The sequence below is a fragment of the Poecilia formosa genome, unplaced genomic scaffold (assembly GCF_000485575.1).
Source record: "Poecilia formosa unplaced genomic scaffold, Poecilia_formosa-5.1.2 Scaffold68, whole genome shotgun sequence".
NCBI lineage: Eukaryota > Metazoa > Chordata > Actinopteri > Cyprinodontiformes > Poeciliidae > Poecilia > Poecilia formosa.
This window is the reverse complement of record NW_006800007.1, coordinates 649,667-778,228: the sequence shown is the minus strand read 5'-3', so window position 1 is coordinate 778,228 and position 128,562 is coordinate 649,667. Positions and strand designations below refer to the sequence as shown.

General features: G+C 37.8%; 2 protein-coding genes across 8 annotated transcripts in view; one reads left to right on the top strand and one right to left on the bottom strand.

Annotated features, from left to right (window-relative positions):
* Positions 1-6,918: 6,918 nt before the first annotated feature.
* On the top strand, positions 6,919-117,786 carry glra1 (glycine receptor, alpha 1). 6 transcript variants are annotated; one of them, XM_007555050.2, is made up of 11 exons: positions 6,919-8,181; positions 34,412-34,536; positions 34,802-34,813; positions 46,788-46,826; positions 71,979-72,046; positions 79,169-79,392; positions 84,358-84,440; positions 85,426-85,563; positions 92,254-92,468; positions 94,699-94,845; positions 113,193-117,786. In XM_007555050.2, exons 1-11 carry the CDS (start codon positions 8,111-8,113, stop codon positions 113,475-113,477), a joined length of 1,407 nt encoding a protein of 468 aa, XP_007555112.1. In that variant the 5' UTR covers positions 6,919-8,110; the 3' UTR covers positions 113,478-117,786. The 6 variants fall into 6 exon arrangements, with proteins under 6 accessions (XP_007555112.1, XP_016528466.1, XP_016528468.1 ...); XM_016672980.1 differs by having other exon boundaries at positions 113,169-117,786; XM_016672982.1 differs by lacking the exon at positions 34,802-34,813.
* A 2,337-nt stretch (positions 117,787-120,123) lies between these two features.
* Positions 120,124-128,562, bottom strand: part of g3bp1 (GTPase activating protein (SH3 domain) binding protein 1) — a 9,049-nt gene continuing 610 nt past the window's right edge. Inside the window, exons 2-12 of one of the 2 annotated variants that reach the window (XM_007555044.2) lie at positions 125,799-125,915; positions 125,628-125,709; positions 124,861-125,034; positions 124,665-124,755; positions 123,928-124,018; positions 123,540-123,783; positions 123,360-123,458; positions 122,413-122,527; positions 122,184-122,309; positions 121,644-121,753; positions 120,124-121,562 (exon numbers count right to left, since the gene is read on the bottom strand). In XM_007555044.2, coding sequence (XP_007555106.1) covers positions 121,314-121,562; positions 121,644-121,753; positions 122,184-122,309; positions 122,413-122,527; positions 123,360-123,458; positions 123,540-123,783; positions 123,928-124,018; positions 124,665-124,755; positions 124,861-125,034; positions 125,628-125,709; positions 125,799-125,893 — 1,476 coding nt within the window. In that variant the 5' untranslated portion in view covers positions 125,894-125,915 and the 3' untranslated portion in view covers positions 120,124-121,313. The remainder of the gene's footprint in view (positions 121,563-121,643; positions 121,754-122,183; positions 122,310-122,412; positions 122,528-123,359; positions 123,459-123,539; positions 123,784-123,927; positions 124,019-124,664; positions 124,756-124,860; positions 125,035-125,627; positions 125,710-125,798; positions 125,916-128,562) is intronic. The other variant, XM_007555046.2, reaches the window with a different exon arrangement.

Genomic DNA, 128,562 nt, shown 5'->3' with positions numbered 1-128,562 from the left:
TGTAATATTTCAACCTAAAAAAATTAGAAAGTGAGAAAATAATAAGACAGCCGATTATCTGAAAAATAATGGAAAGGTTTTATTTATTTGTGTCATACTTTTAAGATTGTGTAAGATTGGTGTCCTGGTTTTTCCCTTAAAGTGTCTCAATAAAAAATATTTTGAAATAGACGAAATGTTTCTTTAAATATGTACAGATTCCATCTTCCAAACGTTGCTCTTATAACTCATCTGTCTGTCCATTTCCCCTTTTCCTCTTTCTGCCCTAAGTGTAAAGCTGTTGTGTGAAGTGCAATGTCAGGCCCTACTGCCGCTCGTCGATCATGATTTTCCTGGTAGAGCTCTCAATAACTCAGCAGGCCCTCATGCGCCATGAGAGTGCAATTAGGTCGACTGACAACTGCATTTTTCTCCTCAGGAATAAAGTGTCGCGTCCCGTTGGTATTAATCTCAAAGGACGTTTTCACTGATGTAACGAAAGGATGCCCCCCTGCTGAGCTTGATGCTGCCGGTTGCTTTCATGTAACAGAGAGGCAGGAAGAGGATCAGAGGAGATGATGTTACTAGTTTTTTTTTTTCTTTTTTATCAAAGAAAATTTTTGAAACCGAGCCAGTTGCACTTAACAGTTGGCACAAACTATACTAAAGGTCAAACTGTCTTTTTTTATAAATCCTCAAGACATCAGAAGATAAAGTAAAAAGATACTCAGAATGTAAAGCTCTTCAAAAAGGCCAATGTATTTCTCAACTCCAAGCAAAGTGATTCATGTCTGCACCAAAATGTTATTAGTTTTCTGTTCCTCTGCTCCACATCTGCACATAGCTTCAGAAAATTCAGAAACCTAGTCTTTAAAAGTCCCACTGAAAGAAAAACACATAAAACAGATCTTCACCTTGATTCCAGCTTCGATGTAGGACAATAAACTCGATTGCAATAAAAACTGCTGCCTTAGAGACACAAATCTCTGATGAGCAAACTTTGCAGAAAGAAGCTCCATTTACATTTTAATAGAGCTTCTTCCTGTACAGTTTGGAAAGTATAACATGCACATTTATTTTCACCTGCATATATGAAGCACATTGATAACAAAATAACGACATTTTTTTATGTGTTTGATTATAGAGAATCTATCGAGTTATTCGAGGCAAAGTTTTACATCACACACATCAAGTACTTGAAATTTGAGGATTTTGGTTGCATGTTTGTGGTGCAAATATATGTTCAGTGGCTTACATTGTTCTGTCAACCATTGTCTGTTATTGTTTTTTCTTCTCCAGTGGACGTGTTTTGTTCAAAGCCAACTACAGCTAGCAGCTGTAGTTGGTGTCATTAGTGCATCTGAAGTAGCTCATTTTCAGAATCAGCTAAATGACCTGGGAGGCAAACGAGAAATTCCACTCTCTTGGATAGATCTAGGTTTAGAAATTGTACTCTTGTATTTTTCAAACAGCAATATTATGCTTTATGTATTCAGTGGTACATATAACCCACAGAGAAAGAAAAGACGTGGTATTTTAGTGAAACGCCATGACAACCAACATAATCATTTAACCCTACATACTGTTGTTTTTAAAGTTGTCTAGCAGTTTCTATGACCTAAATTAGTTTTTAATCTTATGTGAAAATGTGGTTTGTTTTTATCACTTGTCTCTCTCTCTCTCTCTCTCTCTCTCTCTCTCTCTCTCTCTCTATATATATATATATATATATTTTGTAGTTCATATCTATGCACATGTTTTGATTCAAGCTGACGCTTCTAAATGTTTTTTTTTTGTTTCAAGGTTCATTTCTGGTAAATTATATTTAATTTCTTTTTACTCACCATGTTTGTCCCTTTTAGATGCTGCAGCCTGAGCAGGTGTATGGGAGGGGCTGGCCCAGCATTTCCTGCTTAAGATGCTGTCTGATGTCGATGAGTGCATCACTGGGTTCTGCCAAATGGAGGGTTTTTTTGTATTGTATTGTTTGTTTTTCTTCAACGTAACCTTTTGAGCTTCCCTATATTACATGTATTATTTTTTCAGACAATTTAGTTATGTAGACAAGTTTGTAAATTATATTAATAACCTTATTCCTGCTCTTTCTTTAGATTTTGTTGTTTGGTTTGACCTGTTCTAATATGGTCTAATGAAGTGCAGGTGTGTTGCCAATTTGGTATAGAATCAATAAGATTCAGATGCTCCAGATGGCTGTCAGAGACTAAAAATGATAAACAATAAAATTCAGCAGAAGAACCTGGAACTGGTGGCTGTTGTTTTCTGATCACCTGTGTTGACCCTTTGACTACATTTCCTCTTTTTTTATTATTATTATTTTTTTATGTTTTTTTTTTGTGAAAAATATATATATTTTTTGTCGTGGTTGTTCACATTGTTAGAATGGTTCTACAATGTTAGTTCATTCCTTTGTGTTTAACTTCTTAGATTAGTCTTGAGTTCTGTTTCTTGTAGATTTAAATTTGTTTTTCTTTGCAACTTTCCCCAGCCAGTTTGAATAGTCAGAGCAGCCCTCCTCCTCCTCCTCATCATCATCATCAAGGGCTGTCCTTGATGATGTATGTAAGAAAACAAAAATGTTTTCTCTTTTCTGTAAAGACTGCTGTAAACATGCACATCACATAATTCAGATGGGTGATGAGATTTGAATATTTCAAGAGATTTCAGGGGTTATTGTAAGAGAAGCTTAAAATGCTCTGAAATATCTTTGTACAACCAACATCAGGAGATGATATGGCTCTCAAAGTCATCATTGTCTGTGTGGACTTCATTCTGGTCTTCTTGAATATATTGCCTTTCCATTCTTCAACCCATCTTCCATGTTTAATTACCGAAATAAGAAATTTACTTTTCATCTAAAAGCAGGATTTTGGACATCTGGACATCGATCATCCATGACTGAAATTAGAAGCATACTACCTTATTTTAGATAATATGTTTCTGATGTTTTCTCTCGTTCAGGATTTCCTTAACACCAGCAAAGCGACAGCTGTCGTCCCTGTTCTTGGTATCGTGGGTCTCCAAGCTCTGAACCAGTCCAATGTGGTTGTGGGTATTTCTATGTGACATTAGGAAACAAAAGCATTTTTCTAAGACTAAATAGGACAGGAACAGTTCCTCTACGGATGTAGTCGAGAGTACTAAGCTACTATCAAGGGAATGGATGAATGGCGCAGACACTAAATTCATTCTATGCAACATAATCTGCCTAGTTTTGCTTAGCAAGTCAGGAAAATGCCATTTATTTAATAATTTGCAATTCTCCCTTATAAATGATAACTTTAATGTTTTGCTGAAATGATTTACAATTCATATAGGAGTCATTTCTTCTCACTGTGCCAAGTCTTTTTCTGATATCTAGCACTCTTCCCATGACACTCAGTGCTTCATTGTTTCCCTCTACAGTAGCTGGTGATTATCTCTGCTGATATGAAAAAAAAATCCTCAAGTCTCTTTCAGTCTTTCAGCAACAGATAAATTTTGCCGAGACAATGCTTTCTGTATGAAACTGGAGCCTTTTATGTGTGCTGCAGGCTTGCTGTTGACCATTGTAATGTATTCTTTACAAAGCAAACAATCTGATAAACAGTCTCTAAAGAGTTGATAGCTCGAGTTCATGACGTCCAGTTGTTTTCTGCTGCATTCTGACTTCTAAAATTCAGTTCAGTGCAGTATTACAGCGCTTGTAGATGAAATAAATAACTCAGCAGGGAGCCTTAAATCATACATATAGTACCTCTTTTCCTTTAGGCTCCAGCTTTACAAGCATCATAAATAAGATGTGACTCTGGACTGAATGAATGGCAAGGTTTAAAGTCTGTATTGTACATTATAGAAAAAAAGTTGCAGTGTTTGTTTAAATTTTTTATCAGTTCTCCTCAATATTTTTATACCCAAGTTCAAAATATGCATGAACATCGTTGACAGGAACATGGCTATTGCTTTAGACGTGTCTCAAAGTTTTAGAGCAGCAGAGGTCTTAAAGAGCATTCGAAATGAGAGCCGACGCTGAAGGTGAGAAGACTGAGGGCAAACAGTTAATCAATTCAGGAATTATGTTTCTGGGTATTTCCATGATGTATGATTTATAAAATCATGAAAGATTCATGTGATTTCCTGGGAAAGGCGACTAAAATCTAACAGTGGAACATCTTCTGCACCATATTGAAACAGACTTGATTCAGTATTCATGAACACTTCTAACAACCAGAGTCACTGATCACTGCTGCAAATAAACTAGTATAAAAAAAATAAGTTTTATTACATGTTTGGGATGGACTCAGTGGAAATGTACCATTTAGAATTAAAGTTTAATAAAAAATATATATGTATAAGGAAAGTGATCCATGATGATATGAGGAGTGGATCTAAGGAATCCAACCAGGAACTGATGATTGAAGAATTTGTTTCTCCTGACTTGTTTTTATCATTATTTGTTGGTTTTTGTTCTTTCAGATAAATCTAAATGTTAACCTGGAACTGGGCTGATCAGTGACAGAATGGGACACACACTATTCTATGTTTATAAGTAAAACTTATAAGAAACATCTAGTTTAATACCAGCTGTTCTGGTATTTAATTCCCCCCCACATCTATATTTGGGATTGAAATCTTGCACCAAATTTGAATCTCAAATTGCTTATTTTGAGTGGTTCCTTTTTATTTACAGTGCAAGATGCTGAAAAACAGCCTGAACTAAATGTCCTTGCTGATTGCATTAGTGATTATTTGAATGCTCTTATTTTTATTCCGACATCTGGGGCTAAATTAGAGGCTGCAGCTTTACTAGTAAAGAAATCATATCCATATTCAACAGCTCTTCTGCTCTCTTGCACCATGTGTGTATGTTTCCACTTTTGTGCGTGCACGTTAGCGTGTGCCTTGATGCCAGTATCACTCAGCCTTGAGAAGCCTTCAGTGCCTGGAGACATTAGAATCAGGGTCACGTTCCAGCGGACAATTCGGACAAAATGGTCTTTAGGAGGAGAAGTCTGTGTGTGTCTCAGTGGGTTTTGTGTGCTGTGTTGGAAAGCAGTATAATCATATCATGTAAGACTTCATTAAAATATTAAAATAAACATAGAGTATCACATGATGCTACTTTAGGCTTGAGCAGGACTTTCCCTCCCTGCTGTCTTTCCTTTCTTTACTTTTCCTTTACACGTGTTTGGCATCTCTTACTCTATCTATGTGTTCCTCAAGTACAGCCTTGTCAGCTCTACTTTTATTGTCTCTAAAACCCAATTGTGAGAAATCAGGACCCTGTTGAGGAAACTTCCTGTAGCTGGTCCTACCCAAGGCTCCAGGAGTCAAAGTTTGAACACCAGGAAGCCAAGCCCAGGAGCTGAATTGGGGGTTTTGTTTGCTGCTGCTCTTTTTATGGTCTGTTGTGGTGACCAAAGAGTTGAACTAAAAGGGAAAGCTCTTCATTTACTTATCCTCGGTAATTACCTCCAGCTGTCCCTCGTCTCCTGATAACTTCACCTCCCTACCTCTCAGTCCCAGTGTTCTGTGCTTGATTCTCCCCCCATGTCCTGCTCTGGTTTCTTCATGTTTTTACCTATAAGTCAGCAACTTTACAATTAAAGTCCTTGTTCGCTTTAGGAAGATCTGTCTGCCACCTCCCAAACCATGACACCGTCCTTTCCCCCTTTAAATATCTCATAGATCATCTGAGGTGATAACCTGTCAAGGACATTGATACTCTGGCAATTAAACCAACTATTGATACTTTGGCTCGTGTCATTTAGCGTCAAGTCTTGCTGAGCAATGAGATCAGCATCACCACAATGCTTATCAGTAGAAGGAAGCATGAAGTTTCCTGGTCGGCTACGTGGACTTAAAAAAACATAGGTAAAACATTACAGAAGACATGGCTCCTCAAGTTATTGCTGATTGTGGAAACCTTGCACTAGTGCCAATAGCTGCATTTCCATTGACCACATAATTCCACAAATTGGAATAAATTTGCTTAATAGAAACCCGCCAGTTTAGGAAAAAACAAAGTTTTTCTATAAAAGTCTTTAATACTGTGGCGAAATCAGTGCATTTCACAAAACTGCAATGGAAACACTTTTTTCGCATGGCATAAGTCATGTGATTAACGACCGGATGTTACTACTGGCGGAAAAGACGAAGAAGACGACAGGAAGTGAGGATGATGGCACAGCATGTTTTTTAATGTCTTGTCATGTGAAAAAACGTATTTGTGATTTTTATTACATTTCTTATTTAATGGAAACACCACAATTACAAAATTGTGTTTTTCGATATTAGTGGAATATCTACAGTTTTGTGCATATTTGTAATTTAAGTAGCTATTGCCATCATTACAGATGTCGTGCCGGTGGTCTTTTTTGTCATTATCTGGGCCAATGTGAAACATTTTTCTATTTTAAACACTTTTTCTGTTTAAAAAACAGAAAATATTTCTGGTTGTAATATTCAAAACTAAATTTTGTGTTTTCCTTTTAATCAAAATTAAAATAAATTAGGCTTTTAAAATCATCTCTGTGTGTAAAGATTTGAATGTTTGAATTGAGATTAACCTGTATTTAATTTACCTTTTGACTCAAGTTTTATTTATCTGTTTATGTTACTACAATAACTTCAGCATGGGACGGAACACAACCACCAACCATCTGCTCATTAAACAAAGTATTTAGGTTTTTTATTACGGGATTCAAAATAAATATCTGAGAGTTTTAAATATAAAAATTACAGTAACTGTAATTTCAGTGATTTTTACTTTTCCCTCATCTTTGTCCCCCCCTCTCAGGGGATCTCTGTTGGAGGCAGAACTGGCGTTCAGCTGCATTTTTGACACCTCCCCGGACCAATCATCTGCAGGCTTCAGCAGCGTGAGGACCAATGGCAGCATCCTGTGGGCGTCTCTGGCCACACTGAGGTGCGTATTTTGGAGTTTGGTAAATGACTGCAGCAGGAAAATACAGTGTCGAAGCGCACGGAGCTGGCACTGCTGTGTGTATGTGTGTGAGTGCGTGCCGGTGCGCGCCAGGCAGTGGTCACCTCTCCTGCCATGGAAGAGGGTCCACATCGGTCGGACACACAGGGCTACATCTTGTTATAAAACTCTGCTCAACAGCGGGACTCTGTGCTTTTGTTGGGATTTAACGCGCCCTGTGCGCCGGTGGGAGCGGATGCGGAGCACAGCAGCGGTCGCCGGCGCGTCTCCAACTTGACCACCACCAGACAATGGGAACAGCTGAGCCGAGCTGCTGCAGCGCCAAGTACTACTACAACTGCTCGCCCCTGGGAGATAAGTACGAGGAGAAGAGGGAGAACCAGCAGCGAGAGGAGGGGGTAAAGAAGGAGAGGGAGAAGAGGAGGCAGACGTGTTGTACCTGCAGCAGCAGCGCCGGGACTCCCACAGCAGCCGATACGCACAGATCCAGAACGACGCTCCGGCTGCCCCAGGGATCCATGTGAGACAGAGCCTGCAGATGTGAGAGAAAGCTCTCCTCTGTGTGCGGATTTTGGGAATATAATACATTCATATTTGTTTCAGCGCTCCAGGGACAAGCGGATGCCGGTTTCTGCAGTCAAACAGCAACTGAAGGAATATGTCTCATTTCTCTGTTAACTGCGGAGGAGCGCACAGACCGGACCTTAGAGTCATTGCGTGTATTTGTGTCAAATATTAGCAGCCTGCAAGCGGCTGCTGTCCTCTGAAACCAGTGACCCCCCCCGCCCCCCTACCTTCCCTTCTTTCCCATCTTTGTCCCCGGTTGTTCCCACTTGAACCAAAACCTGGACGAGCTTCCTCCTTACGGTCCCTCCGGCTGCCTCTGTCCGAGGTCCTGAACACATTTTCGGGCTGGATTCAGTGGATATTCTGTTGCGGCGGCGCTGGGGGAGTGAGAGCGGACACAGGCATGATTTTATGGAGAGTGAAGTGATGGCCATCCCGCGGCTCGGCACTGGAGAACACGGGATCTGAAACGGACACGCATCCACAGAGAAGCAGGACATTCCGGACTCACCTTGGAGGTCATAAACCATCACCCAAGCCCCCCCTGTCCCCGTCACCAGACCTCCTTCTCAGCCTTTTCTGAAGAGTGTCCAACACCTTCACAACCCCCCTCCAAATAAAATGAAACTGGCAAAAATGTGCCGAGTGAACGCGCTGGGGATCTATTTGTGGGAAACGGTTTTATTTTTCAGGTAAGCACAGGCATGGAACTGACTTGATGGGCGGGGAAGGAAAAGAAATAACCAAGAGTGCGTAATTTGTTTGGGGATTTAATGAAAAGCAAGTGAAATTAGCATTTTTATTGCCTCGATGCGGTCTGGGACATGCATGGAAATTAAAGCTGCGTTCAAAAGTCTTAAAAGGAGAAGAGGGAATTCGGGGGAGAAAAGTTGTCAAAGTTGCCTGTGGGTTGTGTGAGTTATGGCTGATAAGTATGCGGGTCCGTGGGAAGCACTCCCTGTGATGAAGTTGCATTGACATCAGACAGGGTTTGTTTTTGCGCGGGAAGTGCGACCGCTAGTGGTTGGATATCGTCTGGGGCATTAGTTCCACATGTTAATCTTCTATAATTATGCAGGATAAATTTAATCAAAACACAAACACACACAGCAATGAAGTTAATCACTGAATCGTTTGCTGCTCTCAGGTGATTCCTCACCCCTCAGCCTCTTTCCTTTTTATTTTCCTGACATCCCATGACCAAGACTAACACAGCACAAAACTAAATGTGTGAGTTGGCATTTGTCATCGGTTGATATCACAAACAAGCAGTTTGATCCAATTACTTTAATTTGCACAACTTGCTCTTCTGTGGGAATATGTCAGCACAGTAAAATATTATCACTAATTCAGTTTTAAAAGTTATTTTCATTTTACACAGATTCATTACTCATGTTTTAAATACATAGTTTGTGTATTTTCTTGTTTATGGTTAGCAGCTAATGAAAACTCAATTTGGTTTTGCTGAAAATAACAATGACTTCATATCATATCGTACAATTACACGGGGCTGTATTTGAGCCTATGAGTGGAAGGTTGTGTGGAAGGAAGAAGTGTTTTAGAAAAACTTAGCATGGAACATGCATATTGGCTTCATGTTATACAAACAACTTCTGTAAAACCAAAGTTTGGTTTTCCATGACAAGTTAGACATGATCATTAAAATTTACCAAAATAAACATTTGAACTACATCACTCTGATGTTATGAATTTTACATATGGAAAAAGTATGGAGAAAAAGATGCAGTGATACAGAGAAAGCATCAGAAAGAGCAGACTGTTTATGTCTTATGCTTTAAAAAAAAATTACAACAAATGTGGTATGAATTCCCTAAAGACCCAAACAAGAACTGGAGGGGAAACAAGTAGAGGTCACATTATTGTGTTGTTTCAAATGCTGTGAAGGTTTGCAGTTTGCTCCCTTAGTTTAGTAGAAACTTACTGGTGAAATTTGTAACAAACATAATCTTTTATAAAACATGCAATAAATCATTGAGTCAGCTCAATAAAACCAAACAGTTTGGCAAATTTAATGAATTTCCAATTCAACAGATGGAACAACTAAATTATTGAAAGAAAAGTCAATGAATTCTCTAAACCTTCAAAGTTCAGACTTAAAACTCGGGTTAGTTTAAATTGAGAAAAAAAGTCATTAAATATTATATCCACATATTTCTATGCATCTCTAAACTTTTTCACTTCTGGTGACATAAATATTTGCATTTTCCAACCTAAATTTTACTACCAATGTTACTGGATCCCTACATTATGAACAGTTTGGCAAAATTTGAGGAACATATTTTTTTACAGACTCGCAAGACTAAGAAAAATCCTTGATGCTGTAGATGATCAAGGATTCAGACAGGGTTTGAATCAGGGTTTGAATCAGGGTTTGAATCAGACAAACCTTACCTGAACACATCTACTACTTTGTATAGCAAAGAATAGAGTACATGTGTTACACAGCTCTGTGCTAGTATTTGTTTTCCCTTTCTAGATGTATAAAAGCTGAAGAATTAATTATTCAATCAATGCAATGAAAAGCACCAGTACCACTTGCAGCAGAATAGCCCCACAGCTGCTACCATCACCTGCTTAACCGTGTTCTTGGGTTTAAAATCCCTACAATGACTCTTCAAAATATTATCTTTGTGCCAAATAATAGTGTTGTCTGATCATAAAACCTCACTCTAGAAAGGATTTGGCTTTTTTCAGCTGTAACTTATAGTCAAGCTTGTCTGTCGTCTTGATTTCTGAGTGCACAGTGAATTAAACTGGTTTTGTTGTAGAGAATGATGCTGGTGATGCAGTTTACAATTTATGGCAGACTTCTTGAGCTTTGTTTGTTGCTGGATTGTTTTTGAAGATTTTAACTTTTTTCTGTTCATCTAAGAAGGTAATTGGGTCTTTTTACAGACACTTTGCAAAATGGTGACATTAATTATTTGATGTGAGAATCTTGGAGTCTGTAGTTGATTAGAAGAAGGCTCTATAAAACCTTATTGACTTGCATAGGCCTAGAGTTTTCCTCGTTAGATTTTGAGTTTCATCAAATTTCCCTTTTTCTATGATTGGTCAATCCAGTTGTTGGTTTATATTTTTATGCTACCGAAGAAGGAACCAGCTGGGATTGCTCATGATCACTAACCAGAAGACAAAATATATTGTAGGACTTTCTGCACAACTTTTTGGCGTGTGTGCATCATTTTGACCTTGCATGTATGAAGTAAAGAAAATGGTTCAACTATATCAATAAAAACACTCATTTTCTAGAGCATTAATGACCATGTGTAGATATGAACTTATTTATGGAATTAACTTGGTTTAAAGCTAAATTTGGCTGCATTTGATAGAGTTGACTTGGTTCTTTAGAGTTTCCTCTGAACAGGTTCTTAGTAAACTCTTATAATATGTTTGTTAAAGGTGTATGTGGCTTACAATGGAAGACTTTCGCTACTATAGACAGCATGGCATTGTAAGACACAATTCATGACACATTATTCTCCGTTATCAGTCCTGTGGGAGATCAACCAGTTCTGTTTTGGGTACATACTTCAGTTTTTCCTCTCCAATTACTAAATACTGTCACATCTCAGCACTGAGGCTGACTACACTTCACTTTCCCTTTAATCCTGCCCACAGCTGCTGATTGGCAAATCGTCAGTCTTCATGCTCCGCTCAGTGAAACAATGTCTTTCCAACCGAGAAATGAATGTTTCATGTCATGATGCGAGACAAATCATTCATCTCAGTGTAGCAGAAAGACCCAAAGGTCTGCATCACTCCAACCTTTGTCTCCAAGATGACACAGACGATGGGATCCGTTTTTTTGGTGGATTCCCTTATATTTGGTGTCCAATTATAAATAGTAGTGTATTAGAAGATAAGAATTTAAACTTTTGTTTTCTTTATTTATTTCCAGTTTTATGGTCAATTGGAAACTTATTTTTAAAGATCTTATAATAAATTGTGCACATGAAGCTAATTTTCAGCTAAAGAATTGCTGCTGAGATAATATCTCCTAAAGTTTTATAATTTTTAACACATAATCAAATTTGTCCAAATTGGGAGTGGTTGAGTTTGATGGCAGGAGAAAAATTAATGTCAATTTAATGAAAACTGAAGGAAAAATGGAACTTGTTGTTCTAGAAAGTCTTTAAAAGCCATGTGATACAACTTTTAATCAGAGACAAGGAAACAGAGAGTCTTATATTAAACATAACTAAACTCTGATAATTTTAATACACTCAAGTAAAAAACTAAAAATGCTTTACTTCTTTTCTGCTTTTTAATTTTTGTTCTCACTGTGGGATTTTCTTGGCGACTGAATAGCTTGATTCATTTTGTTCCTTTAGAGACGTTTTTAAAGGATTGCCAATAAATTTGGTTAACTCTGATTGCAGGAAATTTCCATCATGAAATTCATTTAAAAAAAAAAAAACCTTTTGACAAATCATAATAAAATTGAACTTGATATGTAGCAAACTAATTTACAGTAGTTAAAAGTAATTAGATATTATGAAGAAGTCAATCTAAAGGAAGTATAAAACATTTAAAAGTACTTTTAATATTTATGCATTGTGCAGCTCCTACATTTAAGACTAAGAATCCCAGTATAACCCTGCTTACCTTCATAATATCATTTGGTGGTGATTTAGAGCTGCTTTGAATTTAACCTGCAGGTATAACGCACATTTTTCAGCTCATTGCATCACATGGATTTATACTCGCTGCACAGCCTCTGAGGTATCTAATTATAAAAACTATTAGAAACATTTTTCCACAAGCTGCAGACTTCCTCATTTTATAGAATTAGGCAGCCATTTACAGCTGGAACAGGGGGTATTTTAGTGGTCTGCAGGAGTTCTGCATTCAGCGTATACACTGATTAGTAATGAACCACCGTCAGGTATATTGCTGTCTCAGCTTCTCGGCTCTGGACTCTGCAGTTTTCTGCCTAATTGATATCTCTTTCCCCTCCATCCCAACCCAGACCCCTTACACCTCATTCCCCATTCTGCCTTATTACTAAACATCGATTAGCCCGTCAATGACTGAGGCCAGACCTGATGAATACACATTAAATGCTTAAACATCGCTCTCTTTTTCCTCCCTCTCTATGTCTGTGCTTTTTCTTTTTACTCATTAAAACAGCTGAGAGTTTAGAATTTAGATGCAAATGTTCACCTCAAATAAAAATTTAATGACATACCAGATTTTAGTACAGAATTTTTTTCAAAAAGGCATTAAGGAGATGAGATAAAGCAGTGACTCACTAGAAAGAGCTTTACAGTGAATGTTGTCTTCTTCCATGTTCAGTGAATCATTTGTAGAAAAGACAGTCTGCATGTTTTCAGACTCATTCTGAAAAAAGAAAATTTACAGCTTCATTTTTTTCATTTCATTGCCTGAATTTTAGTGAATACGATTCATTGTTGTATTTTAGTCCACAGCCCCACAGCATTGCAGTTCCTCCACCGTACCTAACAGTGAACATTTGGTGCACTTAGACTTACAGGTTTTCTTCCTTTGTTTTACACCAAATCCAACTGGAGTGTTTGTTGCTCAAAACCACCATCTTAGCTGAATCAGAGTAAAGAACACAGTTCCAGTTAAAATCGCAACAGGAATTAGCCAGCTTTAAGCATATGCAGTGTGTTTGCGTTGTTAGGGGACAAATTGCTTTTTCTTCTCATTTCCTGGCAGACAAATAGCCTGTAATAGTTGTTATGAAGATTTGGTGATCTCAGGATGCTGTGTTTTGCTGTAGCTCTCAAAAATAGTGCTGTCAATATTTTTGTTTTGTCACAATTTCATTTATTTTAATATGTTTACGGTTGCTTGATAGCATGTCCTGGTGCATTTTGTCCTTTCATTACTCTCAAGTGCTTGCCAACCAATTTCCCAACCAATTTCCAGTCCATTCACTCAGAGAGAATATTTATGGTATCCATAACAAAAAGTATGGACCAAAAATAGATTTTTATGGCTCCAGGTATCTCAATCAAAATCAAATCAAAGTGTATTTGTATTGCACATTTCAGCAACAAGGCAGTTCAAAGTGCTCTACACAAGAAAAATATAAGGACATCATAAAAACAAAAATATTAAGAGTCACCAGTTGTGAAATGAGTAGCAAACATTGCATTTTGCCAAACTCTGTTGTCAAAATCATCAATGCACCAAATATGTTGATCAATGTTCTGGTTATCATGAGTCAAAAGCAATTCTAAGCAGGTGGGTTTTTACCCTTGGTTTACAGGGACTCAGTGTTTCAGCTGTTTTGCAGTTTTGTCGAAGTGTATTCCAGATTTGTGATGCATAGAAGCTGAATGTTGCTTCTCCATGTTTGGTTCTGGTTCTGGGGATGCAGAGCAGACCAGAACCAGAAGACCCGAGAGGTCTGGCAGGTTGGTAAACATCAGCAGATCTTTAATGTATTGTGGTACTAAGCCGTTCAGTGATTTATAAACTAACAGTATTTTAAAGTCTATTCTCTGAGCTGCAGGTAGCCAGAGACTGGCTACCTCAAACTGGGGTGATTTGTTCTATTTTCCTGGTTTTAGTGAGACCTGTGAATGCACTGTTTCAGTAATTACTGCATCGTGATTAAAAATAAGCATATGTGACCATCTACCACAATGGTCACAGGAAGATTTGATGTAAATACTTCAACATTTATCTGGGTAATTTCATTAGAGTGTTTTGCTGTTTTGTTTGATTGGGGCACCAAATAATTATTGTCCCCTTGTTGCTGCATCACATGAAGGTTTTGAACTTAGTTTTTATATTTGTCTTGTTGTGTTTTACTGTTACTGGCTGTACTAGGTAACAATCTGATCATGTGGCTGAATTTCAAATTCAAAATTTTCAGAGCAGAAACCACTATTGACACTTTGCTTAACCCTGAGTTGCGTCGTCTACTTTTATTGACTTTTTACCCATGAATGATGAATCAAATGTCTCTGGAATGCCAACGTACCCATTGTGACCTCCTGGGACTGCCAATAAATCAGGACTGACAAAATGATTGTCAGGCCTGCGAACAGCCAGTGGCATTGCTGCGGCAAGAGGTCATTGTTGTTGAAAGGGCAATTTTTTTTATACTTGCTGAAATCCAAAATTTAGTTACGAGTAAAAAAGGAGCTCCTACAAATGCCGCATAACTACGTTTTATTATTCTGCAGAGAAACTGCATCGTATGGCTTCATCATCTTTGTGCAGATATGAAAAGCGATAAATGGAGATCTTTACATTTTCTCAGTCATTAAGAAATTTAACTGATTTGTTGCACCACAGAGCATCACCAGGTTTCGAGAACTTGGCTTCTCCTTTAAAGGAAAATCCAATGATCGTTTCTCCATTTGATCAGGCGCTCTGCTCATTCCTCATCCTCCTCCCCGTGATAAAGCAGATTGATCACCTCTCTCCTTTCTGGGTGCTTGCACAGATCGTTACTGTACTCTAAAGCAGGCAACGGCTCTCAGTATGCAAACTATTCATCTTTATGCTAAACAAAATGTGCAGAGAGTGACCTTTTCCTCTATTGATATCTATATTCAATAAGACTCTTTACTTTGTCAAGTGGAAACAGATAAATGTGCGATTTAAACAGCTTGCATCACAGACTGAAATATTCATGAGTTTTGCCTTCACCATTCTTTATGTTTAATGCTATCAAATAATTGTTGAAGTGTGAAATCTATGTATTTCTTCTGGGACATTCCATAAATTTCTTGAAGCAGAGTGAATATTCGTCTAAGCCTCAGGTCTTCAAACTCTCCTTGATTTGGCCTTGCAGAAGCAGCTGCAAGTGAAAACGTCCTCTCTTCATAATGTGGGCTCCTATCATGTTAAAGCACAAATTAAATTCTACTCCATTCAAAATTGTGGTTTTAAGTAAGGTCATTTATAGATTATTTTTCACTGAGAATTCCTTTGTGTTTAACATTGTAAGGCGTTAATATTAAATGAAGTCCTTATCCTGGTTTGGCTCAAGAAATATATAAAAAAAAATTGACGGATTTTTTTCCTTTGGTTTAATGGAAAGGTTAGGCTTCACAGTGATGTAAAAGCAGAGCTGTGACAGAACAGCTTACTGGAATGTCACATTACCTGGAGTTAGACTTTACTTTTAGCTGTGGCATTCATTAGGGTTGTGACTCAGTGTTGGCTGCCATCTGTATTTACAGGCATGTTGCATGTCTGCCTTTGTTTCAATGAAGAGACAGAACAACTGTGTGTTTTTTTATGCTCATGAACAGGTAGATAAACATTTCCCATTGGAACAAAAAGCACAAAAATGTGGCTGCTTTTTTCCACTAATATATCATAATTTTTCAAGACATTTATTCTCACAACTGTGTTCGTGTTTGAAGATTGCAAAAATTATACTTGTCCATGTCTGAAATTGAAAAAAATGTGCTAAAAATGAGGGAGGGAAAAAAAAAGCTAGCATCAAGCAGCCAAGAACATGGCTGAAGGTTCCTAGTGAGTGATGATGTTACATTTGTAACACTGAAACTGGGCATGAATGCATGATGCAATGGCCAACCAAAAGGAATGTGGGGATGGCAAAGTCTCAGGCAGGAAATTTAATTAAGATGGTGATTTATGTGGTGATTCATCTAACAGACCAGCACCCTACCTTGGGAGTTAAAAGAACCCAGTCTTCACTTTTCCTGTGCTGTCCAGACTCCTACCTGACTATTTTCAGATACTTCTGACTGTGTTTTGAAAAAAAAAAAAAACAACAAAAAAAAATCCAATAACTCTCTAAATTGGACCTGTAGGCGCTTTCTTAACAGGAACCTGTCACAATGACACATTTTGTTTCCCTTCCTATGTTTGAATCTATGAAATGTAATAAAGATGAGACAGTTTGATACACAGAAAATATGACTTTAGCTGTCAGGTGAAAACTTTAGTCAGGGGAAGGATGAGCCTCTTTCTGATTGTGTGTCTGGGTTTTAAAAAACTTTTTTTCTCAAAGCTTAAAACTTAATACAGGCACAGTAGGTTTAGTGTTATGCTTTCTCTAATCAGACAGCTTTTCACTTGTGCAAAAGTACAATTTAATTAGTTCAAGTTTTTATAGCATTTTTAATCTTGTTTAGACGTTGCCTTTTATACAAATAAATGACAAAGTAATAAAATAACAGCTAAATTTTACTGAATCATTGAAGACATTTTCCTTGAATATTTATTATGTGCTGGACATTTTTTGGCAGATTTGAAAAGCTTTAAGGGGAGTCAGGGAGAAACAGATTTGCCAGAGTTGTATTCAATAAAATTTTATATATAGTCAGCTGAAAGTAGTTTTAATAATGACCTTCTGCTTTAATGTCAGGAACGAAAGAACAAATTTGCACTTTCAAATTGTTGAAGACAAGGCTTGTCTTCTCGCTTCACCTGAAAGGTTTCGGTTCTGTGCCACTCTGATTATTGTCTGCCAGACTGAAAGGATTTCTTATTGAAAGTTAAAATTAAGCATTGTTTAGATCAGGAATCTCTAATATTTGTCTTTGCTTTGGTTCAGCAAGATTAGAAAGTAAAATTTTACATCAAAAAGAGATAATATCCTCTTAAAGTAAAATGAGGAGGGGAAACAGATGTGACATGCTGCTATTCTGAGGAGGGAGTAAGTCAACAGTCATAGTAAAACAAAAGTACACCCTCATATGTTTAAAGGTTTTATACGCTATGACATAATAGAAATGTGTTGTGTGATTTACATCTGATGTAAAAGCTGAGAAATGTAAAAGATTCCACGCTGTCATTATTTAATAAACAAAGATTTCTGTCCTATTAGAGAAGCCTACGTAATGAGAAATATTTTTCACCACAGACAATTTTCGGAGAAATGTCAAAAACATGACAGCTCCATCTTCGACTAGGTTTCAGTTAGCAATTTAAATGTAAAGTTCATGACAGGATAATTGGAAAAAAGATTTGTTTTGAAGCAGAAAATATCTCTCTATTAAAAAGGCAGGTGTGGACAAATGAAACATAAGTAGAGATGTTTGATTAAAATGTAGATCACAATGTTTGGAGAAAACCGAGTTGCACCTTATACCCAGGGTCAAGCCTGGGTGTGGAGAGCTGATGATTTGGACTCACTTTGCCTTTTATCGACCATTAAGAACTACTTTGTTGGACAAATGGGCTCAAATTTGACTCTCAAATACTTTGGTACACATTTAGTTTTATGGTGAAATTTTTTTTCAACATTATTCATGTGACAGATAGTTACTCTGGCCAAAGACGCTGAGAATTTGTCTTTTTGATTTCACATTTCTTGCTTTACATCTTTAGGAGAACACAGATCATTAAGCTTAAATCATACATTAGGATGATTTAAAATAGAATTGGATCATCAGTTTTCATCATAATTGCAAAACAATGTCAGTGTTCTGCAATTGTGGTGTTTCCAGAAGAAAAGCAATTAAAATCAAATGCGAATAGGTTTGTTCATGCAATAAGTAATTAAAAATGATTTTTAAAAAGTCATGCTGCGCCATCATCCTCCAACCCTTCTGTTGTCTTCTTCTTTTTTGTGGTTTGCATCAGGAACAACATTCAGTTGTTGCTCATGTGACTTGTGTGATGTGAAAAAAAAAATGTTTCCATTGCAGTTTTGTGAAATAAACCAATTTCAATACGGACATAAAAAAAACAACCTCATCCTTTTGCAAAAATCTAGCAAAAAAATAGTTTTTTCAAAATTGGTGTGTTTCCATTACACAAATTTATCTTCAAAATGTCAAATTGTGCATTTATATGGTCAATGAAAATGCAGCTTTTGATAGAGTATGTAGTGTTGCAGCTATAAGACCCGTGTCTGGCAGTCATTGCTTGGACTCCTCTGTCTGTCAGTATTGTAGTGGAGGGCTTGACTAAAAGAGCATAATTTAAGGAATGAATTAAGTTTGGAAAAAACAGTGGGGGGGAAATTACATGAATTTTGATGTTTATAAAGTCAGATAATTATTGTTTTAAAGTTAAGCTTAATAAATTCAGCTTTTCCATTTACTACATTTGTGTTCAATAAATATTGTAATGACTGTTTTATGAACTTGTTAGATAAAACATAAAAAAAAAACATGTTAATCTTTTTTTCTTTTACTGTGCAATGATTTATCAAGTTCTCTGTGTAAAAACCATCAGAAATATTTATGATTGATTATTAATATTAATATGACAGCCTTTTGTTTGCAGGGAAAAACTCAAAATGATGGTTTAATCTGCACTATGACATTTATCCACCTTTTTTAAATCCCAGAAAAGGTGTCAATTTGATTGTGAACTTAAGGGTCCGCAGTTCACCCAAAGGGGTCAGACACAGAACCCAATCATCTGTAATGTGCTCTGGGTTTTATTTGTGCCGCTGAAGGACGGGCCCGGCTGGCCGACTGCCCTTCTCAGAAATCTTCCCATGTCAGTTCGCATCCGAGTTGCGTTCAGTCAAATTAAACCAACCGTGTTATTTATGAATCTGCCCTCGGGCTGTTTCATTTGTTCGGCAGCAGCAGGGCCAAACATTTATCACCCGCATCCTCCATCATAACAAATCATAACATACGCTGCATATACATTCTTTTTCTGTGATCAATTTCACCCCCCCAAGTTCTGTAATGAAAAACAATCGACTGCTCTGAGAAGTTCGCTGCCACCTCAACAATAATTAACTTCTAGGCAGGTTCATTTCCAAAACCTGATATATGATGAAACATTATTGATTAGGAGACTGTGACACATTTGCACCTTAAATAGCAAAGTATATTATCAATGACCTCTCTGAGCTGTGACCAAGCTGAAATGTTAGAAGCAGCACAGGAATCAGAGAGGAGAGGAAGATTCCTCTAAACTATTGCTCAAGGTTTTATTGATCTAAACATGTAGTAATATATGGGATTATGCACAGTATGTTGATTCTGTGTGACATAATTAGCAAATAATCATAAAAAATATTTAAAATGTGGTCAGATGCAAAGGGAGCAGCACAGTTATGTAAAATGTTATTCATACACCTTTCAGATTTAGATTTAAAATTATTTTTATTAAATTAAGAAGTTTATTTTCTGACAGGAAATGAGTCAGGTATGTTTCAACAATAATAAAGCAATGTTAAATCTATCAATTTTCAATCGGTTTTTATTTGTGCATTGTTTTAGAACATAGTATGTCAAAAATGATTTATGCCACCTCAATATTCAAAATGTTTTTTATAAGTGATATTTAGATTCATGGTGGTTTTCACAGTTTATCTTTAGTGATGAACTCAAAGTTTCTGGGAAAGCCTCTTTGCCATCACCCTAACCTTTGGCTCCCACCTCAGATTGTCTATCTATCAGAATCAATCTTGGACTCTCCAAAAGTTTTATATCATTTCCAGTAAGAAAAAACATGTTGGTAAAAGTAAATTTCAAGGATTGTAGTAATTTTACACTGTTACGCATAGCTGTGTGAAATGCCTTCTGGGGCTTAGACCACAACTTCGTTAAGGTTTTTTAATGAAGTTGAGCTGCAGCTTCATAACTTTCATACATAAATTACAGTCTTTGTAATAAGTTCTCTTAAAGTTTGCTGTCTTCCTGTCTGTGAGAAGCACAATTAAAACCTTTTCTAAGCACTTGGGTTAGAGAGATTGCAAACATTGTTGCTTGTGAATATGTTGATGCTCTAACAAACTCTAAGACCCATTTCTGATGTAAAACTCAGCCAGAACATTGATCATCTGCACACTTTTGGTGAAGCTTTGAGGTGAATGTTTGGAATAGTGGGCTCCCCATCAGGAGAGATGCAGTTCCTCCAAGACATTTTAGCTTGCGCAGAACTTCTGTAGCAATCTTGTTCGGGTTTATTTTAGTTCATGTAGGTTCTGAGTGCAGCACGGTGTCAGCACTTGCAGCACATCCATGACATGAAACCCCACAAAGCAGAAATTGGTGCACTCGTCTCAAATCAGAGCTATTTCCAATCTGGAAGATAGCTCTGTGCTTGCATTGGGAGATTTTTTTTAGTGTGTTGCTGCTTTCTCACAGGGTCCAGGAGAGATGTGGCACGATTTAAAATGCTACATTTGATGTGGGACTATAGTGCTAACCTACCAGTACATATAAATCAAGGCACTGTCTCAAGGACACTGAAAATGGAGTAGCTGTTACCAGCATCATGTTTGCATTTACACTAATCACGTTTTCAAAATTTCCTACTGTCCAGACACATTTTACATTCCAAGTTCATCATTGGCTATGCAGTTACATTACAGTACACAATTTAAACTGTGATTCAATAGAAACTCCTTTGATTTGGTCAGGTGAAAGAATATCAGTGTAATGGACTTTGATTGATCTATTTATGTGGTTAGAATTAATTAACAGTAAGATGGGTCTATCTGTTCTAAAAAGAAATATTTGTTGTGAATCAGGGCCACATAATTAAGTTGAGTTGAATCAAATGTATTAATTATTTTATCTTTGCATGTGTTTAACTTAAGTGTCAAAGGATGTCAGTTCCTATTAACAAGTGTTGTCAGATTTGGAAGCAAGCAAAAGCAATGTTGAATTGCAAGAAGCAAATGGAAAAGGAAAAGAACAAAGTTCAAAGAACAAAGACGATGACTGGGTTACAAAAAAATGTGAAAAAGTCAGACGATGCCCGAAAGGACCCATTAATTCATTATTAGAAAGAGGACAGAACAGGCCATCTTGACAAAACTGTTACGAAAGGGCAGATTACTTAAATTAACCAAAGAACGAGTACATTAATCAGGGGTAATAAAGAGGCCAAAATTACCCTGCAGGATCTGAAAGGTAACACTGCAGAGATCTGAGTGTCACACACGCACGCACGCACGCACGCACGCACGCACGCACCCACACACACACACACACACACACACACACATCAAACACTATTTTAAGCATCAGATTCTACATTGCCATATTATGAGGGGAGAAAAAAAAAAAAATCAAGTGGATTGATAGATTATCCAAGCGTGTTGAAAGTCATTTATAATATTAGGAAAACATGACCTTATTAAATTTCAGGACTGTGTATATTTTGTAGAAACTAGTTTAGAGGTTACATTAAAATGTTCTTAAACATTTCCTTCCTATGCAAGCAATGAGGTGGTTGAATCTGTGCTTCATTTGTTACACATAGTAGAATTTGAATCACATTTATTACCAGATTTTTACTTTAAAACTGACAGAAGGTGTATCTTATTTTACCTACATCTGTATTTTCATATGAGACAAAACTGTAACTCTTTTCTGCATTGAAAAAAATGTGCACAAATGTGAACTTTACTTCTGAATATTTTTCATAAATCAACAGAACACATCTTTGTAAAAAAAAGGTTTTGTTTTCTCTTCCAATATTTCTTGTGTTCCTAATTTTCTGGTGAAAGGTTCTTTTAAGGCTTGAAATCATTTTATAATTTGTCTCATATTAATATCAACTAGAACTGTTTGGATAGTGTGGACGGCCGCAGTAGAAACCTGTGTTTCATATCTAAAAGTGCAGATTTGAGTCCATTTCACACCAGTATGTGTCAATCTGTAGGTGATATGTTGCAGTTTAAGTTGGTTTCCCCATTACAGCCTGGATGACAAACCTGAAAACTGCTCTGTTTGCAATATGTTGGAGTGTTGACTCATCACAACGAGAGCAGAAAACACGGACTAAAATAAACCGTTGTAGCACAAAACAAAAATGTGAATGGAGCTCATTATTTAAACTGGAGATATTCAATGAATGGGTTAAATATGCCTTTTAAAAGTCCAAACAATGGATGTAGCAGTAGTAAATATGATGCAAGTTGAAGGCTTTTGGTGTTAGTGGTGTTTTGTAAGAGGCAGCCGAAGTATCTGTTAGTGCCAGGAATGTGTTACAAAATGCCAGGATGGGATCAATTAGGATTTCAAGTCTTCGAGGCTTTAGGAGCATAATGAGGAGCACTTAGGACTAATAATTGGAGTGTTGCATTTGCCCACATCTCTCTGTAGCTCTTGCTCTCTGAGACTCTGGCACTAGACGACTCAGCTGTTTTTCCTGCTCCTGTGCTTTCTCAGCACTGGCCACAGGTCTCCGCAGTAGCCTCGGCCAACATTGATCTGAAATAATTAAAGCAAATCCGAGGTTTGATCATTGAAAGCCCAAAGAAGAAGCTGCTGGGGGGGAGGATTATCAACTTAAGCTGCTGAAGACACTTTGGAAATCCAGCAGCTAAAATTCACCAACACTTGTTTCAGCCTCTGGAAACCATTCAAGCTAAACTGTGTTTTGTGTATGCTACAAAAATCGATGACAAGCATCTTTAAATCTTTAATAACGGCACAGGAAACTGCTGGACTGCTGTTATGAGAAACATTTTCACTTCTTTCATTTGCAGGCCAGACATAAGAATAAAATGCAGATCAATCAAATCTATTTATAGAGAAGTTTTCATTCAGCCAAGTGAAACTCAAAGTGCTTTACTGGGACAAACATTTAACCAAAAGAGACTCAGACAATATAATGGTCAAAATGAAAATGAAGTGGTCAAAATTGTCATTTTATTGTGTGAATAAAATGTGCAATAAATGAGGTAAACACGAATAAAAATGATAATTTTACAGATAACAAAATAATGAAGAATTTAAATTGAAGTAAATCAGTGTATTATGGAATTAAGGAAGTGCAATAATCTAGATTAGCAAAGAAATGCTGCTGATATATGTATATTTTAGAAAACATTAGAATTAAATCCAACAATAATAAATATACAAGAACAATATAATCTAGTGAAGAATAATATTGTTAAAACATGTAACAGTACTTGCTATGACATTAACTTAAACAACAATTAATTACATATGCATTAATTATTTAAAAGTATCTAAATGCAAAATTAATATCTGTGGACAAAATACTTGTTGGGTTTGATGGATGGATGGAAGACAAAGGAACAGTTGGGTTGATGGTCAAATATACCCCATATGATCAATAAATGAATGATCAGATTATTGCAAAGACGGATAATTAGATGATGAAAGAAAAGGAGGAATGAATGGACGATGGATTAAACAGCTAGATAAAATAAAGTCTGGGAATGCAAGAAATATACTCTCCACTGTTCTAATTTCTTCTTCCAAACTTATCTGGATATGTTAATTGTTTAAATCAAAGTCCAATTGCTTTCCTCACTGTTTCTGAATGGGTAGAAACACAAATGGAATATTTTGTATTTTTTGTCTGTTGCCTTTTGTAAATCATCAAATTACAAAAAAAGTTACACTCGACAAACTTTTATTGACTTAAAACCTCTTTCTCGTTAGAAAGTTCAGAGTGTCAGCTGGAGCTGCTGTGGCTCAGTGGGGGGATTAGTCATCCAGTTGTTGGAAAGTCTGGGGTTGGATTGCAGCTTTCCTCCTTCTTACATGTCAATGTACCTTTTTGCCAGGCATTAAACCAGATTTACATCCTGAGCTGCTGGCCAGGAACCTGAGCTTGTTGACAATGTGATTCTGCTGTAAAGCATAATATAGACACAGCCTATCTGAATTAAATTAAATTACATTTTGATCAGTAAATATGTTTTTTGTTGTCATTCACAGAAGGTGGATATAAAATTGATTATTATTGGAATGATCATGGAATAAGAAGTTTTGTTTTTTTTATAGAAAACTTTTATAAGCTCCTTCCATTTCAATGTTTGTAATAATTTCCTGTTATAACTTTCACTGTAAAGATCTGTTTTTCTGGGAAAAAGCTAAAAAAAATCCCACTTACAATGTATAAAAATGTATTTATACAATGTCCTGCAGACAGTTGGTGGAATATTAAGGTATTATAAAGACCTCAATAGTTTCACTGTTCTCTTAAAGGTTAAAAGAACATGTGATTGTATTTGTTGACAGATGGTATCTGCAGCACAGACTCAGCTGTTTTGAATATATTATAGAATATTTTTTTCATAAGGTGAAGAAGGTTGTGTGTTGAGGTGAGAAATTAAAGTTAAACACACCACAGCATCCCAGGTTCATCAATGACCCTCAGGTTCCTGCAGTTTTGTGCACCTGGTGAGTTAAACATCCACAGTTAGGAGCTTTCATTTCGTTTCCTCTCATTTACCTGCAGTGCAGTCGGTCTGAGAGGTGGGAGGAATATTCAGCAAACTGATGTTTGCATGGTGCTTACAGCAAAAGCAAAGCAGGCAGGCTTTTAAAAGGCACCAGTTGGATCAGTTAAGCCAAGTAATTATGCAAATGGAAGACACCTGGCAGATGTTTGGCTCTGTGACCCAGTGAACATCAAGTCTGTTGAGTAGCAGAGAAAGGAGAAATTAATATGGTGGGAGTGAAACAGCACAACAAGCATTTCATAATCAAGATTTTCCTCTCCAAATACTCAGCTTGTTCCAGTAAAACCTTTCTTGTTAGGAGCAGGATGTATCCATAATCGAGTTATTCATATTTATCACCACAGAGATGTTCTGCTGCATTTAATAAGGCTTGAAAGAAAACTAGAAATATAAGTTTAAAATGTAGCAGTTTTGCCACTCGTTTAGATTAAAACTGGACATTTAACTGTCCTGTTATCCTGTTATTTTCAGATTCACATATTATCAAGCATTTTAACTAAAAACCATATTTCATTATTTATGTTAACATTTCAAGAAGAACAACGTTACGCTCATGTTTTCTTCAGACGTTTTTGTATCGTTTCCTTCAGTAGTTCTTGGTACAGCGCCACCACAGGCGACAGAGTGAACAGTTTGTTCAGTTAGTTTGGATCGTTTGATACAGTGCAGTGTGAAAGCAAATAGCACCAGCTAAAAAAAATAACAAATGTTTAAATTTTGGTCGCCAATTGAACCGAGTCTTCTGGACTATCAGGTGCGAAAACAGCCCAAATCTCCTCTATTGCATGATGGAGTTCCAGTCGTTGGAAATTGCTTTTTAAATGACTTCCACATATTAATGGGAAGCAATGTCTGCTTCTCTGAGGCCATTGATGCTGTCGATCAGCAACGCCCACCGCCTGCCTTCTCTTTTAAATCCTGAAAGCAGCAAGGTTGTTTTTAAATTGTCAACACAGGTTTTTCAATTGAGAGCCATTTTGGGTTCATCTCTGTTGAAGAAAGTGCGGAATATGTGGTGCGCTTTTGTTGATATGAGGTTAATTTAAATAATTTCAGACTCTGACCAGTCCATTTTGTCATGCTTTCAGTACTTTTTACTCTTTGTTGCTGCCACAGTCCGAGTTGAATTCTTGCATCATTTTCTATAGCTACAACAAAAACCTAACATCAAACCTTTTGTAAAGAATCCTAAAGTGAAAAGAAGCCAGCTTGCTGGGATGGAGCTCCCAAACATATCTCACAATTTATTTTGGATCACAGTAATCTCATAGCACTGGAGGCATTTTGTTGGAAAAAGAAGCGAAACATGGCAAAACAAAACTAAGACTCCAAACTGATTCATCTCAGTTCTGTTGTTGTAAAGCTGAAAGTCCTTTACCTTCCCCGTCTTCTGTTGTTTATGATCCTGTAGGAACTTTTCCCCTCAGCACTCAATGCTTTGCAACTAAAACCTGAATGAACTTGAAACCAGTCATGTTCTGGTAAAAGAAAGGCTGAACCCCCCACTCCGTCACGCTGTCACAGTGTCAGCACTATTCAGCCTGAAGTGTTGTCCCACACTTCACGTCCTGCGGACATTCCCTTTGTGTCGAGGACATGCAGCTGTAATCCCGATCTGTGACTAATCAGATTGGGCTGTCATCGCACCAACAGTGTGTTTGTTTGATGCTAATTTGAGAGCCATTTCACACGGAGCTTATGCTTCATTGTGTCGTCTGTGCCTCGCCGAGCTCAGCGCTGAACAACAGAAATTAGTTTTCTGGAAGAGCTCGATTCTATCACTTCTGTGATCATCCTAAAGAGGATTAAACTTGGATTTGTCACGCTGGCACAAGATAATCTCTGATCCACCTAATTTGTTATTGTGTTAAAATAGAATCTGATACATTATGAGTCTGATGTCGTCTATATGATCGACATTGACTTGCTCAGTTTTATCCGATCATTAATGATCATTAACCATTTTTTCGGGCCGTCTACACCGGGACTCTTATCAAATATTTTTATCTGCAAATAATTACTGCCCCTCTCCACTAACCCTCATTAATCAACAGTTTGACCTCGGTGATTCCAACAAGATAACCGGATAATCGCTCAGAGAAGTGTGCTTGATTTAATCTCAGCTGAATCTAATTGTTTGATTATTATAATTATGCTACAATTCATTTTAATAGATGTAATTCGGTTAACGAAGTGGATTAGCACTGCTTCATGTTTCACACACATTTAGCATTACAAACATCTGGATGTCTGCACATTTTGTTTTTACAAAGCTGAAAATTGAACTCTTTTTTGCTTAAAATTGTAGAGGTTTTAAACCATAAATATGAATATTATTAAATGTTTTCCTTGACATCTGCCTTGAACAGATAAACTTTACCTCTCTCATTGTCTTATCTTATCTTATTGGTATTCTTTATTTTATAAGAATACAAAAAAATGTTTAAAGAGGCTAACTCAGGTATATTCCCTGGACATCCATTGAAGCTGAGTCATGAATGCATTTTAACCACCTTCTTTTCTGCTTTTAAGACTTTAATGCATCTTGTTCCAGAAACTTTATGTGAGCCTTATAGCTTTATCCCAAAACCAGTTTAAAATGGGTGTTTATGATCATTCTCCTGCTGGAATAGGAATTAGAGTCCAAGTCTCAACCATTTAGCTGTTGCTCATTTTGACTGATACATCGACCTGATAACATTTGTAGAACTTTTGCACTGGAAAGTAATCTCATTAACTGTTAACTTCAATTAGAAAATCTCATCAGTTTAATTTCATGCAAAATATAAATCGATAAGAGACATTTTTGGTGATATTTAGAGGGTGTTTACATAACACACAGTGCAGTGTTTGCCTGCAGACTCATGACCTTCTGTAAGGACAACTAGGACAGCCAGAAGGGACATCAGCAGATGACACACTGGACTAACACCCCCAACCCAAATACAACATCCAAAAAAACCCCTATGACTACGCTTAACAATACTAACTCCTTTTAACATATCTGTTCTCCTACTCTTCTGTTTAACATCTGGGTTCTTAGTAAAAACACTTGATAGTTTACTTTTCTTTCACACTGAATCCAACTGAATCATGTTCACTTTAATATGTTGTCATTCTGTTTTATTTTGTTTTTCTTGTCCCTCAATTTATTTGTTTGTAATCACATTATTTATGCACATTTTTCTCTCTCAGTCTTTAAAAGACCAGAATTGCATATATTGTTTTTGTCAGATGACATTTCTAAATAAAGTGAGATGTTTTCATCTACTTCAGTAAAAATATGCTGAAGTAGTGCTGCTCTTACTTGCATATAGTTTTTGGTTACTCTACCCAGCCCTGTTGATTTCCTTCATCTGAACATCTAATGCATCTTCTCGCTGCCGTGACTGATGTGCCTTCAGCATAACCAGCCTGCGATCTTGCACAATCTTCATCCTGATTTTTGTCATATTTCCTGAAATGTTACCCCTCAGATATCGCCTTGTTTGCCTTTCATGAAACTGTGATGAGAGACACATGTTGGAGCTGCACGCTGGCATTTAAAAAGCTGCTGGCTTGTCAAGATGGAGGTATGCAGCTAAAGGTCAAAACTGAAGACGTTTACAGACCAAAAATGTTCAACACTCTCTGGTTCTCATAACGTGTGTCTCCATCAATATTTAGCATAGTTAGGACAAATCGCTCAAACACTGAGGCTCAGTGTTAGCTCTGCTAAATCCATCGGGGCTGATGTTAGCTAAAACCTTCATGATAGTCATTAATAACACTAAATTAAAGAACGAATTAATGTAGAGAGACAAAAAACAAGCATTGTTGATATGGCTAAAAACATACAGCCTCACTGCAGCATCCATCATAAAGTCAGGAGTGCATTTGTGAAGTGAAGTTCACTTAAACTTTTCAGTTTTATCATCAACATCATCAGTCAGCAAGCATCTAATGTAATTATCTGCATTGTGATTTATGGTTATGACAGCATCATCAGCATCACTGCTATTGTTGAACAGCAGAGGCTCACAGAAAGAGCTCAGCATCATCCTTCAGCTGTGGACACATAGTGAGACATTGTTTGATTCTGACTGAATTTCAGCTGGATGAGACATAATCTGCATCAGTGATACATTTTTACTGCCAGTTATTATATTTATTTTTGTTTTTGTAAGAAAAAAAAAACTATTTCACATTTTGACGACATTCAACTTTTTACTGCATTTTAACCCTTTAGCCTTAAAAATGAACTAGACTGACCAGAGATTACACTTTCCATATATGCTTATTCAATTTTGACAGATATTGCAAATCAGCTAATCGCATCACAGCAGATCAGTATGTTTAGATATCAAGCTGCGATAGGCCAATTTCAGAAAGCTGATGTAGTACCTGTTGCTCATGTTCAACCACAGATGAGTGAGACTGTTCCAAAACTGAGACAGCAACTGTGTGGATGAAAATTCCCTCTTCATGTCAGAGTTCAGGGCAGAATGGACAGACTGGTTCAAGGTGGCAGTAACCCAAAATGTCATTTGTTACAACCAAAGTATCCAGATTTTAATCTGTAACTGTGCAGCTTTGAAACACGTTAGCTACAGCAGCAGGAGACCGTGCTTGGAGTCAGTCCAGTCAGCAAAAAAAATAAAAACTAAATAAATAAAGGATGCTACCGTCCAGTCAGGGTCATTAAAATTTGTTATTAGAAATAATGTTTTCCATTTGCAAAATTCAGATAATGGACTGAATCTTAGTCATGCAATCTTTGAGAATGAATTAAACATTTAAAGTACTTGTTTTATGGGTTATATACAAATATTGCACAAGTCAGTCTAATATTGATCATTTCTAATTTTGGAAGTTCACCAATATTGTTTTCTTCTCACACTTCCAAAAAACATCAAGGCAAGAGCAAATCAAAGGCAGATTTTTACTTCTAATTGGCTTTAATCCTCTAGGCAGAAATGTGTGTCTAAGTACTTGTTAGTTTTCTCTTAAAGCATTTGGCAGTTTCATTCCTAGACTTTTATGAAGATGATATGGAGCTCCATGCAGCAAAACCTCTGGATACAGCAAGTTGAAACAACATGGTAACACCTGGGTGTGATGAAAAGGAGCAAAGGGAGTTTTTGACCTTTAGGTGTTTCTTTTGTAGACCTTTTTTTCTTTTTTTACATTGTCACCTTGTAATGTTATTGCTCTGATAACAAAACCAATGTTATTCCATGTGCAAAGCTTCAGGTGTGAGGCTTGTGTTTGGCATCTTTCCTCAGCTCGAAGATATGAGGGTATAGTTTTGTTCTATGAATGGTAAGGTTGGGAATGTGTGTGCAGACAGAATACCACGTTTATAAAGACAGAAGATTTGTGTGTCTGTCACTTTTTCTTATTGATACTTGCAGCCTGGGCTGAGTTCACTACACTGGCCAATTGAATCAGGAGACTTGTGACTTCTTTTTTAATGCAACGAAGGTCAAGTGCAAACAAAACTAATCAGAGATTAAAAAGGCCTGTTTATTAACCACAATGGACTGGTGCAACACCTTCATTTTTGAAACCACAGCTCTGACTGATCTATCCATCACTTCATTATTCGTGAACAAAACACAGACACACTTGGACTCCTCAACTTGACCAGACTCAGAAAGGGGATTCCACTTTTTGCCATTTGACTTCAGCCTCAGAGGATCCTTAAGCTGGCAACCCTTCCTGTTGACCTGAAACTACTTGAACAGCAGAACTGAATTTACTTGCTCCTCTTCTTCACACACACACTTTCTCCTCTATCTCCTCATTAATCTCCAATATTTGTTTCCCAATGTTTCCACTGATAAGGGCAAGCTGGCTGCAGTGTGTTTGTGCATATATATATTTGCATACAAATCTATAAAACCTATGTATGCACATCATAAAGGTTTTTGTGTACTTGTAATGGTGTGGTTATTTGCTTTGTTTGTACACACAGATGCCCTTTAGTGCTAAGACTAATGAGGGATTTGTCCATTTTATTTTGTTTTCCCATCATGCCCCCTCCATATTCCCCATTTTCTCCCGACAGACTACGATACTGATCAGCACCTTCCCGATAAAGCGACAGCACTGACTGCGTTGCATGTTTATGAATTGCTAATGGAGCCATTTATCATGCCGTACGACACGATTTACCATATTGAAAGTCACGCTTTGCAGTTTTACATTTGGAAGGTGAAAATTTAAGCGCAATCGACTGTATCAAGTGTCATTTTAATTTATGGGAGATTAATGCGGCGGCTGTGCTCTCCTCCCTCGCACTCATCAGGAGTTACAACTAATGCCTGCATAATCACCATTTTTACATTTAACTTCAGCTGCACTCTGTGTTGCTGAAGGCAGTACATTTTCTTCTGCTGTTCGTAGAACATTAGAGGAATAACTGTTGTTCGATGTTGGCTTAATGATGATTTAGTTCACTTTGGGAACTTTTCAAGAACCAGTAAATCAAAAAAAATTCAAACAAAGAGAAGTGAGAGATTAAGCTCATGATTTTCCACTTCATCGCATGGTTAAGATAAAGTCTGGAGAGCTGATCTCATGCTCAGAGAGTTAAGGTCAGAGAGATTCAAAAGAGGACAAGATCCCATTGTACCTTACATTTATCTTTTGCACTGTGAAATGTTTTACAATGGCTTCAGTATTTAAAGGCTTAAGGTCAGCTGAATTGTTTTTTTTTTCCAACCATGTGAAAACACCATGTCACACAGACAGATTACACATTAATAAATGCCAAGAATAAACAATAAACTCATATGTGGGTTTTAGTACCAGATGCATAAGAAGATGTGCCTTATAGCATGTCTGACCCTTTTCCTATTGAGATTTGGTAAAATCAAAGCCAATAATGATACAAAATCTTATAAGACAAATAACAGCTTCTAATCCCTAAAAGAAAACTATCCATGAGATGGAAACAGATCATTGAGGTCAGTTTATGTATGGCACCATGGCAATAAACATTAAACTAAATATGCAGCATTTTAAGAAAAATAAACTCAATGTATTGAAAGACCAATTAATCTAAGAGCTGTGTGTTTGGACTGAGGGAGGAAACTGGAGAACTCGCAGAAATCCCAACATGCAAGGTTAGAAACTCAATGCAGAAACACAGGATGGGATTCCAGAACCTTCTTGCTGCAACTGGGCAACGTTGCTGTCAACTGTGACATCATGGAGCCTGAAAGGCAAATAACTTTCAACAAATTTCGTTAAGTCACTTAGAACAGGATATGGCTAATTCTTTCTTCACAAATGCTTGATACGTAACCTTTATCATTTTAGGAAAACATGAAACAATCCATCTGTGCTGGTGGGCCAAGACTGTATCATTCTTGGATTTTCTGCAGTCACAGGCTGCAGAAAATCCTTCAGCGGGTCACAAATGGTCCGCGGGCTGCACTTCGGACACCTCTGTGTTAGGCTGTCATCACAGGAAATGGGTCAGTACAGGAAGTTATTAATAGTCCACATCGTAGTAGTGCGTGCTAATTCTCTCAGTGCAGCAAGAAGAAACTCAAACTGCACTTCAGCTGACTGTTAGTGTAATTTTGTTGAAATGTTTGTTTTTATTTTATTTTGTTGTCGGGTTTTGAACATCTGTCCAGCAGTGTTTCTGTGGATGTTCTGTGTCATTCACAGAAAGTTGTCCCCTTCATGTGGGCAGAACCAAACATGGATGTTTGAGTTTACTATTAGAGAGCACCTCATGGATTTTGGTTTGAAATCTTATTAGCATTTACTCACTGAAAGGAAGAAGTTATTTTAGTTTCTTTTAATTCAATCAATTAGAACTAAACACTTAGCTATGTGACAAGTAAAGAAAATCTAATAAACACTATTATGAGTAATGGAAATCAAAGTTATTCAGGTTGTGAATGAGTTTAATTCTAAAATTCAAATCGTTCTCTGGTTCCTCTTTGTGCACTTAATGGAAAATTCTGCAGCTCAGCTGTTAGTGTCACGGGTGCATTGTAATGTCTTAGATGCATTTAATTCATTTAGTTAAAAATAAACTTATAAGAAAGCCTGCTTCTGGCTTTTTACCTGCAAAGCTTTCTTTGCATAAAGGAGAAAAACAACATTAAAGCACTGTGGCCAACATTCTCAACGATTCTTCTTGTTTCATATTCAGTATTAAAGTCACAGATTGTTTTGGTTCTGAAGTTTGTCCTCCGGCTTTGTCCTTGGTTTGCTAAAGTTTTATTATAGCAAGTTAAGGTATAGCTTATATCTTAATGCTTTTTATGTATCAGAAATAAATGTACATTTCAGAAGTGTATTAAATGGATTACTGTCACATATTTTGTTAATCTTAAAAAAGTCGGAAATCCAAAATATGTCCTCGATTTGATCAAGAAATGTGTCCAAGATCTCATTCACAATTGAGCAAGTAAATTGTAATGGCCATATGTGGAAGAATTAACAATTATAATTTCATCCACCTGTCAAAAAATAAATCAAAGGTCTTAATTTTAGAAAAGTAATGTTTTAAAGTGTCTGACTTTAGAGCAAAACACAATGCCACTATGTTTTGATTTGAGTTAACACAAGTACAATTCTTCAAAGTATGCATGACAAATGCAACATTAACTATTATTCCCCGTGTTAGGATACTTTATTATATCCATTCTTTTAACTAAATAAAAGTTTGCAACTGTCACTTTAACTTACCTGACAGTCAGTTATTAAAAAAAAGGTTTTAAAAGTTTAAACATGTTTTGTCAGCCGCTGTCCTGATACCAACAAAAACAACCATAAACCTCAGCCACAATGAAACCGCTCCAGTCTCACAGATCTCCAAACTGTGAATAATCTAGTCACTGGAAGGCCGAAGGAGGTTGAGAGGTTTTCAGGTGAAATCCGATATATTTTCATGCTCTTGTCAAAGAGAAACCATGGCAAAAAAAAATTATATTTTAGAGCTTAAGTTTGAATTCACAGTAATAAAAAAAAAAAAGTTTGGATTGTCTATGCATGGTTTCCTTTTTCAGATCAATGACAAAAGTAATTTGCCAGGTTACAATTACTGCACCGGTTGTGGGGCTCAGCAGGGTGCTATTCTTAAACAGAAAATCTCCTCACTGTATTATCTTATGTGGCTGAAAAGGAAATGAATATAAAGGTTTTTGCTAAAACTGACGGTGGATTACCAGAAACCTCCCAAACCGAGGTCATAGAGGTCCTGGAGACAGTAGCAAATCAAAATTAGGCGTGAAGGCGGGCCTTGGACTAGGTCACATCATGAAGGTTCAGGTGCCACATCGGGCGAGATTCTGGAGTTTGCATGGTTTTCACATACACAAAATTGATTTGTTCAGGTACTAGAATTAAGCATGTAAGGTTGTGAATGAATGGATATATTTTAATGAATTCAATTTTAGGCTTATTTTGTCTGCAATCAGAAGAGCAAATGGGAATACAGCAACACAAAATAGGGTTTAGATGACTTTTTCTTTTTTTCCAATATTGTTCTTCAATGTGCTATTTAAAGTTAACTGTTAAAAAGTTGAAGTTTCCTAATTGCAGCACCAGTGAAGCAGGTACAGCCAGTTTCTAAAATGTCAGGTGCAGACTGTATGACAACTCAATCTAAATTGTTAATTTAGGACAATTTATATGAAAACTTAGCTCCTAGCCTGCGTACTTTGGTTGTTCATAACCCCACGCTCAATTAAATACAAATTAAATACATTTTTCTTAATATATTTTTCTCCTGACATCTCCCACTGTGTTGCATTCTGTCTCTAATCAAATTAATCTCTGTTTTCCAGCTTAGCAGCATCAAAAGAAGCTGCGGCGAGGAAAGCTGCCTCCCCGATGCCGCCGTCAGAGTTTCTGGACAAACTCATGGGGAAAGTCTCGGGGTACGACGCCAGAATTCGACCAAATTTTAAAGGTAGGATTTTGCCACCAAGACTCAGTCGGATAAGGCAGGAATGTAGCCAAAAATTCCTCTAAAAATTTCTTCTTGCTTCTGCATCTATTAACATCTCCAAATGCATTTTTAGCAAAGATTATCTCCGGTGGAAGGTTTGTATTTTAATTTTTTTTTCTTTACCAAAAAGTGGGACAAACAGTTTTTACATCACTATTAAAATTCTGTTCTCTGTTTAATGTTTTTGGTTTTAAATCTCTTGATCTCTTTTGTTTGCCCTTTGCAGTGTGGAACAAAGGTAATTCTGCACATTGCCCAAATTTCTATAGAAATAAACAAGTCAGACCTTAAACTAATTTTCCTTGCACATTCTTGAGCATAAATCCCTGTAAATGCACTTTGAGCCCCACGATAGTGGCAAAACAGCATTTCCATCAACATATTTTAGATCTAAGCTGTCATGATGCTAGTTGGCTACATTCCTTGGTATCCACACAGTATCCTGAGTGCTTGTTTTGGTGGTCAAGGTAATGTACCTCCTTCCTGCCAGCGTGCTGCTGAATATGATCTCATGTTGAGGATGCTGCTGATGATAATATAAAATTTAGTGACCTCTCCCTGAATGTTAGTCCCCATAAAGACACATGTCAGAGGTTTCTTTGATCAACGCTTTCACATCAGAAACTGTCTGAACATTGCACAGGGAGGGAGACCTCCCTGTTCAATAAAGCATTTATTTAGTGTGATTAATGTGTGCAAAACGATTCCAGAGCATCGTGCAGACATCGATTCAAACGTCATTTTAGAGCAACATAGTTGACGTTCATGAGGTGAATGTGAATGTTTTCTCTTTTTTTGTCAGATAATTTGAATGTTTGTATTAGCCATATATTATTTATTTCAATACATATCATTGTGGCATTTTTTTCTTCTCATGATTATACGCTGGAGGTACTTGTACTTTGGCCTTCAACAGCCTAATAATCCTAATTATGTTTTGATCTGAAGGAATCTTGGTTCGCCCATCAGAATCAAGTGTCTATGTTAAAAGCTAAACCCTTTTGGTACTGAATGACCTTCTCTGCAGGAATGGTCCGAGTTGAATGTAATTTGGGAACATCCAAACAAGCGACAGGTTATCTCTCTGGTTACAGTTCAAGAAGCTAGAACATCCCAGGACTTCAGTGGTTGCATAACAAGTGATGATGTTATCTGTAATTACAGATTTGTCCAGCAGTCAAAACAGTAAGTGAAGGTCAGAAGGGTTTTGGGGCTGACCTGAGGTATTTACATTTTCCTGGCAAACCTTCTACAACATACTGTAGTTGTTACATGTGCATCAATGTCTGTCCAAAATGGAGAAAACCAGTTAAAGTTGGTACTTTGCTGGTATTTCCTCTGTATGTTAGACATTTCTTCTTCTATTTTCAATTCTTGTTTAGAAGAACTAACATTACTCAAGAAAAAAATTGCACTAGTACGGAACTAAAACTGGAGCACACATATAGTGACTTAAGGGCTATGTGTGTGCTCCATTCTTATTCTTTAGTGCTCAGAATGAGGAGGAAAGAGTGAAATCAGGTTTCCTCATCAAGCCCTAAAGCTCCACAGTTTGAATGTATGATTATTCCTTCATTGCTTCTGAATTTCCCTTCTTTTCTAACGCAGTGAAATAAATTTTTTCTAATATTTAGTACAGTGGGGAAGGTAACACACAGGATTCTGCAGTCGGGAACCTCAGCTTACGTTAAGAAATGCTGCTGCAGAGCTTTATTTTCCCTCTCCGTTGAGCCCATTATGTTATAACCCATTATATGGTGATCTTTCTAAGAGAGATATCTCAGCTAATGCGAGACAGAATCGAGAGGGGCGGAGGAGTTTTGGCGTGACTAAGTGTCTGTTATTAAACCTGCTGTGGCTGCACAACAGCCGAACCGACTCCCAACATGCAGAAAATTCATGCAGGTGTGTGTCAGGGAGTAGGTCTATAAAACCATCTTTAATTCTTTCACTTCTTACTGTCAATAATTTGCCCAAGTCACTGCTGCAACAACGTATTGTACAACAGGGCAGAAAGCAAGCCTAAATTCAGATTTATAGCTTTAATGATTTTTATTTTTCTCATATTATCTAATATAAAGTTTATAACAAATGGACATGATCGTGTGAAATGTTGTGTGTGCTCAGAATAACAAATATTTTCCATGAAATGATGAAAATGACTTTTATATGCAGCTTTTCAGAAAATTGAGTCTGGAGCTGCTAATAGACAGAGTCTGATGGGAAAATCTGTCATGGATGTCAGAGAGGAAGATGAGCGTAAACTCTGTGACTCATTAATTTGTGTCAGTTTTCTGTTGTGTTTGTGTGCCACTCCCTGCACAGCACACGACTCTGTGAATGGAATAGTGCGATTGCTGTCCTAAATATTTCCCAGGCGCTGACTGCAGTAATAATAATCTTCCATATTTTTATATATTTTTTATGGCGAAATGAAAATGTTATCCCCCAAAACATGGGAATGCTTAAACAAATAAACAACATGTGTGCATCGAACATATTAGGAAATTCATAGGAGATTTTCAATGTTCAGTTGTTTTTAAGGATTTGCTCTCTCAGTGCTCATTTCAGTCTATTCAATTTCTCTCTTAGTAGGTATGCGGGTTTGTAATTTCATTCATCTACCTTTTTTATTCCTGTTAACACATCCAGATAGTTAGTTTGTGTAAACCTAACAACACTCTAAAACAGAGTCATCCCAGTGATAAAACACACTGTGGTTTGAACAGGAATATTCAGACCTCTAATGTGGAGAAACCAAACATTAGCTACACAAACAGATGCACCAGCACAGCAACACAATCTACTTAGGGGTGCATTTACATCTCAAGGACACTGGGCACTTTTTTAAAAGACAGCAACGTGTCTGTTTTGAACAATGAAAGACAATTGGTTTGAGGGAGGAATGAGGCAATCTATCTTAAACATTAAAATAAAAAAACACTCCTCAGATGTCATCTTTCTAAGACTTTCTCTGCAGTCCTTTTAGTGTTATTGTCCTGACCGCAGCTTATAGGCCTGTTGCTTCCAACTATGATTAGAAATGAAGATTCATTCTGGATGAGAGGGGAAAAGTCTTCATGAAACCTGAGGAATCCTGGTTCAAGCACCGAGGAACGTATCCAGGGCATATTGTTGTATTTTCAATCCATCAAACTCTTGACTACTTTTGTGAAATCATATTGTGTGTGTGAGAGAAGAGTTCTACGATTTTATGACAAAAGAAAAATGTCATTGTGCTAACTGTAAAACCCTTTTCTCTGTAGGATTTCCTCAGAGAAGGTAGATTTCCAAAAGGCTGAAAACATTTACAAATCCATCAGCTTTTAAGGAAAAACAGTAGCTAAAAGCTCAAAACACCAAATGGAGAAACTGTGCTGCAAAATATCAAACCTTCCTGTTACCTGTTTTAAGTCTTGCTCTTTTTCAATCTCTTGCAGCCTGAAACAACAACTGACGTGGTAGAAAATGCAGTTTCAGTTTTAAATACGTCTTACATCTACAGTATGTTCTTCTGCTGGCTTCATTTTTAAAACCTTACAGTGAAAGTAGTTGACACTGTGTCTTTATTAATCAAAAAAATGTCCAACACGAGTTTGAAATTCTAGTCCTCATGAGCTTTTAGATGCACTTTAAGTTCAGTTGATGTATTTTTCTGTGTAAAGAAAAGCACTTTACTGCTGAAAGTATTAACGCCTTAATCAAGTTTAAGAATCTCAAATAATTTGAGTTCTCATTTTGCCTTAATATCATTTATCATTTATCATATCATTTATTTTCCTTGTAAGCTGTAAGGAAATTTGATAGAAGGTATTTGCTCATTAATTTTTCCAAACTTTTTATTCAATTTATTCAAAACCAGATTTAATTTGACTTTGAACTTTGAGTTTATGATTTCTTGTCTAGAGCACAAATGTCAAACCGCAGTCCTCAAAATGTGGAGACTTTTAGATATGTATCTGCTTCAACACACCTGAATCAAATATTTTTGTCTTTAGCTGGATTCTGGAGAACTTGCTGCCTACTGAGGAGGAATTTCAGTATTTGATTCAGGTGTATTGGACCAGGGACACATCAAAGAGTTGCAGGACATCCCTGATCTGGAGCATTAAAAGTAACACTCATCTATTCACTGATCTCATTAGTGGGTTGCCTGTAGATCCAAGCTCAATATCTACTTAAGTGAATCCCAACCGAAGGGAGAGCTGGAGACCTCATGGGGGAATAAATCAGACTTGTGTGCACTGTCTAGTGCTATTGGTGGCTCCTTTTTGATTTAGGGGCTTTAAACAGGTGTTTAGTTCACTTTTAACTTGGGTAAGCTCTGACATTTGCACAAATCTAAATCAAAAGCCTATCTCTCCCATTTTTACCTGAAACTGGTGAATTTTATTTAACTTTGAGAAAAGGTCTAAGGTGGAGACTTTACTTTTTAATCTCTCCTGGAAGCTGACTTTTATCTGAAAGAAAGCAAATCCTTAAGTTTCCTAAGTTTCTTGCAGAACAATGTGGCTGCCTCCTATTGGTTCACATAACACTTGCATTTTTTTTTTATTTTATTTTATTTTATTTTGTGTCTCGCAAGGAATCACCAGGCTTAGTCATTAAGGTATTATAGCACGAGTCAGAGAAAGTCTAATTTAATTTGATAGTTAGTCCTCAGCAGGGGATGTTGTTTTCTTGTTAAAATATACATGTATGTTATGTTTATTATCAATTCTGCAATTTTAAATCTACATGCGGAAATCACACATTTATTTTCCTAAGTGCTTCTTCCAGCCTACACGGTTTCCCTTCTGGTGAAATTAGCACCAGCCGATTTATTTTTTCTACACAGCAACAGCAGAATTAAGGCAGTGAAGGAACTGAGAGGAAAGAAAGGAGATTTGCCCAAAGCTACTAATATAGTACCAGCATGAGAGGAAATTACAGTGATCATGACTCGGGGCGTCCACTGTGCGAGCAGAAAGCTTCCGATTGATTTAGCAGGTTCTTCTGTTGGAGTACGGAGAGGAAACACTGCTGACACATTCAGGACAAGCCATTTATAATCCATGAATTCATCCATCCTTTCATTCTCTCTCTGCCCCTCCTTTGTCATTCTTATAATAGTATGCTCCCCTCCTCGTTTTCTACTCCCATCCTTCATTCATGTTTGGAAATTCTTCGTTTTCCATAAACCACAGGCACTTTTTTGTTCTTTTCTCCTGTTTCTTGTATTTGTCTCTTTTTGCACTTATTTGTGCCCTCATTCTTTTTGCCATAATAACATTAAGTTATTCTAACATCACCCTCATCTCTGTCCTTCAGACAGAAAAACAATGTCATCGACACATAGATGTCCAAAAGCATCTCCTCTTTCCATCCTCCAGTTAACCTCCTTCCCAAAAGTTATGGACTTATGGCTCTTTGAAGGGAACCAAATCTTCAGGACCCATTCACTTCAAAGAACTGTTCAAATGATAATTTTCTCTAAGCCATTTTATCTTAATTTAGTTTCATTTTATTTGTGGGTGAAGTTCACAAAAAAGTTAAATAATCTGTATTAAGAAAGTAACCATAGTATGTTATTGAAGAAAAAAAAATTATATTTTCCCATAAAGTATAAAATTTCAAAATATAAATGTTTTTTTTTTTTCAGTTGTTATGTGTATCAACATCTTAGTGCTAAATGCAACAAAATAAGGGAAACATGTAGCAAACAGCAGAGGAAAAAGTGGACTTGAGTTGTTTTGGCAGAAACAAAATTCCTCTTCAGCATCATTACATATAACAATTAGGGCAATGCACTAATGGTAAACAACACTTAATGAAGATTAACCAAAGAGCAATAAGCAAGAAGAAATCAAGAAGAAGGGAGCCACCATGTCCGTCCTCATCCTCTCTGCCCCACATGAAGCCGGCGTCGGTGTATCTGCCAGGTCACGCAGAGCGCCGCCATGACGAAAACAAACAGTGAGCCCTTTTTTCTGGTTCTTTTATTTGGCGATTAAATCAATATGTTTTGTAATTAAGTGGAGTAATAAGGGCTACTGCAGTGTACGCAGAGAGCATAGTAAGCAAGAAACAACTTTCACTGACTGAGACTCGAGTCCTATCACTCGTGACAAAAGAGCCGTTCAAAAGAATTGGGTCGTTCATGAATGTCACGTAGCTACTCCCCACCGTTTCTTCGCCTTGTTTGACCATCATTGAGTCCTTAAACAACCTGGAGGACGAGCAAAACTTCAGCTCTCTGTGCAAAATGATGCTGCTCAGCTCCCGAAAAGGATCACTAATCTGCTCTTCTCTGTGATGATAGCTCACAAGACGCTGTAAAGATAAATGAGTTTGTATGGGAGTGAAAGATAGGGGATCAGGGTGTTTATTGGTGGCCGTGTTCATGTGCTCCCCCTCCCTTTGTGTTGGATGTGTCTTGATGAATGGCACAGACTCATGCTCCAACTCCCCTCTTCCTCTCTGCCATAACCTCGTCCTTCCTCATCACTCAATCTGAGCAGCAGCAAGGGCGACGGCAGCGACCATGCCCCCAGTTTTAGGCTCGATCAGAAATAGATGAGCTGGCTAACGCTGCCACTACGTAACTCCTCTTTCTCCTTCAAAATCCCCTGCAAGGCAGGGGCCAGTGCCTCAAAATACGCTGAACATGTTGGCTGCTCTAAACTTACTGCTGCTTGTGTTACAGTTTGAACTTATTGAACGAAGAAAACTTTCATATTTGTCTTCAACAGCTTATAAAGTACATATAGAACATCAACGCAGTGTTACATGAGATTAATCACAAATAATTCAGTTTATAAAGCTAAAAAATATCCATTAAATAACAACAACAAAAAAGCAACTTAAAGAAAATAAATCCTGACTTGAAGGAATACCTGATTTTTTTTTAGAAGGGGGAACAATTGAAAGGTAATAAGTAGTCAACATCTTACCTACACTACAGTCCTCATAGTCTATTTAATTCATATAAATAAAGATGAGTTTTACCTGAGGATGATGCTAACCACTTGTCCAAACTGAGGAGAAGATGGTGTTGTAGCTTTTCATTGATTTTTAAGCTACCATTTTGTAAAAATGTTTTTGCATTCGATTACATTTTTGGGTACCAGAGTAACAAGGACTAAACACAGATGTATGGCAATGCAATGTGAAAAGTTGTCAAACTTTGGATCTTTTTCATTTGACTTCATAATTCTGTGCTACTTAAACTTAACATCCACATAAAATACAATGAAGTTTGTAGTTAAAACATTAGAAATTCAAGACGGAGGGATAGTTTCACAAAGGACCATTTATACATTACCAGACACATTTATTGCTGCAAAGCATTAAACATCTATTTTTAACTGCAGCAGTGTGACACTAAAATCATAACAATAATAATAAAAATCAATGTTCCGTTGGATTCAAATGAAAGAAAACAGTCCAGTTGGGTTACAAAACGTTTTTACACAAAAACACCTCCCATTAACAATCCTTTAAAATAAATCTAACTGAAGCGGGGACTTTTGTTTAATTCACTTTTTAAAGCTGATCAATGTTTTTTTTTAAGTTCTTATTGGTAATCCAAGACTTTCCGGTTATCTTGAGTATAAATATGATAGATGTGATGCAAAAAAAAGAGTCTTTTGGCCACTAACAGGATATGGACAGAATTGTAAAAATGAAATCTCCACGGCCACTAAAATCTCACTTTGCTTCATTTTTGTTTAGATTTCTTGAAGAAGGAAGTTCTTTTTCTTCTTCAGAGATTTTTGTGTTGTTTCCTTTAGTTGTTCTTGTTGCAGCGCCACCAGAGGTGAGGAGGGTGAACAGGCTTTTCAATTAGTTTGGATCGTTTGACATAGTGCAGTGTGAAAGCGAACTGCACTGGACATGTAACAAATGTTGAAACCTTGGTCCCCAAGCAAACCAAGTCTACCAGAACAATGAGTGGAAAAACACCCTGCAGCTCAATGTATATAAAATAAAATAAAATAAAATAAAATCTCAAAAGCAAAGAAACAAAGAAACAGAACAGGGAGAAGTCTGATGTGTGAGGATTTGATTTGTGACACCACTGAGCAGCCACAGTGGTTTCCCCCTTTCAGCTGTTATCCTGTCTTTCACTCCGCTCCCTCAGCTGATTTGCCAATGCTCCCTCCTCCCGTTTGCTCCGAAATCCTCACGATGAGCGTGAAAAGAAAAAAAATCCCTCTGAAAATCCACCACTGTGTCACTTTACCACTGAACAAGTGGATATGAGTCCAGTATTAACAGAGAGGGAGTGTGCTGCTCTTCTTTTACCCTTTCTTTTTCACAGCTGGAGCACTTCTTGTTTCACATAGTGTCTCCTTTTCTCCTTGCCAGAGTTGAACATGTCGACGTGGGACGGTAGTTATTAGCTGTCAGAGCTTGACGTTCATTTGGTCTTATCAGCACTTGTTTAATGGCTACTTAATGGGATTAATGGACATAAGGTAATGAGTGTGGGATGGGGGACTGGCTGCAGGGGGGAAATGAATGGTTGAGGGAGCAAGAAAAGAGGAGGAAAGGCAACAATGCTAATGGCTTACAGACTTGGATGGAGTTGCTTTGGAAAGCAGTTTGGTAAATATGGCAGATGGGAACTGTGCAGCTCTGGGCTTCATATGCAAACACAGAATTTATTGCCCTTATATTCATACCAGTGGATATTGCATTACTCGGTTCCATTCTTCAGCAGCTTTGAAATGGACACAGGAATTTCCACACGTTTCTCCTTCTTTTATGTTGTGAATCACTACAAGGATACAAGCTGAAAGCCACAGGAGAAAGCAGACATCCATGCCCAGGGGAAAGCTTTCAATATTCCACAAATCAGACCTCTCTTCTCTGAGCCACTAAATTCAATCTGGGAAAACATTGAACCAAACAGGGAATGTTAATGTCGTCAGAGCTGTGACACTCCCCGGAGTTATCACAAAGATATTGATCATGCTTCATCATCCAGCAGGAGGAGACAGACTGGCAGAGGAAGTGAGGTGAAGAATATAAAATAGGTTAATGGTAAAAGGAAGCCAAGAGTCTGGTGCCTCTCAAAACTTACTTAAATATAAGAGGAAAGGACAACAATCAGAAAGGGAATTTCCACAGATACAATTAAAGTAGCAGCTTCAAATTTTTTCAGTTCCATGTTTGGTATCAAGATTTGGTACAAATACCGCCTATCATTATTGTATTTTTGTGATCTAAAGATAGTTGAAACATGGGGCCACTTTAGCTTGAGGCGGTGCAAAGCTAAACTGGGTGTGTAAGAGGACTTGACAGCTACATTACCCTGCCTTCCTCCCTCAACAGTCCACCCATCCACAGCTAATAAGTTTAAGAGAAGGGGAATACAGCTTTATTAAAGGCCATTCAGTCCTCCGGTGAATCTGATCAAGTCCTTAATTACCAGCTTGACGGAGAAAGTGGCCGCAAGCTCCATGCATTGTTTTGGAAAGACTCGCAAAGAGATTCTTATTGTTTACTGTGATGACACAAACAAAAAGCTGTTTCCATGTTGTTTAGGTGATAGGAGACAGTAGAAATACTACTACTACTACTACTACTACTACTACTACTAATAATAATAATAATAATAATATAGAAACGGACCAATAACAACAACAACAACAATCCCGGGTAAATTAAATTATTTCCTTTTGAGGTCAGTCTCTTCCTCAAGCTGAGGGGTTCAAGGAGTTTTGTGTTTTGTTTACAAGTAATCACATAGTGGAGCAGGAGTCGGATTGATGGACTTAGGCATCGCCTACTGTAACGTGCAGCACTTCAACTGCTTGTTGTGTCGAAAAACAACAAAAGAGTTTAGATATAAAGATCAGATCTGAGCTTACCGGTTTGTCTATGCTCCACTCCTCACCTGTGGTCATGAGATTTGAACCCTGAGAACGAAGCAAGCGTCCTCCATAGGATGACTGGGCATCTAACCAGGATGTCCTCCGGATGCCTCCTTTCCTGATTTACCCCTTTGTGGGACAATAATGGCTGTTTCTATTCAACTCTATTTTATAAAAGTATCAGGCCAATGTCGTGACCATCTATTTTAATCATTTGATGTCTGCTAAGGTCCAGGAAGCAGTAAAAGAATGTTTTTTGTGTCTCGTGGTGCAGAAACACAGTTTAAAATGGACAGTTTTCTGCAGGGCTTGGTGTGTGACATAAACATCTTATTTGTTGTCAGATTCCAAGTCATTTTTACATGGACTTTTTAGTAAAACATTCTGAAAGTGGTCAACTTCCTGTAGGATTTGAATCATGACTAACAGAGATTTTTATGTAGGTGTTTATACTGCAAGTATCTATGCTGAATTTTATTAAAAGTAGTAAAAGAATAAGCAGGGGATAATGTCTTCTTAGGAGGAAGCATTCATGGCCTGTGGCTGTCAAACAACTATGTTTAGCAGCTCTTTAAGGTCTGGAAGCACTACCTATAATGAAAACTCATCTAAGAAATGCAATCTACCAAGTGCAGCTCCTTTGTTACCTTCCACAGAGTCAATCTTTTTAGTTACATCTACATCATCTCTGTACAGCCAGCAGTTAGATTGTTATCACTGTAAATTGCCTCAAGTAATGAGAATTATACAGCATGAAAAAGACCAAAAGACAAAGTAGCTTTGATTTTTAACCCTCAGGAAACCAAGGCTTGGGATGTTCGACAGGCTGCCTGACCACAAGGTTAAGCCTGGGTTTAGAGACAGAGAGATTTAGGAATGGTTTCGATTAGATTTCGGTAGAGTTTAAGTCACCTGCCTACAAACAGTTTATGTTGGTAGTGAATGCTTTTAACATATCCTAAAACCCGTTTCCTATTTTAGGGGTTTGACAGTGACTGATTGCAGTATTACTCCCAGACTTCTGCTCGGTGCTGTTGCCATCATTCACTATAGCAGTTGTCAAGTAGAGTGAGCCAGATTTGGTCTGGTTCAGTCACTTCAGCTTGGAGGTAAAATAGGATATCAATCAACAAATCTAAGCTCCAAGAGTTAAAATACCTCTGAATGTTTGCTAAGTACATCTTATGACAACATCCAAATGCTGAGAGATTTGTTCTGCTTGACAAACCTTTGGTAGATGAGTATTCACTATATCTTACTCCAAGTTTATAGACGACAAGCAGGTTTGATTGTGTTGTGGGTTTGATAGAACAAGTGCTGATCAAAGCAGCAACACAACTTTTTGTCTTTGCGCCTTACACTTTCTGGAACTTTACAGACAAATCCAATAAATCCAATAAGCCACCAATCTTCCATGACACATCAGGCAGAGTCCGCATTCGAGCACTAACTTTCCCGGAGTGAACAGGGGGAAAATGCCTGGTCGCTGCACAGCAATGAATCGTTCGGCCTCTACTTCCAGTTACTTGACATTAGCAGGCTGGCATTTCTCCATTATAAATCAGCCTCGCTGCAGCCCGAAAGTTCCGAAACTGAGATGATGTGGCCCATTTGTGAAAGGTTACAGATTTACATCATGGGCTCCATTTCAGCCTAATGACTTCAATTTAATGATGCCCATTAAGAGCAAAAATAGGGTTTTACTCCACATTTGGAGATCATTTATGAATTCTGTGCTTTTACTTTATCTGGATTGAAAGTATTGGAAAGGACGAAGAATTGATTTGAGAATTTTAGTTAAAGTTGTGGTTGAAAATGTAACTTACCATTACAATGTTGCTGTAAAGAATACAGAAATAAAAGTTTTCTTCAAGGCAATAAAAAGCCAAAAATGAAGCCAGTTTGACATGTAGTCTTTGCATCCCTACCCTTCCTCCTCGCCCTCCTTTCTCTCTCTGGCCTCCTGCATCTCCTTTAGTGCATTTTGCTAGTCTTATTTAAGCTCCTCTTGACAGAGCCGCATTGCAACCCTCCTCCTCCTCATCTCAGTGCATTGCCTCTCCTCTCCTGCCCGCTGCAGTATGGCAGTAGACTGTTTCCTTACAGACTCGTTGCATCCCTCCTCCCTGCTATTGCCTTCCCTACTGTCCCTCTCAAGTCTCCCCCTCTGCCACACACTCACCTTCGCTGAGTGTTGGCAGCAGAGCGACACCTTAGATAGTCGAGCCTTGCTGTCTTGTTCGCTCCGTGATAGAAGAAGCTGTTGTTTTCCTTAATGAGGACAAACAACGTATAGTTGGTAAAGTGGTGTTAGTATTTGCTGTGTTTAATTCTGATCTGTTTTTTTATTAGACCCCAAAGGCTCGAAAAATGAAGCTACTCACAAGAAAGGTACTTTCCTTTTCTTTTTCAGTTTTTCTTTGTTTTATTGTTTATTGTTTTGTTTTTGCTCTTCTTTTCTTCCCTGGCCATCATTTTTATGTTTAACAGTCACTCACGCATTAATGGGGCAGTTTCCAGATGTTGAGAAGAACAACGAACATTGGGAAACGCCTTCCTGATGTAGATGTAGAGATTGCCTTGTGTGGTTGCACTTTGTATGAATTAAAGTGGTTAAGAATCTTTGTGACTGGAAATGTCAGCGGTTTTTAAAGCTTCTGTCTACTTAATTCGTTGTGCTGATGCATACACTTTTCTCCACAAATGCCTGACATCATTTTTCCTGTGGTTTGAGTCAGTTATTTCCTAAAAAGAAAACCTGACTATTCCTGGACATTTAATTATTATTATTTTTTTATCTCAGTTAATACAGACCACTTTTTGCGACTGTTTTAGCTGCAATGGAAAAAATGTGAAGTTGTTATGACAATATTGTTTTTTCTGATTATAAATGTTGGACATATTTTTTTTTTGGCTTTGAAAGTAAAGCATTCCCTTAATGTCTCTGTCCATCTTCCCATCTCAGACAGTCTTATTTTGATGGGAACTTCAAGATACCAGTCATTGTTAGTTTTTAAAGATGCTGAGTCAATAAAGTGAAATGAAGATTGTCTGCTCTTTTCCAGATTCTACAGTAAATTAGTTTGAACTACCAAGTATACAAAATAAAATGATTCCACACTTATTGTCTAAAAACAAAAACAAAGTCCAAATGGAGAAGCTGTTTGTGAAAAACAAGTTCACCATATGAAGAATTTACATGGAAAAAAAAACTGTTGCTACATAAGAATCTTAGAAGGTTAATGAGGCCATTTCCAAACTTACAAACAAATCATTATTGATAATGGAAAGCAGTTTAAGACATTGATTCATCCTCCCAGATCTAAGAATACAATGCCAAAAAAAGTGACTACATAGTAAGAGCTGAATCTCACACAGCAGTCAAAAGCAACCCAAATCCAATTATTTGCCCATTTGTAACCCATATCCAACTTTTCACAGCAGTCTGAACAGCCCAATTATGATCTTTTCACCCTCCAGAAAATCAAATTTGTGCCACTTTCAAATATGGGACTGAATCTGTTACATATCCTATAGTTTCCCCAGCGTCTGCATTCTGAAGAGTCATGATACATTTATTCCGACTTTTACATCACTGGCATAATTCTGCACTAGAAGACAGACGTGGTAAATCCGGACATATAGTGGTGACAAAAAGGGTTTTTCCTTATTCTGATTCTCTATTTTATTGCATCTTTGTCACATTTCAGTGTGTCAGAGGATCAAATCAACTTAAATAGGGGTCAAAGACAATACAAGTAAATACAAAATGCAGTTGTTAAACAAAAGTTTGATTATAAAGGGAGAAAAAAATCCAAACCTACATGAGCCAGTGTGAAAAAGGTATTTCCCCCATCCTGATAAAATAGAACTATGGTTTTTCATGCCTGAATTATCTGTTTTTATCCACACACAGGCCCCTGCTTTCAATCAAGGCATACATTTATTAGGACCTGCCTGACAAAGTGAAGTTCACTGAAAGATCTTCAAAGCTAGACATCGTGCTGATATCCTAAGAAATACAGGGATAAATGGGAAAGAAAGTATTTGAGGTATATCAGTCTGGAAATTGTTAGAAAGCCATTTCTAAACTCAAGTAAACCACAGTGAGAGCCATTATCCATCCATGATGAAAACGTGAAACGGTGGCAAAAACAACATTCAATCATCACTTTCCTCAGGTGAGGTCAGAGGTTATGTTTTCTTCCACCATAAGAAAGAGGCAAAAATGGCCACCATGGCAGAAAACCCCTATTGAACAAAAAGAACATTAAGGCTCTCCATTAACTCATCTTGATGATCTCCAAGACTTTTGGGAAAGAAATTCTGTAGACTGAAGAGACAAAAGTTGAAGGAAAGTGTGTGTCCTGTTACATTAGGCATAAAACTAATGTCACATTTCAGCAATAGAACAGTGTACCAACAATAAAACATGGTGGTAGTGTGATGGTCTGGAGCTTTTCTGCTGCTTCAGGACCTGGAAGATTTGCTGTGATAAATGAAACCGTGAATTCTGCTGTGAATAAAAAACACCAAGAGCCATCTAGTCATGACCTAAAGCTGAAACAAAGTTGGGTTCTTCAGCAGGAAACACACTAACAAGTCCACCACTGAACAGATGAAGAAAAACAAAAAGTCATTTTTTGTGGCCTAGTCAAAATCTTGTCCTCAATCCTATTGAGAAGCTGTGACTTGATCTGCAAAGGCTGTTCAAGCTGGAAACCATCTATGTTGACTGAATTACAACAATTCTACAAAAATGAGTCAGTCTGTTAGGTTTAGTAATCACTTTTTCACACAGAGCCATATAGGTTTGGATTTTTTTCTCCTTTAAAAACAAAATCCTTCATTGAAAACTGCATTTTGTGTTTACTTTTATTGTCTGACTAACACTGAAGTTGGTTTGATGTTTTGGAAAACTGAAGAGTTACAAACATGCAAAAAATAAGGACTTAAAAATTACGACACTGTAAACAATGCAGCAAGCAACGCTGAAACATAACTATTATTTATTTTTTTTGCTTTGTGGTTGCATTTAATTAGTAGCAAAAAAACAAACCTGATTTCAGAAAACAATTGTAAATTGAGCCAGCTGTGTGCACTGCACCCTTACATGCTGGAATCCTATCACACCATGTTAAATGTGGATGATGAGGCAAATAAGGGTTGACTGGAAAGATATCCGCTCTAAAAAGATAGAATTTAAACAATTAAATCCAAAGTGCAGATATTTGGCCATAATGCATAATACCATGTTTAGAGGAAGCATATAACCACAAATACCTCAGTTCAAATGTCGACCACAGTAGTGGAAGGCTGATGATTTGGGTCTATTTTGCAGTCAATAGGATTTGTGCACCTTGGAGTCAGTGTGTGGGAGTATAACTTTGCTGCCACTCCTCTTTTTTCTGTGCAGAAAAGAAAAGAAAAGAAAAGAAAAGAAAAGAAAAGAAAAGAAAAGATTGGATATAAAAATGTTAAGAAAATCCACGTTTATGATATAAAACAGTTAAATAAAGACAAATTAGGGGCTGCATTAATGTGGTTTACATTTAAATTCCAAACTCTGCAGGTCTAATATGTTTTTCAAAGCTGCGACATCCTGTGACACCAATCTGGACCCTGGTCATTGATCCTGACTCAGCACAACCTCTGTTAAGCTAAAATGCTTTATCCAAAGCAGCATTTGGATCAATGTGGCCTTCTGCAGGGAGAAACAAAACAAGCCAAAGAAAAAGAGAAAGTTTCAGAGAGAACATCTTCTGGCGACCTTCCAAACTCTGTAAGCATCTTCAGGACTGATCAAACATAATGACTTTGGTTTCCATTTTCAGAAACTGTGACTCATTTTATGTTAAAACATGGCACATAAAAGGATAATACTCTAAAGGGTAATAAATTAGAGGTTCTAAAATAATTCACTCTCAGTGAAAAGGAAACGTGATCACATCGTTGTGTCGTCATTGGACCTCATTCAGTCCTGAATGTCTTAGGCTAAATTTAGACCACTTTAAGCCATTAGTTTGATTTTTGTTACTTTGCTAATTTGCTGCAAGGATTTGATACATTCAATCACATTTCAGATGGACAATTCAGTAGGTCACTGTAAATTACTGGCAGTATCATCTGATCCAGTTTGTCTCATTGCTCAGACGATTCAAAGAAAGGAATCAATCATGCTCAGTTTGATGAACAGAGACAAGGTCATAACAATATAAAGGGCATAATAAAATCCTGAACCACTGAACTATCAAAACTATTTTTGACCTTTATGTAAGTGCAATTAAAGCCAAATATGGAGCAAATTGCAAAGGTGACACATTGCGATGCCTGTTTTATGGCAATGCTCTATAAAAGACCGTCTGCACCGTCTAACACACTAAGGGTGTATTGGAAACCAAACACACCTGGTCCACTTGAATGGACCAGAGTTTGTTTCCCCCATTGGTCTGGACTTTTTGTACAAGTTTGAATACACTCAAGACAATTCTTGAGTATATTGGGTCTTAGATCAAACGTACTAAGACCAACTTTTTGAGGTGATTTCCGACGGCTTCCAAACAAACTCTGGTGTGTTTATCTTCTCGTATGACTAGACGACCCTCGACCCGAACCAACTACAGGAAATATATGTTTCTTTTGGACTTCACAAGCCACTGTTGCTGGACATTCTCTGCTTTCTTTGTATCGATGCAGGTTGTTGGTCAGAGGGTCCAGAGCATCTCGTCTCATCCTGCTTGCAGCTAAATTTGCTAACTTCATGCCGAAATTATAAATATTCTGAAAAACCAGCATTGTATGAACTGCTCTTGACAAAATGGTATTGCAGTTACAACAGTGGACCAAACAAACGCATCCAAGGACTTTCCTTTTGTGAATGTACCCTAAAAAATGTCTAAAAAATCATGCACAAGAACAGGCAGTGTGAAGGAAAATATCATTTGGGCCATGGGATTAAATCAAAGATCAACTTTATCATGATCTGCTGCAGATATTATCCTTTTGTGTCTAATTATCCTGAATGAATAATGTCTTCCAGGGAGAGTATTGGTTTGCAGACTAAAGACCCCAATTACCTCCTGAGCTTATTCTGTCGGCCACTGCTGTCAGCTTCACAGGAGAACACGCTTTATATTAGCAGGCAGCAGCCTGTCTGCCTCCAGGCAGTCGATATGCATAACTTACCCACTGGCCTGGCAAAGGAAGAAAAAGTAACGGAAGCTACAGAACTAATAAGTTAATTTCTCATTTTAATGTTCAAGCAGCAGAAGCACAATTATATCTTAAGAAGTCTGGAGATGTGAGAGGATGGGTGTGGATATCAGTCACAGAATAAAGGCTGATGAAGGCGGTTCACAGAGCTGCAACGGGTAACATTGTTTCACCGGGTTAAGGAAGAATGTTTCTGGGTTTCTATTTTATCTTAAAAGGGCAGCATTATGTGTTCTTCAGGCTAAAATGGTTATTTTATAGAATAATTAAGTAACTATGCTTTATAACCAGTTATAAAAATACTATGTATGTTAAATATGACTTAAAAGAAATGTTACTGCCTAATTTAACAACTTAAAATTGAGGCTGTGTCATTTTAAAAACTCCTGCTCTGTCTGAAACTTTCAGGAAGTCATCATAACATCGTTCCTCTGTTAATCCTTTAGCAATGCTTTTACCAGCTTTGCACTGAGAAGGAGCCTGTATAATTAGCTTAGCAGATGTTCAGTTCCACCAGGTGTTTGCTAAATCCTGCTGGCTAGTCTGAAGGAGTTGAGTTGGGGAGTCACGGAGGAGGGCTGTTCTGTGAGGCAGAAGCTTGGAAACTGTAGTTCCGAGGAGGAGCTGTGTCTTGAAGGCGGAGCTAGGTCCACCAAGGTGTTTTGCAGAGCTAAATGGTTGCCATGGAGATTAAATAATTTCTCAAACTTGCATGAAAGAACCAAGGAAACACTCCAAGTATGTTATAACATGATGCAAAACTCAAACACGTTGATTTTGCATAATACTGCCCCTTTAAATCAACATTGATTGTTATATACTTTCCTATTTAATTTATTAAAAAAATTAACTCTGATTTTATAATAATTAATTTTAAGAGAAATATTGTTTATGTGTAGATGATAGCTGGGTTTAGAGTTGAAACAAAGTTACAGTCAAAGGTTGAAATGCTGGAATCAAATGTGGACATCAGTTACTTCAATACAAGTTTGATTGTTTTCCAAACAGCAGTATATTGTTCATGAAATATCCATACACTTTTATCCTAGCTGAAAAATCAAGAATCCATTTTGGCAGTACTTTGGAAAGTACCAAATTGGAGTTAGTTTGCAAGCAAAAAGCAAATGCAAACAGGAAGAGATTTCTATAAGTGGGAGAAGGTGTGTTGAGGGGATTTCTCCCCCAGCATGTTCAGCAGAATCCAGGGAGCAGGTCAGGCCCTCGAGTCGCGCCACAACCACTGCAGGCAGCAGCCGTTCCTCCTGATTAGAGACTGCGCTCTGCTCCTTCGGTTGTCCAATATTCAGCACATTTTACACGCATCTCACCTTCTCTCAGACTTTTATGTCTGCAATGTTAGGCCAAAGGATATCTGATGACACAGTCTGGGCTCTCCTTCCCCCTTTAGTGCGCCGCACACAGCCTGCAGATTCAATCCGGTTCTGCAGATTTATGCTCGTGTGTGAGTCCTTCTCCATTGAGGACAACCCTGTAATACGGTTGCAATGAGCTCTAGAGAAGTGACTGCAGCAGGTTGGAGCATATTGTCGTTATTCAACTTTTCATTGAGAGAGGAAAAAAATTGCCGCTATGTAGATTTATACTCATCCAAGTGGCCTGCCTTATGGTGCAAGTCTTTATAATGTGATTGCATGGTGCTGCAGAAAGCTAACACTGCAAAATGGTTACTCAAGACTGAAGCACATTGCATTGTTTAAGTGAAGGCAGAGCTGAATATACACTCACACAGATTTATGCTAGCTGACGTTGCCTCTTTCAAAGAGTATATTATTGCCACATAGTGATGCAGAAAGGAGTCGCAGCTGTAAATGTAAGGCTTAAGATACGTTCAACAATTACAGAATCTATTTGAAGAGACATTTTGACATCATGAGTAAAGAGTAAAGACTTTTAAGACTTAAGCACCTAAAATGTTTCACTGATATAAATTTATAATGCAACATGTTTGCATTGTTTTTAAAAGCAGCAGCCAGAAAGTAGCAGTAATCTAGCAAACAAATAAATCGGGTTTTCTTAATTGTATGTATCTGTAAGTAAGAATTGCTTCTCATGGCATCAGACAGTGTGTGTAGCTAGCAGAGCGTGCATTTTAAATATGAACTTGATATTAGCTAGCAAAGAAAACTACTCAAATTAAATCAAATGCCATGACATTTCATGAGGTTTTTTTTATTCTAATTTCTCTTCAGTTCACCATACAGGTTTTCTACAGGTGTTAGGTTCGGAGTGGTGAACCATTTTTGGAAATCTGTTTTGAGTCATTATCTTGCAGATACCATCAGGTGTTTATCTAAAATACTCTTAAAAAAAAAACTCCCAGAAAGTATAGAAGGGCACCAGGCCCACACAATCACAGATCTTACACCCTAAATAACAGTGAATGTATTGATCCTGGAGTGTTTGTTGCTAAAAATTTCAATCTTTATCTTGTCTGAATAAAAAGTTTATTTTTGGAGTTAAAGACTCGCTAGCATTTAGGAAACTTTACACCAGGGATGCAGATTGTTTTGAATGATTTTTATGAGTAATTGGTGACCCTGCCATGACACACTTTGTTGCTCTTCTCTAGCAGTGAGATTTGGAAATTTATTTACCACCATCACTGTGACTAGTGGCGAGATTCTTGGTTCTTCCTCCAGCTTTGTTTGTCACACTTCCAGTTGTTTTAAACTTTATTATTGCTCTGTAGATTTCCAGCACTCATCTGTTATAGACAGTCAGTAAGTTTCTCAATTCAGCAGCTTAATATGCTCCAATATGTGAAAACTGCTTCCGTATGCTGAATGAAGTTTTTTTTTTTCCGTGCATATTTAGACCTAAACATGATCACTAAGAATTTTATTCACCCCAACATATGCACTTTGGTTACCATAAGTTAATATGAGAATGGATTTAGAGAAATGGTTTCAAATCATAAATTATTTCTGATTCCTGAGAAAATTAAAACATAAAATTAACTGCTTAAAAATAGATGAAAATTATGGGTAATTTATATATATCCTTAGAAGTCAAAAATGGCTTTAATAGAACTGCTTGGAGGAAATTGTGATTTAAATATCCATCTTAAATTTCTAGGGGCAGTTACACATTTATGAAACAATAATGTCTTAACAGATTTCTGCTTTCATTGTTTCACAGACCAGACAGAACGCATCTTCCCAACACAATAAATTGCAGATTTTTGCAGATAGGAAGGAAAAAGTTCTACCAAAGTCAACAGTTTGTCCTGTGATATAAACAAAACATGACTTTGAATTTTATGTTAGAAATAACTGAAATAACTTCGCCTACGTCTGTGAAGGTGCAAAGACTTTAGATTGGGAAGAAGAGGTAAATGAACTTGGGAGGCTCAAAGTCTTCATGTGCATTATTATTTACTCCTTCAAGATCAATACTTTAAATCTCCCCTTTTCAGGGGCTCAGTGCTGAGATTCTCCTGACATGTACGGCAAATGCACCCTCTTGGTTTTTAATCTTTGCCTCAAGGCAGAAAGGCTCCAGTTTTTTCAGGCTGGATGGGCTGCATGTGTGTGTATAACCAAATAAGGAGAAGTGAAATTGCTTTACATCATGATAAACTTTCAGTTTAAGGAAAAATAATCTAATTTACAAACTTTGAAACTGATTAAACTCATAAAGTATTAATGTGAATCTATTTCTTTCATGAGTTATTCGTTTTTATATTCAAAGAAAAAAATCCTCCCAGTTTGATTAAAAGCTGTGTTTAACTTTCAGTAACAGAAAGTGACTAATTCAAAATGAGCTACGAGTTGTAAATCCTGGTGCTACCCACGCTTTGTCATCTAAAGTTCAGAAAAATATTGCAAAAGAAACTCATTAGGAAATCTCAATAGAAAATTAAAATCACTTGATTAAAATCTGTGAAGTCCACAGACTCTTGAGGAAAACTCAATTTCTTTCTAGCAGTAGTGGACTGGCAATCCATCAAGGTTGTCTCCCTGCCTGTGACAGCTGCAATGGGATCCAGTCCCCCTACGACCCTGAGCAGGACAAACCTGGAATGGAAAATGCAATGAATAAATGAATTATTTCCCCCTAAACAGAAAAGAAAAATGATGTAAAAACACATCCCTGTTTTGCCAAAAGAATAGTAGGAAGTTGGTCATTTAGAGAATGTTGTATGTACAAAAATGTGTTTGTTTCTCCCATAATCTCCAACTGGTGTCTCTTCCTCTTTGGATGATTAAAGGCATCTGACTAACAGGAGCATTCACACCACAGCACTAAATCACTTGCTAATTTATTGAGCAGCTGACCATAACACAAACAAACACACTCCCTCAAATGGACCATCTGTACAAGCATACAGTGTGGAATACAAACAGTTTCATACCAGAGACACGAGCTGAAGTCAAACAGAGGAAGAAACCCGAGCAGCTTGAACACACACTGCTTGTACCTCGACTTTTAAATCTCTGGCATGAACATTCCTGCACACTCTTGACACATCACTGCCTCTCAGTAATCCACTGGTATAATGCTGTGGTCAGCTCGTGTCCGTCATTGAGTTGCCACAACAGACCTGTTATTGATTTTTGTCTCTGTGCTGTCTGGCAACTGCCAGCCTGTCATGTCCACCCGTCAGTCAAATCCCGGCCAGGACACCGATAACGGGTTCTTAATAATTAACTTCAAATATTCTTACTAGTCTCCTTATCATTATGAAAGGCGAAGCGAAGGAGACACAGTAGTTTCTAGTGTTTTGGCTGCTGAAGCTCTTGTACCCACTGTTACCTGGTGAGGCGAAGCTTGACTCTGCTTGACTCTCATCTCCTCACAAACAGAATAAACCATTCAACCGCAGAGAAAAAACTCTCTGAAACGCTGATGTCTTCCCAATAAATAAATAAATAACTGAAAGCTTAGTTCAAGCTTCAGGGCCAACAGGTTTTATGAAATGGGAGAAATCTTTTCTGTAACTTGGTTGATTGGAGGCACAAGGATATGATGATGACTCATAAACTAGAGAGGAAACTAGCTAGCTAGTCGCAGCCAGCCGTTTCTGTTAACACTTAAACATTTAAATAAATCAGTACCTTCATATTATGAAGGTGTTTATTGCTCTGTGTCCTAAATTAGATTTTCCTACAGGAATCAGATTTTCCAAAATCTGCTCCTAATCAGAATCAGATGAAACAAAAAATGAAAAAAGATTGTTTCATTTTTTCTGGAAAAAAATGAAACAATCTTCATTCATCTCTAGTAAAGCAGTGGAATGTGGAATTTGGGAAAAAATAAAGCAGATTTCATAAAACATTTTCAAATGTGGAATTGTTGGTGGGTTTGATTTGCAGAAAATCTAAGTGCACTTGGACTGAAGGTCACAAATTTATGACCAAACATTTTCCTTGAAGAGAGCAGATTTGGTCACCAACAAATAAATATATTACACCATAGCAAGTCGTCCAGCTCATGAAGACACAAATCGACTCCACATCACACATGTTTGACTGTCAGTAAGATGTTCTTTTTTATTAATGATTTATTATTGATTTATTTCCAAATTATTGGGAAGAGAAGCTTCTAAAATGTGCCTTCCTCAGTCTGTTTTTCCCAAAACTCTTGAGGATCATCAGGATGTTTTTTAGGTAAATGTTAGATGAGCTCCTGTGTTTGCTTTGGTCAAACAGAAACCCTTTTTAAGTCACAAATTTCCAAAAACATTTTTGTTGTGCATTGGACAAAATTAGCTTTACACAATAGTGGAATGGAAACACAAATAGAACGGGAATGATGTAGTGCCATGCCTGGCCTGCAGGAGGCGGTAAAACTTTGTTCATTTTCTGACCCAGAGGCATTTTTTATAACCGTAGGACACATAGAGCACTGACCTGAAGCATGTAATCTGTGTCTTTGCTGTTTCACAGTGAGCAGACTTTGCTGAATGATCTAAAGGTGCAGCAGCACAGACAGAACATGGATAAGGTCCGCCATTGTTGATGTGTTGTGTGTGGGTGAAAGTGAGAGCGCCAGCACAAGATGGCGTGACTGACATGATCGTTTCCAACCATTTTTAGTTTGAGTTTACATGGAGATGATTTGTATTGTGTTTCTAAAAAGTTTGGCATGTTTTTGACTGGCCAAAATGCTTTTACCATGCAAACTAGAGGCCAAAATGCAACAAAACATTAGCATTTTACTGTCCTGGTGTTATTGTGTAAACCGAGTCTTTCTTTTGGAGCTCTTCCATGAATGCAGGGCTTTGCATTCATGAATGCAGGGGTTTGCATTCATAAATGCAGGGGTTTGCATTCATAAATGCAGGGGTTTGCATTCATGAATCTGCATTCATTCAGGGCTTTGCATTCATGAATGCAGGGCTTTGCATTCATGAATCTGCATTCATTCAGGGCTTTGCATTCATGAATGCAGGTCTTTGCATTCATGGAAGTGTTAGTTCAGTATTTCTGGTTTTTGTTTTGACATCCTGGATGAGTCTTTGATGAGCTCTTGGAGTAATTTTGGTCACATCTGTTTCATGTTTTTTCCAGTTGTGCATAATGGCTCTCACTGTTGTTCATTGGAGTCAAGGATTTTTTAAATATTTATTCTTGTTATACAAGTCTGAAATTAAAACATTTTTTCATACTTCAATGTTTCACATCATTGAACAAGTACTTTTACTTAAGCAAGTACCAATTTTACTTTCTTCTGAGCTTTATTGGCATCCAGCCTGCAAGTAATATGTTTTATTTGCAATTTTCAGGAATGTTCTCAATTAATTGCAAATTACAGTTACAAGCCTGACATTGCAAATTGCAAATTAAGATTCACAACATGGACAAGATCCATTATACTTTTAGGCAGTTGCTGATTTCCACATTTTTGAGTGGTTTTTATAGCTTGCCCAGATCATTAGGTTCATTAATAACCAAACCTAGCCTACAGTGGAATTATGTTTATGACCACAAAGCTTTAGATTACATTTAATGACAGTTTTATGAATTGCCGTGGGACAGTGTAGGTGTATAATAGGGATAAATAAACAAAGGAGTCTGGGAGAGAAAGCTCATATGCAAGCAGGCACACATTCCTGGCAAAAACATACACAGAAATATTCTCAGTGCAGACAGGGTACACACAGTTTCATGGAGAAACGGAAAATGCTGGCAGGCATGAATGCCAATTTTAAGTAAATATGCATAGAAACACACACGCACCCGCACACACACTCGCATACACACAGAGAGAGCCTCAGGTGTTTCCTGACCAAGCTGCCATCCATCCATCCATCTCTCCATCCTCTCCTCTTTCTGCCTTCCTCCCACTTTGAATACATTTCATCCCATAATGAAACCTGAACACCCTCTGGCTGCAAGACAGAATATGAATGAGAAGGGGAGGCAGAGTTACAAGAGACAAGAAAAAGGGACAAAAAAGAGAAGAGAAAGAAGCATTATTGCAAAAAGGCACGAAGAGGGAGGAAAGCGCATCATAATGGCATTTCTACTACTTCACTAGGGAACAAGATGAAGTTTTTTCCTAAAGTTCACTCAGTGGAAGTAGTGATGATGGATGGCTGAATATGACGGCTGGAGAAACCACTATTCTTCATCTCCCCAATCCAATTAAAGTACGACAGGGAGTGGTTTTCCTTTGCTGCTCATCAGCTGCAGTGTTTACCAGCTTGTTTAAAGGAAAAGGAGATTCTGTTCGAAGAGTCAGGTACTTTCAGCTTTTATGCACGGAAAAAAATAGGAACTCTCTGTGGAAATGGAGAGAGATGTGGTGAAAAGAGAGGTAACAACATCTGCATTACAGAAAGATCCAGACAGGACTTTTACAAGTGGTCAATTTACTTTTACAGCAAACAGACAGAGAATATACAAGGAAGAAAATCAAGTCTTGTTGGAATATTGTTTAAATGTTACATCAGGAGACAGACTGGTCTTTGATAGTTTGCAGCTTTTCAGGATTTTCGTGCATCCTGGACACTTATTTCTTTCCACACTGTCATCATTTTTGCAGAGAGCCAAAGTAATAAATATTGTTTTAAACCCAGGGATGGCTGATATATCAGCTTTAACATCAGTATTGGTCCACGTGACTCATTTTTTTAACATGCTGGTAAGAAAAACTAGTCCAATATTGACAACCAATGCTCTTTTTCCAGTTGTGTATTTGTTGACCATGTGGTATTTATTTGAACATGTGATGAAGCAGAGAAGCAGTCACCTATGTGGTTGGTTTCTTATTTATAATTATTTTTAATGGTGGGTCAGAAATTATAGCAGTAATAATAGTATTGGTTATCAAAATAAGCCAAATTTTGATATTGGTGCTTTTCAAGCTTGATTTTAAGCTTTTTAAGAAACTACACTTAGCCAAGGTTTTCTGTTTTTTTTCCTCCTCAGGTTTTAGAAATCCTAAAAATAATAATGGGCGATAATTAATAATCATCTCCTTCAGATATTGAGACTGAAGGAAACACAGAAAGACAAATGCTTTATTGTCATTCCCCAGCAACTTTAGCATCATATCTTAGGAAAAACATGGTAAAAAAAAACAAAAAAACAATTCCATGTAATTTAAGATTATTTACAGTTATGTGAAAAAGTGTTTGCCCCCTTCCTGAGTTCCAATTTCCCTTCATTTTTGTCAAACATTAAAATAACCTTCATTTTAAACCTGTACTTTGTGTTTACTTGGGTTGTGTTTGATAAATATTTAAATTGGTTTCATGTACACGAAACACTGAGGTGTGAAAATGTTCATAAAGTAGAAAATCAGGAAGAGGGCAAACACGTTTTCACACCACTGTATACAACACCAATTCACAACAAATTCGATCTCAAGGGAAATTACAAGACAACAGGTTCAGATATATGGAAACCTATTTGTTTGAAGTTCAATTTAAATCAGTCTAATTTATCCCAACAGTTGTTCATTTAATGCCCACTGGTAAAAAGGTATCTGTGTAAAAAAAGCCCAGCTGGTTGCAGTGAGTCATTCACTTCGCAGCAATCCCTCATCCTCAGCAAGCCTCTCTGACAGAAGAGAGCCATGATTTCCTTTTAGCAACAAGAAACCTCCAAACCTCCAGCAGAACCAGGCTTTGTATGAGTGGCTACCTCCAGCAGGAACCATTATGTGAATCATGACGCATGGTCCATCTACCGTGACCCGCCGACCCTCTTCCCTCTTTAATATTAAAAAAGTACAACTACCTCAGACATAATTTAACATAAAAAAATATTTTGTTGCTTTAATGACCGCATTAATAAATAAAAACTTGAGGAATCAAGCTAAAATGTTAAAAACCTGGAGCTGAAAGTGAATAAAAACAGTTACAAAATGTATAAAGTATTCAGTAATCTTCAAAGAACCTCCAGAACGTTTTCTCCAGAGTTTTATAACTTGGCTATTTTTTTCAAAGTTGAGCCAAAAGACGTTTAGGAATTTAAAGCTTTCAGCATTTGATAAAATGTTAATTATTTCAGAACTTTTTTCCCCTCATGGATCTGGTATTTTGCTCCAATGTTCATGCATGGTTGATAAGAAAAACATGATAACCTCCTCTGCACATCATGACCAAACAGCAAAAGGAATAGAAAAATATAAAATAACTCTGGTTTTGTCTTTTATACATCTCCCACATCTTTCTTCCACAGCCTTGTTTGTTCTTGTGTGAGCATGTGTAGGGAATATATATTAGTTCAATAAAAAGTAAAACTACCTTCCCCAAACCATATATGCTACACCTTATACATATTTAATGTCTTACAGCCATTGTAAAAGTTTTTGCTGAGGGCAGCTCAGTTGCAAAAAAGGCAATCCGATGTAATTTAGCCTCTTATTCATTTAATTTGTAGCTTCTGACTTTTCTTTTCCCCCCTCTGCTTTCTTTTCCTTTGCTTAACTCATTTGTTGATGACAATAAATTCAACTTCAGCTCTCTGGGTATGAGTGCCACTTAGAGAAGCCTAAATTGGGTGTCAGGAGACATGCAGAAAGCAACGATTTCTCCAAATATCTATGTTTTACAACCCACTCAAGACACGATAATGGAACACACTCCACCAAACCACCTACACTTCCTCGTCTGAAAACACGAGGTGTGTTTGATTTCTGCTGCTTCATTAGTTCCATTCGGTGGCTTGGGTTTGCCGCAGTGACGAGTTAGTGTAAAATGAAGATGTCAGCACAAAAAGCTGTTTTGTTGACCAGTTAATTGGTCCCCGAATACGGCGCGCGGATGATGAGGGGATTGGAGATGTGGGTTTGGATAAGCCTCTGGGGACAGATCTGTCGCCAACAATAAATACATCTGAGTTTAGAATTGGTGCAGTGGTGCAAGGACCATTTCAGCTCCCACATCAAGTTGATGAAACATAAACAGGATGCGTGCTGTGTTGTTAGCAAAGAGTTTAATAGCAGGATACAAAGTGCAAAAGTAGAGATGCACAGATAAAAGTTCTGGAGCATTTATTTCTTCACATTCTCTTCACAGTGATTTTAGCTTCACTGTAATGTTTTTCCACATCAAGATTACGTTCACATATCAGGGGAAACCAACCCAAATTTGCTTTTGTTGCCCAAACATGACGTATGTCTGTTTGAATGGCCTTATTCTGACCTTTTCATTCTCTATGACAGCAGTCATGATAGATGTTTTTCTTGAAGATTTATGATACTGTTTAATATTTGTTAGAGGTTCTTCTTTGGTTGTGACCGCAGAGTGCCGAATAAAACTCACCACAATGTGGGTTGCTTGTTCTTTTGTGCAAGTTATGTTGGTTATCATTGTTTTTTGTCTGTTTTTCCTTTTTTTTCACTTATGCTTATTATCTTAATGTACATTACTTTAACCCATTTGTTGTTTTCAAGTCTGCTTTATAAATAATTCAATTCGTTTGAATATCACGTCTAATATTATGACAATGTAAAGTCAGTCTTGGTTACATAAATGGGTCTGTGAGATTATACCTCGCAGATCCATTTTTGTTCATTTTTGTCTTTACATTTTTCATAGATTCAACCATTATAGGTGATAAATGAACATTTTGGTCCAACTTGAACTGATGCAAGGTTTGCATTCTTTCACCATGCGGTATTTCCATAAACTACTTACATAACATTAAACATAGTAGTTTATTTCAGTCATTAACAGAATTCAATGGTTGATAATGCTGTAGAGATACTGAAAAAGTAATTAGTAAGTAACTGAAGACTCAGACTGTTTAGCTGAATGCTAACCCCAGATGGATGCTACCAGTTACTGCTGGGAACTCCTGGCTCTGGTATTTTAAAATTTAGATGCTCCAAAATGCAAAAACAAATGTCCTGCAAGATATAATCACACAAGTTGCATGGGTTATCAGCTGGTCTGAGGAATCACCACTGCACCAACCAACGCCCCCTGCTGTTTTTCCCACCTGGCGTATAATTCTAACATATGGCATTTGGTAGAGATGGCATAACCTGCAGGGAAGTGAATGCATTGATCCAAAACGCTGCCCAGTATCAGGAGTGTAGTCACAAACAGAACGCATTAATGTGAAACAGAGACAAGACAAGTATTCGGGAGTTTTGTCAAGAAACCTAATTTCCGGTTGTGTTGCTGAAGAGATAACAGTAAAACTGTCCCAGGGCCTCAAATCATGTCCTCTGTGGACAGCTCAAGGATTGTCTCTTCAGGAATCACACTGAGGATAAAATCTTCACTACAGGGAAAAAACCCTCACTGTTTTCCTACACTACACATAATCTATTAAAAAAGCAATAAAAGGAACTACTCTGACATTATTCAGCCTTCCTTTTTCTGAGCATCTCTGTAGAAAACTGAGGATTGAAACAACAAGCAGGAAAGTCAGTGAAAAGAAAGGAGTCATTAAGGAAAGAAAAGCTTTTATTTATTCACTGATGTACAGTCTTAAAACAGAAACACACATAAATTAGATTATGGAGATATTCAAATGGGACATGAATGAGTTTATAATAATTCCTAATGTAAAGATTAAATTGAGAGATTTAATAGAAAATTGCTACTATTTTTAAGATTTTGAATCACTGGTTAGTTTTAAAATATGTAATAAAACCACAAGAAACTTCAACATTCTATTAAAAGTTTTAAGTTTTACAAAATAGTATATGCAAATGGAAATAAATACAGTGTATGAGAAAACAGTCATTGGAATTTGGCCACACAGACACATTTGTTTGGACCCCAGGGTAAGATGCATAAAAAGCTTAAATTTATCTTATTGCTGCACCGTAATCTCATGCTGTCACATTTAGAAAAGTACAAACTTTAACATGAGTTCAGTGGGAAATAAATGAGGAAATATTTACATTTTAAAGAATAATCTCTGCCAAGCTTGCAGGGCAGAAATTACTCATCTATATTTACCAAGTTTAGAGCATAAAAATAGGTTTTTCACTTGTTCCTCTTTATATAATCTCTCTATGTCATATGTCCTGTCTTGTGCTCCCTTCTTTTCAGTTTGTTTCTAATAATTTCTGGGCTCATTTGGTCATATGCGTTGGTAATTATTCCAGTGAAAGACCAATTCATGACCGAATTTCAGAAAAAATTTCACCAGAGTTTTATTTAAAGTGTTTTTTTTATTTGTTAAAATAACTATTTCCTTATATATACACTTTTTCAGAACAAATATACTTAATGTAATTGTTTCCCGTAATCTTTCAATTTGAGACTATCTTGCTGCAACAAGAATTTATAGTTTTTTTTTACACACCTCAACCAGGGATCAATAATTGTACATTTCTATGTTTCCAACAGTGTTAAGAAAAACATCCAACTCTTGTTTAAAAACTTAGGACAACCAAATCAGCATCAAAAACATTCAACCAATTGCAAACATTTTAGAATAAAACATCTATTTTTATGATATGCATGTTTTTTTTTTTTTTTTTTCTGGCATGAATTCTCTCTGTGGGACGCCTATGGCGTGTTTTTCACAACACACCTTTGTACATATTGTTCCCAGGGCTTTTGTATTTAGATATTGCATTGGGGAAAGTCCCAGACTCACCTGGTGCCGGCGAGCTCAGGGGCCGTTTAAAGAGGTTCTGCGGTAAAAGCGGCTTCGGTAGATGCTGTTAGCAGAAGTGCCGAGCCGAGTGCTTTATTGCTGTTGTCACTTGTTTTTAATGAAAGTGAAGCTCAGTTGAAGAAGAAGAAGGGGAATTTATTTGCAGGGATGCACCTTAGCAGGACGAGCTTTGATTGTTCTGCCCATTGGGTGTGTGTGTGAGAGAGTGTGTGTTAGTTACAGGACATTTGATTTAAAAAAGCCTGAGACCTGTTCACCTCACACTGATCAGATACATTTATTTCTGACGTTGATGTTAAGAACCGCACAACTACTTTTGTTTCAATTTGGTTGAATGCTCTCGAAAAGCCTTAGATGGTGGATTTTATATTTGTTGGATTGAAGTAAAGAAATGCATACGTGTGTGTGCAACTGGCTAAATCATATCAGCTGCAGAAGGTGAAAAAGTAACGAGGCATGTAAAAAGCAGGGATGTGCATGAAACAGTGTGTTTACTGTATGCCTCAGGGCGTCTCCACATCTGTATCCGCGTGTTTACAGTGTGTCTCTGCTGTCACATTTATTATGTGAGTCTGCTTATTGATGGAGCCTGTGTGATCCTCAGGAAAGTCATTGAAAAGTATTCATGCCCCTAGAAATGTTTCTAAATTTTGTCACTTCACTACCACCGAACTTGATGAACCAACACAAACTAGCACACATGGAGTCAAAGGAAGAAAGACTAACAGTTTAATTTTTCCTTAGAACCCCCCAAAAAAAAAAAAGAAAACTGAGAGTTCATGACTAATCATTGTTCTATCAGCAGATTCTCTCTTGCAGGTAGACTGTATTTACCTATTACAAATTGCAGTTATGGACTTTTTTATGTTTTATCTATCACATAAAATCCCTCTTAAAACATTAAAGTTTGTGAAAAACAAAAAAGTTCAATGGGTATGAAAACTTCTAATTGTTTACCTATTATGTCCTCACAGTACATGTGAGATGTCTTTACTTTCAAACAAGGATGTCTGTTGACCTTTAGTTACAAGTACTTGTAGTTAAAACCCAGTAGGACCTTTTTGGGTTGTTATGTACAAAAAGTCAAAAATATGCTTCTGTATCACTAAAGGGCCAATACTTTTGTCCCTCCACTAACTGGATGCAAACACACATTGTGGTTTTACTCTTAGTTAAAGTCTACTCCCCAGACAGTGACTGTCCAATCATAACTTAGCAACATTAAATTAGCATGGCAGGTCTGTCAAGCTTCACTTTCCCCCAAATGCACAATTGGTGTGCGCTGAGCCTAAGATAATGACTCTCCACAAGAGTGGACGGATGAAATTCCATGAGAGATTGAGCTTTTTATCTAACGCACAGGGTTGGTATTTTTCAGGCTCGCAAAAGCTGATTTTAGCTGCCAGTGACATTTGTTATTCCCAGAAATTCAGGTGCTTCTTTGCTTATCTTAATTTTCTTTTATGAGTTTTTTGCAATCAAAGACCCACAATTTTAGGGGAGCAATTAAAAATGTTAATGGAGATTTAAATATAAAAATCCTATTAAATTATAAAGTTAAATATATAACATGCAAATGTAAAGATTTGTATCACATTTTCCATTCATTGCTTCAACTTATTTAATTGAATAACAGTGTGTTCATATGAGTCATTTTGTAAATGGTAAACAGATTAAGTTTATATTTATATATTTCTAGTTGTACTGAGTCATTACACTAGAATCATATTTATGAGGTGGTGTTTATAAAATCACAGTCAAAAATTAGCAGCAATAATTTGGGTTATTTAATGTGTCAAAAGAGGGAAAAAAAGGGTGTTCTTTCCTCAGTTATATTTTCATCATGTTTTCCAATCATTTGTAAATTTTAAACTAAATATTTAATTTGAAAGCTAAATGTTTTCTTTACCAACTAAAGTATTTAACTCTGAGTCAGCTACGAAATTACTAAATATTTAGCTAACATGCATTTATAATGGTTTATTCTTTATTGTAATATTCAGTGTAGTACAATAAATGAGGAGAGAAAACCATTATAAAGAGGTGACATAAAACGATTCAAAAGCTGGAGTTTATAAAGACCCAGCTTTTAATTTTGGTGGTTCACTTCCAGTTATCAGCAAGTACATTTTCGTTCCTTTCCCTCTGACCTATTTATTTGGCTTGTTAACTCAATATTTGGCTTCATATTAAATATTTCACTTGTTAACCAAATATTTAGTTTGAAGATAAATATTTAATTGGCTAACAATATTTAGCTGGTTAACTAAATATCTAGCTTCAAACTAAATATTTCACTATCGAACTAAAACATTACATACTATTTAAACGTATTTGCACAAATTACATGCTTTAAAATAGTGTTGGTTAAGTATAGAAGTGAAAACAATGTAGAAACTGTTTTTACACTGATGTATTCAGAAAATGAGTGTTCTGGTTTTTTTCACTCTAATATGAGGTTAATGAATTGTTTGACCCTGTACGAAAATGTAGGTTTCTTTTATGACACAAAAGCAATCTAAACAATTTACAATTTGCAGATTTACAAGGAAAGTTGTTGCAAATTATCGAGAGAGCGAGGCACTCTGAGTTATGACAATATCAGACTTTTTTAGACCACAAATATTTTTATCCCACAAAAATGCATCAGACTCAGCGAGTAAGCTTTCTCTGCATTATCATTTGTGACAGATATGAAAAAACATAAACTTTGTGTGCAAATCCAAGTGAATGAAATCTGTGTTTCATTCAAGCTGCAAGCCGGGCGTTATGTAATGAAGGATCATGGGAGCACAGGCGTGTTTGTGAGCTCATACACGCTGAGGCTAACATAAGAGCAGAGCTACAGAAGCCTGTGACTCACTGCCAGCCTGTCCTCCATGACAGTTAATGAGCTGTATCTGCTTTCTCTTTCTGTCTTTTTCTGCTGCATCCCATCTTCTGTTTTATTGAAAAAGCTATAAAACAGAGTGAATCTCTCTCCTTCTGCCCTTTACTTGATGGGTATTAAATGAACTGTTGTGGCAGAAAATAAGAAGGTGGGTTTTAAGCTTCCCCCCATCTCTTGTAGTTTTTTTTTTTTTTTGCATCATCCACTTCAAGAAATGTCAAGGAAAGACAAATTATGACATCACTCTGCTCACCTCCCTCCTGCCACACAGTGAGAGGACCTTGATGGAGGGATTTTGAACAAAGCCAGGGTGCGAGGGACTTGAGTTAGGCCTGCAGAGCCCTTCTGAGAGAAAACACTCTGATAATGTAACACCAGGTGGTTTTATGGATAAATCCTCAGACATATCAGAGCGTGTACTCTCCAGGTTTGTGCAGGCTTCATACATCAGACAGATACAGTCAGGTGCCTCAGCAGGGGATGCTATTTACCTGAAGTCCATTTGTCTTGAAGTGTGTTTACTCCCAGCCTGTTTCTCCTTTCAGTCGGTCGAACTTGTAGGATGGTTGAAATCTCATCGGAGGGCAAAGGGTTGATTTTCTGTCAGAAACAAAGTTTGTATAAACTGCAGCCCACAGCTGATATTGTAATTTTGGATTTGTGGAAAAAGAAGTAGAAAAAAAAATGTACAAAAATGCAATGCAAAGATGCATTTGCTCTACAAATTAAATTAGTTCACAGTCAATTTCAAGCCAAACGTTTTCTGTTCTTAATGCTTGAGTCAGTTTCAAAATATATTTTTTGTGTGACCACATTTACTTAATAACTGCAGTTTCAAACAAATTCTTTACAGATGTAATTTTGAGGCAATTCAAAAAATAAGTGCAGTTCAAGTCTATAGTTCATTTTGAATTTGGTTTCTTCCTAATACATAAAGAGCAGTTTAAAATAATTCAATAAACAATAGTCATTTTGCTCATATCTTCTACCTTCTTACTTTAAATACATTCAGTCAGATTTGTGTTGTGTAAACATTTTGCTCAACAAGTTTCTGTTGCACAACTTGAAACGAACTCTGTGAATTTCATGTCATCTTGTTTCAATTCATCTGTGTAACTTTACCATCATACCGTCTCACTATCCTGTAAGTAATATCTGCTTTCTAATTGGATGCTGTACATATAACTCACATGAAGAGTGACTGCCTCAGGCAAACTTTAATGATTTATTTCCTCTTTTAACCGTACTTCTACAACCTACTCCATGCCTGAGCCACGGTTGTGTTTCTGTCTGTGTATCTGTGTGTGTGTGTGTGTGTGTGTCTGTGAATGACTCTGACATGATATTTCTCCTCCTTGGCCTCGAGCGTTCGTCTGACTGTGACAGGAAGAGTAATTGGCCATCAAAATAATCCAGACCCCTTCCTTCATTCGCAGCCAGCCCCCGGCAAGTGGAATTAGACATCGCGTTGAGTCAGGGACGTTAAACACAAACTCTGTGTCCATGTTTTGTAAGTGTGTGTGTGGCTGTGTGTTTGCAGGAGGCATAGTCTGACCTTAAGTTACATCATCATGTATCAGAGGTTGACAGTGATGCAGCCTGTTCACTCATTAAACATTTAATTTTGTCATGCAAAGCCACATTTTTACCTCACAAGGTATAAAATAAATATAAAGCACATCAATGTGAAGACAAGCTGGCAAAGTTGTTTCTCTCCTTGCTATTCACAGTTAGATACGTTATATCAGCTGAATAGACTGTTATACATCACTTTTGATTTAAAAACTACTCATTAATTCATTAAAAAATCTTCTTGTAAGAGAATGGTGCATGGTCAGGATTTCATCCACATATAGTCTGGTTATATGCAAACAATTTAGGTCATATTGCCAGTCGAAGCAAAGTCATTTTTCAGACATGCCGACATGTTATAGAGTAAAACCCAAAGACTTCTGAAACAATGTAACCATATCACATAGATGCAGAGGTATACTTCTCAGCAGCCTGAGATGCTGCCTTGTGCTAAAGCACACACAGCAACAATGTAGCTCCTCTTCGACCAGATGGCAGCTGGAATTGTTTTTGTCAGCTCCAAGAAAGCAAATCAGCATTTTTAAGGAAAAAATTAACACAGCTTTAATGGCACCAAATTATCAGTGTTTAAAACTACAGGAACCACTAAAGCAATCTGGAAAACTCTTTGAAACAGATGTGCACATTAGAACTGCAGTTGCAAGCTGTGACCATTTGTTAAATCTGATTTCTGTGTATTCCTTCACTTTGAAAGTAACTAACTGCAACAGACTGCCTTATTTTAGATTTTTGCATGGATGAATTTACACATATACAGCCATGTTGAGTGTATTTGCATCTTATTTTGTTGTCTTTTCTACAGTTAGTAGGGAAGCTCGCTGTCAGTCCAGTGCCTATGGATTAGGAAGTAGAAAGAAATGGCACAGAATACAAGAGTAGAGAGACATTCAAGTCCCATTTAGGGAAAAGAGAAGAAAATTGTGGCTGTTAATGGTACAAATTAAACATTCTACCCTTAAAAAAGAAAAAAAAAAAAAACCTTTGTAGATTTATTTCTAAATTTTAATTATTCAATAACCCAGCGCTCTATGCCATGTTTGTTTTGTTGATTGCTGACAGAAAGCCTGGAATCAAACACATTTGGTAAGAGACAGAGAATGGATTATAACCCTGATGGTTGGAAACCGAAGTCTGGTTCTTTATATCGTGTTCGCTGATAACAACAGTAAAGTTTGTGCAGTGGACATCAGTATTCACAGCAGTTAAGGACCACAATCACCCGTGAATAGCTAAAAGAAATGTTAGCTATCTCTAAAAACACTTATAATTCCCTTTAAGAAAATGGATATATGAAATCTGCCGTATGAAAATCTGTTTGCTCATTGCTTTTATCTTTAAAACGATGAGTGATCAGTTTTGCTACCTTAAGCTTGGTATTAAAACTGAACAGTAATATTTCTTTTGAGTCAACCTCCATGTTCCTCTCTGCAGCTCTGGTCAACCAGGTAATCCTGTTTTTGTTTGTTCAACTTGGAAATCCAATGATTCAGTGAAGTGTGTTGTTTTTCTGCTCACCGTCGCTGTAACTCACTCATCTGTAAACTACCTTCAGAGCCTCATTTGATCCCTGAGAGAAGAAAGTAACTGAACTAGTTTTGAACCAACACTATTTTTGAACAATTGTAGTTTCGTATTTTGTTTGAAATTTATTTTGTCGCCATTAGTTTCCCTATTTGTTCTGAAGTGTTTTACAAGTCACCCGGCTCTCAGCGGGCAAATGTTCTGACGTTGTCAGGTTTGTTTGTAGGATTTTACTTGTTCATTCAGCCATTATTTGAGTCTTATAATGTCAGACAGCTACTTTAGCTTTGTTTACTTCCTGCAGCCTGTTGTCAACCGAACTCTGCTTTTATCAGTGATGCTGTCTCCGTTTATGATCACACATGAACATTTCTCTTAGAGACATCTTCACACCTCCACACCAGAAGCCAAACATGCACCGAAGAGAATAAAATCTGCTGTGCTTAAAATAAATAAACCAAATGAAATGAATTAATAAAATACACATGTACACTTATAGGCCATTTTATTAGGTATACTTTACTACTATGTACCTCTATTTGCATTTCAGAAAGGTCTCAGAACTATTCCTCTGCTTGCATGCATTCAGTACTGCAGCAACAGAGGTTATTTATGCAAATAATTTAGCAAGGTAACAAATGTGTGGGATTTTTTTTTAAAGTTTGGGAAATATTGCAATCAACTTTTCTAAAACTTTTCTAATCAATTGAAACTGATTAATTGAATTATGTTTATTTGTTTGAAGACATACTCAGCAAAATGTTACGTATTCTTGCTTTTCGACCTTGAAGAAATGTGTTGCTTTTTCTGTTTTGAGTCGAACTTCAATCTTCACTTACTTCTAACCTCTTGTTTAGTTTTGGTACATTTTTTGAGGCGCTGTGCTTCACTTTAAAACAATCAAATGTTTCATGACCGAGTCATTATGTAGATATTTTTCCTTTAACTTTTTCAGATTTCAGTCAGAACAATACACTTAAGTTTTAAAGCCTTTTCTAAAATTGTTACAAATCAACTCAGGACTTTTAGTACATTAAAATGTGGGAGAAGAATGAACAGTGGCCCTGTGCTGAACTGAACCTCCTGGTTTTCTTATGATCATCAGTCTAAATGATACCTAATAAAGACCAAAGCAAAGCCGTCTTAATGGCTTCTTCAATGTTTATTCTCCAAATGAACATTTGTGTCGATAAAAATAGTCAACCAATACATATAAACCTGCATCTAATCTCACTTCTTATTTTCTTCTTCACTCTGTCATTTCTGCAGGTCCCCCTGTCAACGTAACCTGCAACATTTTTATCAACAGTTTTGGCTCCATTGCTGAAACAACAATGGTAAGCTTATTTATTATCACTTCCACTTAGCAGCACAGCCTTAAAGTAAAGATTTTCAAACTTGTCACTGGTGTCTGTGTGTGGATTTGGATGCTTAGGCCCGTAATGGAGACAGTCACATCTTACCAGAGCCTCATCTCAGCTCTGGTAATTTTCACTTGAAAAATGAAGTTAATTAAAATGAAGGCTGTGTTGATATTCAATGCATCCGAAGTTGCATTTTTACAACATTTTGAAAAATTAAAAGCCTTCTGACCTCTCGGTGTTTGGATGTTTCCCCGCCTCACTGGGCCCACATTTCATTTCATTTGAACGAGCGCATCACTGCCGCCACCATTAGCATAACAACACAGCGACTGCAGAGCTGGCGTGTCTTTTTACAAGCAATGAAGGGAAAATTTACACCAGTTCATTACACAGGAAATCCATTAGTATAAATATAACAGAAGCATCAACGTTCACTGAGCAACAAGGCTCAGAGCAGATATGCTGTGTGTTGGTTTGCAAAAACAAGCCACTGTCACCCGCCTGAACCCTGAGAAATTTCTACATTTTTCCGATGAAAGCAGTAAATCTTTCAGCTGAATAAACCCTGTGCAGGGATTCTGAGGTCGTGACAACTACTTCTTCGTGCACATACATGTTTGGGTTCTAGCTCTGTCAGGTTGGATTAACAATGTGCAAATGCACAGAAATATTCAAAGAATCTCTTTAAAATTTAATTCAATTTAATTTAGCTTATGCACAAAGTGCCAAACTGCAACAGATGTCATCTCAAGGCTCTATGCAGACAAGGCCCATTCCTATGCAGGTATGTTTAATGTAATAGTGTAAATATTGAGTTAGGTTCATAACAGTCTGCATTCAAATGGTCACATATTCATAAAACACGACTCTTCTTGACAGTTGGTTTGACAATAAGATTAGGAATTACAAAGGCTTTTGTCATTTTCTCTCCTGTCATTAACAAAGTCCTCATGCCTTTTGCTGATCTTGGTCAAAAAGATGAATACGAGGCAGGTGCAACAAAGGTAAAAAAGTAAGTTAAATAAGTGTCTAGAAATATTGTTGTACAGCAGAGTTTTATTGCATATCACATGGAATAGTATGTGTAAATACTATTATATATTGCATTCGAGTAGTCACTTGATTTTGCTAGAAAACCTGGAGCAACAGAGATGAAGGGTGGCACAAATGAAAGGACAAGCAAAAGCAGAACAGATGATGTGAAAAAATGCTTTTGATACAGAGATCAGCAGCACTTTTACCAGGTGTCCCTTTCAGTATACCTTCAGATCTTGTCTCAGACTGAAAGTTAGCAGCCATCTTTAAAGAATGAGGTTAAAAATCTATAAACGGCTCTTAAACACTGAAATTATTTATAGTCATAATTCTACATCACAAGCAACAATTGCAATCTGAGTCTACTGTTCAGTTTGAAGAAATAACTGAGTGATAATATCTGATACCTGTCCATGTGTAAGTAATTTGCTTGTTAGTTCTTCTGACTGGCTGTCAACCACTGACCCACTGGGAACGCAGCCTCTTTCCCTTATCACCTGTTCAGAAAACACTTTTTGTGAGTTGAATTGCTTAAATACCCATCCTTGAATTTCTATGTTTTAGAAAATTTTAAATATATCAGAGCCCTAAACACATAAAAGGTAAAGAGAGACAAGAAGATATGACACATGTACCGTAGCTCATTAGTCTCGGCAAATAGTTAAGCAGATAAAAACATCCAAAGCAAACTGAAGACTGGCTTTTAAAATGATAACATATCACCTTTGATCATCTTTCTAAATTCCCACGCTAAACCTGAGTTTGGCGTGACGCTGAAGGCCAGTTTAAGTATAAACTGCTGCGTAAAACCTGTCCTCTTAACGTTGGTCCTCTCAGAGATAAAGGACACACACACGGCGGTGCTGCCGGTGAAGAACAGTGATCGATGGATTCAGTAGAATGGCGCAGTGCTTGTTGAAGTACCGACGCAACACGGCTTCGTTTCTGCTTCAGCACTCCCACTGCTTCTTCACTCTGCCTCATCCTTCTTCATCCACCTCTTCTGCTTCTCTCATTTCCACCACTGTCCACCACATTTTATTAAAAATCAGCCTTATGTTATTTACAAATATAAAATTTTAACATGGAATAAAACATATAACTGTTCCAAGCAACTATATGGAAATAAATATGTTTTTATGTGTTACTTTTATCTATATTTCCTTATTTAAATCTTTACAGATTTTTATTTGATATTATTAATTGATAAAAAAATAAAACAAAAAATGTAATTAAAAATATTCAAACGATCATACAATTTTAAGCCCAAAATTGAAATTGAGCTATACTATGTTTTCTTTTCTTGTATGTCTGCAAAAACAAGAACATTTTATACGTTTTTTTTAGAGAATATAAAAAAAATATCTTAACATGAAAAACACCTAAAGCTGCAAATAATCTACAAACTATAAGTCATACAATTATATTAATTAAATCATGAACTTGGATGATGGTAACTATGTTGTCACCAACATTAAACCTAAACTGATGATTTCATTAAGAGCTTATTACCTTCAGGTCAGTCTAGGTTAACTGTGCCAGTGTTTACTGAATGATCAGGCTTCTCATTTCCTAAAATCCCATAACGATCCAGAGAAAAGTTTGCTCTCCGGATTCCTCTGTAAATTTACTTGACATCCTGCTGTGCTGCCGGCAAACTGTGGCTCCATCTGAGGCCAAACAGGAAAAAAAAAGGCATATTTCTGCCTCGCTGTCGTAGCCGAGCAGATGTGCTACCATAATGTGCGAAGCTCCATATCCTCCTCCTCCTACCTGAGCAGACTCCAGGAAGCCGGCAGGATGTTATGACAGGCGTGGAATTAGAATATGGCTGCAGATTTTTCTGCAGTTGTTGTTGTTGTCAAAGGAAGCACACGGAAAAGAAGAAGAGGAGGATTGTAGTCCTTCATGCGTGGTTTACTGCCTGAGTTTAATGCATGCTGAAATGAGTTTGGTATTGTGTAAGTACAGCAATTCCTCTGCTAATGGCTCTGCCGCAGCATTCCAATGGGGGATAATTTTACTATGTATTTTAACAGTCCAGTGGCCTTATGTCACATCCTTAGATGGACGGGTTTAATACAGATCTGCTTCAGTGTCAATAACATTTTTAATAACCCGATTACTCAAATGAGTCATCAGCTCTGTCGAAAGCCAGACTCCAGAATGAAATCAACCATTTTTCACTAATATTACTTTCCTCTCATTAGAATGGCAAATTACTTTTTGCTCATTTGAATTTTGGAGTGGAGCGCCATTCGTTTCCTGACTTCTGGCCAGCGTGTTTACTGTTCATCCATCTGCGGCCTCTGATCAATGAGGCTCCATACAGAGCAGAACATGTGCAATGTGTTCGGGTGAGAATAGAGATTTCATTGTATGGAAAAGCACAGCAGTATTCTTTTCCAGCATAGACTTGATACAGTTATGTTCTGAAAAATAATGCAGGTCGGATCTACAAATTTAGTCACTTAGTCACTGATGCTGCAAAAGCTGTTCTTTCAAGCTAGTTCTGTGTATTTCAATGTACTAAGATATTTGCACTAGAAACTCAACAAAAATACTTAGTAGGATTCTGTGATTTATCGTATCTGCTATGACTTCCCTTCTCCTTTTTGTTGATCGAACACATACAGTGACATTCCAATAAAACAAATAAAATTTTGTGGTTGTAGCATAAAATGTGAAAAAGTTCAAGACCTCTGAATTCTGTAGCAAGGTTCTGTGTTTCTCTAGTTTCTTTGAAGACTAAGAATATTTTTTTCATTGTTTTGAGTGACTCTATTGCAGCCGTTTCTTCTTAGATTTTTTTTCCTGAGCTGAAATCAAACTGCAGGCATCTTAGCGACTGATGACGCTGGAATAAGCCCACAGCTCTCCTTCGCTCTTCCCTCCATCAGCACACACTCCTCATCTCTGCAGCGTCTTAGGTTATTTGTCACTTTCTCAAGCAGAAAAAAAGGTGACTCATTCAGAAAAGGTCAAGCTCATTTGTTTCATGTGAGATATTTGGTGTAATAAACAGTGATAAACAGAGAAGGAGCCTGGCCGAGGCTGTTGCGGCGCACACATGTTCAGCTCAGCGGCTGATTGCTTCTTGAAATGCCACCTGCTGGGGCTGCTGGCGTGGCCGTACCTAGTCGCTGCGATGGCTTTTTTCTGCTACGCCACACAGCTTAATGACAGCCCGAGCAGCCAGGCTCCATATTCCTAGAATAATTGACAATTAGAGAGATCGAGGGGCAAACTGAATGCCAATTCCACACAGAAGAGACCTGGACTCTTATTGTGAAACAGAGAATGAAAAATGGAGGGTTATACAATAAAGCTCTGAGGGAACTGCAGTTAATATGCTATAGCTGGATCGACTGGCCTGCACACATACAAAACAAAGAGACAAAGAAAGGAAATAAAATACAAACTAAAAACCTTTACCGTATGTCTTCTGAGGCAGCAGCCGAAGTGATCTCATAAAGGATAAAGAGGTGCTTTACTGCAGACATTATAAACGTCCAATCCTATTCCAGCTCTGGCTCTAAGCCCCCAAACAAATCTTTAATCGAATGTTGGAGTAATAAAAAATAACATGAAGTAACAGCTGGTGCATTGATCAAAGGCCTAATGCTGTTAAAACTTCTGCATGCAGGAAAATGTAAAAATCGATCCATTCAGAGGGGGAAGTCAAACATTTCTCACCCTCCACCACAGATCCTCTGGGTGATCCAGAGGCATTTCCAGAACAGAGCCGCTTGTTTGTCCTGGGATTCTCCAGAATAAATGTCTCTGTCACTTCACAGTGTGGAGCTCTAAATAGTTTAATGTCTTCTAGATCCTTGTAATCGAGGAAACTGGAACAAATGCATCTGAATTTGCAAAAAGCTAACCATGACAAAGTGGCTAAAGGTACTCCTTTGATGCATTGTGGTCATTACATAGTGGACCATCCTAAGTTATTTGACTCCACTGGGCCACTCGGCGTACTGCCACCTAAAGGATGGGGGGAGCAAGTTCAACTCAAAATTCTGAGCATTTCAAGATCATCTTGACAGAGTTTTTATAGTTTAATGTCCTCAAAAATTATCTGTGACATCAGCTATAAACTAAGCAATACTCTAAGTGTTATAATGTTGAAACACTTCTTTAATGTTGGTAATAAAGTAAAATTAAAATGGACATCATGCAGCCTATGCTACTTTTCTTGAACATACTTCAATAAAGGCAAATGTTTCTGATGTAAAATATATTTATTAGACTAATTTGCAAGCTTTTCTGTTAAAACATTTTTGCAGTTTCTTTATTTATAGATCTGAAGTGCAGCAAATGTTATAGGATACTGGCAGCTAATTGTAAAATTAGTACACATAGCTTGAGTAAAAACCTTATTGTTTCCTCATTGTGATATTTTAAACTGATCTTCATCAATTTTTAAGTTCTTTCAGACTTTTTCTTTGGTTTCTGGCTGCTTCCTGCTAATTTTCAGTTCAGAACCTTCATCATCTGCTGACCAAAAGCCCTTTGTAAGATTACAGAAAGTTCAGTCTGATTGGAACAAAAGTGTACAAAGTTTTTGCACAACATAAAAAAAAAAAAAATGTGTGCAAGCTGAAATAGCCGGAGGTGCTTTCATCCATAATTTCTAACTTTTAAAGTCGACTCCTCCAGTAACACAAACATGTATCATCTAAAACTTTGCTTGACATATATCGTCCTACCATAGAAGAAACCAGCCTCTTTTTCTGATTCATCTAACCCTCGACGTGTTGTCACAGTCTATCTCCTCGTCTGTGTTTGGAAGACTAAAGAAGCAGCAGCTCTGTGACCTTCAACTGCCAGGACTCACATCCATCTGCTTGTCTGCTGTGTATGCCTCTATTTCTGTCAGCCGCCTTATTTTTGGTTCAGCCTCCCATAACTGCTTTCCAACCAAAGCAGAGATGCACAACTTCTGCAGGATTTCATTTCTTGTTTCGTCAATTAAGATCAAGGAGCAATCAGAAGGGAAAGAAGCTTACAAAATGGCCATGTGATGACGTATTTCATTGGGAAACTATTCCTGTTGCAGCCCAAAGTGATACACCTCTGTGATCAGTGAAATATCAAACATATATGGATGAACACCCATGAGTGCCTTTTCATCCAGGCGTGAAATCCTGCCCATCACTCTGTCGCTCCAACGTTTGGTTTCTGTCAATGCCGTATTCCATGTGGAGCTGTGGCATCTTGAGTCAGCAGTGCAATGACCTATGAGAAACTGTTTTCCCCTCCTTTTCCCTCGTCGTCTCCTGTTCTGGTTTTATAGAGAACATCTCCCTGTGGACGCATTTACAACCTTCTTTTCAAGGGTGTACGCTTTGTAACTTTTGGCATAATTAAATTTTTCTGCCAAATCAATGTCTTCTGAGAATGCTGCTCTTGTAGCAGAGGGGAGGATATCATGTCGTGTTGTTCACATTTTGTCTTTCTTTCATCTGATATTTTTCTTGCATCCTAGCAGATATTGTTTTCTAGATCCTTCTTTTAAATGCAGCAACTTCACAAATAGCATAACAAGAGAAATCACCACATACTTCCAAAGATATTTCCAACTATGCTTTAGATGTGAATAAGTTACTAGAAGTAGCTTTGCTAAGAAATATTTTATGCAAATGATGAATGAAATTACATTTTATGTAAACTGAAAAACAGAACATTTGACAGAATAGCCGTTTTTCCAGTTTAAGATAAACAACACAAACCAGAGCTCAGACTAAACTCAAGGTGGAAGGATCAGTGTTTTAGGATTAGAACCATTATCAGAGCAAAGTGGATAATCTTGTAGCCCTACAGCAAAAACATACTGCTTTCAGATCTAATTTGCACATTCTTCACGTTTTGCTGCCAGTTTTGTCAGGGAACTCCAGTCCTTCAAGATCCACAAACATGAGCAGTTATTTTAAATTGTCCTTGGGTGTGGATGTCACATCGGTTTTTCATAAATTACAGCTTTTCTTACCCATAAACCATTTTTTCCTCCCTCTCTTTAACCATTTGACGTCCATCATATTTTCCTTCTGCTTGCAGGACTACAGAGTGAACATTTTCCTGCGGCAGCAGTGGAACGACCCCAGGCTGGCTTACAGCGAGTATCCCGACGACTCGCTGGATCTCGACCCCTCCATGTTGGACTCCATCTGGAAACCTGACTTGTTCTTCGCCAACGAGAAGGGGGCCAACTTTCACGAGGTCACTACAGACAACAAGCTCCTCCGCATCTCTAAAAACGGCAACGTGCTCTACAGCATACGGTCAGTGGAGGACGTGCCTGGTGCTTCAGACGTTAAATCCCATCTTTTATGTATGTCATGGTTTTTTATTGGGATTCTAACCCGGCCGAGCGAGTGAAGACCATGCAAGGCATGACTGTTCACCTGTTCCCAGTGGAGCAAAGAACGTGACTGTAATGGTACAGATTTTTCACAGTTTGCTATTATTCTTATCTGCTACGACATGCTGGGTGGAAGAACCAGGAGCCACTGGAAAAAAAATAAAACAAAGCTGGTCTGGTAGGAAAACCGAACCATTACTTGAGGTATAAAAATGCACACCGCCCAGGACCTAGGAGGCGCTATTGTGAAGGACAATGTGTTTTTGTGAATAACTCCTAGACCATAAGGTCGTCAGTCAAAACCTTTACATCAGCTTAATCGCTGTATGATTCTGGATCACATGGCTTAGGCCACACTCTGAATACTGTGGTATATCATGTCAAAAACACAACCTACTTTAGATTATTCCTCATACATTATAAACTGGATTAGTGTGAAACTTTATACATTACACCTGTTACAACACAGTATAGAACAACACAGTACAGAAAAAAATTACATATTTTTTGATAATTGAGCAATGATGGATCAGCAAACATCTTAACACTGACTACCACAAAAGTTAATTTTGGCAGTGATGTCATGCCTTAACGACAGCAAACGTGACATTTAAAGAAGGTGCTTTTCATTCTCAACAATTTTACATATTCTTAACAAGGTGGTCCTTGAACAGCGAAGAAATAATAAAGAAAGTTTTAACATAAAGCAGCAATATTATATGTGAATTTTAGCATTGTATTGAAATATTTAATAAGCTTTAATCTGATAGAAAAATGTTTCCCTCTTAAAAATGTTTCATTTCAGCATTTAGAGCAAAATGATAAAGTTTCTGCCACATTTCAATTGATTTGACCAAGACTGAAAAACTCCAAGCGTAACCAATAAAACTGAAGTTATGACTTGAGCAGATAGTTGTATATTTTCTGACAAAACAAGCTAATAAATACAGAAACCCACTGCTACATTGAATTGCACCCTGCCCTGTCCAAAACGGCGTACAAAGCTAGCAGCCCAATTCCATTCGTTGCATTTTTGGTTTCATATTCCTCCACGGGCTTGATTCTTCCATAATGCTCATCGCATTGTGGGACTGTTTTGTGCTGGCCGAGGACATTTTCAGTCTGTAATTATCTGCAGAACTCATAAATGAAATTATATCAGGTCATAAAAGGCATCAAGCTGCACTCCAGGACTTATGCGTTTCTCTGCAGCAATATCTAATAGACTGCTGATGCTGAAATATTTCTCCATCATATTTCCAAGGTTATCTTGGTCTTATTTTTGTTTGTTCTCTCGCTCTTATTCATTATTTCAGAATCTCCGACAGTCAAACTGTAGCATGTATCTCGCAGCTTAAACTACTCAAAATCAGGAGGCTGTTTTATGTTAACCTGAAATAAAAATATTATTTTGGTATTTGTCACACACAGCGACCAGTTTTTGTTTATTTGATCAGTTATGATTCCTGTATGCACTACAACCCAGTTGCCATAGCAATATAACAGGATAAATGTGCATGCATTTGGGGTATTCTAGCTATATTTTGTGTTACAAATATCCCATTAAAAATGTAAACGTCATAAAATCTGAAGTATGGGGACTCCTAATTTATAAATGCTGTTTTAAAAGCATTCTGCATCATCAGTGGTTCTTAAACATGGACTTCTGAAAGATGTTTTAGATGCTAGGAATAGGAGTTACACACTTTGTTTTAAACTGGGTTCAGAAACAGGAAAACATCATAAAACACCTGAAGGTGTTTTTAATCTGAATGGAAGCTTTGTTTATAAAATTAGTTCGTTGCTGTTTAGTTTTATCTTTTTCTTTTCCTGTATTTTTTTTTTTTTGGCTCCTAATGTTCAGTTTTCTACTTTTCCTGCCAAAATCTGTTTTATTCCCATATCTGCTTATTTTTTTACTGGATTTTAATTTTTTAAATTTAAATCAAGCAAATTTATCAGAAAGTTTAGAATGGTTATCATATTTCTAAAAATATATGATCAGATCTGTTGTTGTACTAGGAGGTTAAATTGGTTAAGGTTGTTTGGAAACTTCTGTTTTTTCATTTTTTTTTTAATGAACAAGGAGCATTGAGGGAAACCAAGAAATCTAATTCTCTTGTGATAATTTAATCAGGAGTGATTGAAAAAACGTTTGATCCCCTGGCTGGGAGAGATGGTTTTACTGGAACTTTTTTCCTTATTTGGTTTCTTCCTCTCGCCTCGTTGTTCGTGTGGCTTCCTGTCTGAACCTCGAAGAGTTACAGCCTCCTTCAGCCAACAAACCTTTCAGCCTGTCGGTGTTTCCTCCGACTTGCTTTTACTGCAGCGGCTTGGGGCAGATGAAAAAGCGCAGCAGCAGCCGTGGTAATCTACTCAGTCCTGTTAGTATTCCAGCGGTGCCTCTGATCCGTTATCAACCTCGGCTTTCACCTTCGTGTCCAGCAGGAGCAACAGGAAGATTGGTCCTTTATAAATATCGTCAGAGCTCAGAGACATCTCGCGCTCCTCCTCGCCGCCTCTCATTTTTAAACTTGACATGGTCAGAATGAGCCTCTCTGTTGATCAGCTTCATCTCAGAGGTGACGAAGCAGCTAGGGATATTAAACCATCTCTGGGGGATGCAGCAGAATGGGGCTGATGTGAATGTTGTTTACTCTGTTTTTGATGTTTATCTCTCCACAGAAATCTGCTTTCTGTGATGAGATGAAAGTGAACCCTCTGAGATTGGATGACCAGGTTTAGATGCAGCCGCTGAGCTGATATGTTGTTCAATTTGTGCAAGTCGAGCTCTGTATCAAAAGCGAAAATTTATGATTGTTCAGGTGTATGACTTCTGAGATCAAATGGATTGTCTATTTTGGACTAAAACGCCTCCGAGTTTACCCAATATTTTCTCAAAAAGCAGACGGTAATGTAGGAAAGAAAACACCACTTCCTCTATCAGACCTGCTTTGGTTATTCCATCCCAGATATTTCCATCCTTAAACGCGGAAAACCAATCTGAGGCGTGCCGTGAAAATAAAGTAGCATAAATGTGCATTTTTCCTGACTGTCTGTCAGCTGTTTGCCTTCAGTTTGACTTGTGCAAAAATGTAATTTTTTCCCCATGACAAACCGACCTCTTCCAGAGAAAGCAGGAAGTTATTTTCCACGGTAAAAACCTGCTCAACCAGCCACCTCTCTTACTCCATCTGCTGACCTGTTAGGTGTTCTAACAGGTTGTGACCAATTAAAGTTAAAGTCTAAACACTGAGTTATTCTACTGTTTGTTTTGAAAATCCCATAACTCATTTACTTCACAAATGATGTGTATTTATGTAACTATAGATTATATTACTATTGATTAGAGGTGTACATTGTTAGTTTTATTAATTGTGCTTCTTTAGCTACAAACAAGGCCAACTTCTGCATAAAAACACGAATAAATCCATCTCAATACGTCTACTTTCCAACAGTTTTGATCGTAGCACTGAGAGGACCCACATAAGCAGAGATCCATCGCGTTACCAGCAGTTGCAGACTAAAACAAGGACACATACTCCGTTGACTTTAGGCGTTTATGTGTTGTAATCAGCAGATAGGAAACCACTAAGGTGAACGTCTTTTGGAGAAAGTGGGACATCTGCGCTGGCTACATCATGTGAGCAAAGCATACTCAGCATCCTGTCATGGATTTGTAAGGATGTGCAGACGCGGCAGAGTTTATCTGGTACATCAGCCGGGCGGGATGGGAATGTTGTCGCAGCGGGTGTCCGGTCGGAGAGAAACAGAAGGACTAGAAAACGAGGCGTCAACTCAGCTTCTCCTAATTGTCATGATGGCTAAGTCTCTGCAGACACGAAAGTGGACCTGGAGTGTTTTTTTTTTTGTTTGTTTGTTTTCTCAGCTAAATTTTCTTTGGTGTTGAACAAAGTTCAAATTTGAGTTTAAAATGGATCAAGATGAGTTGTTACATAATCTTCGAGTACAATTAAATAATAAAGAATGTTTGTTTTCAAGACTCTTTCCCCAATTATCAAGAATAATCTGATGTCCTTCTGCTAACTTACAAAAATAAAGTGATTTTAGCATTAATTTTATATACCTATATTATATTTGATATATATTTGTTTTGTTTTACTTACCGGTACTTGTTACGGATTATCTTTTTTTTAAATCTTTTCCAAAACCTCATGTTCACATTTTTGTCCAACTTTAAAAAAAAGTTTACTTTGTGGAAATTAAAAGGGTTACAACTTCCTATTGTACTGTTTCAATTTAAAGATTTCCCCAAGTTAATTTATGAATCCTAAAAATTAGATTAGGAAACAACCAGGTTGCTTTTGAAAACTTTAAAAATGACAAGTTACTTTTGGAGATTTTTCCACAACTTACATGTTTTTTTTCTGGGCTTTCTTTAAATATATAGTGTATTTCTATACAGTTAAGTGCTGTAAAAGTAACCTGTAAAACTAACAGAACTTAGGAGTTTTGGTCATGAAACTACATAAACCCAATATTTCACATCAGTGCAGGCCAGCAGTAGATTGTATGTTGCAACAAATATCCATAAGTCTATTTTTGTTGTTGTTTTCACAGCTGGACATAATCCATTTTACTGAATGCAATTCATTTATTTACATACTTATGTATGTGTGGTATTATGTAAATCCACCAGCAATTATAATGTTCATTTTTCCACATTATTTCATTTCTATTAATCCCTCAAATTGTTTTTTAAACTAAGCTCTGTGTAATTGCTCCCAAAATATCTGCAAAAAAGAAACAATGACTTTTTGTCTTAAATTATTGTGCCGGTATTTTTCTGAAAGGATGAGGAAAGCAGCTAATTCATCAGATAATTTGTCTCACTTAAGCTGTATGTGGTTGTTTCTGTGTGCAGAATAACTCTGGTCCTTGCCTGTCCGATGGATCTGAAGAACTTCCCCATGGACGTCCAGACCTGCATCATGCAGCTAGAGAGCTGTGAGTATTCACACCCAGCGAAGCAGATGGATCAGTCAATCAATCACTGGGATGACAGGTTGAGAGAAGTGGTGAAGATTTCTCTGCAGCCTCTCCCTTCTCCAAAAAGGCTGAGGGAAATCAGAGAAAGGACAAAGAGAGGCTGTTAGTATATCTCTGAGAGCTCATTGAATGTACACTAATCAGCCACAACATGGAATCGGAGTCTGCAGCCAAAACCTCCCCCAGAGCCCTTTTCTCTCTGGGACACATCTAAAATACTTTTCCTGAAAGGTAGTCGAAAGGCTGCATAGCAGGAATGATCCAATTTGAGCAGAATTTTTGGTGTCTGGAAAATGAGGCGTTTCAAAAAACACCCGATTATAAAGACAAAATGAACACACACTAACAACTCAAGCGGACATTTGGTCAGCTGCTGGAAACGACAAGTATTTGCTTGTTGACTTACCATTTAGCAACCACTTGTTACATTCTTGTTGTTTGTGCAGGAGGCTCGATTTCTGCAATTGAAAAATGTACAGTTGTATAATTGAAAATTTTTGCAACGATTTTCACATGAGTGTAAACATTGAATTGGGAGGGCGTAACCAGCAGCCTATTTGAACTTAAAGTGAATAGAGGCTCTAAAACAGCTCAGTCTGAAAAGAGCTGAAAATAAGCAGAACTGAGCAGACTAACATCTCATTATCTAGGATGATTTCATGCAAAAAAAAAATGTACCCAACATAGTCATATCCTAACCTGTTCAAGGAAGGACAATATGTCACCTTTAAGCTCTTCTTCTTCAGACTGAGTCGGACACTTGGTAAAAACCTGTGAAGTGTCCTGTTGGTAGAAAACATGATTTCATTGTTTATATTGATTATGACTACAGGAGGTAAACCTCTGTGTGTCTCAACAAGGTGCAGAAACAACATCATCCTCCCCTTTCTAAGATAAAATACCAAATGGCACAGACATTCTGACCCACTGCTCTCTTCTCCAGTCGGCTACACTATGAATGACCTGATCTTCGAATGGGACGAGAAGGGAGCCGTGCAGGTGGCCGACGGTCTGACGTTACCTCAGTTTATACTCAAAGAGGAGAAAGACCTGCGCTACTGCACCAAGCACTACAACACAGGTGAGTGGGCCACAAAACTACTGATGGTTCTGTTTCTCCATCCTCCTCTTTTCCTTTATGGAATACACAAATGTGTTGGAATTGATCTTTTTTATTTATTTGTTTATTTTATTGGAAATTAATGGAAAAAATGTCCATCCATCCATTTTCTTTACACCCTTGTCCCTTAGTGGGGTTGGGAGGGGTTCTGGTGCCTCTCTCCAGCTAATGTTGGAAAATAACTTACAAAATAAAAATGTAATGATGATATGGATTAAAAACGAATAAGCAAAGAGAAAGGAAAAATAACAAGACCAAAATTTTAAATTTTCTCAACAGAAAAGTGCAGTGAAATTCTGCAACAGAGACAAATAAAAGCGTATGGAGTCGGTGACAGTGACAGACTGGGGGCTGCCGCCACGCTCTGTTTCTCTCTCCATGAGAGATGGCTGAAAACCATCTGTCCTGTCCAGCCCACGACTCCGACACGTCGGAGAAAATCCAACAGATTCACAGATAAATATGTTTTAAAGCTGGCAGCCGAACAAAGACTGAGCAGAGAGCTCATTGGTCGGGCCTGATCAGGGATGAAGCTCAGAGGGGACAGTCATTGGTTCACCTCCCATCACACTGAACTGTTTAATTTAATGCATTTTGAATATCCTGAAAAAAAAAAAAAAAAGAAATGTACACACATCAGAAAACACACAAATAAATCTAAAAATGTACTTTTGAACATTTTGGTTTTCTAACAGCAGGCAGTACTGTAATGTTTCTGGGTCATTATTTATCCAGATTTTATCCTTGGACTTTGCGTTTGTTTTGTTTGGAAAACACTCATAAATCCTTGAAAGATATTGAGAAAAGCTTTCTGAAATTCCAAGAATAAAAATATGAATAGACAATGGCTGATTTAAAACTTAAATTTCCATCTTGGATGCATTAGATGCAAACAGAACCACTTGTGGAGGCGCATCTTAATAGATTATAATAGGTAACTAATTTCTGTGATTCAGTTCTAAAAGTGAAACTAATTTATTATGCGATACAAATATTCCATTTAAATATTACTGTTAATTTTGATGGTAACAACCTACAGTCCATGAAAACAAAACTGAAGATCAATAAAAAGGAAAACGATTATTTTGTACCGTAATGTTATATTATGTTATACATTGATAGAGAAGCTTCACACTTGTCTCAATGACTCCCTCCAGCCCCTGTTTGAAAGAAGCTTGCTTGAAAAGTGAGTGGAAGGAAAAAGTGTGAGACTTGAGAGCATCATGAAGAAATCCCCATTGAAGAGACTCACAAGGTGTGACTGCAGTCAGAGCTTTTGAATTTTCTGTTTTCATTAGCTGTGAGACATAATCATCAAAGTTAACAGATATATACACATACTTTCTGTGTAAGGTAAGGTGAGGTAATTTGATTTACATAGCACATTTTCAGCAACAAGGCAATTCAAAGTGTAATAAATTGATTTGGATTATTTGTTGGGCTGCACCTGCAGGTTGTTTTAATGTCTCCTTCACAACATTAAGGTTACAAATGTTTCTTTTTGTCCCCCTAAAGGCAGTTTTATGCACAGCCACAAGGGTAAATAGAGAGCTTTCAGTTAATATTTTGTAGTGTTTTCCTTCAATACAACAGTGACTCGATAAAGTATATACAGAGTAGAGGGCAGAAAGAGCGAGCTCATTAGTAGAAGGTTGGTCGGTAGCACATTTATCAAGTAATATGTTGACATGAGCTGTTTGCTCTTACCACAACAGAGCGGAGTCTGATTTTCCTGCGTACCTGAAACCGTTCCTCTGTTTCCTTTCGCTGCTTCACTGACATAAATTCCTCCAAAACTGTTTACCCCCGTTTTGCTGCTCTTCTGCATCCCTCGCATCTCAGCCCAGGCCTGCTCCTCAGTGGCCGTTCACTGTGTGTGACGACATGTTTGTGTGAGTTTGTGCACTCAGCTCACTGCTTCCTAATCAAGCATTAAGAGGGAATTAAGGTGTCGTTTTCCTCAGATTTATTAGCTGCAGTCTGTTGTGACTGAGGAAGAGGGAGTCTTTTCCCCGTATCCATCTTTCTCCTTCAATCTGCCACTGACTGTTTCCATTTTATTTCTTCCCATTCCCTCACTCACCTCCCATAACATTTCCCCATTATTCCCAACACACACATATAGAAATCCCTGTTTGAAATACTAATTACGGTTTCTGCTGCATTGCAGGGGGCTTTTGTTCTGTGGCTGACGATATGTTTGGGGTGTGAAAAAAGTTGTTAACACCTAAACAGATTAGAGACATAATCCATTTTCTTGTGCATCACTTCTATTTCCTTTGACATCCTCTTGAGCTGAAGTACAAACTACATCAGCAACATGTTTTCCTGTAAGGTGTTTCTGAGACAAATCATATTGTGCTGCTTTCGCACAAGCTGACAAGATTTAGGGTGGTTTAGAGCCATATAAAAGTGAATGATTGAATAAAGCTTTTGTATATAGCCTGAGTTGTTTTGAGTAATCAACTCTACTCCTACTCTTTTTCATTAGATGCATACAAAGTAATTACTCTCTACAACTCTTAAAGAGAGCCTTCAGTTTCCAGTCTGACAGGACTCAGAGCAAATCGAGTTCGGTGGGCTGGACTTCAGCTGCTCATCTTGTGGCTTCCCACATATTTAACCCAACCGGGTTATTATGAAATGACATATAAAGTGACACGTTTAATATATTACTGGTAAACAAGTTGCAGTTTTATTATTTTGCATGTCCTTAAAGCCAGGAATTTAATTTAAGTTCATTAGGATTTTAACTGATTGTTCTATAATTTATCCATCTTTCTTTATTTCATTTTAATATATTTTATCTTTGTGTCTTTTATATTATTTGGGTTTGAAGCACCTTGCGATTCATTTTTATTCCTAAAAAGAGGTGTGCTTGCCTTACTTGTCCCCCCCCAACATTTTACAGTATTTTAAAAATCATCTTATCACACAGAAAATGAATAATGTTATCCTAAAGTGTTTAAAAAATTAAAATATTTAGATTTTTGTTCTAGTAAACCTATTTTATATGGTAGTTTTTATTCTAGCTTTTGATGCATTAATGGAAAAGGGAAACTCATTTTACTTCTAAAATAACCTGGACAATTTTATGAATGAAAAACAAAAACAATCAGACTGTTAATAAGATAGTCATATCAACTTATTCTTTCTTTCTTAGAAAAATATTTAGCTTTTGGTAGCACAATCAGGACCTGCATTTCCTATGAGTAATAATGTTTTAGCATGAACTTGTACATATTTCTCTTCAAGTAATAATACAAAGTTAAAGTGACTTCATGAGCATCAGAGGTGGAGGCTTAACAAGTTGATTAGATAGACTGCTGAGAGTCTGAGTGGATTTTAGATTTTCTTGTATTTTCTCATTGTGCAACAGTTTTGTTTTTTGTTTTTTTTTTTTTTTTTGCAGTCTAGTCTTATAAAATACTACTTTATCTCAACAATGATTTTGAACTCATTCCAAAAAAGAAAGCAGCCCTTACACAATCTGTTTATACCTCTGCTGCTGTGGACGATAAATATGGATTTTAAAATATGCACAGACATGTTCAGAGTGCAGTGTGAAGTTCAGTAGACACACACAGACCCACCAACAGTGAGATATGGGCTCGGCTGAATAATTTCAATCTTCTTATCAGATGGAAAATATGGACAGCACTTAAAAGCTCCCAAGTGTATCACAGCTATAAATCAACCTCATGAACTCTCCTCCTCCTTCCTCTTCCCTCGCTCCTTCTGCCTTTTAATGCCTCCATGCTCCTCTCATCTCTTTTCTCTCTTTGGTTTTCCCTTGACTCTTCTGCCTCTCCCTTCTTCTCCGGGTTTCAAGGGTTAACTCTTAACTGATGGGGCTACCCTCCATTGATCCTCTTTGATTAAATAGATTGTCAGCCATCTTGCTCTCTGGCTATCTTGCAGTTTATTGTGGGACCCATTGCTCATTACATTACCGAGAAAGACTGAGGGACTTTAGCGCTGCAACAGCACTGCAATGTAAATAAGCCTGCTGCAGTGTAGGTCGATTAAAATATCATTGCAGATTTTCTATATGTGCGTTGTTTGTCTGTGAAACCTCTATTTTCTCATAAAAAGTCTACAACTGACAGCGTCTGTTCAGTGATTTAAAACTAAACTAAAACACAATTAGGACAATTAGTTTGCAGGAAACAAATTATGTTAAAGTCTGGATGGAAAATGCTATTTGGAAGCAGCATATGTTTTTAAACATCAATCAATCAGTCAATCAAGTTTATTTGCATAGCACATTTCAGCAACAAGGCATGTGTGTTTACATCATAAACACACACACACACAAATGCAAAATACAAAATTGTACATCATCCCCACAAAGTCAAACCTACTGGATATGTTGGATGTGTACTTGTATGAGTTATTAAGTACCATGTATTTATGGGAAGGTAATTTAATAAGTGAACTTGTTATATTTTTGCAAGTTACTTTAAATCATAAGGTGTTAAAGGTTTTAAAAAGTATAACATTTTACTTTTTAACTGATGGAGTTCTTTCTGTAGTTCTTTCTGTAGTTCTTTCTGTTTTAGTTTTTTGTGTCCTCAAATTACTCAAATGAGTAATTCCCTAACACTGGAAAATGTTTTTAAAACTTTGACATATTTTTTGCTCATCACATGAAAGGACTAAGTGGAGAGTAGTACCTCAGTACTTTAGAGTTCGCAGCATTTTTAGTTGACTGCATACTGTAGCTACTATCAGCATACACCAAAATGCAACTCTAAAGCTAAGTTGATTTAATAGTTTTTAAGTCAAAAGTTCTAAAACAGAGAAAAAAGAAAGAAAAATCAACTGGAACATTCCCTGAAGCTTGGATTTAAAGATCGAAGCCTAAATATCCAAAAACAACTACAATCTATAAAATCCAACATGGCTGCCTGCTGGGTGATTAAAATGTAGTGAAGGTTAAAGACATGAAATATTTATTTGAACTGATATTCATTTGGTTTCTATTGGACTGGCCTCACACATATTGCACTGTGAAAAGCTAGACGGCATGTATTCCTAATTCTTGAATATTTGAAATTAAAAAAAAAATACTTTGTCATTTCGTGCTGCTACTAATAATTAGCATTGTCATGTGGAGCAATTAGGACATTCCAGTAGATTTAATGACTTGCAACTAGACTTTGAGTTTTGGATTCCATGCCAAATTGAGTACAACATATTTCTGGGTAATGTATGAATAATGTTATCACTGCAAAACTGTTGCTACTTATTGTCTTAACTGATTTGTTTTAATATAACTGCAGGCCAAAAAGTAAATAATTGGTCTTCTTTTTGTGGAGGTAGTTGGACTCTAGAAGAGGTTTATTGTTGATCAAATGAAGTTGAATGTTTTCATATATGATACCTTCAGAAAATCAGTTACATTCAGCCGTAGAGCAGTAACCTGAAAAAAACTAAAAACTTTTTACGTTTTACAGCTGCTTGGGGGAATGTTTCACGTTTCTTCTGTTAGCCTGTGTCTGCATGTGATCCCATACTGACTTTGTGTTGTTTAGATCAGAACTCCTTGGGCTGCACTATCTGTTGCACAAATCTTTGTTCTTTAGGTGGAGAACAGGAATCTTGACACTGTTGGTGTATTTTGAGTCAAAACTCTGAGGCTTCTGAAGAAACGGAGGGATTAGGTGAAGCTGAAATTCCTGACTTTGTTCGCCACGAGCTCTGAGACAGCAACATGCTGCGAGCACAAGCATCAATCACTTCTTTAACCCACACAGCCTCAGGCCTGGGAGTGCCTGTGGCACTCTGCAGCACAAAGACACAAAACGCCTTTTGTGTTTCTGCTGAAATAATACACTCATCTTATATAACCCCAATCAAATCAAATATATAGTATTATATAATTAAAGCATGCCAATACACTGGATTCAAAATTAATTAATTTAATCTGAATGAACTATTTAATATCAAATGGTGAAATCATCACATTTGCATTTGGTATATGCTGATTTCAGTCACAGTTTGGTTTCTGACCAGTTTTTTACCCGAACATTGAGGGATTAGAGTACAATCTCTATCAGCACATTACCTCTGTCTCTGACTTTACTCACTAGTTTTGCTCTGAAGGTTTACAGCAGGGGTGCTCAAAGTCGGTCCTCGAGGGCCCAAAGTCGGTCCTCGAGGGCCCAAAGTCGGTCCTCGAGGGCCCTGGTGGGAGTAACAACCTTTTCAGCTTGTCAGTGTTCCTCTTAGGTCTTCTAACGAGCCATCATTTGATCCAGGTGCGATAAACCAGGGAGAGAACTAAAACATGCAGGATGCCGGCCCTCGAGGACCGACTTTGGGCACCACTGGTTTACAGCATCACAAAGGGAAAACTGGTGGTTTAAATTAGAGAGTGTTTATCATATTACTGGTTGTTGAATACACTTGGGTCATGTCGAGACCAGCTGGATATTCCTTAGTTTTGTCCTGATTTCTACACACTGCTTCTGAGCTGTAACCTGCTCTCTGCTTGGAAATTTGTTAAAGAAAATCTCTCCATAAGAAATTGAAGGTGTTCATACAAATCAATTATCTCCTGGCATGAACAGCTAGAAGACCAAGATGTCTTCCAAATCTCCCAATTCTTTAAGGCTACATTTAATAATCTGTGTTCTTCTGCTTCAGGTAAATTCACCTGCATCGAGGCTCGTTTCCACCTGGAGCGTCAGATGGGTTATTACCTGATCCAGATGTACATCCCATCGCTGCTCATCGTCATCCTGTCCTGGGTCTCCTTCTGGATCAACATGGACGCAGCGCCTGCCCGCGTTGGTCTGGGAATCACCACGGTGCTGACCATGACCACGCAGAGTTCAGGCTCCAGAGCCTCTTTGCCCAAGGTGCAGAGAAATCAGACTAATTTCTACACCTGTTCAGACACTTACTGATGCATGGAGTGGCACTAACTGAATGACAGAAAACGCACTTGATGAGTTACAGTGAAGGGTGAAAGGAAATCATCAAATAAACAAAAACAATTTTAAAGCGCCTCGGTCTTTTCAAATGGAAGTGGAGCAAATATGAGCCTGTCTGATTCCAGGGAAGCTGTAAGTCAAACACACTCACTCTAAGTTTGTTTACATTTGGAGCTCTGTGCGCTCTGGAAACCAAACTAGTGAACCGTGATTCCTCTGCAGTTCAGCTGTCATAGTAATAATCATGCACCACAGCTGAGTGTACATGCGGCTCAGTCACACACTCGCAGGCAAATCAGTGTGACTGCTATCAAACACACCTACACATGACGTACTGCATCGTGTCAGGCTGGAGGGAAATGGAGGTGGATGCAAAGAACATTTACAAGAAGGGTGGGCAGTTTTTTCTTTCAAGGATTTCACCAAAAACAGCAGAGGCACATGGTGCTGATGTTCATCCATCCACCTGCTGCGTTCTGCTTATCTGAGATTAGGTCACGAAGGGGACGAATCCAGGAGGGAAACTAGACAGTTCTCTACCCAGCAACACCATCCTGTTTCTCATGAGAGATCTAGAGATTGCCCACAAAGTTCTAGATAAATGCTTCTGGGCCCATTCTCTGTTTAGTCTGCTTTAACTGAACTCTGTCTAGTTTGTTTGTTTAGAAAGTCAGGTTCTTTGGAGGAGGTGCAAACATGCAATCAAGCTCTGATGTGGACAAAAAAACCCAACTCTGGTTCGATTAAAGTGAATTTTGGCACGGTGCAAATATATATTTGGAGGCAAGTGGACCAGAAACCACTCCAAAAGCAAGAAGTGAACTATAGCGCAAGGTATTCTGGGTAAATACAACCAAAACAAATGTGAGATTCTAATGCTACAGCAAAAAATGGCTCATGTTTATTTTATTTTATTTTTTTTAACCAAAGACAAAAGAGAAATCCTACAACCACTCAAATCTGACGGCAAAACATTTTTGTTTACATTACGTGAAAAAGGAAGTTGTGCTCACGTCTTCTTTGGAGATATTTATGATGTTTCCTTCGGTTGTTCTTCATGCAGCGCCACCACAGGCGAGGGAGGGAACAGGTTTCTCAAAGGGTTTGGATCGTTTGATACAGTGCAGTGTGAAAGCAAACCACACCATCTGAAAATTTAACAATTGTTGCAGTTTGGGTCACCAGTCGAACCGAGTCTACCAGACTGTCGGGTGTAAAGACATCCTCTGGTTCTCTTCCCAGTGTGACATGCCTGGAAAATCTCCAAACAGAAGAATGTCCAGAGGAATCAAATGACTCGACCACCTTAGCTGGGTCCTTTTTGATGCAGAAAGGCAGTGGCTCTATCCCAAGATCTCAGTAAATAGAGACATTTGCTTTTCGGTTTAGCTCCTTCTTCATCACTGCAGACTGAAGCAATGTTCTCAACACTGTAGGAAAAGCTTCAATCAGTCCTTTCACCAAGGACCAAGGGGATGTGGAGCTACTGTGTGAGTCTAATAATGCAAAATGAATCCACCTTTATTTGAACTTAAAAAATGTTTGAGTTTTTTTAAGTCCACATATGTGTATATTGGCATCTAAACAATTTTTTCTTCATTTATTGTGAAATTATAGTGCTGCACGTAATAATCTAGATTTTTTTACACGTCTTTAACGTTAGTGAGAGTAAGTCTGATGAGAACGGCCTGTTTCCCTTTACGTTGCTGCTTTATGCTTGAATGGTTGTCAAGCCGAGGTGTCCCTCAGCCGTTCAAAGATAAATGTTTTCCTATCAGTGTCACAAGGTGAACTTCCAGACTGTGTGTGTGCAAAAGATCCAAAGTCATAATTTAATTAGATTTTATGCAGGTGATTGTGTTTTCTTTGTGTTTGACTCAGGACTTCACAAAGTGATCAGTGTAGAGATAAAGAGGTAAAATGACAGGACAGGGTGTAAATTAACTAGAGAATGAGCCAGACAGACTTCATTTAGCTCCTGTCTGACCAAGTCTGATATTTCATGTATGAAAAACAGATAGTGAACCATAAAAAGCAGAGCCAAAAAGGCCAGGGCCTCAAAACAAAAACCCAGAAACAAGGCTCTGTTTATTTATTCTAATTCAGTCTATCTGATGTTTTTTTTCTTTGTTTTTTTGTTCTTGACTGCCTGCAGGTGTCCTATGTGAAAGCCATTGATATCTGGATGGCCGTCTGTCTGCTGTTTGTCTTTTCGGCCTTGTTGGAATACGCCGCCGTGAACTTTATCGCCCGCCAGCACAAGGAGCTGCTGCGCTTCAGACGGAGACGACGACACATGAAGGTAAACGCTTTTGACTTTTTCTCCAAGGACAGGACTGTTCCTGCTATGTGTCAACTGAAAAATCAGTTGGACTTTATTTAAATTTTAGATTTCATCCTGTGGAGTTTGGTTGCCTGAAACAAAGAATCAGTTTAATTCATGAGGTGTTTGTTTAGTCATGTGAAACAGAGAAAAAAAAAAACCCTCTCCTCTTCTCCATGCTCAAGTCGTCTGAAATCATTCAGGTCCTCGCTTGATCCTGGCTTTGTGCAGTACTCATTATTGTCTTGTAGAGAAACGAGTCATCAATGTTTCATAGGCGGTGCGCCGACTGAAGGCTGAGCCGAGCTGCACAGCAAAGAGCTTGTTGTGAATTCACAAACAGAGAAAAAATATTTTTTAAAAACCATTCTATTTGTAGAAATGCAGCAAAAGTCTACCCAAAGGTCTTTTTTATTTTAAAAAGCCATTCTCAAACGTTTTAAAATATATCCTATTAAAATATTAAATAATATGAACATCTAATATTTATTCTCTGTCAGCCTAGCAATTAACAGACTCCCATTAACAAAATAAGAAATTAGAAAAGCTATTCTGTAATTATAAAAAGGATAAACTGTTCAATCAGTAATGGCTCTCCAGTGCTGCACTTTAAATATAAAGACACAAAGACGCTCAATAAAAATAGAAATGAATAATTCAAAGTGCAGTATGGTGCATAAACACTCTTAGTTGATGAAACATTGTGGTTGTAAACATTGATCTTATTTTGCAATTTGGATTTTTTTATTGATTGTTTGGAGAATCCAAGCAACCAGCAGCTATAAAAAACAAAAATACAAATTCAATATAGATTATGAAGGCTTAAGAACCATGTGATGAATGCAAAAAAAACTGACATTTTATTCTCAGAGTCATTTCTCTGATCATTGATATGCTATATGTCACATAAGCCACCTTTATCTTTCTCGGTTTTGGAAGCAATACATCTTATAATTTACTTTAACTTCCATTGACTGTCAAAATGCTCAAGAGCGTTAAATCAGATAACATTAAGTCTCATTAAAAAGTTTAGACTCCATAGTTATTAAATTTCATTATAGTACTGTAGATGCATATAAACACAATGACCTCTGCCCCCTTGTATTTGGAGGATTTTCTTTTTCTAAATTCATTGTCATTTCTTTTACTTTGTTTCAACTCTGCAGTATTTAATCTGTGCATTCTGTTTGGCTGGTTGGATTTATCAGTGCAGGCGGCTGCATCGAATAAGGAGTAAAGCTGTCAGGCCTGCAGGGAATATTGATGCGCTTGCTGATTGTGAAACTGGCAGACATTGTGGGGTGCAGGGCAAAAAAAACAAAAAAAAAACTCAACCACAAGAGAAGAAACAATGCACCTGCACTTTAAAACAAAAGAAAAAAAATCCATGCAGCTTGGATTTGTGTCTGTGTGAAAGGCAGAGGGAGATTTTCGTCTTCAGAGCCGGTGAACATGCTTACATTTCTAAGTGCTGTTGTGTAATTTGGTGTCAAAGGGGCATGTATTCGCGTTTGATTTAACTTAAGCTGCTCAATTCAGTCTGACATCGCGGATGCGAGCATCACGTTTTCATGAATTGAAGACACAGTATCCGGAAGCCCAGGAAGGTGACAGCTAAATTAGAAAGCCACATTTCAGAATTGGGATTAAGGTGGGATTATATCTAGGTTTATGTTGACTGTGTCATTTAATATTAGCATATCCATGCATTTTGACTTCATCCTCCATCATTTTACCGGTTGAGCAAATTTCAATTTGATTTAAGCTTTTGATCAAACAGCTGTGGGTGTGATGTCACATGCAAAATAAGATTCACAAGAACAAGAACCCAGATTCACATCTTTTCACAAAAGCTTCTACAAACCAGAGAATTGTGTCTCAGAAAATCTAGTATTCAAAATTTAATCCAAGTTTGAATTTGCTAAGTGCTGTAGTTTTAAGCAGCACTTCATCAGATGAGGCTGTAAACACCCAAATATCATTTAAAACACTCCTTTTGTCTTTTAACAAAATAAGATTAGAGGTTTTAAAGAACATGAATTTGTGTTATTCTAATTTCTGTTTTGAAAGCATTTCAGAGCTAGAGCTACTGATTGTTAAACAGCAATACTATGTTTTTTTATAATTTTATGACTTTATTCTAGTAATTTTATTTGCTTTGTTTTCTTAGCATGGCCTTAATACTCCATTGTAAACAACAGAGAGTGTTGAAAGCAATGATGTTGTGATATTATTTAATTTATTCAGCCCTACTTTTAAATTGACATTTACTGAAGTCAAAGGAAAAGTGTCTGTTTCTAGAGAACATGCTGTTGTTCCCAGTGATTACAACCTGAGTGGACATCTTCATAATAATTAAAAGCAGAGTTTGACATGTTCCTATAAAATAAACATGAAGAGTTCAGAGAAGCAGCAGGACAGAGAGTTGGCAGGGGTGAGAAATATGATAATATAAAAATCTATTAATCCTTAATCCCATTTTTGTTATTCCCAATCCCCTGAGCCCTAACGGCAGGTGAAGTGGTGGATTAAACAGTCCGACTGCAGCTGCACTTTCATGGAGAATCAGACAGAAAACCTCTGTGTGTGTTTTCACGTCTGTCTCAGGGTCTCTCGACCCGCTCTCACCTCAACAGTAGGAGCAGTGGGACCGCGGGCTTGGATCCGACAAACATCTGGCACGTTTGTCGTTTTTTTTCTTCCTCTTTTTCGTGGTTGATGATGAAAGCAGGAGGTGAATCCAGGCTGTGGCTGTGTTACATAATAAGGATATGTGTCTGTTCAGATGAGGTCAACATGTGAGTGACTTCACAGCTGCAAACATTTTGGTTGCTGACAAATTCTCTGCAATTTGATTGCTAAGCTCATATTAATAGGTAGGTGAATTAAGGTTCGTGATTCTTATATAATATTTTGTTAACCAAGTGGGGCTGTGTCATGTTACTCTGCAGGACTGGGGTTATTTTTTTTTTTTATTTTCAGCCAAATTTGACATTTATTGTATGCCATAAAAATATAAAGAAATTCTCTTATCCCTTTTTGAAACACTTTCTTCTTTTTTGTTTTTTTTTTTGTCAATTTTCAGTTTTCATGCTGAAAAAAAATGTCTTAAGCTTACATTTTGCTTAAAAATATAAATATAATGTTGCCCTGGCAGCAGCAGAGAATTCCATGACAGTCCTTATATTCCAGCAGTTTGCAATGCAAAACCCCGACATGTGCAAACAGTAAGGAGCTTTTCAACTTCTCCATGTAAACTGTTTGAAACCAGGGCTTCAAGGAACTCCGAAAACACACGGAGGATAGAGGGTATTTGCATTTGAAGCAGGACTTTGCATAATTTTATGGAGATGGAGAAATTCGTCATTCAAAACATTTGTCAAATTCAGCTCCTCTGGTCTTTTCACTCTATTTCAAGCGTAGTTTAGTAATAAAATAATAATAATAAAAAAGAGAGACTATGATGATGATCTGATATAAAAATGATGAGCATCCTCAATAAGATGTTGAGCAGTAATCCTGGAGCTGTGAAATAAATCTGGTGATGGTGAAAACCCCGTCTCTGACACAGCGAGGGAGAGAAAGACAGACAGTCGTTCGGCGTCACGTTCTTAATTAACCTCCCGGGCCAGTCCTTCTAATGTGAGTCTAATGTGATCCATTAGGGACGACTATCAGTCAGGTTTCAGCTCAAAGGACAGTGTCACTGCAGCATACAGAAACCAGCAGTTTGAGGAAATCAAAGCCCAAGCATGCAGAAACTGTCAAATGTGTAAAAGAAAGAGCAGAGGAGGAAGGGAAGGCATGTTTTCCTGGAAAATAAACACCTCCAACAAGTGTTTAAGCTGCCTGATCCTTCCCCTCCTCACAGCTGGAGGAGGCAATCACTCTCAGTTTTCATAGAGAGGAATCTCAATGATGACCCTTCAGCATTGTGTAATTGAAGTAGTCTTCAGAGAAAGCAACTCCTGCTCCTCCTTTTGACTCTGTTTGAGGCTTTAAGAAAAGACAGTGACAGGGGACTTGAACCAATTTCAGGTCAAATCTGCAGCGGTGAAATGAAAAATTGTAGTAAAGGGTGAAGTAATAAACTTCAACTAAGACGAGCTGGCTTTTTAATCAGTACTCTGGGCTGGCTGAAGCTTTGATTAAATTGCTACTGAGATAAACGCTTCATGATGTATTTATTGTGCATAATAGAGGGAGCAATATGGATTCAAAGTATGTCACAAAATATAAAGAAAAAAAATGTCATAATCATATTTAGTATAACACATAAAAAAATTAGGGACACCAACAGTTAATTTATATAAGAAATACATTTAATAAAAAGTTCATAACATAGTTCGCTTTTATAATATAGTCATAATCAGTAAACATAGTAAGACTATGCATACTGACTAGATATAGTCAGCATAGAAACAAAAATGCACTAAAATGCTGCACAACAGCAACAAGATCCAACAAGAACAAGTTCCTCTTTATGTTAAGAGGAACATAAATAAATAAAAGTAGCATAGCAACTGTGAGTATTTGTGGAATAGTATAAAACATACTAATTTTAAGATGTCACGCTATTTTCATCAGATGTAGAGTAGATTCATATCTATTAAAGCACTTTAATGTCAAAATAAATTATTTCATTAAAATCGTGAAAGGATACCAAACAGGCAAGGCAAAGAAAATTCCAGATTTTGTGTGTTTACTGTGGCTCTAGGGTATAGAAATGTACTTTATTTTTCACAAACTTCATCTATGTTTCATAAAAATGACAGTGTGGTCTGCAGTTATGTGTATGTTGTATATTTGTTCTTATCATACATTTCAGGTGAATTTTAATTTTACAAGGTAAAGAGCCAATAGAAATTCCAGAGGGTGAACTTTCCCCTACATTATTTTGGGATTTGTTTTTGAAACACAGCATAGAGTTCGCTCTCTTTGGAAGGAATACAGAAATCCTTCACATACGCTTCAAAACAATTTGTTTCATTTGTATTTTAATCCACAAAAAATCATTTTATTTTAATCTCTGAAAGAGAGAGCAGCAGTAGTACACCCATCTTCACTTGGAAAAACCTGTTGTAAAGAAGTAATTTACCCTCCTAATAACCAAAAATATCAGATGTTTACACTTTTTGCAATTTTACACATGTTAATGATACGTTTTTGATTAGCTTAGTTTTGCTTTAATCTAGTTTTAAACTCTACTTTTAATTGTTGTTTGGTTCAAGTTGAAGCATTTGAAATTGTTTGTTTAGATTTATGAAGACATTTCTTTTCTATTGCACCTTATTAAAAAGCCAAAAATAAATGTGTCCTTTTCCAAACCTTTGAAATTTATGTTCCATCTTCTGCATAAATCTAAAAATGATCTCACAGAATACAAATAATCTGTTGTGTTGTGCTTGTTTCCCGTCTTTCCAGGAAACAGTGATGCTCAGTTTGTGCTGATTGCAGCTTGGGCCAATAAATACCCATTACAGCTGCAGACTCATTTGAATTGGAGATGAATGCTAATGTACCATTTCCCTCTGCAGACAGAAGCCAGAGGTTGGTGGGTATTGGGTTATTTGTCCATTCTGAACAGGGCTTGAACTTCAGTTTGACCATGTGGGGGCCAATGTTGGCAACAATCATGTTTAACCTTCATCTTGTGGAGACTGGCAGTGACACTGATCCAGTTCAGACTCCTTCATGGTGCTGCTGCTGTGTTCAGGTCAGTGCTTAAAGGGGAAGTATTATGTAAAATCAGTTTAGTTTTACATCATATTATGATGTCATTCCCTCATCAAAAGCACACCTGGAGTGTTGCTTAGATTCTTTCATGCATGTTTGAGAAATCCGGTAACACTTTATTTGAAGGGGGCGAATAAGACTGTCATGACACTGTCATAAACATGACATAACACCTGTCATGAACATGAATAAGCCTTCATGAATATTTATGACTGTTGTCGTAAAGTATCATTCGATAAATCATGACACTTTTAATTCAAAGTTGACATTATTCAAAATGTCTTTGTTATGACAACTTGTCATTAACCAAGACATCATGATTGACATAAATTTGTCATAATACTACTAATAATGATTTGATTATGACACTAGCAAAAGATTTAACAAAACAATGATTAATTTTTCCACTCCCTGAAATAAAGCAAAACAAGTAGGACAAGCAATACATTTCATTAAGCTTTATTACACTGTCAAATGATTTAATAACACACTCATTATTTTTTTTACATCAACTAAAGTGAAACAAGTAGCAACAGTTATGAAGATGTCATTAAGTGTCATTACAATGTCATTAATATTAACTCTTACCTCAAGTAAAGTGAAACAAGTAACAACAGTTATGAAAATGTCATTAAGTGTCATTACAATGTCATTAATATTAACTCTTACCTCAAGTAAAGTGAAACTAGTAGCAACAATTATAAAGATGTAATTTAGTATTACAGTGTCAAATGCTATGCTAACAGAGTTATTGATATTAAGTCTTACCTCAAGATAAGTGAAACACACTGGAGAACTTATAACTACCACCATAGCTGTAGAACAAACCCTTTGTACATTGGAATAAAACAAAAGATAACTTGTATTGCACTACTTAACCCTTGTGTTTAGAAATGGGGTCCATACCAACCGACCCCACACACGTAAAACATTTATCATTTGCCAGAGTTCTCTACGTTTGCCTCAGTCCTCGCACGCACAAGGGTTAAAACAGCCTTAAATAATGTTTCAAATGCTAAGTTCACAAGTACTTTGTAGACATCTTGCTATAAAATTTTAGGATAGATTAAATTAAAAAAATTAAGACTAAACAACATGGCAGAGCTTTATAATATTACTACATAAAGCTAATTTTTAAAGTTTAATCGGTAATACTTTTATAACAAATTTATGTCAGATCATGATGTCTAAGTTAATGACAAGTTGTCATAACAAAGACATTTTGAATAATGTCAACTTTGAATTAAAAGTGTCATGATTTATCGAATGATACTTTACGACAACAGTCGTAAAGTCATGAAGACTTATTGATGTTCATGACAGGTGTTATGTCATGTTTATGACAGTGTCATGACAGTCTTATTCACCCCCCTTCAAATAAAGTGTTACCAGAAATCCTTTAATCTTCTGTGGCAACCATTTAGCTGTCCAAAACGCCTGGTTGGACCTACCCCTGCCTTTGAGATGCAGCTCCTCCTCTGAGCTGCAGTTTCCAAGCATCCCCCAGTCAGCTCCTTCAAACTAGCCAGCAGCAATTAGCAAAGACCTGGTGGAACTGTGCATCCAATGAACTCATTACAGGAGCTACTTCTTAGTGAAATGCTGGTAAAAAAAAAAAAGGGTTAATAGAGGAGCGGTGTTGTGATGACTTCCTGAAGGTGGAGTTTCAGAAAGAGCAGGAGTTTTAAAGAGACATATTTGATACATTAGGATTTTTATAATAACAGGTTGTTATAAAAGTTACTTGATTATGTTATAAAATGGCACTATGTGTCTGGAAAACACATAATACTGCCCCTCTAAGAGCATCATCTTGGTAGATTCACAGGAAAATGGTTCGCGATTGTGACAGACATTGACAGTAACAGCTCATTATTTCCTTTTCGATGGATTTATTATTTATGGGAAGTCTCATAGTGACTCTCGGCCAGGTTAGGAGGGATTTACAGACAGAACCCGTACGTCAGCGTGATGGATTAGGATTGTGAATTTACCGGAACATTTCCCCATGGAGGATTTATTTACTGGTGTGGTAACATCAACAGTTCGTCTGCATATTGTCGAAAATCTAAAAGACCTGACTGAACGATGCCCTCGAGCGTTTTGTGGCTTTAATGCACCCACCTGCAAAGTGCACTCTGCAGCAGCGAGTGCTTGAAGAGAAATCAAAGGGACAGACAACTAGGTCTGATTTCTGGACGGAACAGTGGGGCTTTTTTTTGGGAGACTGTCAGTCCAGATAAAATGCATCTGCTTGTGATGGCTTGGCTTGAATTGGCAGATATGTAATTCAGAATTCATGCTTCAGTGCCGCTGTCCCTGCCTTGACATAAATCCACTGCTGCACCTCAGCTCGTATTTCAGTGTTGAACGTGAGCCTGTCGCTGCGATGCAGGTAGCTGCAGCAGATGAAGTGGTCCCCGTTGTGCTGATTTCTGTGGTTTCTACCCTGCTGCTTCATTGATTTGTTAGTGGCACTGATAGTCCAGAGAGAGAGAGAGAGAACGGGCCGGAGCAGGAGAAGTCGGACTGAGGCTGTCTGCTTCAGAAGGCTGTCTAATTAGAAAGACGGAGCAAGAGGGCATCAAACGAACAGATACTGCAGCCCCGAGAGAACAAAAAGGCAGCACGGCCCCCTCTGCGCGCGGAGGCAGAGTGACACCCCCCCCTGCTGGGAGTGCAAAGCAACTGTGCAGGGATCAGATCAATAACGCTGCTCTTCCTTGACAGATCGGGCCGCCTGGCAGCAGCTCGCGTGTTTAATACAGACAAGCTCTCCCTACTGAACGAGAGAGTGATCTTCTTCAGGAATCAAAGAGAAGTCGAACATGACTGCCTCTCACCTCCACTTCAATCACAACTGTCTTCACTTGCAGAATCAGTGCTATTATTGCAGACAATGCCCAGAATGCAAATGTGCATTTTAACACCAGGATAGGTTTTGACTACATAACTTTATGAGAGTTATCTACTGGATTTTAAAAATAATAATGTCATAGATTACAGCATAAACAGCTGAATCACACAGTCTTATAACTCTTTGAGAGAAAGACAAACACATCTGATTCACATGTCTGAATTGCCACCTCAAAACTAGCCTGGTAAAAATCAGCCCCTTGTTCTACACTTTGCTTCGTCCAGAGGGTCTGAGCTCTCGGCTTTGGGGACAATATTGCTTCCAGGAGGCATGAATTTCATTGAGGTTTTAAATTTTACCCAATTTCTAACGTTTGCCCATGGTGTATGTAATGCACCATTTCGACAAGAAATTACCTGCGCTGTAAACAACTGTCTGCCACTGCGTTTTATTATCAGAAATTTTATTTTTACTGTTTTCGCCACTGTTTGTTCCACAAGTGCATCAATAAATTTCAGTAAATTTGAATATATGATCAAAAGTAGTTACTGTGTGCAGTTTAATGATATAAATCACTTCTTTAGGTAAGGGACGTCCTGAAGAAGCCAATTTTAAATAGGAATGATTTTCAAAAGAAGAATTTGTGTTTTTTGGCACTATGTTTGCTGTGTGATACACTCATAGCCATACATATGCCTAAAAAGGCAAAATAAATAGTTTTTCATGGTCATTTTTATTGTTATTACGATAGTACTACAAAATGTGGAGATAAAATTCAAAGTTCACATCACCCAGAATTTAAAGATTCACATCTGACTTTTACCTCACAAATGAGACTTGAGCATGTTTAAGCTACTAAAGACGACTGTCCTCACTGATTTTCTCCTTTCCAACGTGAGAGACTGGAACAATCTGGAGAAACTTTGTCTCCTGTGTCAGGCTCTGTTTTCAGCTCAGTGTCCTCTGTGAAAAGAGCTGCGGGTTCAAAGAAGTGGTCAGTGGAAAGTGACCACAGAAGCCATCGCAGTGTTTGAAAATGACAGCCTCTCATTAGGGAATCTCACTTCCTGATTGATCGGCTATAATCGTCTTGTTAGCTGCAATTAGGTGGGGGGATGCTGTACATGCTGGTTTGCTCAAACTGCCTTGATCTCTCCGGCTGTTCGGCAGCTCAGAGAACAAAGGCAGATAAGAGCGCGCAGAGATTAAGAGGCTTGCCGAGCGGTGAGAGTGAAATCAGCCCCCAGACTGACAGGTCGGCAGTCAACTGGTGTGAAACACTCTTGCGGTCTCCAAATTAAACAGGTGTTTAACTGTTGCAGAGGGCATTGCTGTTATCAAGAACACTTTCTGCACTACTTTCTACTTTATTTTCTACAACTCAGTTTACAACTCACTTCCATATATAATGAAACCTATCTCCTGCATTTCAATCCTGACACTGTCTTGTATAAGTAAGCAAACATGAACTTATGCTAGCGTTTATACCACAGATGCCATCGCAGTGTTTGAAAGTGACAGGTGAATCTCTTAAAATTGGAATCTTTGGCCTTTTTCTTCAAAACGTCTTTGATTGCATCCACTTATGCAAACATCCAAACATTTTAACGTCGTAGTGTGAGGAGATGAATTCACACCAACAAGCTGTGAATGTTGAACAAGCTCTGCACCGGCGCTATCACGGTTCTGAACCTCCCAACTTCCAGTTCTTGATGATTGAGAAAACTGTTCTTTCTCAATCAGAGATTCTTTGCACCAGAATCTCCTGCAAGTGAGGAGATTTTGATTCAAAGAAATGCTGGTTGCACACTTTTACTTGGAACTGACCATTTTTGAAGTTGACAGTAACACGTTTATATCAAATCCTGAATTGACGGTTTTGATCTTTCAGCAGGATTCTTCACCTGCTCTTATGACATCATATTAAATCAGCTGATGGTGTTATTTTCAGGAACTTGATCAGCCACTAAATTGAGTTCTTGTGAGATTGTGTTTCTTGCATTAGCCTTTTATATGGCATCTGATGCTTTCGTTTTAAAGCCACCTGGTGACCATCAGAGGGATTCTGTCATAGAAGACTCATGATTAAAAGTTGTTAACTTTGTTAATTTTGTAGGTTGTACATGCTGCTTTTGTGGAAGTGGAAGGTGAATCCATATAAATACTTTAAACATCCACCATGTTTAAAGTATTTACCTTTGTCCAGGCTAAGGTCTTGATGTATGAGGCTGAAGAAGAGACAATGAGTTGAATTCATGAATTTCATTTATTAATAACAAAACACAGCTGGTCCATTTCTCATGCTACCTTTAGGAGCTAGCAGGACAAAATGGCATCAAGCAACAGTTGGTAATCCCATTTGTTAGCCTCTATCTAAGCTACGCCCTAAAGAGTGCGTTCCAGTGTGTCATATTCTTTAACCCTAGCTTTGAGGATTTTCTTAACATGTCATTTCCTTTAGCTTTTGCTAAAAGAGATAAAAGAAAAACAGTCAATTATTTATTCTCAACACCCCCTTAACAAACCCTGCAGAGATGAGAGGGTGTAGATGATGGATGGATGACTTTCGATGTTTCTGTGTTGACTCATCTTTGTAAAATTCATTGTTTTCAGAAAATAAAGGCGAAAACGTAACCCCCACTTCAGCTACTTCAAGCTTCAGTGAGCACTAAATTGATGTTAAATTTGGAATTAACGTTTCGTACACGCAGCTGAAAGGATTGTGGTGTCCCTGGATGTTATTCAGATCTGATGGAGGAACAGAAAGACGGGAGAGGAGAGAAAAAGAACAGCGCAGCAGATCATGTGGATAATCATTCCAGGTCAGCGGCTTGATGAGCCAGAGACATTAACACAGCTCCGCTTCATGCAGGCAGAGACTCCAGTGGAAACCAAAAGAGAGAACAGGAAAAGCAGGGGATGCTGCATGGAGCATTACATTATAACCATGTGTAGAGATCTGAGCAGCCAGGCTTTGATTCGCGTCAGCAACTCAGAAACGTCTCCTGAGCTGCATAATATGTATTCTTGGAAACTCCATAAGCATTCCAGGACTTCATCCCCCCTCTGATGCATCTCGTGGTTTCAGTGACCTTCATCTAACTAATTAAATTTGCTTTGACACCAGAATGAATGAAGCTTAATGACAGGTTAATCTGCATTTATGAAATCGCTTCATCCAGTCCACCCATTCTCAGATAGTTTCCATCTAGCATTGATTACATAATAATCACATCATTGCAATCTCTTTGCTTTTTCTTCTTATATAAAAAACATTTTTCAACTTGTTGTAAATTTGTGTCACCTATTTGCTAACAATTCTTATAAAGTGCATCTTTTTGAAGGATTTTGCAATTTATACTTCACATTTAAGGTAATTAGAGTCTTTAGGGATTTAGGATTAATAATCTATGACTTCTTGTTTACCTGGGGAAAAAATATTACTTGCCACAGTGGCCCATTTCTCAAGCTTCTTTTGCTCTTTCTCTTTCTCTCCCTTGGGAAAGAATAGGACATACCTAAGACAAATGTGTTCTTCATAAATTTAGAAATTTTGTTAAAAAAAACATGATCGTGTTTCTGTGTATTTATTTTTAGGGTTTTCTGTGTTCAGTTCTGTCCTGTGAGTCTGAGTCTTCCCTGTTGATTGTTTCCCAGGTGTGTCTCGTTCCCTTGTTTACCTTTGTGTGTATTTAGTTCCACCTGTTGTCTCTGTCTCTTGTCGGGTCCTTGTCAATTGTCTAACGTCAAGCGTATGTCTATTGCTGTCTACACTCTCCAGTGGAACTGCCAAGTCCTGGTTTGTGTTCGCTCGCATGTTAGTCCTGATTAGTCAGTTGCTACCGGCATTTTAGCTGTGCGCTTGTCTCCTGCCGTGGTGCCTGTCTTGGACTGTCTGAGCATCATTTTCATTAAATTCATCATTTTTCATCATATCCTGGGATTACCTGCGTTTTCTCCTCACCACCTCAAACCACCACCTCCATGACATAAACTTGCCCATATCTACATTCAGTTGAATCATTACCCTTCATGTCCATTGTTAAGTATGTCAGAGGGTTTGTTATGCTGTGGGCTTGTTTCCCTTTTAGAGCAGGCAAAACAATTAAAAATACAACTTTGGTTGTTAGTTCTTTCAGCAGAACAATGATCCAAAATATATTACTAAAAATGTAATTAAATTGCAGCACATTAATCATAACCTGTCTCCAAATTCTCAGCAACAATGAAAATACATCATCCTCCCACACAGATTGAGAATTGAGTCTGTTGAACTGCAGATAAAGTCAAATTAGATTCAAAAAGCAGAATGTTGTCTGTCTGGATGCATCCTAGTTATGCTTGCCTATCATATTTCACTAATTAAAAAAATAAAAAATTAAAGAGTCAGACAACTATGTCATTTCAAACAAAACAGTCACCTCTTTAAAAGTTTTTTAAAGAACTTTTAAGGATATTCAAATATTGTAAGTTGCACAGAATCCACTCGGTGTTGAAACATTTGTCCTGAAACATCTTCAAAAGCTTGACCTGAATTGACATGAGAGGGTGATGGAGGACAAGAACAAAGAGTATGAAGGACGGTCGGAGATGAATTTACCAGACTAAAGACCAGCACAGGCAAGCTTAAAACATATTCTTTTCCTCATCACTCATCTGGAAATGCTTGCAGAGGGAAATTATGAAGCAGGAAAAGGAATCCCTCCTCCCGGCTGCTTCAGCAGAGACTGATTCCAGCGCTAGTTGTGGCTGACGCGTCCTCCGAGTCGTGTTTTATGCAAATGCAGGTCTCTGAAACAAGGATCCAAGGGTAATGTTTGCAGAGGAGACGGCGCAGGCCTGACACCATCCTCTCTCTGCTTCCAGCTAATCTGTTCGATTAATCACATCTGTGACGGCACGGATACAAATGCTTCAATCACGACCTGAAAGCATGACGGATGAGTGAGCAAAGAGGTTCTGTTGCTGTTTTCTTCCCTCCTCTTTCAGTCTATTTTTTTCTACTTTATCCTTTGTCCTGTTTTTGTAGCTTTTTGCAAAGACTTTTTTGCTTTCAAATGTTTTTATTAAACTGAAAATATTTCATGTCTTTAAGTCTTTTTCTCTATTCACAATCTAAACAAATATCTTTTTAGAAGACCAAGGGGACAAAGGAATAAGAAATATATACACCTGAATGCTGAAGAACTGAGACTCACTGAACCAGACTAAGTTTGTCCAGTCTGTTATTGGCTTATTTTGCTGAGACTGTGTGAACTGTAGCCTCAATTTCCTGAGCTAGCTGACAGGAGTGGAACACAGTGTATTTTTCTAATGCTGATTGGGCATTCAAAAAATGGTATTCGACATACCTTAGTTGTAGAAACTTGTTCTTTTGGAGTTATTGTTGGTTTTCTATAATCTGAAACCACTCTGCCAAATCTTTTTTGATCTCAAGACATTTTTGCAGACAAACTGTCACTCATTATATATATTTCAGCATGTATATTACATTCCCTGTAAACTCAAAAGATGGCCTTGTGTGGATATTCTAGTATATCATCAATTTCTGAAGTTATTACACCAACCAATCTGAAATCTAAATACAATTCGATATTAAAAGTCATGCAAATCTCCTTTTGTTCACATCCTGACGCTCAGTTTGAATTTCAGAAAGTCACATTCACTACATTTAGTTGGCTAAATGCACCTCATAAAACATAAGTTGAATGTAGATTTAGAGATATTCAACCCATAAGCTTTTCTCAGGACCTGGTTGGCAGTTGCATCAAAGTATTTATACTATTAAAGGCGGCTTTGCACCCAACGAGTTCAGGGTGTATCCAACCTTTTGGGGAATCGCTGCTGGAGATGAGCAACACTCTGAGCATAAACAGTTGAGAGATGAATAGACTGTTTTCTTTTGCTACAGAATGTGCAGAAATACATCATTTGTATGATTAAAATATAGACCTTGAAAGTGCATAAATTCATGTAATGACAAGACTTTTCATCCTTTTTTGCGAACCAGAATAAGACAGAAAAGCAAAGTGAGATTTTTCTAAAGCATTTATCTCCAGTGATTTACTCCTTCCATCTGTTCTCCCATGGACTGTTTATGCTCCTTTCTATGTTAATGGAGATATTTTACAATGGCTCACGTGATCCACCCTTTGTTTTGTTTTTTTTGTTTTTTTCTGGCATTAACAGAGCGTCTGTGTCCGCTTAGGAGTGCATGCACGCTCCTTCTTCCTCTCTTATTGTTCTTCACTGCCTCTTTTCATTCTTTTCTTCTCCTCCACCTCCTCCTTCTCTCTCGACAGTTCTTCTCATTGCGCCTCCTCCTCACGTCCCTCCACCCTCCACATTAATCACATGGCAGGGAGAATAAAGCGGAGCATCTGTAATAGTTTCGCAGCGTCACTGAAGGACGGGCAGAGGTCGACTAGCGTCGCGGCTAATGCGTAGACTCCCTGTGTAGGTGTGTGTGTGTGTATTAACGGTAATAGATGACTTGGTGTGGACGCAAGGACAGAACGGGGACATTGCTTGCTAAAAATGGATCACTACCTTGTGGTGCAACATACATAAGTGTAAATGCACACATCTGCAGCTACACACAAACAATTGAATGCTAGTCATGCAAGCGCCACATACTGGGACAAGACATTCCCTTCTGATTTCACTTTAGTGATCTCTTTTGGCAATTTATTGGATATTTAGCCTCTTTTCTTCTTCTGGATGGTAGCGCCTGAGTCTAGCACAGGGGTGTTCAGCTGTCGTTTTTTATTGCTGGGTTGATTTGTTGTTGCTGCAGAGGTTTTGCGTCACTTAAGCTCCCTTGCTGCCAGCGGTTGTTTCTGATTTAGGCATCGGACCTGCTAGCGTGGTGATCATAAAAATCTTTTATCATTTTTCCAGTCCAAAAGGGAATGGTTAGATTAGATCTGCTGCTGGAAAGACTCCCCAAAATGACTCAAAGGGAAAAAAGGAAAAAAAAAAAAAACAAGTTGCAAACATTCAGAGTCCAGACAAAAAAGATGACATTCAGACACCTGAGGGATTTTCTTTATGTCACTTTTAAGCTTGTTGTTTAAAGGCTGTTTGTGGTGTTTATTCTGGAGATAAAGCTTCCACAGACAGCCCACGTTGATGTTTGCTACAAACTCTCTGAAACAGATAAGGAAGTCGATACACCTGCTGTAATGAAAAGGCAGGGTGACAATGCAGATAACATTATCAGTATCTCATTGCCCTTGGGTGAAAATGTCCCGTGCATGGCGTCACCTTCAGTGCTTCTCATGTCAGTCAATCGAATCTATTCAAACACCTCAACTCACATCGTCACTCCCCTCGACTGGTGAGTGAAACACTTTGTGACTTCTAGCAGGACGACACAGCAGTGCTGTGTGCAGCCTGACCCGTGGTGAGCTCTTCATTCATTAATCCACTCCACAGCTCAACCTTTGCAAAGCTTTCGGCCACTTGTGCAAAGCAAGAGCATACAGAGATAGAAAAAAAACACACACAAAAAAAAACGATGAGAAGTTCAGCAGATTCCTGTTATTACTGGACGACTTCACTAAAGAACTGTACTAGAGGGCATACCAGACAAAGTGTACACACCTCTGTTAAAACATCTTAGTGAAGTAAGAAAAAGTCTAAAAAAAAGACTTGCAACTGTTTCCACTTTCATTGCAACTATAATTCAAGGAAAATATTTATCAGTTGGAAAAATTTAAAAAGAAGAAAATCAAACTGCAGTGATCTTCTTACATGCATTTCCACAGTTTAATACTTTCTTGAGGCACTTTTTGATTCAGTTTCAACATGCAGTCTTCTGAAGCTTCATTCAGTTATGGGGAAACTGTCCTTGTAAGACTTTCCTGATATTTGCACACTTTTATTCTTTACCTAAAAGCCATAGTTTGGAGAGAAGGATCAAAGATATCTCAATGTACAAAGGTATCAGTCAGGAGAAAAGTACTGTTTTTATTTTCTCCCACCAGATTTGACTGCTTTCCCTTCAGAAACTGGTGAGCTGAAACATCTAGTGTGATAAAAAGCAAGAACAAAATACATTTGTAAATGGTAAAATACTTTTCTACAGTACTACATGTTTCAGTTTATTTAACAAAGTTTAATATCAGATAAAAATAAACTGAGTAAAAGCAAAAAGTGGTTTTCAAATGGTGCTCTCATTTCTTACCTTCTGTTTGAGAGCAGAAATGTGATATTATTTTACACAGGATGACACACACCTGCCAGACCATCTTCTTTTTGGCAGATGTCCTCATTTGTCTCATCAGTCCACATGTTTCCCTAACGATCATCAAGATGTTTTTGGCAAATATGAGACAAGCTTGTGTGGAGTTGTGAAATAATCACATTTTTGGACAGTTTCCAATGCCTATGCTTCACCTATTCCAATCTCATTCCTCACTGTAAAAGCCTGACAGCTTCTACACATGGAGTCCTTGCATCCTCCTCCCATTGCACCTCTAATTAGCCTCGTTTTTCAACAATAGTTAGGTTCAGGTTTGTCCTGCTTACTTTGAAACCCATTTTAAACACCAGCCAAATATCATAACTTTTCCATCTCCCCTTGGCCATCAGTGGGTTTTGCCTTGGAGCAACTCTCATAGAGGCCATTTTTGACCATAATGTTTGGTAATGTTGCATTTTGAATGATGAACTGAACTTCATGTGCCATTCTGGGTCATTTTGTGACTTTCTGGATGAGTTGTTTATGTGCTCCTGAAGTAAGTTTGACTAACCACCACTTATGTGGTTTTCAGCACATCCATGTTCTTATACATGGGTTGGTAACCCTTTCCTCACTGCAATATATCAACCCTTCTTTGATTTTTGTATTTATTTGACACCATCCAGCCTATTTCTTGTTGTCAAACAGATTCTATTAAGATGTGTTTTTTTTATTCTACAGGTGTGATAGGAATTACACTTTGGTTTATTTAGTGAAATCAAGGTTAGTTCATGATTTAACAAGACAGGCAATTAAATTTTCACATAACGCAGGTTGATCTCGATTCCTTTTTCCCTTAATAATTGATATCTTCATTTAAAACTAGATTTTACTGAATTGATCTTAGTTACTAAACTCTGTCTGGTGATCTAAAACTTGTAAGGGGGCAAATAAATTTCCCAGTCACAAAAAATGAGTTAAAGGAGAGCTTGCTGCTTTGTCTGATCAGCTAATTCTTGTTTCCTAATGTCAACAAACAATATGATTTTGACATTTTCCAACACTGTAAAACAAAATAACTTCACATAAATTTAGGAACAGAACTTTGTACAGTTTAATCATATGCAAAGTGCAAAACAAACTGCAAAACGATGCAAAACAAAGAAAGTGAAAGTCAGTGGCACATACCAGCGACGTCAAACTGAGGATGATGTGGCAGCATCAAAGTTCAGCTTCAATCTAATAACAATGTGAATTCACAATGGTCAGCTACAATGTCTGCTATAAACACAAATGGCCTTATGATCTTGAAAGCGCCTGAACACTTCATGGACATTTTCTGGTGTGCTTGAGCTGAGACAAGATGCATAATTGGGCATTGATAAACTAAAGATAATAGAGCCTTATCTACTGTAAAGCAGACATGTTATTGATGTATCTTTCTCTTGTTGAAAATTTCTCTGCGGTGTCCCTGAACTCATAAAGAGCTCTCAACTGTGATGTTTTTTCTCTGGTTCCTAACAGCCTGAGTCTTGGCCTGTGTTGCAGGAGGAGGACCCGGGCGACGGGCGCTTCAGCTTCCCCGGGTACGGCATGGGTCCTGCCTGCCTGCAGGCCAAGGATGGCATGGCCATCAAGGGCAACAACAACAACGCCCCGACCTCGGCGCCGCCCGAGAAGAGCATTGAGGAGATGAAGAAGCTGTTCATCAGCCGGGCCAAGCGCATTGACACAGTGTCCCGCGTGGCCTTCCCGCTCGTCTTCCTCATTTTTAACATTTTCTACTGGATCATTTACAAGATCATCCGCAGCGAGGACATCCATAAGCAGTAGCCGAACGGAGGAAATGGGCGACAGTGACGTGAAGCAAAGAAAGCAGCAAAACAAAGTAAAAATATGAGACAAAGATGACTCCAAAGCAGATATTATTGCCCCTCTTTTCCAGCCATACCTCTTATCCTCTTCTTTCACCCTCTTTCTCTTTGGTCAAAGATTTGCTGCTTTTTGTGGCCCCTCCTTTGAGCCCCATTTGACCAAACCGTTTGAAGCTTTTTATTGCTTTTTCCTACCTTTCTTGCCTTCCTCCTGAACCCCAGACCCTTTTTCCTGTCTCTTTAAAACCCCTTAACAGTCCGGACCAGTGCAATAGCAATGCAGTAAAATGCATGATATATGAATGTGGCAATATACTGAAGAAGAAACGTGAAAAAAATAAACCTAAACTTTCCAAGACACACCCAGGAAACCGTTTGGGAGTGAACGGACTGGAACAAAAGGAGACAAAAAGATCTTGTATTTAATTTTAGCTTTTTTGTGAAGACAGAAATATAATTCTATACGGAAATATGACGTAGGGATGGATGGGGTGGGAAAGGTGCAAGAGGCATACAGCAGTGTAATATACTTATTTATCATAATTGGAAGATATATGGACCATGTCTCCAAGGGTGGACATCTGGAACAAAGGATGTTTAACCCCAAAAAAGAAAAGAAAGATGGCGGTTCAGTGCTTCCACTAAATTAATTGATGCAAGGATCATGCATTCTATATATCTAGATTTGCTTCAAACATGTATTGCAAGCACTTGTCAGAGCTTTCCCTCCCTCCTGCTGCCAACACCACAAAAACTGCAGAGACACTTGAAGTTTGTCGCTGCTGCTGGACTAAGAAAATAAAATGAATACAAGATACTAAAAAGAATAACGGACACCCAGAGCTGATTAATACCTGTGATCAACATCTATCAGTTCTTAAATACTTTCACTCTGCATCTTTGTGGTTTTTTTGTTTCGTTGTTGTTTTATTTTCTTTCGTTCTTTTTTTTTTACTATAAATACTAATTAATATATGTGCCAACTAAACTTGTCACTTGTGGCTGTGCGACGCTCGTCATCTCTGACTTGTTCATCTGGAGGGAGGGCGAGCAGTTTGATGTCTTTTGTTTTGATCACTGAGATTTCAGTTCAACACCATTAGCCGAAGAAAGACCAGCTCGATCCTTGACCGGAGTAAAAAAACGCAGATTCTGATTCATTTTCCTTTGCTGTTATTGGTTGGGACTGAAACATTCACATGTTTACATCTTTGTGCTTCCTTGCTTCAACCCTGCCTCAATGTGACGCCAACGTCCCCACCCATCCTGATCCTGAGCAAGAGGACAAACGTCTTAACTCATACATAAAACATCGAACTTTACGAGCATCTCATCCACATGGACCAACTGTAGCTGTGAACTTCATGGAACTGCATCATCACACACAGAGTGCAACACCTGGATTTATTTCACCACACTGGATGGGATTTGATCAGTCAGGCTGGTTGATGTGATCGATTGATAATTTTGCTTTGCACCAGGCTTCTCTATGCAATGATCAGTATATGCAATTTTAATTTTTACTTCTTCACTGCTCTTCCATCTCAAGTGGTTACACTTTAACAATTAGAGGTGAGAATGCCAAGGTACTGACCTCTTTAAGGCACTTTTGGCCCCAAAGCATGCAGATGCCTGCATGAAAAACTGGTCTGTAAAAAGAAATAGACTGAGCTAAATCTGACTAGATATTAAGATTTTCCCCATGTTTAATGCACAAAAGATTATTACGTCTGCATATTCTACGCAGAGTATCCTTAAGTGCTTTTATGCTTTGAAAATGTTTAAAAATGCTACAATTCTGGGAAATTACCAGGTTTTTTTAGCAAAGAAAAATCTAAAATTTACCTGAGAGATGTAGTTACTGTTGTAACATTATTTAAGAAAGATATTTATTTATTCTAATGACATAAAATGTCTTTTAGCACCTAGAAAAACAAATAAAAGGCTCAAAGATGTATGAATTGAGGAAAATCACTGACTTAGCATCATTAGCCAGGAGCCGTATTGTATCTCTAGTTTTGTTGCCAGGTTTTATTCATGAAAGTAAGACCGATCACTCATTGTTATCATGCTCTAAGAATGATACACTGACACACATACATTATATTTTTAGAACCAGGTTCAGATACTTATTTTCTGTATGGAACTGAAAAAAACATGGTGCCCTGGGAATATTAGAGCCTTTTGTAATGTTCCTGTTATGTGCCATATACATTTGAAGAATATAAGGTTCACTTCATGGCCAGCCACATTATATTTATAGCTTTTGCAGTTTTTACTTGTAGAACACATTTTCTGAATATCCTAAAATAGATCTGATGGTACAGGTTATCTGTCATATCCAAAATCTGTTTTATCCCATCATGAATATGTCCCAGGCTTTGTGAATGAAGGTATGCGAAACTGATCTGAAGGGCTATGCCACTCATTGACTCCTTCATTCTGATTCTAGATTTTAAAATAAAAAGTGCCATAAAAACACACATCACCCCAAAATACTATGCATTTCATCCAAAATACATTTTTCTAAAACTTGTTCGCCTGGACCTCTTTGAGTCTTGGTCTAAAGTCTAAAGTTTGTGTAGGTCGTCCATGTTTCATTGATAACTAAAGGCCAGGTTGCAGGGACAAGACATCAAGCAGAGACACCCAGACCCGTCTCTTCCCTGCTACCTCCTTCAGCTCACCTGGGGGAAGCGCAGAGTCGAGAAAATCCTTCGCCAATCCAAACCCTAATTCATTCTGACACCAAAACCGTCTTGATTAGTTTTAATGCTGAGAAGTAATTAGTTTTCAGGTTGGCTCCTCAATTAAAGCCAAAAACACTTATGGGTCAGGTCTGACCTACGCTGATATGACATAGGTACATAGAAAAAAAAGTTATTTGTCAGGTGGCACATTTTCTACTGCTTATTGTGATAAACAGCCAATAGAGACTGGAGATTTGCTGGAGATTGTAAGAAAATATGGCTATACAACCTGGCTCTCTTGAACTGAGATTCTTTAAAACAGTTTGAGGGTTGTGAAACTTCTGTGCCAAATAATGAAAAGGACCAACTTTAACTGTTTCTTGACTCAATTTGTTTACAACTAAAATAAGAGTGCAGAGGGGTTGTTGCTAACTAAATAATTTTGAAGCCTTTAATAAAATAGTCCATCCGAAACCAAAATAATGTACCAATATTGCTTAATTTCTGCAAACTCAATTGAGTTTTGTGATTTTACGTCTAGAAAATTCAGTAGCAAAGAAAAGTACACACAGTTTGTAAGCATTCCAGCTATGTTTGAAATCACCAGAGGTTTTTAAGGCCTTTTGGTAAAAACAGTTAGCATTCAAAGGAAGACCTGGTTTAAGTCAAGAACTTTGCAACATTCCTCCCTTTTGACCAAACGTGATGATGACGGTGATGATGGTTTGACAACATCAAGTTACCAACAATCAAAACTTCCTCTGCAGTCACAGTAGTGATGTTTTATGCAGGCTTAAAATTCACATCAAACCTCAACAACCAGAATTTGTCACTAATAAACTGAAATGCTTAATGAGTGAGGGGAAACAGTAAATGTCAAATAAATCCTGGAAGGTTCATTTTAATATTATAAAGTCCCAAAACACATACATTTTTTATGCTTCCTTGGATATTTTTCAACACGAAGCCTATTTGCAAATAGTTTTGCAGATGAAAGTTTAAAAACATATTGTGGGACTCTCAGAGAATCATGAAATGATTTAATCTGTCTAATCAAAGTGGCAGCTGTAAGATAAACAGTTTAGCTTTAACATATTATAAAAAAAATATTAATTCATTATTCAAAAGACAGAAAGTTTAATCTTGTGCTAATCTGGGACTATGGAAATGAATTCTTTATCTCTGCGTGTATTAATGCCTTTCTGAATAAAACTGAAACCAGAATAAGAAACCGGAGAAACGGGCTCCGTCTCATTAGAAACTAATTTTTTCTTCTGTGCCATAAACACACCAACTTGAATCACTTGTGTTCATGAGCCAGCATCCGTTTTCCTGGAGCACACACATGCATCTTCTTGTGCCATATCGGGGTTGAATATGCAACCAAAAAACAAGACAAAGAAAATGAACCCACAAGCATATCATGAGTTTTTCAATCACTTTACATGATTCATGAGCCTTTCCTCTGGCATTGCTCCTCTGTGTATCATAACTTCATCATCAGCCTCATATTATTGTATTAGTCATTGATTATAATGTAAAGGTTGGAGTTGCAAATAGTATAATATGTAAAAAAAATATTGGGTTTATATTGCATCATTGGAAAAGAATAAGAAAGATAAGTTTATCAAGAACAATAAGTTTATCAAACTTTCATTTCTAGGCCAGATTTTAAAGAAGCACGGTTTAATATTTTGATGGTTATTGATTTCGAAGGGTTTTTTTTGCTTGTGTTTTGCTTGTATTATACAATCTGACGCCCAGAAGGAAAAGGAAAAATACAGTGAAACCTGAATTGCTGTGAATTAATGGAATTACTATTATTCATTTATTGATCTTCTTTGCAAAAGTTGGAATGGCCTTAATTTTGCTTTACCTGCTTCTATTGTGTCTGGCACAAAGTGCAGCTCTTTTTAATTTGCTAAATTTCTGATGCTAATTATGGCGCTTATATAAACTGAGAGTGCACATCAAAGCAAGGTGAAAAAGTTCTGCGAATTCTGTTTATTTTTCATTAATCTGAGAAACTATATTTTGCATGAATATAAATAAAAATGGCAGATATTTTGGCTTGTACAAAAAATGTGAAGCAATTTGAAGATGAAAAAAAGAATGTACTGTTTCTGCTGTATCTGTATATATCTGAATATTTATTAAAAAAAATGTCATACTACTAATTCTATTAACGATTAAAGGTTTTCTGGACAAAAATCTCTTTACCTGTTTTTGAACATTGTCAAGATTGTTGGAGTTGGATCTTCTGCTTTCTGTTACTCGACTCAAGGATCTGTGTAATCATTAAAGAAAAAAGTATTAAAAATCGCAAATAAAAGTTTCCTGTCAGGTGTTTTTATTCTTTAAGCAGAGTGAGACTCTGAGCTTCTGCTCAAACTAATGTAAAATAACCCTGTCTGATATTAATATTTAATGTTTTCTATTTAAAATTTGAAACAAGCAGTAGGCAAATAGTATCACAGCTCTTAAGCTGTTTAACATTTTGTCAAATTACAACCACAAACTTTAATGTATTTTGTAAATCATAACATGCAAGTAGTTCATAACTTTAGAATAACATTTTGGTTTTCTAAATTGCTACTTACCTTGCCATGAAGCTGATTTAACATTTGTCACAAACCATTCAGCACAAAGTTCCTCTAGTTGGATGAGACCAAACCTGAACATTTTTTGGCCTCCATGCGTAACACGGCCTGCTGTGCTCGCTTCAGAGAAACTGATCGGAGTTTAGAAAATAAATGGCGCTAAATGCGTGGAAATGAATGAAGAAATCTTTTTGAAGGCAGTAAGAGACTTGAGACTTAAGCAGACAAACATATTCTAAACATGCAACGTTGAGATGGAGAAACTGTAGCAAAACAGCGACAAAGATTTCTAAGTCCAGCGCAGGAAACAACACAGTGCAACAGGCACATCACAGAGCTCAATTTGGTCTCTTCTTCAAGTGCTTGTTTTAAACGTGATGCTTTCAGTCAGACTGATTAAAAGCTGAAAACAAGAAATCAGTGAAGACAGTTGATCAGAAAGCAGAACCAGAGCGTCGCAGTGGGTTTGTCGGGACTCTGCCATCACCAGGACAGATGAGTACTTCAGCTCCCTCCGACTCCAACTGGTTTCCTGCAGAAAATCAATGCTAATCATTTAGATGGAGGCTCTTCTAATACATCTGAGGAGCCTCTTGAAAGTCAGTGCACTCGACTAAGAAATGAAACTCTCTGTAATTCCTGTCTGTTTTCCAGAGTAAGCATCAAAACGCCCAGCTGATTGTGTTTGCGGTCCCGATAATTAGATGTCCTCTAAAAGGAGGAGCAGGAACCGAGAGCAGAACGACCAGATGTACAAGCAGAGTGAAAACATTGTTAAATTATCCTACTTCAATTACAATAACTTTGAATTTCCAAACGCATGTCTGTATAAAAATGTTTAAAATCCCAGATCCGAGTTTGCAATACGTACTTCAGCTGAGCTGCAGTACCTTTAAGACGACAGTAGGCGTCACTGTTGGACAGAATAATTTTGTGAGGTTTTCTGTGAAAGTCTGCAGCTTTACACAGAAACATAAAAATGGATCCAGATGTTCACATACCTGAGCACCTTCCCACCTGGGCACGTTTCCTTTTCATTTGCGTCTTTTGAAATAAAACCAGTTCATAGCCGTCTCATGCAGCTACATACAGTTCCATACCAAGAAGAAATAATTTACAAATTCTTTAGATTCGCAATATGTTGAAATGTATTTTATTTTAGATGGTTATGGTTTACAGCTGATGAAAACCATAAACAGATATTTGTCCCCCGATTACTTTTCGTAGGAGAACTTGGGACAAAAATCTGCATAAAATAATCTTGCTGTGTGAACTAGGTATACATAGATTTTAGGCAGATAAAAACCAGACCAGGTTAAAACAGTAAATTGCTTTTAATTTAGTTCTCTCATCGGCATGTGAGCTTATTTTTCAGATGACAAATGAAGTGCATCGGTAGTACAAGTCTGACAGGTTTTGATACATGCTCCATTCAGACAACATTACTAAAATAAAACTACAACATTTCAGCTCTTTGACCTGATAGAATAAAAAGACAGATCCATCGCTAGATACAACGGTGGCAGCAATACACAGGATTGCCCAAGCAGTAAAAGTACACGTTCCTTTAAGAAACAGGGAGAGAACGCGAAACATCTGGGTTTACAAATCCCCAATTCAAGTAGTATTTACCCTTTTTCATGTGTTTGTGTGTTCTGATTTGACAAATTCAAGTTTAGCAATGAAAAATGGCAAAAAAAAAAGTTGACTAAAAGTCCAGGTAAAAACACGTGAAAGCAATAAAAACCATCCAGGGCTGATCCAACTGCAGAGCTGGTTATGTCTCCTGCACAAACCGATGTCTGGATTCAGGAGGGAGCGCCATCAGAATGAGAGGAAACAGCTGTTCACCGGAGGAGCGACTCAGCTTCAGGAGAAAATGCAGACAGCAGTTATGGTGGATTCATTCTGGTTTCTCTAGACGATCAGAACAAAAAAAAAAAACATTCCAAGAGTTTTTTTGGTGGGGGTTAAAAGTTGAGACGGCGAACTTGCAAAGCATTCAGAACTCTTTGTGTGGGAATGCTAAAAACAGTCTGCATCAGCACTCCTGTCTCTTTAAATGAGTCTCAGCATCCAACAGTTTTCCCCATGAACAGTAAAGATGAGTCCCTGGAGCGTGGAAAGGTGGGACTCTGCTGTGGGACAGGCGGTGGGATGGGGAGCGGCTTTGGAACAAACAGACGGATGACTCTGCCGCCTGAATTCAGCAGATGTGACTTGATGTTTAAAAGTTTGACCAAAAACTTGAGCCGAAAACATTTAGGAGACAGAAAAATGCAGAAATGAATCAGAAGTCAGGCAACGCATGAGCAGCAACCCAAATTCTTGACTCCAAATCTATAATTCCTGCCGATGTTCCCTCCTGGATGTAAAGGGAGGTTGTCTTTTTTTTTTTTTTTTTTTTTTTTTATTAATTTAGCTTTTTCCAATCAGTTCCTGTTGCAGAAAACTCAAAAACCAGTAAAGACTGACTCCAGATGGATGATCTAACTCCGGGTGGTTTTACTGACGAGGTGCAGAGTAGCGCCCTTCTGCGTTCCCGGCACCCCGTCCAGAACCAAAGCTGGGTTTCTGTGACATGCCGCCGCGAGTCGGGGGTCCCCTCGGTCCCCCGCCGCCTCCAATTCGCTCTCTGGGGCCGCCGGGGCCCCCTGGACCACGGGGCCTCATGTCTCGCCTGTCGCCCTCTCTGGCCGACCGGGTTTTCTTCTCCTCCACGTTTAGGCGGACATCGCCTCTGAACTTGATGGGCTGATGGAGACAACAAATGAGATTATAATCCAGGTAGAACAAAGCTCAGCCTCCCCTCAGACTAAAAGCTGCTTTTCTTACTTTGTTGCTGAGGATTTTCTGTACAGGTTCAGAATCGTCAAACACCACAAAGCCGAAGTTTGGGAGCTTCCCTCCGCTGTTGATCCGCAGCTCCAGGACATTCCCGTACTCTGGGGGTAGAAATGTCACATTTTTCCATGAATAAAATCATTTTTAATGCAATTCAGCTGTTTAGGCTTCTGACGAATACAACCAGACCCTCCAAGCCAGTGCCTTACTGAGAAGCTTTGAAACTACTGTCCTCTAGAGCCAAAACAATCAGATTAATCGATAAAAAAAAAAAACGTGTTTATTAATCGATTAAGGAAATGCTATGTTGCATTTTAGGCAATGAAATTCAACATGTTTATTTTCTTATTGTAACTTATAGATCTTTTATTAAAAAAAATCCACAGAACGCGCCACTTTTTTTTAATCCATTTCATTTCCAGAATAATCGATTAATCAAGAACTAAAATAATATTTAGTTGCAGCCTTTCTATGCTCTTGCTAAACTGTTAGTTCTATTAAAGCTGCTGTTGACGTTTTGCTCCAACTTACGTTCGAAGAACTCCTTCAGTTCCGTCTTATCCACGTCATGCGGAACGTTTCCCACGAAGAGCTGGTGGGCGTCTGGGTACCGGACCATCCTGCGGCCCTCCACCTCACCCTGCTCACCTTCACGAACTGAAACACAAACAGGAAACGGCTTACTAAAATATACAAACGAGATCTCAAACCAGCTGCGTTTCCTTTCAGAACGTGAATCTGAAGTGCTGTGTGGCTGTACCTGGCCTCGGCCCCCTGTTGGGGGGTGGAGGGCCGCCGGGCCGCTGCTCTCTCGGCCTCTGGTCCCTCTGTGGTCTCTGTGCTGTCTGGGTCTCTGGCTTTCCTTCCACTCTTGGCTGCAACAGAACAGGTTTTTATTAGACCAGGAAGCCATCTGATGTTTGGATTTAGGAAAGAAATGAATCTTTACTTGAATGTGCTTCAATTAGTTTTAGGCTAATAAACATGCAAGTAAAAACAATTGTAAAGTTGACAAAATAAAGGGTCCAGAGTGAGCTGTGACAGCCGCTCTGGGGAGAAAGGAATATTCTGCTGATCACAAATCTGTGACTTTTTATGAGGCACATTTACCAGAACAGAACAATTTGAAGACCAGCAAGTTTTTTTGTTTGTTTATAAATCGAGAATGCTTCCAGTTTTGTGTCCAACATTTTGCTTTGAAAATTTGAGATGTGAAGCTTCTGCATTATCAGGTTTATTTGTGCAGAGGTCATAAAAGGGGTCGTCTGTTTTTGTGTCCATACAGTTTTGGTATAACAGTCTGACACTTCACCTTTAAGAAAAAAAAGCTGCCTGCATTTCTTTTCATGGCATAAAGTCTCTTCTGTTTTGTCAACACCTTTGAATATGCTTATGAGTGTAAACAGTCTAATGAGCTTATTCTGAAAGATTATTGATATAATCCATTGGTATCAGTAAATCCATTTCAAATTCAAACATTTGATATTTTAATGCAAGAAATGGACCAGAAAGTCATGTCAGCATTTTTACAAATTATATTTAATTTTCACACGAGCCTCAACTTCTTTATACATCAAACTGATATTATGCATTGATCATATCAGCATTATGATAAAAACTCAACATACAAAAATAACTCAAATGTGATCAGTCCAAAGACTGATTTAAATTAAAGAAGCTGACCAATAGAGTGCGAGTTAAACCCACCTGTGCTGTGGGAGTGGCTTTCACATGTGGAGGGAATCCTGAGACTGGGACAGCCCCACTGGGAGGGAGGTTCTTACTGGTAACCAGTGCCCAGGAGAACTGGTAAGGAAATAAAGAGTGAAAATAAGATTTCTAGCTTGCTAAAGTGTTTTCTCCGGTTCTTCCCACCTCCACACCTACCCTGTTTACCTCTTGAGCAGGGGGCGTGGCCTCAGCAGGCGCAGGCTCTGTGGTGGGGGCGGCGGCTGTGGAGGAGCTTTTCTCCGTCTGATCCTCAATCGTGAGCGCTTCTGTCTGCGTCTCCAGCATCACCTCGGCCTTCAGCTCCACCTCCGCAACCTCCGCCTCCTTCTCCGCCTCATGCTCTGGTTCTGGGCTCGCCGCGGCTTCTTCCTCCTCGTCACCAGGAGCCGCTGGTTCTGAACTGCAAAAAGATCATGTGGATGTTGGTTTGGAGCAGCCATCAGGGACGGTGCTGAGGTTTAGTGACGCATAGAACTACATTTTGGTACTCTATTATAGATGAACTGCAGGAAAATTAACTAAAAACTAACGGGTAAAACCGTACCAAGCTGTTGGGTTGTAATAGGGGGCAGACTCCTCTGGGGCCACATCAGGGGACGGGACCCTCTCCAACTCCTCCACCTCATCTTCAGACTCTGAAAATAAGAGAAAGAATTTATAATCTTTATATCTGAAGTCCATTTTATTATTTTTCCAAATTCCATTTAATTTGTTACAAAATGTTATATTTTGAATGTGAATTCCATTTTAGCCATATTAACCCAAAATGCATGTAGTTATGGTGTGAATGAAAAAAAGGTTAGCCAATAGACAGAGTTCAACATTTACTGTTATTCTGTTTACAAATATAACAAATTGCTGAGCAGGTTTCACAAAATGTTAAAAAGTGTTTCCCCCTTATTGTTTTAAAATGTATCATATTACACAATTTCTGCATCATAGAAATCATACTATCACAATCCATCTGAGTCCAATAAGAAAACAACTTATTGAATATTATTAAAAATCTTTTTCTAGTCATTATATTCAAAAAGTGAAATTAATACATTTTCCTGAAAATTACGCAAAACCATTTTTTTAATATGAGAACGTTTTTTGACCTATGCAAATCATAAGTTTGAGCATTTCTCCATTAGTCTCACAATAAATATAGTTTCTCATTTACCGTACCGATAATAAAGATTTACTAAAGCATCTGTGACAGAAGACAAAACGGAGGACATCCTCAATACTTCAGCCAGAACCGCGGCTGCAGAATCTATAAAAAGAAAACATTCGCACCTTCTGGAGGTTCAGAGTCCGAGTCGCCAAACACCTCGTCTTGGTAGCGAAACACGTCGTTGTGGACGTAGAACTTATTTGCAACAGTACCCTGAAACGACAACAATAAAATGAACACCGTTAAGAGTCAGGACATTTTTACAGACCACAAAAAATCTACAGCTGAAGGCGCGTGCGTCTCAGCCTGGGTGCCAACCTCGGGTGCCAGAACAAACGTCTGCATGAACTTCCTCATGGGCTGCATGTTGTTGGACAGCTCCCCCATCACCTGGACCACCACGCCTTCGTTCAGGGTGGCGTGGGCGTCCACGTGTCGGATCTTTGTGTGGCAATCACGGAAACTCAGAGCCATCACCCTCTTATGGATCTCCTGCAAGAAAAGACAGGAAGAAAAATCAAAGATTTGGACTTCCACTTAAGAAAGGTTTTACCGATTCTAGAAGCAAGTGATTCTTTAGAATAACAGGGATAAAAGTGGAAATACAGAGACGTCTGTATTTGCTGATCAATGTGATTTTGGTCAAAGTATCTCCATCTCTGTTAGAAGATGATTTAGGAAATTATAATAGATTCTATAGATAATTGCAACTTCTAGTCCTGTGAATTCTGAATTAATTCAAAATGCTCAAAAATTAAATTTTAATCTGCTTAATTGTTTTGAAAAAAATATAATTTCAATAATTCTTTGACATTTCTTTAAATATAAACTGGTGGATTTTGATGCAGCATGGAGCCTTATAGAATTGCTTCAAATAAATGTTTTAAAATCATTTGCAGTCTTTTCCCCTTATCAGGGAATCTCTAACTGTTTGAATAGAAAAATTGGTTTCTGGATTAAAAATCGTTTCTGAATCGAATCTTGACCCTAAAAATCGGAAAGATTCACACCTATCTGTAGTGCAAAAGGTAATTCTAGTGTGGAAATAAGTCCTAAAATGTCTCCTGTTGGGTGACGCCACTTACGGCTTGGCCGTAAACGGCCTCCAGTGGTTTGCCGTTGCTGTCCAGGCCGCCGTGCACGTAAGACGAGTTCTTTCCATAAAACCTGAGGAAACGGACAAACGGGTTACTCAACAGGAAGGGAATTTAGAAAGCAGGATTTCTGTCTGGTCAAAGAGCAGCAGCTGGTGGTACCTGTGCAGGTAGTCTGGGGCCTGGTTCAGGAGTGTGTAATACTGTCGGACAAACTCTCGCCCGACCAGCTGGGCACTTGGCTTCTCCATCACCATTTCTTTGGTCGACTGGAAATCTCTGCAGGAACAAAGCAGACGAGCTCGTCAATAAGTAAAGAAACTAGTTTAGTAAATGATCCAACAGATTTATGTTTTAATTAAAGTTTTGGTCACAGCAATATTAAAATTCAAACTGCAGCAGGCTGTTTGGATCCTGATCTGATGACTCATCTACACCGACAGGCTCATCTGTAATCCCAGGAGTCATTTCCAGTGAAAATCACTTCGGGTAAATACATCCACCCATTTCACAAAAACATGTTGCGTCTGACTCAATATGGCTTCTCTTTTTTTTCTTTTATTTACTTGTTGGGCCAGTGGCACTCGCTGCGTTTCATCTGCAAAACTGACTGACAGCCGTTTATAACCACATCCTGGGGAAAACAACTTATAACCTGAACAAAATTAACATTTCTCCTCATATGTAGTGTGAGAACGAAACTGGTCAGACTTTTTCTGGCTGATTATTTCAGTATTTCCTCTTGGGTGTGAGGTGTTGATTGCAATTTCTGTCCTAAAGCTACAAAAAAAAAAAAAACTGCAAAAGCTCTCCATCCAGGAAGTAGTTTAGTTTTACATGACCACTTTGACTTTTACTGAAGAATTTGTTTTGCTCTGAAGGAAAAACAAAAAAAAAAACTTCCGGTTTACATTGCAGTTTTGTTCACCTTTTTTATTTTTATTTTTTGAAACAATGAGTTTTCCTTTCAATTCAATATTTGCAGTAAAAAGGCAGACTCTAATATTGCTGATGGAAGGATAGTTCATAAAAAACGAGGCATGCTTGAACAGAACGACATTCTTCTAGCTGCAAAATGCAACCACAGCTCAGGCTGCCATTAAGAGCAAGTTGATATCCAGCTCAATATCTGCTGGTTAAACTGGAAAAATTACATTTACAAGCAAGAAGAAAATCTCTCCTTGGTAGTTTTTGTCAGTATTATTAAAGCAGAAACCACTTAAGAGTTTTAAGCCAAAATCATTTTGATTTGTGAACTGGAAACTCGTTTGGGTCCAAAAGCGTTTTTCTCCTAGCAGGGATGACGGTTTACAGACGACACAAAGTCAGCAGTTCCATTACATCCACATAAAATAATGCAGACACACTTTTTTCCCCTACTGGTCAAAGTCAGGCTGCAGCTTACATTTCAATCTATCAATTTTTCCAGTAATATTAATAATGATGCCAGAACCTGAAAAAAACTTTGCTGCACCCAGGAATTGACTGAAATGGACTTTCCAATATTTTGTAGTGTTTTCAAACAGTCAGTACTCAACAGGCTGTTGCTAGGTAACCAAAGAGTGAGTGAGTTAGTTGATGCCATCAACCTTGCTTGGTCGAGCAGTTTAAGTCTTAATCTGTCTACATCTCCCAGAATGCTGTGCAGTTCTGGATTAGAGTTCAGTGAAATTATTGACAATTCTATCACCTTAATCTATTGACATTGACTATGTGTAACACAACATATATTGTTAATTATTTATTTATTGCACAGGTCAGAGGTTCCTGTATTTGTATAAAATATGGAACACCTACAATTGTTTCATTTTTTTTTTCACTTGAACCAAAGGACTATTATGCATTTTATGTTCTCCGAATGCAGCAGTCCTAGCACCATTGAGAGCAAAACAATGTTTTCCAGCGAAGTCACCAGATCAAACTGCTGCATCTGTACATGATTGTAGTAGGACAGATGTAGATCAGAGCAGTACTTTATCCACTGATGCCCCATCGACCTGCAACAGGAAGTCTGGAGTCCTGACTTCATTTCCTCCAGTGTAACACTAACGATCCCCACCACTTCAACAATTTAAGGATACAAAATGTTATTGAATTGATCTCCCGTTACTTTCACAGCGCTTCATCACAATCGATCCAGCTTTGCGTAATGCACCAGAAGTCTTTACAATTTTCGCGCCGTTTGCTTAATGCACGATCTAAGATGTTTTACATGGATGGATTCCTGAAGCTACTCATTAACTGGAGCATTAGTGCATGTTCAGCTAATCTGAACACATTCTCTAGAAATGCTCACAGTAAGTCTGGGGAGTTAAAGCCTAGCAAACATTTGCATGGTAGACAACGTTCTGTTTATTTGCTTGAAAGAAAATAATCGTAACTCCGCAAAACGACTAGTTTCTATGCACCACATGCTGCTAGAACATGTTATTCAGTAACCGAAACGAAATGTTCTTGTCGGCAACAAAGCCAAGAGCCATCTGGTGGTCTCAAGGACCCCTTCCTTCACAGCCAGCGAACATCAACTGATCCGTACGGAAAAGCGCTTTGGGACTCGTGTGCAGTGAAATATAGCACGTTTCCATTCGCTTCGACTTCATTTATCCTAATTTATATAAAATCAGCCTCATTTCCTCGGCGTGGTCAACAGTGCACCTACAGCACGCAGACAAAGGCCCCGCCATGCCGGTTGTGATGGAGCTGCTTACCCCGGCCTAAACACATGCAGGCCCCGCATACTGCGGGGACATCGGGCCACTCAAGCGGCCGTTTCCAGATATAACTTGGCCTCACATGGCACGATGCCGCCATCGACCAAGGGGCTTAAAGGCGACAGCTGTAGCCGCCTGCGGCCCCCAAACCTGGGCAGGAGGATCCTCAGTAGCACGTGTCCTGGACCGTTCCCGGCCACGCTCTCTGCTGCAGG

Excerpts from the sequence above, each read along its gene's own strand:
- glra1 (XM_016672980.1), top strand. The coding sequence starts at position 8,111 with ATGAAACTGGCAAAAATGTGCCGAGTGAACGCGCTGGGGATCTATTTG. Across the intron at positions 85,564-92,253 it reads CACCAAGCACTACAACACAG|GTAAATTCACCTGCATCGAG; the intron begins GTGAGTGGGCCA and ends CTTCTGCTTCAG. Across the intron at positions 94,846-113,168 it reads GGAGACGACGACACATGAAG|CCTGAGTCTTGGCCTGTGTT; the intron begins GTAAACGCTTTT and ends GGTTCCTAACAG.